The sequence below is a fragment of the Sminthopsis crassicaudata genome, chromosome 5 (genome assembly GCF_048593235.1).
Source record: "Sminthopsis crassicaudata isolate SCR6 chromosome 5, ASM4859323v1, whole genome shotgun sequence".
In the NCBI taxonomy this organism is placed as follows: domain Eukaryota; kingdom Metazoa; phylum Chordata; class Mammalia; order Dasyuromorphia; family Dasyuridae; genus Sminthopsis; species Sminthopsis crassicaudata.
In genome coordinates this window covers 81,056,682-81,167,845 of record NC_133621.1, presented here as the reverse complement: position 1 = coordinate 81,167,845, position 111,164 = coordinate 81,056,682, and the positions used below count along the sequence as shown (strand labels likewise).

Genomic DNA, 111,164 nt, shown 5'->3' with positions numbered 1-111,164 from the left:
TATGGCAACAATAAGATTATACAATAATCAAATCTGGTGGACATGGCTCTCTTCAACAACGAAATGATTCCAATCAGTTCCACTTGCTCAGTGACGAAGAGAGCCATCTACAACCAGAGAGAGATCTGTGGGAACTGAGCATGGAACACAACATAGCATTTTCATGCTTTCATTATTTGCTTGCATTGTTTTCTTTCTTCTTTTTTTTTTTCCTTCATGATCTGATTTTTTGTTTGCAACAAAATAACTATAAATATGTATACATTTCTTGGATCTAAGATGTATTTCAACATACTTAACATGTATTGGATTACCTGCTGGCTAGGGGAAAGGGTAAGGAGGGGAAAATTTGTAACAAAAGGTTTTGCAAGGGCCAATGTTGAAAAAATTATCCATGCATATGCTTTGTAAATAAAAAGTTTTAATAATAAACATTTTTTTTAAAAGGCCCCACTCTAAATCTCAATCTCAGATGCACATTAGCTTTGTGACCCTAGAAGTCACTTAATTTGTTTACCTGTTTCCTCATCTATAAAATGCAGATATAGCTCCCACTTCTTAAGGTTATTGTAAGCATCAAATAAAATTTTATAAAGCACTTACTTCAATATCTGGCACATAATATTATGTAAATGTTAACTATTATTTATTTCTGGTGGCTGCTCTTTATCTTTCATAAATTCTCTTTTAAGGATTGTTTTCTAGCTTTAAGCACAGGTCTTTTCCTAGGGATATATTAAACAAAATTAAGGATATGTAATTGGTTACTATTTATCATAAGAAATTTATATTTTAAAGGCTCTATCCTGTACAATGGACAGGTATAGTGTTTACCACTGATTAAATGCTGTGATTATGAACATTTGTGTAAAAAATTGGTCATTTGTTACTTGTTCTGAGACTGTAATATATTATTTGTATAATTTGATTTACATTGTTTTGACTTATTTCTATGAATTGTCTTGAGTAAGGTGTTTGCAAAGTGTATAATTCTAATTTTAATATTTCTAGCTTCATTTTTACAAAACAAATACTATAATACTTCTTAGACATTGTTTTATATACCTGCTCAATTTATACTCTAATATTAATGTTAACACTTTCTTTACAAGTCCAATTATGGAAATGGTAGAAAAAAAATGAAACTGGTATAGATTTCTGAATGAGAGAAATTACCATTTTATTTTTATTACTTCATATGTTAGTTATTCTTGCTCAAAGGCATACATAGATTATGTGTGATCTCCTTAGGATAACACTTGATTTTAAACAAACCCATGTATAGGAAAATATTGTGGGTAGAGAAATATAACATCTATTCAGTATCATTAAGAAAAAAATTATGATCTGTTTTATATACAAAAATATGAAGTTTCTAAGTATAAATTAGAAAGTTAAAATGTAAAACAAATGTCTTTTATACATTATATTATATATATATACATTATATACATATATATATGTTCATTTATTCTCTCATATATTCTACACTTTGAAGGAGTACAATGTCGATATAAATTAAAAAAATTCTTTAACATGTGCTACAACGAATTCCAAGGGATGGATATGTTCAAATTATTTTCTGGTACCAATATTTTGTTGTGATAATTACTGCTTGAAATAAATAGACCACTGACTATAATTTGGGAATCTTGTGTGAAAACAGAATTGTTGCAGCAATTTATAGTAAAATTGGGATCTTGGGAGCAAGATATTTAGAGGGATCTCAGAAATATAGAACCTGGAAAGTGTAGGGAATTTCAAATAATCTGATGCATTCAAATCACCAATTTTATTTTTAACATTTATTAAGTACATACTACCTATCTTCTATAAAATGAAACCCAAGAATTATAGAATTTTAGAGTTGGAAAGATTCTCAGAAAGTTTACATAAACCCTCATTTTATACATGAAAAAAACAAAACAAAACGAAAACAGATTTAGGTTAACTGAATTGCCCAGCATCACATGGCAAAACTAGATTTTAACAATACTTCAATTCCAAAATTCTGTTACTTAGATAGAAAAATTACTGAATTTTAAAAGAAATTACTCATTATCTTAAAAAGAATTATCCAGACCTTATTCTGTAGTGCATTCAACACACCATTTTAAATAATCTTTGAATATACAAACTTTTTTTCAGGAGGTATTCAAGTTGAAGTGACTTGCCCAGAGTCACACCTCTAGTTAAGTATCTGAGGCCAAATCATTTGTACCTCCTAGCTGCCCCTAAAAAGTGTTGCTGTGTTCCAGAGTAAGTGCTAAAATATTTTTCCAAGGCATTTATTTAAATTTGGAAAGCACAACATTATAAGTTAAACAAATGTCAAAGGTCTTCACATATTCTATATAAAATCTATCAATAACTCTGGCCAGTTAATACATTTTTGAGGTTTATTTTTCCATTGCTTCTTTCAGCAATTTTATCAAAAGTTTTTAAAATCTCATTTCCAATCTCTCTCTTTCTATCCCTCCCAAGACAGGCAGTTTTTATTAACAAAGAATGAAAAACAAAGAAGGGGGTGGGGGGGAAGGTGTTGCAGAAATAGTTCCAAAAAACCAACACATGAAACAAAGCAGACATCATATACAATATTCCACAATGATCGTCTCCTATCTTGGCAAAGAGGGAGTTACATCTTCTCCCTTTCTTGATTTTTGATTGGAGTATTCAGTTTTGTTTTTGTTAATCTTTTCACTTATATAGTTTTATGAAAGCTAGGCAGTTTGTTCTACAGATGATCCATAATTAATTAAATCTAAAAATTTTTAAAGTGATAATTGCTAAAGTTAACAAATAATGGCTGCAAATTATATAGAATCTTTTCAATTTCTTGTCTTCATGTATTTAGAGGTGCCATATACATATAGACACACATATGTATGTGTGTATATCTATATGTATATTTTGTTCATATTTTATATTCATGTATATATTTGAATATATATACATTTTTAATACAGTTCTTTTTAAAGTATAAATCGTTGCATCATGAGCTCTTATTTTTGAAAGGCACTGGTCATGCTCAATTGGGAAATAACAGACTGAAAAGGCTAAAGGCACTCAAGGCACCAACTCCTTGCCTGCTGATGGCTACAGAAATTATATTTATGTAATTTTAAAGGAACATGCCTTGAATCACTTATCCTATTTCAAGGGCAGTAATAACCACAAAAGGAACTAAGATAGTAAAAAAAAAAAAAAAACAACAACAACAACAACACAGGAGTAATTTGAGTGATATAATACTGGAAGTGATATTTTTACTTCAGATTGTCTTATTTGAGACTTTGTACTGGAAGGGGACAGAGAGATGGCTTTTTGCAGAAGATGGCATTTTGGCTGAAGGAAACCAGGGAGGTCAAGAGGTAAAAATCCTCAGTTAAGGAAATGATCAGTCTACCAGGAAGAGAATGCAGGTGAGTGTCACTGGATCCAAAATGTTGTTAGTGGGGGAGGTGGAAAGAGTTAAGGTGTGAAAAGTCTAGGATTATAAGAAGGGCCAGGGCTGTAAAGAAGTATAAAAACTAGAGGATTTTAATTTTATGCTAGTGGTATTTGAAAGCCATTTAAATTAAATGAATGTTTGGGAGAGGGATAGGATGTTCAACATGGTCAGGAAGATTACTTTGCTGAATAAAGAATGGATTGGACTGAGATACAAACAATACGTTCAGGAATGTGAAAGACCTTTTGCACTAAAAGGTTAGGAAATTGGATGATTGATAGATGTTGCTTTAGTGTTTGTGTATATATGATATTAGGACAGCTATTAAGTAATCTTAATTATTTAGACAATATCATCTTCCTTGCCTAAAGAGAGTACTGGGCCTTGGTGTAGTCCCTAATAATCCTCAAGAATGGCTAAATGTGGGGGTGGAGCCAAGATGGCGGAGAAGATACACGCGAATTTGTAAGCTCTCTTCTTCCCTCATTACCAATTAGCTAAATCAGCCTTAAAAATAACGCTGGACCGATAGAAACCACAAGGATTAGAAGCACAACATACCAGCTGAAGAGAATCTGGAGTTTCAACAGAAAAGGTCAGTTCCAAGGGGAGGAAGAAAAAAGGCCAGCACAGACCGTTAGGTGCTAGCACACTGTGCCGATCGAGCTGGGGAGAACTCTGGATCAGAGAAGCCACTGAGATAGAAGAATCTGGCACAGGCTGTTAGCTCTTCTCTGCTTATAAAACAGCAGTTCAGAGGAGAAATCAAGCCACTTTTAAATATAAAGCCAGGCCTAAAACCACCCCAATCCGGAAGTGACTTAACAGATCTCAGCAAGGCTGTGAAACCGCTTTCTGCTGTCTGGGGCTTCACCTTGGGGTAGTTAAGAGCCTGAACAGTGGGGACACAGCCTGAGGCAACATCTAATCCATAGTGCCAGGCTTAGCTTGAGGTGGTGGAACTCTTTTGGAAGCCACGGAATTCCCAAAGAAGAGGAACCTTTGAAATAGGGACCTCGGTTTCCAGACAGATACTTCCACATTGAGCGCAGGGGCTTTTCACATCAGCTGCTGACATCCACGCCCCCACGGGAGGCATTGGCTGGGCTTTGTGTCGCTTTTACTTTTCAGTCTTAAACCTCAAGGCAGTCGCTAGGCCACACAGCAGGGTCCTTCACTGGGCAACCCTCACAGAACAGCCATATCACTTCTGAGGAATTTCCGGGGAGGGGGAGGGGAACTCTCTCCCAGAGCTCTCTCTTAGCTCAGGCACAGGAGCTGTTGCATCCATCTGGTCTGGGAGGAAGCTGGCAAATAAATAAATAAATAAACTTCTTGCCCCAAGGGCAGACCCCAACAGATTTTTAACAATGAGTAAAAAGCTGAAGAGAACGAAAGAGCACCCCAAGGAAGTTAACAGCAGAGTAAGCAGATAACAGCCTAAAGGAGAATGATACTTACCCCCCATCACATAACTCTCTCCTAGAACAGACTATTAAAAAGTTAAGAGAGTTTGAAGAAAAATGGGAAAATGAAAGAAAAGCTATGATAGAGAATAAAAACTTCCTGAAATTTGAGTTGGAAAAAATAAAGAATTCACAGGAAATGCAGGGAAACAAAATTTGTGAATTAGAAAAGATTAAAAAATCACAGGAAAGTAGGATTTCTGAATTGGAAACCATAAATTCAAGAAAGTAGGATTTCTGAATTGGAAAAAGAAAATAACTCTCTAAAAAAAGAAATTAGGGAAATGGAAAAAAATTCAATAGAGCAAAATAATTCATTTAAAAACTCAATTGGGTATATACAAAAAAAAAAAAAAAAACCCAACTAAAAAATGTGAAAAGAAAATAACTCATTAAAAATCAAGACGGAACAAATAGAAATGAATGATTCATTGAGAACCCAAGAATCAGTCAAACAAAACAAAACAAAAAAAATGAAAAGCTGGAGAATAACGTCAAATACTTACTGAGAAAATCTATAGACCTTGAAAATAGATCTAGGAGACATAATCTGAGGATCACTGGACTTCCCGAAAACTATGATCAAAAAAAGAGCCTAGATTCTATTTTACAGGAAATCTTCAAAGAGAACTGTCCAGAGATAATAGAAACAGAAGGGAAAATAGGCATTGAAAGAATTCATCTAACACCTTCTGAAAAAGACCCTAAAAAAAGAACTCCACAGAACATTGTGGCTAAGCTGCAAACAAAGGAAAAAATATTGCAAGCAGCTAGAAAAAAAAATTCAAATATCAAGGTGCCACAATAATATCACTCAAGATCTGGCTGCCTCCACATTAAAAGATCAAAGGGCCTGGAACCTGATATTCGGAAAGGCAAAAGATCAAGGATTGCAACCAAGAAGGATGGCTAAATGTTATAGTGGATGGATCATCAGGCCTGGAGTTAGGAAGATTGATCTTCATTAGTTCATGTGGAGACCCTGGGTATCTTAGAATCAGCTGGAGTCAGGATAGGCAAAAGTCTTTATTCTTGGTCTTTTGGGGTCACTGTCAGGGGATTAGATTAGGAATCTCTACACCTCCTTCCTCTCTGTCCAACACCAAAAGAATGATGCTCCTCCTCTACTCCACCTGCTGATATCTCCTCCCTTCTCTCATCACACACACAGATAGAGCCAGAATAGAGTTGAGTAGGGTCATCCTCCAAACATGTTAATATAGAATTGTCCAATTGGTAATTAGCCCCAAGTGCTAGATTACCTTGCATCTAAGTCAAGTACATCCGCTCAGTTCTAGCCCTTTACAAGTTCAAATCTAGCTTTAGATACTAAACTGTATAATCCTGGACAATTCATTTACTCTCTGCTTTAGTTTCCCCATCTGTTGTCAAATGAGCTAAAGAAGGAAACGGCAAACCTTTCCAGTATCTCTCCTAAGAGAAATCCCAAGTGGCATCATGAAGAGCTGAAAAAAATGGCAGAACAAACATTCCTCACCAAAAAGATGAAGAAAACTAAACTACTTAGTTCAGAGATGTTGTAACTTATCTATGGTGATGTATCTACATTATCCAAAGGTGGGATCTATACCCAAGCCTCTTCTGAACCCCTCTTCTGAACACCTAAACTATACAGATTTGGTATTCTAGCCATTTTGCTAACACTAACACTAATAATTTTCCTTATGAAAAATGTTGATTGAAAGGCAAGAAATGTAGAAATAAAAATGTTGTGGATAATCCATAAATAGATGACTTGATGATTCTCAACTTAAATAAAATAGATTATAATCTTTATATGTTTATAGTAACCTAGAAACAATTAAAAATCTATTAAAACTATAACAGAGAATTATATCAGATTTTCCAGCTACTTAAAAAGTATTTGAAAATACTTTTAAGATAATGATAAATATTGCAGAAAACTGGGACACTAATGCATTGTTAGTAGAGTTGTGAGATGATCCAACTATTCTGGAATATAATTTAGAATTATGTCCAAAGGGCTATAAAACTGCATACCCTTTGATCCATAGAGTCTCTACTGGATATATCTCTCAAAGAGATCATAAAACAGGGAAAAAGAACATCTATGTGCAAAAATGTTTGTAGCAGTCCTTTTTGTAGTGGGAAGGAATTGGAAATTAAGTGGATATCCATTAGTTGGGGAATAGCTGAATAAGTTATGGCATATGCATGAAATGGAATATTATTGTTCTATAAGAAATAATGGAGTGAATTGATTTCAGAAAAGCCTGGAAAGACTTTCATGAAATAATGCTAAACAAAGTGAACAACCCCAAGAGACCATTGTACTTGGTAACAAGATTATGTAATAATCAACTGTGATGGACTTGGCTCTTTCCAACAATGTAAGGTAATGCAAGGCAATTCCAATAGATTTGGGATTGAAAGTGCCAATCACACTCAGCGAGAACTATGGAGACTGAACTGAAAGCACAGTTATTTCCATCTTTTTGTTTGTTTCTTTGTTTTTTCCCCCTTCTAATATTTTTTGTGCAGTGTGATGAATATGGAAATGTATAGAAGAATTGCACATATTTAATATATAACTGACTGCTTACTAAGTTCTTGGGGTGGGATGAGGGAAGGGAGAAAAATCTGAAACACAAGGTTTTGCAAAAGTGATTATTAGAAACTATCTTTGAATGTATTAGGAAAAAATCAAAAAAATATGTTTTAAAAAAAAGTTTTCTTCTTAGAGGCAGGAAGCTAACCATTTATGAAAAAATTTTATAGCTGATTCTCATTTAATGAATCAGTCCTGAAATTAGAAGAAATTAGAATTCCAATTCAAAAAGATCAAACCATTTATTTAGCAATAATTGGAATGGCTAAAAATAACAAAATTATATTCCTTTTTGATAACCACCCTTATTTAACTTCTATTTTGAGGAAAGGAAGAGGCAAAGAAAGACATTTTGGGTATAATTATAATGCTATTTCTAGTATGCTATATATGTGTGTGTGTGTGTGTGTGTGTTTATACACACACACACACACACATATTTATATATATTTTTGGTTTTCAATAACAAATATGTAGATAAACCAGGAGTTAGCTGAAAAACTGACTTGTTAACTGAGAAAAGATAAATTAATTCATTGTGCTTTTTGAGCTACTAGCAACACATAGAGTTTAGGTTCACTTATCTAGTCACACCAAAATAAAGGATTTAACCATCTATTTGTTTCCTCAGCTTCTAAGCAAGATTCAAAAAGATGGGTGTCTAAATTGGATCTCAAGTCTTTCTGATGGATTGCACTATGTAGTGGTTTCCAAACACCTTAAATGAATTGAACCGCTTAACCCAGTGGTTCTCAAACTTTTAAAATAGGGGACCAGTTCACTGTCCCTCAGACTGTTAGAGGGCCGGACTATAGTAAAAACAAAAACTCACACTCTGTCTCTGCCCCTCAGCCCATTTGCCATAACCCAGCGGGCCGCATAAATGTCCTCAGCTGGCCGCATCTGGCCCGTGGGCCATAGTTTGAGAACCCCTGGCTTAACCTTTCAGCAACTGTTCTCATTAAAAGAACTAAATGTCCAATTTTCCATTTTGTTTCCTCCAATCTTTGATTATCATCATTTATTTGAACTTTTGTCTTCAGATTGGATGGAAGCCAATTTACTGTGCGTTCACTGAAAAGGTTCAGGTCATATTTAAGGCAATTCTTCCCTGTTCCCAATATTTGGTTTAAATATAGGTAAAAAGGAATCAAATCAAGGAAAGAATAAAGGGGAACAGTTGAAATTATTTCTTTCATGTAGTTGTGAAAACAAGACAATTAACAGAAAATTCACAATGTGATAAACTAACCATCCTTTGGGTCATCTAGATTAATCCTAAAGTTTTATTTTAGGACAAAGATTAGAGAAAATAAAAGTCATTAACCATCCACCATATGAATTGTTTATTGAATAAATACATGCACTATCATGTAAATTAAGCAAAAAATGATAACGTATAATAAAAAGTCCCTCTTCACTGATTTCCAATTTTACAGATTCTTGCAACTCTGAAATAGAAGGAATTATATCAAAAAGAACAACTTTATTTAATCCAAATTACAAGTGTTACATTGCATCACATTTGAGTACACTTTCACTGATATTTTTTTAAAATTTCATTTTAAAGCCCTTCTCACCAAAGCAAGAGAATTTTTGTAGAAATTTTCATAGCATAAAATATAAATGGTGATATGTACAGCAAAAAAAATTACCTTTAATTTTTTGAAACATTGAAAACAACAATACTTTTGCACTTTATACTTTAAGGCACAGGATATACAATCCACATGTACAAACTATCCAGAATTGCTGTTTGAAATTCATTTAAGTAGATTTTTTTCCTGTTTGGCTCAAAATAATAACTGTTAAATCCTCATTATTCACTTTACACATGTATTAAAAATTAAAAAAAAAAATCAATAAAAAAAATTTTCCCACTATTGAAAAATGTGTTCCTATCAATCTAGCCTTCATGATCATCCCCATAAGTTAATCTTTCAGTATTTCATAGTAGATCACTTCCTTTTGTTCCTAATCTTACCAAAGTTTTTATGATGTTATATAACATCCACCTTAAGCTGTCATCTTTTTCTTTTAAAGAAAGATTAAGGACAGGTACTGGAATTCTCATACTCTACAAATACAGGGTCAATTCTCACAGCAATTAGGAATCAAACTCCTTGATGATAGCAACTTGACTAAATTAGTATTTGACTAACAGCAATAGGAATTGTGTCTCACATAATCAGGCTCTGGGGCTAGGTTACTAAATATAGTATTGCCAGACTGCTTTACCATTGTTTTTTTTTCCTCTTTCACTTGATGTTTTTCTCCCCTTCTGGTTGCATTTGCATTGTCCTAAATAAACTAACAAAGCACTTAGTCCCAAAAAGGAAAAACAGAATTACACATACACATATATAGATAGATATGCATTTTTTTTAGGTAAAGAAGCAAATAACTCTATATAAAATTCCTTTGTTCCAGAACTTTAATACAGATGACTGTAATGTTAAAAGTGTTGCATTTTCCTTCCTTCTTTCAAGCTGTGCTAGAGGCCCAGCAATAGAACTCACTGTAAAAAGATGGTGTTCAGTAAATCATGGATACACAAACTAGATTTTAACAGGTTAATCTATAGCTCTTTCTCATGCTTTAGGACTGTGAGATATATATTATATATATACACACACATATATATACACACATATATGTATATATACGGAATATATAAACACACTTTCTTCTGAAATGGTCACCAACACAATACATATCCACATCGAAGCCTGTTAATGATGAGGTCTTCCAGTGAAATGTCATTTATAGGTAACACAATTATTTCACTTCACTGTGGCATTATCATTTTTACCAGAGTGAAAATAATTAGTGAAGATAATTGACTTCCACTATAAGTAGACCTCAAGAATCAAAGTATTTTTTAAATTAACTAAAAATGACATTAAATTAGAAGGTTCTGGAATCTAATATCCACAACAGGCACTTTGGTATGTTTGGTCATGTGAGCTGTCATAAGTTGTTGAGTTTGATGAAACTTGAGTTCATTATAAAGCTGTTTTTAAAAGTATTTATTACATAGTCTTAACATAGTCTCACAGGTAACGAAGTCATTTGTGTCACTTGACTAAAAATATTTTACTTTTAAACTAGGTGCAACTTTTTGTGTATGAATTGCACAGCATATTCCTCTACTTATAAGCAGGTCCCTGTGTATGAAATATGCTTTCAAAGTCTTTAAAAGAGGCTTCTAAATTTTGTGTATAACAATGTTCATGACCCAAACTAATAAAACTGTGTTATAGTTAATAGCTGCTGTTAGTCACAACTCAGCAGCTATGTTAAATCCCCTTTGGTCATGCTGGTAACCTCTACATAGCAGCAGAATGCAATGATGTCTCAGTTTAATGGTGATAAATGTCTGACACATGGTATAAACTCAGGACAAACTGTCATTAAAAGCAAGTTTTTCACTTCACTGAAGTGGGGGGGTCAAAAAAAAAATCACCTTTGAATTCAACAATTCACTATACATTCTCAGCTTTTCATTGCTAGTTTTTAAAATTTTTTTAAATAAGCTGTTAAAACAATGAAAATTAATATGATTTGTGAGGATTTACTTTTGAATTCTAATTTCTAATATGGAAAATTGCTTTGCTATTATCTTTTAAGAAAGATAATATGTGTATACACATATAAATGTATGTATATATATATATATATATATATATATATATGTTTTAGATTACATGAATAAGTTACAATAAACAGGCAACTAAAAATAAATTCTAAACATACTGCAAATGTCTTCCTTTCTATGTAAGAAAGCTGAGACTCGATGATTTAGGGAGTATGACAACTGTCTCTTCAAATATAATACTTATATTTCTTAGTATTAAAGACACTTTGTCTATAAGAGTCATGACTTTTCAATAATAGAACTTAATATTAATATTTTGTATATTTTTTCTATACACAACAGGCAAGAGAAACACTCATTTTAATAGTCTTTTCAGTATTTTTTTCTTTTAACCCCCCCCCACAAAATAAGTCACTGAGACCATTTTGCTGCAAAGACCAAATAAAAGGATTATTTGTTATAAGAATTTAATATGAACTTGAAGAATATATATCTATAGATATATAGATATATATTCCCTTCATCCATTTTCATCTGACTTCAAACTAGCATGAAAAGATTATAAAAAAATAGTCTATATACATGGCATAGTATGCCTTGGTGATATACAAAACAAGGCAGTAATAAAGCATATCATATATTCATTTTCTAAAAGACACAAATGACAAATGTTTCCATTTAACACCATGTCATTCTAATACTCTATTGCACATTGTAATAATAGGCAAAATATTAGACTAAATTAAAATATGAAATTTAACAATAAAACTGGCTAACTCTGCAAAAAATGTCAATGTGTTAAAATTTATAAAACCTTTGGGGTGTGTAATAACTAAATACATAAAACTATAAAAATAATATTGAAACATCTGTGAAAATGATGCATTCAAAGTGTATAAAGATTGGCTAAGTACAATACACAAGGAGAAATTCTTCATGTCAAAAAAGGATCTAATTTATAGCCTGGGGTCTTGTACCATCTTCTGTCAAGTCATACCTGAGAAAATGCATAAAGAGTAGAGTTAGTTTTGTTAACTGTAACAAATTAATAAATATTTATTAATACCAAGTCCTACTTACCACTGGGTCCAGCCTTTGGCAAGATCCTCAGAGGCCAGAGATACCAACAACTGAAAAAAAAAAAAATGATAAAGACCAAGTCATTCATCATTATTGAAGAGGGTAGAGAAGGAACATTCCTTATTCATTTTTTCATTTCTGCATTTCTTACACACCTTTCCCTTAATCTATAAATCCTTTCTGCTAATATTCATTTTTGCTTCACCTGTTTTCTCCCTAGAAATCATAATCTATTAGTTTCTTTCCACAACCAATGTTCTTGAATTCAAGTTCTTATGCAAGATGTCCCAAAAGTCTTAAATGCCATTCCTGGCACATTGTCTATAAGCTTATACATAGTGTCCTAAAAGTCTTAGTGCAATTTAAAACTTTTTATCTTTACAAATAAACAACTTAATACCATCAACAAGATGTATAATGTAAAACTTCACTTTTCTATCCATTTCAACCTTCTCCTAAATTCATCCTTTATCTCCAAATATTATACAAAAATGAAACTCATCCCTTCTGCTACTTCCTAAAGTTTATAATATGAGACAACCCAGGTAGTAGCAGGAATATGGAAAAGGAGTATTAAAAATGCATTGCTGCATATCCACAGCATGCAACACGTACTCCAGTGGCTGCAGAATAAAGCTGTACAATCCAGTCCTTTCTTTCTCAAAAAGAACTGAATATCAGGATTCTTTGTTATGTCACATAGACCATCTTCAAATTGGTATAAGACAACTTTTAAATGATATTTTTGATGAGTTTAGTTTTCAGAGAGAAGAAACAGTTGAAAATGTTGATTTTTTTGGTAAAAAAAACTTACTTTGCCCAGAAGTCCTTTGTCTTTGGACAAGAAACCACCACTGTTCTTGACAGCTACATCCAACGTTCTCCTTTGCACTTCTGGTAAGGAAACACTGAAATCAAAGCTAAGAAGGATGAAGATGTTATTTGCATCTCCTTAATTTTCCATGGGGAAAAAAAACAAACCATAAATCTTGATGCTTGAATTTGAAACACTTTCCCAAATTTTAGCTTTTTTTTTTTTTTTTTTTTTTTTAAACCACAAAACTTAACTACTAGGCATTTTTATTTCATGGTCCATAAATAAAAATTTACAAGCCTAGTTTCAATTGGCAGACTCAAATGAGGGTTTGCCAAGGTATTGTAAATAAGTCAAAAATGCTGTTCATGGGTGGCTTCATGAGTAATAAAATGACAACTCACAATTCTAATTGTTAAAGGCAAAGGGCAATAGCATTTTGGAAGAAGTGATAGGCAATGTTAACCCTAAATTCTAGGCTACTTTCAATATTTCTAAATTATTTTTAAAATTTTTGTAAAGTTCTAGTCTTGTGATGCCCAAAAGTAATTTTATGCTATAGAAATGAAAAAGATTTCACAAAAGAGACATTGTCTCCAAAATATACTATGAGGATGAGAATGAACAAAGCCACTGGCATCTGCAAAATGATGAGTAACATTAAAAGTTTCTTTTAACCTTTGTTTTAAAAAGCCAATTTATAAAAGGAATATAAATCAAATGGCTGTTATAATTGGAAAGTAACAAAAGTTGACATCATTTAACTTTTGAGGTAAAATCAAACTACAATTAACTACATTTTAATTGCTACCCTTTCTCCAAATGTCTATCCTCAAGATGCCAAATATACATGTGTCTGTGAGAAAGTGTAATCTGGGAACATAAGACAATCAATTTTTCTCCTGGATTACCATGTTTATAAGAGTAATTATATCTATAAGTAATAAAAATCACAATTAATTGGATTTTGAATAATAGACTTTGTTAATTGACAGTTTATGGCTTAAAGTAATCATTCAGAGCATTTCCTCTCCAAATAACTGCCTATTGTGCTGTTAGTATGTGTGTTTTAAAAACATAAATAAAATAAATGTTCAATAAAATTATGACATTAATCAAAGTCCAACAATATAGTGAAATATTTATAAAAGGAAAATGTGAAAGTAAATATAAAGAAATGATCTCTTAACTATAGATCAGAATCTAGTTTTGTATGAAAAGAGAGGGAAAGGGGGAAAGAGGAGGACAGAAAAGTATGTAAACTATAAGACATTATTTTAAATAACATATAATTAATTTTTCCTCATACAAATGAGGAAAATGGTGACTCCACCACTAGCTAGTGATATGGCTGAACAAGAAGCGAGTCTTTAGTTTTTTAGTCTGGTAATGTAGAATATACATCAAGCTTTCTACCATGCAACAGAATTTTCAATCCTCCTATACAAAGATGATAACAACAATCTAACCAGGAAACACTAAGAATGGTCTGGGAAGGTATTAAACATGGATTTATAACCCTACTCCAATATTCACTGTGTGACTTTTTATAAATTCCCTGAGGAAACCATCAGTGTTTCCAGCTATAAAAACAGGGATACAACTTCTACAAACTTGCAGGAATATTGTGAGAAAGTAAATGCACTTATTAATAGTAGTAAGACAATAAGAATATACCTTTGATCAAAGACTGGATTTAATGTTTTCTTTGATACATGTGTTTTTCTTCTTCCTGATCTTCTCTTGTCTGGAAGTAAATACATTCGGACATATGGATCAGAGCCATCCTCAGAAAAGGCAATGAGATTTCTGTAACATAAAACAAAAAAGACACTATATTTTAGAATTTAAGATCACAAACTCCTCAAAAATAATTTATCTAGATCCTATAAAAATAAGTAGCACATTGTCAAGCACATATTAGGTATGTATATCAATAGATAATTTGTTGGTTCAAACTGATTCATTTAGCAAAAATCTTTGTTAAGTCTTGATTATTTCAAGTCTGACCTTTATTAATTCCTCAAATTTATCATGCTTATATTACAGAGCCAATATTATCATTTCTTAAATCAACTTTATAAACTAATGGGAGAAGCCTCCCAAAAATCAGAATATTTGCTCAACTATTTTATCTCATATTTAATACATTAAATATTTTATTTATCTCTATACTTATTAAATATTTTTCTCATTAAATATCTTTAATGGGAACAACTATGTTTACAAGTGCTTTCTGAAGTGAATTTTATATATCCTATATAGAATATGGAAATATATGGAATATTAATATTAATAGTGATGGTATATTGTCCTACTAAAAGAATTTCTTATGTACTACTTTGAATGATTCTAACAATAAGAAAATTAAATTTAGATTAATCTTTTCAAATATAATAATAAATTGTCTAGTATTAAAATGCCCATTAAAAAAAAAAACTTAAATGATATGTTATTTAAAAACAAACAAACAAAAAAAACCCTTATAGACATGGCCTAGAATAAATAATGCTCACCTACAGGAATGCACAACCACAATAAGTTTGTTTCTTTGTGAACTATGACGTATTGTCAACTGAATCTGTCCGAGGGGAGATTGCCCCAATGTTGTTCCACTATGATAAAAAAAAAAAAAAAAAAGAATAAGGAAATTAATCATTCCTAATCAACATTTCACATAAAACCTAAAGTACTAAAGCTATATTAACATAATCATTTTCATTCAGTGAAAAAAATATCCTGTGGCAATTAAGAAATATATTGTCATAAGAATTATTAAGAAACTATAAACACAATAGGGAAATTTGTACAAAGAAAGCATTAGGCAAGTTTTGGGGAATGATGTGAATATTAATTGTATGCTCACACCTCTCTACAGCTCAAAATGTCAGGTTGTTTTGTTTTTTTTCCACTTGAAAGTAAACTTCAAAATAAAATAATCTTGTTCTTATTGATGATTAAGACAAACTTATGATCAGCTTTGAGAAATATAATTAAATCAACTCAGTATAAATCCCAAACAAAGGGCTTTCCAGGTTAAGATCACTATTGCCTGAGAGGAAACAGGTCCCCAAAAAGAGGTTCCAGAGCCATTACTCTTTTCAATAACCATACCAAGATGATTTGTTACTATTAATAGGAAAGTATTCCCTGCTTCTCCCTTTTTTATTGTAATTCTGATCTTAAAGAGGCTTATTTGTAATTCTGGGAAGAGAACTTTCAAAGATCAATTTTAATTCCTTCCACTGAGAAGCTTATGATACCTTACGCTTATGATAACTGCAAATTTTTCCTGCTTATCTAATGAAAATTAACAACATTCACTTTATCATAGCCTTTAAAACAAGGTAGATATAATTGGAAAAAAAAAAAGAGTTAGACATTTAAGGAAGAAAAAGGACCTCACAACAAATTTTTCATACCAATAAAATACAAATTTCAGATTTCATAGTAATCATGATACTTTTATTAGCACCCTTACTAACTCCTACTCCCATCTCTTCTTTCCTATTCCTGAAACCTATTCTATTATTTTAATATATTAATTACTTGATTCTTAGGAAAAGTTAACTTTAATTTCAGTGTTACTCAAAAACTATAATTCATTTCATGTCATCTAAAGTCTTAACTTGTTCTCTTAAAATCAGCTTCAATTGACATTTCCCTCCCAGAGATGATCAAAGTGTCATAAATTTCAAAAGTTGCATGATGGTTTTAAAAAATAAAAATCAAATACTAGAGACTCTACTTTTCAAGCTGTCGAAGTCTTTGCCGTAGTTCCTGTGTGGCAATGGGCAGTGAGATGTCCGATGCTATACTGGGGGTGGGCTCCTTGATAGAAAGGTGACTCGGGGAAGAGGTAACATTGGAGGTGTGGAGGCTGGAGGAACTTTGGCTGAGATCAGATGGCCACTGAGGATTAGCACTGGGAGGTTGAGCTTTTTCATCCACATCAGTCTTTCTTGTACTGTCAGGTATTGGTGGAGCTGAGACCATTTTGCTGGAATCAGAAGCTGCAGGTGCAGTGACATGGGATTTGACAGATGTTTTCCTCCCTTCTTTGGAAACAGAGGGTCTCTTCACTTGGGCTGAATGTTGATGATCTGGAGACCTTTCTTGTTTTTCAAGGTGTAGCACCTAATTAAGTAGAAAGCAAAATTCCAAGATGGAAAAATTCCAATAATTCAACTCAACAAACTTTTCTGTAAGGTCTATTATGTAATAGGCACTGGGTTTAGCACTGGGGATACAAAGACAAAAATACAAGTCATTACCCTCAAGGGATTTATACTGTATATACAAGATGCAACATGTAGAGAAACAAGTTGAAACAAAGTATATAAAAAGTAAACAGAATTATTTCAGGAAGAGGAAATCACTATCAATTAGGTAGATCAAGAAAGGCCACAGGTAGGAAGTGGCACCTAAGTCTTGAGAGAATAAACGCTGCTAATAAGAAAATGTATTGCATTCCTGGTATAGTATAGTATACAAAAGCTCAGAGGTAGGAGATATAAAGATGGGCTCAGGGAACAAAAGAACAGGTAGAACAATGCATGAGGAACAATAATATGAAATAAATCTGGAAAGATACAGAAACATTGTGAAGGGATTTAAATGGCAAATAGAAAATTTGTATTTCATCCTGTAGGTGACAATGAAGATTCTTGAATGGGGAGAGTGGCAAAATCGGAAATGTTCTCTAATAAGATTATTTGGGGAGGTGTACAGAGAACTGACTAGAGAAGGGGAAGAAGGAAGACCACTAAGTTTAAGTTGTTGCAGCTGTCTAAACAAGTGCTGAAGGCATCAACAAGGGTGGTGACACACTGTGTATGTGAAGAGATGGGGACAGAGCTGAGAGAGGTTATGAGGAAATCAGTGATATGTAAACTCACTGGATATGGAGAATGAAGGAAGGAGAGTGAAAAATGGTAGGCAGCTATGAAGGCTTAAACTTGTAGGACTATGTTGACCTCAAAGAAAGCCGAAAGTGAGGAGAAAAAAAGCCACATTTGTAACCATTTATTTACAAATGTAGCCTTTTAAAGTTTGGTAGAAGACCTTTTAAAAAGTTACTAGTTTTTATCTTTACTCCTTTTGCAGCAGGAATATTTTCTGGTTAAGTGACTTTTCCAAAGTCAAAAGCCTATTAAGTGCCTGAGGCCACATTTGAATTGATTCTAAGTTCAATAATTTATCCACTGAAGCACTTAGCTGCCTCTACAATTGGAATTTTACTAAATTTCATTATACTTTAAACCACTTTTCTTTTTTATCTACATACATTTGTTCTAATAACTTTGTCATTCTTAGTCTTTCATAGTTTAATTAAAATTCTCCCTCTTCACTGATCTCTAAATTAAGTCTTTATATTAAAGGAAGAAAAGGATGAAGCACTGTTATAGATACCTAAAATTGTCAAGGGGTTGACGCAAATATCAATGTGAGTACTTTGTAATTTTTGATGTACAAATGCAATCTACTACCAAATTTTTCACTTTTCCCCCCTTTAGTAATTTATCTTAAATCTATTACTCTATGCTCTCCATTGCCAGAGTTATGGCTCTATTCTACATCCTTTATTTTTTCTCATCTGGAACCCTTGCAAACTTTTTTCAATATACTATTTACCTTCAAAGTCTGCTGATGCATCATTAACTTGGATTATAAAATTCTCTTCATTATTTTAGTCACATTTCTATTCCCCCCATTTAAAATAATTTCTCATTCTTTTTCAAAGTTGTCCCCAAAGATTCTCCTTTCTCCATGACATCTTTTCTTTTTTCTCTGGAGCAATTTCCTTTCTTTGATTCCATCACTTTCACATCTTTCTGGATGACAATTTATGCCCAATGTGCTTTTTTTTCTTTCTTTTTTCCTTTTAATAATGAATCATTCAACACTATCTCCATCTAAAATTCTTCTCTAGGTAAGTGGTAGACTGACTCCTCCTACCTAAAAATACAACATTTACATAATTTTCTATCCAACATATATCATATAACCAGTTTCCTAATATTTGCATCATGTTAATAAATTTCTTTCAGAAAACCTCTCCAATATTATTCTTCAGAATAAATCTTGACTTTATGGCTCTGATTCAATGAATTTTCAAGTACTGTGCCATCAAAGATCCTTTTTATTTGAAAATTAACCTAATATTCTCTATTTGAATGAAAACTGTTAGTAAGGTGGACACTTTTATACATATGAAAGATCTATATTCACACAAAAAAATGCATATTTTATGTAAATGCATGTGAAATACATCTCAACACATCAACATGTCGACAATAGAGTTCATTATTATTTTATACCTCTTCCTGGTTGCTTGTGAGTTCATAATTTTTGTCTCAATCTCTATCTTGATGTTATCCTAGAGTCCTCACAACACATCAGTTGCTAAACCTTGCCATTTCTATCTTTCTCTCTACTCGCATAGCTATCACCTTATTTCAAGCTTTTCATCATCTCTCACTTGGAGAACTCAATGGTCTCCTTGCCACAAGACTCCTATAACCCCAATCCATACTCTACACAGTTACCAAAGTATTTTTTTATAGCACAAGTGTGAGCATGTCACTCCCTTGATCAATATATTTCAGTTTATTAGCTCTAGGAAAAAAAATATACGAAGTCTAGTTTGCTTTTTAAAGCTATTCACAACCTGCCTCCAATCTATCTTTCCCTGCTCATTAGTTCAGCCAAAGTAGACTTTACCTTTTTCCTCACACAATGCATTCCATCTCTTCTCTCGGCCATCACCTATGCCTGTAATCTCTTCTCTCACTTCTGCCTCAAAGAATATCTAACTTTCTTCAAGCTACAGCTCAAGGATAAGCTTTTAGAAGATACCTTTTTCCAGTTCCTCCAATTGCTAATGCTGTCTTATACTTTATATTTAATTATCTTTAGTTTTTTTATTTGCTATGAATTACGAATAATGTATTCATTGTGTATATTACACTACATATATATACACACACACACACACACACACACACACATATCTTCTCTTTTGATAAAGTATAAGCTTCTTGAGAAGAGGAATTATTTCAATTTTGTCTTTGTAGCCCTAACACCTAGGGCAGTTCCTAAAACATTGGAAATATTTAATAAACATTGATTTGATTTTCAGTTTCCACCTAATGTGTAAGTACAAACTATGACAGCATAGTCATTTAAGTTGTTCAAACAACCTACACAAGTTTTGGAAATATGAATTGTTCTAATATACTTAGATGGAAAAACCCCAAAAATATCCTTACAGAAACTCTTTAAAGTTCCTATTCCATACAATATTGATTTTCAAAGATATAAATACCCTGAGGGCAATCTTCATTTTTATAGTGCTGTTTGGACCGGAATTACTGAGCTGGAACCGTTGATTCATAGTCAAGTCATCACTTTCCAATAGCTGGCTAAGAGGAATTTTCAGGTTCCCCAGGGAACACTGATGCTGTTCATCCTTGACCTACAGGAAATAAAATAAAAAAGCAGATACATGTTTCAGATCTACTGGGTATTGGGGGAAGGGTACGGGAAAGGGAAGGAAAACTATAGGTAAATGAAGAAAATGATAAAATTAAGTTTATTTAGGTATAGCCTTCCATAACTTATCAGAATAATGTTGAGGGTCTTTACTAAGACATTAAATAAACACCTGTTTTTCAGGAAACTAATATGTCCTTTAAGTACTACCCTGCATTATGGCTACAAGAGACTTACTTCCCTGCTGAGAGTTGACACTGTCCAAATCTTTATTAGAGGTCAAAAAAGAAACTCTTTTATACCCTCTGAAAACATGCATCACCCAAACATTAGAATTAACACGTGAACAAAATGAATAAATAATACAATAAATATACATTTGTAGTGGGAAAACTTTTCTTTTTTATAATTCATGAAATTTATCTCTAGACCATTACAATTTGTACAGATAAAACAAGTCCCTGTCTCTCCTATCTTCACTGCAACTGCAAGGTCTCTCCTAGGTCTAATTCTATTCAGGAGTTCTGACCTCTTCCACTTCTGACATGTCCTGGTTCACCAGTTTCTCGGCAACATGGTGGTCCTTCTTTCTCAGAGACTTATCACATTCATAAGTCATTTATCATTTATGAATCATTTAATATGGACAACCTATCAACTTAGTACAAAACAGATCATAACTCCTGAACTCAAGTGAACCAAGAGACTTAAAGAGTCTCCAGCAGGAGGAATTACAAATGTCACCGGATTATCCAACAATAATTTGTGGTGCTATCATCACAAATCACAATGTAAATTGAATGGGAAGTAAACAAAATACCTCAACTTCAAGGTCCTGACGCTTGGGATTGTGAATGAAGAAGGTAAAATTTTCTTCCCAGACAGGTTCATTGGTCTTATATCGAATCTGAAAGGAGTAACCATAGATCAATTATAGAATATTAAAAATGATTTTTCAGTTACTGAACTTGATAAGCAAAATTAAATGATAAATTAGAGATATACTATTTTGATTGACATCAATTAGCAATACCTAGTCTTTTGACTAATTGCAAAGTATTCAGTAATACAGTTTATCAATATAAATTACTGAATTGATAAATTCTATGCATTAAAAAAGATCAGTCAACATGATTTGAAAATTGTTACTATGATTTTATTGGCCAGAAACAGGTAACACCATAATAACCATAATATTCCTTTGCCTAACGATAAATGATAAATATCAGAAATGCTTTTCTTTCAAAAAATAAATATATATGTATTTTTTTAATGCTGAATTGATTCCACTTTTTTTTCCCCCAGCTCAAAGCCGTTGTACACCTAGGAGATTATATATTAATCTGTGATTACTGGGGGGAGGACGTATGAGGGGAGTACCATGTTTGATAATGTATTAAATAGATACAAGATTACCTACTTGCAATATGACAATTTAACCCTAATGTTAACAACATTAGCATAGAAAACTCTTGAATACTACTCAGATGAAATACAAACTCTTCATCCTGGCATTTAAAAAAACCTTTTGTAATCTAACTCTAGTCTGTCTTCCAGGGCAGATTCTACAGCCACATTTCTACACACTTAAGGTATCTTACTGTCTAAGCAGCTTACTTGTTACCTTAAACTACAGCTTTTTCACAGGCTGGTCCCCCACACCTGAAATGTGCTTTCTTCAGCTGAACTTATGGGATCCTAGTGCCCTTCCAATGTCAGAACGAGGACTATCTTCTATCAGAGGCTGATTCCCTCAGTTGCTAACCTCACATTATTACTTTATATTTATTTTATATATAACCAATATATGAATACATTTTTGTATTAATTAATTTTTAGATATAAGGAAATGCAACAGCATAGTGGATAAAATCCAGCTTCAGTATTAGGAAGATCTAGATTAAAATTCCAATTTAAACACATATTAACTATGAGATCTTGAGGAGATTTTTTTACCTGGTGCCCCACGATAACTTTTTAAAAAAATATTTCAATAGTATCTTATTTTCCCAAACACATTTAAAGATAGTTTTCAATATTCATTTTTGTAAGACTGAATTCTATTTTCTCCTTCCTTTCCTTACCCCCCTCCTCCCCAAGACAAGCAATCTGATACATGTGCAATCATTTTATCCATATTTCCATATAAGTCATATTGTGAAAGAAACATCAGAATTAGAGGGAAAAATCAGAAGAAAATACTGTGCTTCAATCTGCATTTAGTCTCCAAAATTCTCTCTCTGGATGCAAATGGTATTTTCCATGCCAAATCTATTGGACTGTCTTGGATCACTATATTACTGAGAAGAGCTGTCTCTTATAGTTGATAATCACATAATCTTGTTGTTACTGTATTCAATGATCTTGCTCTGCTCACTTCACAGCCTCATTTTAGGTAAGTCTTTCCAGGTTTTTCTGAAATCAGCCCATGTCAATTCTTTATGACTCTTAGCAACAGAAAAATTCAGATTTTCCTTGGTGGAAGGAGCTCTTCCCAGTGAGAAACTCTGTACACTGAATAAATAACCAGAATAGTCCTACTCATCTTCTCTCTATCTATGTGCAGGGTATATCCTTTCTATCAAGATTTCATCATTTTAAGGGACAAAAACATATCCTATTTGTTATTAGTATTGCCCATGCTTAGGCATGAAATAAAGGCTTCCTGAAGGTGGAATTAAAGTATGCTAAATGAAAATATCTTACCTTGCTCTCCTGGGCCTTGTGTCCAACTGATATTTGGACCAGAGGATTAGGGTTGCTGTTTATTTTCTTCCCGGACTAATAACAATAACAATAATAACAAAAAAAAAAAAAGTAATTTTAAAATAGGTTAGCCATGATTATCATTTTTTATTCTTGTTAGAAATGCTAATATTTCACATACAAATTCTTTTTCTTTCTCATTGATCCTTGTGCATTTCTATTACTTCCTAATGCTTACATTATGGACATCACACAAGAACAAATCATCCAGAGGACAATTCCTAAACAAAGTTCAAAGCCATGATTATATCTGTGGTGTAAATGAAGAACAAAATGGCTGTTCATTTACAATTTAGATTGTTTTTTTCTTTTAAAAAGCAATTTTTAAAAAATATAACCTTGCTCATTCTTTAATATACATTATTGTTTTTAAAGCTAGCATGGCGTTAAGGAGACAAAATGAATAAAGAGGAATGGATGAAAATGGAAAACAAAATATGAAATAAGCACAACCTAGAAGAACCAAATGAAATATTTAAGTTAGTATTATTATATTAAAGTAACCAAAATGTTCCTTTGGTAGAAATAGAAGAAAAACTTCAAGGTATCACATACACATTCCTACATTTTACCAAATGTATCTAAATACTAAGTCATGCTTATCAGCTGTTTGGTAGTCTAACAGGAAGAATAAATAGCATTTTCAAATCACTTTTCATTAAAAAAAAAAAAACTTAAATACTAACGAACAGTAACTTCAGAAATAAGAAAACAGTGAAAAATGAAACTTTAACACAAGCAGCTGACAAGAAAATACAACAATACAAAAATGCACAAAAATGAGGTTTATTTAGAACTCAGCCCCACAAGAGACTAACATAGTTAAACATGAATTAAACAACTGTTAGTGGCAATTAATTATAGCACATAAGGTCACAAAAAGTTCTTTCTAGTTGTACTATTCTAGAACTAACCTCAGAAAATCTAACTAATTGCATTAACTACGGAAACAAAAGACATCACAAGTACTTGGTTTTAGGGGGAAATTTCAGTTAATCTACACTGATGTATTTGAGTATAACTGCTTATTAAAATACCATAATCTGTAGAAGTTATGTACCTCTAAAAATATAAGCAGTTTACCAGTTAAAACTAATCTGACAATGCAAGAATGAGTTCACTATTATACAACAGAAAGCAGAAGTCTGATATTCTATGATGTCATTAACTTTTTAGTCCAATTTGGCTCCAGTTATTACTCCTTCCAGTTCACTAGCTAATCAACAATTAAGCAGTTGCTTTTTATGTACTATATATTAAGCAATTTCTGGTTATCCACACTATTCAAATTTAAATTGATTTCTGTAGATTATAAATAAATACTTATTGAATGCATAGCTTTGGTGGCAGAATTTTCTTGAGGGGAAGAGAAAGGGAGAATACAGAATGGGAATAGACTATTGTTTTTCAGGATCTACATAAAAAACCATTTAGCATCTTCCAAAAATTCACAACAAAAATAGTTTTGTTTTGTTTTTAACCAGTGGAAAACAATAAAGTTGATCAACAACATCAAGAGCGGAGGTACTCCTATTATACAAAATTTCAAAACTTTGTCTTTTCAAGAGTGGAGCTCAGTTTTCAATATACCTCATTCAATGAATATTTAAGGCTTCCCAAGAAAAGCTACCGTGAAACAATATCAAGAGACACAACTACAGATTCAATGATGGATCTTATTAGGTTGTTAACTAAACATGTTGGAAGAAACGATCTTTCAGTGTTCATATAAAGTTGGTTGATAAAATGACTAAATCATATTCTAAATTTGGTAAGGTTTAAATAGAATATTTAATCATTTTGAGAAATTTGAAACAATTAAAACAGGAACATGACTTAAAAACCAGTTGACTTACATCTAATACTCCTTATGGGATAAATATATTTAAAGAGTTCTCATATAAACAGAGGTTGACCTTACTCTGCTTAGCATTAGAGAAAAAACTAGGAATGACAGATAAAAGTTGCAAAGAGGCAGACAAAATTCTCCACTATTAAAATTATGCCAACGTTGTCTGGGTTGTTTAGGAGACAGTACTACTCCTTCACAAGGGCCTTTCTTGTGAGAGATAACAGAACCTTGAAGATTGAGGATTACTGGTCAGATAGTTGCTAAAAGTAGGTAACTTCTAATTAATTAGTAGAATCTGTAATTTTATGCAAATGTTTATGTTTATATTTACCTATCAAGTTGATTTAAATGCTCTTGATCACTATCCCTTGAAAGTAAAAGGTATGGTATATTTAATTATGTCAACTATAAAATGAGAGATATATAGTTTGAATTGGTCCATATGAAAACTAAAAGTTCATCTTTTTTCAACATGTTTCAGTTAACTTTATGACCTAAATGGAAAACTATATTAGTTTACCTTTAAAGCTTTCTGAACTGCAGACTTCTTCAAGCCATCATGGTTATATTCTAATGGATTACTCTTTCAAGTCAGAAGAAAATGAATATACCAAGGGTTAATACAACATGCAATGAGGAGCTCATGTTAGGTTAATGACACAAAAATGGGAACCCAAAATTTAAAAATAAAAATGAGAAGTCCACCACTGGAAAAAACTAAATTAAAAAAGCAAACAATAAAAAAGCCATTTGTTCACATTTTTTTTGAAGCACAAGAACAATAAATATTTAATCGGCAAATATTCTGAAATGATAACTGTCCTCTCATATGTCTTTTTTTTGTACTCTACTTTTTCTTTTATATTAAAGAGCAACAACACTACTGCCAACATATCAATAAGGTTTTAGGCCAGGTTTCATATGCCATTTTTTGTCCTAGTCCTAGCCCTTGTTTGCACCAACTATAGTTAAGTAAAAGGTTAACTAAACTATGAATCCCAACTGCTCTGAAGGGAAAAAAAAGAATAAGTGTCTTCAAAACTAAGAAAAAATATGAAATGATTAAATGATATCTTGCTCTTAAAAGCCTAGAATCACCTCCCAAATTAATCCTATTTGAGACATTTCAAAAACTATAATCAGGAAGGCAATCCAATTTCATTTAAGAAAAAAAGGATTGGCCTGGAGAGAGATGTCCCAGAGAGTCTCTCATTTTAATTCTATCCCAAGTAACTGTGTAACTTTGAATAAATACATCACACCCAGAATTTGAAAGGCTTTAGTTTTTTTTTTTACCTAACAAAAAGGAGAAGACTGGACCAGAAGATACCTAATAGCTTGCAAATTCTGATTTTGAGTTTCATTTCTGACTAGTTAGAACTTAAATAATTATGACCAAAGTCCTCTTTAAAGGTGGGTTTTGTCACTCATTATTTTCACACTCTTAAAATGACTTAAACTGTTAATTTCTTCTTATTATGTGCAAACTTATTATTTTGTTTGCAATTCCAAACGATCAAACCATAATTTTTATTCTAGTAAACCCATTTATACTAATTGAAGGTAACTAACCTATCAGTCTTCAACAACTATGGCAATCTGAAAGAACTTAGATAATCTGGTGTAGCTATATTAGACTAACTCTAATTATCGAGATACTAATAATTGAAAAGCCCTATTATGTTTTTCAGCTTGCATAATTTAGAAGCATTTCTCTCAAGCTAGCCTCTATGGAAAATAGTGATAAATATAAGCAGATGCAAAGATATTAAGGGCTTAGCTATCCACAAAAGTAAAAATGCAATATGCATTAATTAGCAATAAATGAAACTCCTGACTAATCTATACAGATCATCTTAAATATGTCAGACATACAGAATTATGAATTTAAAAAATTCATATAGCAGAAAACTATTTCATTTTATATATTGTGAGGTGTAAGTGTGAAAAATTACAAATAACTGACATCATGTGCTAGCTGGCAGCATCTGCTGCTGCAAAATTTCCATATTAAATTAATATTAAGTCTTAGTGGACTGGTCAAAAAGAAATTCAAAATGAACTTCTAAGAGCTATGAGTATAGCTATGAGTAAGTGATTCCCACATAAGAAATTCTTATCACAGAATGCAGCTTGCAGAAGGAAGTTAGTAGTAATACAGATCTTGGAAATGGAAAAGTTTGTACGATGGTCTAAGGCATATTGAAAGTGCAATAGTTATAAATCCATTGATATATTTAAAAATCAAAAACTTCTTGGGGCTCTGAGACAATCATGAACTTTCATTGCTAATTATTAACAATTCCATTTAGGGCAAACTTCCTTTCCAATAAGATGATATTGTAATTCTTTAATAGAAATTAATGTGAAGTGAAACTGACTTTAACAAACTTGCAAAGAAAGCAAAAAATCATAAGTAGTATGAAATTATTTCTTTAAATTATTCACACAGGAGAAAATAATTGAGAATAATCTGAGAAAAATACTGGGATATATCCATTATGATATATCTATCTTTTCAATATATTTGATTTTGCAGTATCCTATATTTTAACATTTGTTATTGTTGTTTTTAGTTGCATGGTTTTAAATCATGTTTGAGAAAATGTTACTTAACTATGTCAGCCCTCAATTTCCTTGTCTTCTTGTTTTTCCTAACACAGTTGTTATAAGATTCAAATAAAACAATGCATATGAAAATGCTTTCACATAGTATAAGGCTTCCCATTCACCTGAACTATCATGAACATCCAGTTCTCATAGATTCAAGAGTCAAATGAATTTCAAGATTCATTGATTAAAAATTGAAAGTCTTTCAGTTAGAATTTTTGGGGGAAGTAGAGAATGGAAGAAAGAGAGAAAGAGGGAGACAGAGAAAGACAGAGACACAGAGACACAGAAAAAGAGGGGAGGGGGAAGGGAGAAGGAGAGAGAGAATTGAATAAATTGTCTGTGGCTTTCTCAGAAAATGAAAGGAAATATATAGCATCAATGGAAAAAAATCAATTGAATGAATCAGATCATTAAAGGATAAGATTGTGGGAAAGAAGCAAAGAACCTAGTATATACATCAGAATCAGAAATTAGTGAACTCTCAACTACCCATTTTGGAAACTATCCAAACTCCACACATCTCTTCAACTCCATCAGAAAATGAACTTGAGAAAAAAGGAGATAAGATATAAATTTATAACAGTATGTTTTCTTTGTTAGAAACTAAGAATGGGGGGGGGGGAGGCAGGAAAAGATGCAATCTTTGGTTTTCTATTATTCTCTTACAATTACTGTTTTGTGCAAAGCATATATGATGCCCTCAGTGTTGTCAATAATAATTGAGAGTTGACTACATTAGAATAAAGAGCAAAAGGATATAGAGTCATAGCTTAGCTTGATATTTGAAATTAATTATTTTGTTGGTGCAGGGCACTGGACTAAAGGGAAAGGACAGCTGTAAGCTCAAAATCATTCTTACATCTTAGTTGAAAAGCAATCACAAGGAGAATTTAATTAATAAAACTTAAATTCCTCCAAAGATTTCTTTTGTTATATACAAAAAAAAAAAAAAAAAAAAAAAAAATCAGCCTAGGAATGCACATCTATGACGTCTTAAGAATTCACTCAGCTTGTGCTTCTCATCACAAGATGTAACATACTTACCAATGTTAGATTAAAAAAAAAATTTAAGTAGCACAACAAAATGCATAATAGTAGAAACCATGCAAGGAAATCAAATAAGCATGCTTGGTCATTCCACCAAAGTTGATTGCTTTAGAAGCACCAGTCCACACTCCAGCAGTCTCCAATTAAAAAGGAAAAAGTATAACACCAGAGAACTCACAAATAGGGCTCTATAGACTGAGGTAGTATTTTCACAAAAGACTAGTCCCGATGCTCTCCTCTCTTTTAAGTAGCCACACCCAAAGTTTCCCTCGTAGATACTCTTAAGAAGATGAAAAATGGAAGGAGAAAGCAAAGAGTGATGGATTGTGGTAAAATGAATGCACAAAAAGCCTTTCTATTATAAAAATGTATAGAAAAAGAGTCAAAGAATTCCCAACAGCTGGCAGAAAGACCCAGTGAGCAAGCTTATTAAAACGCCAGTAATTTAGCAGGTAAATATTTTCCAAAAATTCTTTGCCTCTGTCAGCCATGATATTTCATGCACAAAGTGTCCTTTGTGAACATTCTCCAAATTTCAATTTGACACTGCATAAATTACATAATATTGAAGCTACCTGGCCCATTCAACTCACTATTATAATTATTATTACTATTTTTAAATACAGAGTACATTCTAAACATCCAATATAAACAAATTGGAGTTTTAAATGGAAATACAATTATAGTGAAATAACTCCTGGCAAAATTCTATTATCAGAAATCAATTCACAAAGCCCAATTTTAACAAATCACATAATCTACAAAGGTTGACTCCAAAAAATATTGAAGCCAACATTCTAGAAGGCATAGATATATAGAGTACATTTTCTTCCTTTTTATATAAGATAAAATATACAAAATATGCAAATACATATAAAAATACATTGATAAAATGTTAAAAAGCTCAAGGGAAGATGAAAAATAGAAAAGGAAACTCTTAAAAATACCATTATCAATCAAACTGTGATAGCAACTACAGTGAAGGAGTATTAGAGGCTTTCTTGGGGTAAATTAAAGCAAAATTGAAGGTGTCACACACCTAGTTTTTTTTTCTCTGAATAAGAACTCTAGCTCAAGAGAAGATAACTAGTTGAGGCACTTGTACAACAAGTTCTGTTATGATTCCATTTTAACTTTATTTATGCATGTAACTACATTTACACACACATACACACACACGTTCTTTGGGTCACAAAAAAATAAATAAAAAAATTCTCTAGCTGAATATTTACCAATATTTATAAAAAGTGTTCCTCAAAAGCAAACTACAAGCTTAATATAAAAATACAAGATTTTGCTAAAGTGCATAAAATATATAATAAACTGTGCTATGAAGAAAAATGTATAAATCCAAGTATTTGATATCTATTAAGTTTCCTTTTTTGATCAGATCTGATGAAACTGTATGTTGAAACAAAGTATAATCAGTCACTGATGGAGTAAATTTATTCCAATTACTATGATACATCTATGAAGATATAACTGCTTCATTTCTAAATTAAAAAATCACTAAATTGCATTGCATGTATTATTTTTCATTATGTATTTTAGGAGAATACATTTGTATCTAATTTCCATGTTTTAAATTTTGAAAATGACAACTTTGCTTTAAAACTTAATAACAAAGTGGCTATGTTTACATATAAAACATTTAATAGAAATTAAAGAAAAGAAATTTAAAGTTTAGAAAACTATGATTGAAAATGACTACTTTATTTAGGTTTTAAGTACCACCAGAAATTTCTAACAGTATATAAAAATAGAAGCATTCTTTCAACCCTCAACTGCCATCATCACTCAGCCTACTCTATACTCTAGAAACTACAACGTAAATATTTTACCTAACTAGATCCAAATTAAGCTAGAATGCAACAAGTATATGATTTAGATTTTGGACTTAACTTTTACTTTGGTATTTTTCTGGTAAGGAATTTTACTTTAGGTTCATATTTTATTGAGAATTAATAATCATTAATATTATTGCTAGTTCTTTGTTTACCCATCATCAATTTTTCTTTAGATTTATTTTCATGGGTTTTTCATGTTTTATTGATACTCCCCCCCCACTGCTGTCACTCCCCAACTCTTCTTCTCTTCCAATAGAACCCTCCTTTAAAATATAAACGTACAATTAAACAAAACTAACTGATCCACTGCTCATATCTGAAAATATAAGTCAACTAGGAACAATACCATTCTACTGCCTTTCTAATGATAAGTGGGTAATGTTTCATCATCAGTCTTCTTGAGACAAGACTGATCATTACATGATCTAAATTAATGCCACATTCTCACTTGTATGAATGAAAATCCAATATTTGTTTTTCTAGGCATATGCATATTCAAGAAATCAAATCACACACTAATACTATAAATACTATACTATAAATAAAATCAATCTAAAGAACCATCAAAATCAAAACATACTTTCTAAATCAAATTGTCTTTTTTTTGACACACAAAGTGACTAACAGTGTGCACATGAAAACATGAGCAAGGTTAGAACATGTGGCACAATGTGATTCATAGAAGCAGTGGGACACATTCTCAAGCAAAATGTGCTAAAAGGAAATAGAAGTATCCAAGAGGATGATTCAAGGGGAGAATCACCAGTACATAACTTACTGGAAGATTTCTTGCTGAATCCAAATATAAGATAAGCAATGCAGAAGAAAGGCCATCATTGGCTTGGTTTTTGTCAGCCTTAATGCCTGTTAGCACCTAAAAAGAAATCACTTGTTAGAAATGTTTTGACAATCTGTTCAATACCATATATATATATTTGATTAGACTAACCAGTTAGATCAGTTAAAACTAATGTATTCCTTGAACTCAAGATAAATAAGATAGTACAGAAGCAAACATGAGTGTCATGAAATCAGATGGCAACGATCTTTTATTCACTAGATATCTGTCAAATAAATGAGTCATTTGATATCTGGATCTTCAATATCTTCCAGTAAATGTTTGCTTTTACAAAGATGATATCAAAGTATAAACCAGATATATGCTGTGAAAATTTAAACTTTTAAATATTTTCCCCCCAGTTACATGCAAAACATTTTGTATATATTTTTTAAGATTTTTGAGTTCTAGGTTCTCTCCCTTATTCCCATCCACAATGAACACATATGAAGTTATACAAAACATATGTAAAAAAGTCAAGTTGTGAAAGAAAACATGCATCTCCCACCCTAATGAAAATTAAAAACCCTGAAGAAAAGCTAAGGGAGGGAGGGAGAGAGAGGGAGAGAGAGAGAGAGAGAGAGAGAGGGGAGAGAGAGAGAGGGAGAGAGAGGGAGAGAGAGAGAGAGAGAGAGAGAGAGAGAGAGAGAGAGAGAGAGAGAGAGAGAGAGAGAGAATGAATAATTCCTTCAGAGGACTTATGTGGATGATTGCACTACTGAGAACAACAAAGTCATTTACAGATGGTCATCCCAAAAACTGATATTACTTTGTAGACAGTATTTTTTACTTTGAAGGATTTTCCAGGTTCCCCCCCCCCAAGAGCATCCTGCTTAACATTTTTCAGAAAACAATGACATCCTATCAGAAACACATACTACAGTTTATTGAGACATTCCCCAAATGATAGGCCTCCCCTCCATTTCTAATTTTTTTTTTTTTTTTTTTTTTGGTCCTGAGAAGAGAGTTGCTATGCATATAGGTCATTTTCCTTTTTCTTTTTCCTGGTTTTTTTCCCAATGCTCTTTCAGTATAGCAGTGGTGCTGTTAAATCAAAGGATATGCATGAATCTGCAACCCTCTGAGCACTAATCATGGCTCTTGTTTTTTATAGATTTAACTCAGATTTGAGAAATGAGGTCTTATCAGAGAAACTTACTTTGAAATTTTTTTTTTACAATTACTATTGCTAATTGTTCCCTCTCCCCTTTATTCTTGAAATTTTTATTTTAAAGTAATTTGAATGTTTTTAAACCTAGAATTTCAAATATGAAATAGAATAGGATAAGGTTTCATGTGAAAACTTAAGAAATTTGAAAGAAATGGCCTTAAAATAAAACCTGAAAGATTCAATTTAGAACAGTACCTTATCAAGATTCAGAACATTTTGGCATCAATGTGAGCATCCAGTTTCAAATGCAATTTTCCTTTAGGGACCTCATCCAGAGTGAACCACTGAAATGAAATGAAATAGTCGAAAATTTTCTAAATGATTGGACAAAAGGTTTGCTGAAATGAATCAAAAAGCTTAAAATAAAATAATGTCTCTAAACATTTTAAACTTCATTATACTGAGGCATCAATTACTTTATATGACGCAATCTGAAGATTTCAATCAAGTGTATATCCTTATGTTAAATATTTATGTTGTCTTAGTAACAATAACGGCCTTGAAAAATCAGAATTTCAAGCAAAGAAAGATATAAAAGCTGTATTTTTTAACCAGGTTTACAATTTGTTTCACCAACTACAACACAGTAAAATTGTATTCATTCCTATCTTATCAATTATAATGTGAAAGATAAAAATGTATACTATTTTTACAGAGGTATGGAATAAATATATTCTCTCCCCCACCCTTAGCCAAATCTTTTACCTCCTTCAATACCAATTCAAATCCCACCTTTTCCATTAAATTCTTCTCAGAACATGATTTCTTTCTTTTCTACAAACTACTATCTTACTATCTACCTTTCACATGGCTTTAGGATATCTATAATTGAATTGAGCTATTAATTAAATCTCTATTACTTAACTTTAAGGGTACTTACATCTTATCTCCCAAACCTTCTTATACTTCTTTTAATCCCCTATAGTGCCTAGCATAAAGCATTCAAAAATGTTATTGATTTGTATTTTTAACTTTGCTATAATAAATTTAGTTATATGTTGAAATATATTTGCTACTATCAGTATAAGTACTTAGAAGTGTTTCTTTGTAAAGGTTACATGACAAAATTAAGAGTTTCAAGACAAAACTCTCAGAAAGGCATTCAAAGAATTTAACCAACAAAAGGGAACTTACTTCATCTAAGAGGCGTTCCTTCTCAACTTCGATCAGATCAATCATAAGACTAAAGAAACAATAATATATCATAGCTTCAGAGCACTATGAATTAAGCATACTTAAAAAAAAAAAAAAACAACACATGAAGAAATCTTAAGTGATTAGGATCACAAATTAAGTGTTTGAAGTCACCTCAAAGGGATATTTAGTCCAACACTTGTTTTATAGATAAGGAAACTAAGATAAGGAAACTAAGGCCTACAGATAGACATTAAGTGACTGGCCTTAAGTGATCCTAGAAAGTGGCTTTGACCTCAAATTAAGCACTCTTTAGCACAGACTTATCTGAATGTATTACAGAAATGCAAGTAAATTAAAGACAGCAATATCCTAAATATTATGTTAAAGAAATGAATTATGAGTATTTATGTTCAGCATTATAGACTTGTCCAAACACAGTTGCTGTGGAGAAAAAAGGGTAGGAACAGGGATGGGATCTTATGAGAGAAGGAAAGGGAGAAAAACTAAGCTGCCATAAGAAAGCTGAATTTCTCTTAAGTGTTGCTGCTCTTGCTATTATTTTTAAGTTGTTACAGAAGCTCAAAATTAAAAAGCTCCCACTGTTGATAGAAATCATAATTTTTTCCCTTACATTTCCTCACATTTAGAAGAATCACCTCATTCCTAAAATTAAAAAAGAGCAGTCTACCTGAAAATTTTAAAATGCTGAAATTTCTTTAAAATAGAAACAAGAACATAAAAATGAAAGCCCTTGGATATAAAAAAGGAATTAGGAGAAGCATATAATTGGGTTTCAGGAGATTGACTAGAATAGAACCGAACTGTATAAAAATATTCTTCTACTAAACTGCAAAACTATTAAATAGTTCTCATCTTAAATGAACCAATAGAAAGGGGCCTCTGAAAAATTGTCAGAAGAGACAATTATATGATGTTAAGAGCAAAGCAAAGGTAAAAAATAAAGTCAAATTTTAAAAATCTAAAAAAGGACATTTAGAAAAGCAAGAAGATAAGCACAGAAGAACAAAACGTAGAAGGAAGGAAAATTCAGAAAATGAAAGATATTCAGGCATTGTGCACATTTCAAAGTTCTTCCTAGAAAACTTCAACAAGCACAATTTGACTTTTTTTTTCTTTTTAGTAATATGCATACATTAAGTTGGACTGTACAGTTTAGAGTACTATTACTGAAGAATACCCACTTCTTAAGGTTATATTAATAGTATAGAATATTTTGTTTTAAAAACTTTTCAGTTGAACTGTCTTAATCAATCACTTATTACCTAATATTATGAATTACTGGCATCTGAGCTGGTATCAAATCACCTAACAATTTGAAGTACAGTAAGATTCTTTTCTGTAAGATTGTTTTGATGTAAGTTTATTTGCTTGTAAAATTATTTTCACATTCTGGAATACTCTATCAAAATTACACTTCGATTTTGTTCTATAAATTTCATGTTAGTGAAATTATTATTTATAGTATTTATAGTGACAATAATAGGGACATAGGTTAAGACTTATGATTTCACTCATATGTGGAAACTCCTGGATTAGGATGCTCCCTTTACCAACACAGGGATATATTTTTTCTTCAAGGTACAAACTTAAAGGGTCTCTAGAAGAATAAGAAGTGAAGTGATTGATACCCTCGGAGTCACACAAATAGGACATGTTAAGAGAGAGGACTTGAACTCTTTAAGGTTGGTTCTCTAATAACTATATCACATTTCCATTATTCAATAATAATATGTTTTAAGAGAAACTAAATCAACCAAACATTATGTCTATTAGTAATAGCTATCAGTAAATAGTACAAGAACTTATAGTATTTTATTACAATACAAAGAGATTACATTCCAAAGTCATATACACAAGGAATTCACCTTCCAAGGAAATCATCCTTGTCTGGGTCTTCATCAAACAGTTCAATTTCTAACTCCTGCCCAGGATGTTCATAAACCAAAGCCTGAAAAATAAAAACAATAGTTATTTTCTACTATTAAGTAATACATATCTAAAAGACTTTAAAACTTTCAAAATTTTACACATCCATTCACCTAACCCTCACAAAGGACCTTATAAAATGTGAAAGCAAGAAGAGGAAACCAAATACCAAAAATCTTAATTTGTCTAAGATAATGGCATGGGAGAAGCAAGATTACAATTAGAAATCAGCTTTTTCCTCTTACATCCAATCTTTTTTGCACTAAACCAAAATGTATTTCACATAAATTATGTCAAATGTCAAAATGCAGAATCACATTCAAAAATATATTCCTGTACAAACACAGAGAATGCAAGGTAGATAATAATTCCTCCAACATTTTCTCCATTACTTTCTCAAGGCTAGACATCAAGAAGACAATATGTTAGGCCAAAATATATAGCATTTATTGATTTACAAGGTATAAATACTTATAATGAAAACTTAACCATTAGTTCATGTGAATCTGTGTGAGTGTGTTCCTGCCTAGAAAGTATTCCTCTCACTAAACAAACTACTTTGATGGCCTAGAAATATTAGAATCAGTATTGTCAAATTCAATACAGTATGCACAATTACCTCATAAACTTCATTCCACTTTGGGCTGAGATTTTCTTTGATGACCTTGCTTTGAAAGATTTGGTTGCCAACCCGAATAACTCCATAGGGGTCTGATTTTCCCTTGACAAGGCCCTTAAGGTAAGTATCTTTACCTTGTAGATCCTGAGCTTCAATGAAATGTATTCTTAAAACACCCTGAGAATGAAGACAAAAAAATAAAAGTAGTTTGGTTGGTTGCTTACTTTGTAGAATTCTTTACTTATTTCTATGCAAGAGTTTGTGGCTTTATGAGGCTTTTCTAAAATAATATGGCACTCTTTAAATTAGATTATTCATGCTTTATCCAGAGGAAAATATAGATGCTCAAATTTTATGCTAAATTTCAGGTATATAAAAATAAGATAATTTGGCATTAGACAAGATAGACATGTGGCTAGTTTTAAAGTTGGCGTATTTTAAATGGTACCAGAGAACAATTTCTAAATTTAAGTGAATTTTTGGCTTTTCAATGATGACAACTTGAAGTTAAAATATTATCTTGCTACCTGCAATGTCCTACTACACTAATTCTATTTCATAAAGTAAAATTACCTATTGTTTTCTACATTTTCTTTGAATTCTCAAGGATTCAAAGAAAATTTAGTGTACACTATGCATGCACTATAATATGTGCTTATTGTTTGACTGATTCTTAAGATGGTCTAACTTGGTCTGACTGGCTGATATAAAATATCCTCTCTGCCTCCAAAACTTAACTAACCATTACAGCATCTATTAATTCCTTGCTGTAATCACTAGATCAAATTTAGAACATTTACATAGGCATACATAATTTATACAAAGGGCATCTGAAGGAACAACTGAAACACTCATTATTTCTACAATCCCCAAAAGGAACTGAATTTCTTTTGACTTTAGTAAATACAATGGAATTTAGTAAATACAATGGATTCTGTGTATGATACTCTATATCATACATTATTATTACTTATACATATATTATAATCTAAATTTTCTGATATATTTTGAGCTGAATTCTTTCCTTTTCAAACTAGAAAAATCTAATGTATATATAAATTAGAGTATAATTGAGTCATTTCATGTGATTAATGTTTAATAAACAGTATAAATATACAAATATAGTTTATATACTTTCCTCAAAGAGAGTACTTAAGGAGTCTGTGAAAAAAATTTCAAGTCTATTCCAAATAAAATTATGTTTATATATTCTTTATACATTAGCCTTTTATCACAGGGACTATTTCTCTGAAACCAGAAAGAATTTATGAAAAAGTATAAATTTATGAAAAGGTATATTTATCAACTTTGCAGAATAGTTTTGGTAGCTCTGGGAGAATATCATTAATCCTTTTCTTTTAAAATAGTATTTTTGATGGTGCCTTTCTTAATTAAAAATAATAATTAATTAAAAATGGGGGAAATAAGAATAGTTGATCAATACATCTAAATAGTTTGAAAGTATGTAAAAGGGACATGTGCTATGCAAAGTAATAGATTGGAAGTTTTATTATTTATTTTGAAGCATGCTCTTTAAAATTTTTGTTACATTTAATTTTTGTGTATATGATTATTCTTTCCACTTACATTTTTGTAGTTATTGTGAGTATTGTTTTCTTTGTTCTGCTTACTTCATTCTACAATTCTTATAATTCTTTCTCTGCTTCTTTCATTCATCCCATTCATTTCTTACAGTATTTTATTACATTCACAGACCACAATTTGTTTAGCCACTCTCAAATCAATGGACACCCTACTTCATTTCCAATTCTTTACCATCACACAAAAAAAATTACTATAAATGTTTTGATTATATATGTCTTTTTTTCCAGAAATGACAGCACCTCGTCAAATTCAAACAAGCAATTATTTTGTTAATGGTACTAAGTTTTGCTCAGAGAACTACAGTAAAAGAACTTTTAGGACACTTCTTTTAATACATGTTAGCTGATCTTTTATTCTGGCTCAAATAAGAACCAAGTTCTGTTTGGTTGATAACTATTAAAATCAAAATATAGGGAAAAGCTTTCCACCTTGAATAAACTACTAGTGGCATTGTTTCTCATCATGTTTTTTGAAAAGAAAAAGTAAAAACAAAATATTTAATTTGATTCCCTACATATATTTTTCCAGTATAATATATAAGTCACTTTCAACAGATAACACCACCTAATTTATCATACTTCAATGTAAAATTTATTGATTAAATATCTGGTAATAAGCCTTTTGACTTTAAGAATTATTGAAGCTCAAATAACATTTATGAATTGTTCTAATATTTTTATATTATACTTTTGACTCAAAACTTTCTCTTCGAGTAACTGGATTAATTTTGTAATTCCACAACAGGAAGTAAGCTTATTGCAATAAAAAATAATGTTAATATCAGAAACAAATAAGATATTCTAATTACTTTACTTTTTAAAATTAGAAATGCTTTTTTGTTGTTGTTTTTTAAATGAGAATTGAATATGCTTACCTTTGGTATGGGGAATCGCAGCTGAGCAATCTGTACTTCACTGACAAGAGGAACTGTGATTCGATTAGGAAGCACCAAATAATTGGATATTATATCCAGAATAATAGTATCTGATAAACCACTGTTAGGCAAAAAGAAAACAATTGTCATGTATCAAAATAGTCTTTCATAGGTAATAACTAACTCAAACGGTAACAGTTAAAATTTTTCCATGCTCACTCAGGTAATAGTCTATTTTTCTTGTTTGTTTGTTTGTTTGTTTTTTTAAAGAAAGTACTCATGTACATATTTAACATATATTGGATTACTTTTTTCTAGGTGAAGAGGGGGAGAAATATTTGGAACACAAGGTTTTGCAAGGGTAAATGTTGAAAACTATCTATGCCTACATTTTAAAAATGAAAAAGCTTTATTAAAAAAAAAATCAACATAGTATTCAGAATAGAAAAACTTAAAATATTCTCACTGCAAAAGCTGCTATAATTTATATCATGGCCTGAAAACACAAAAGAAATTTATTAAATTGTATAATATCCTAAGAGCAAGATGACTTATTGGTTTTTTCATTAAATATTTAACATTCAAAATGAAGATATATTTCATTAAATTTCTATCTCTGTAAATAAGATCAATAAATGTTTCACACATGAATTCTTCTTAAAAAAATCAACTTCTGATTCCAGTATGGAATGAAAATTGTCTTCACTATATTACAAACATGAAAAATTGAGCAATGCAATAAATTATAGAAAAAATAAAACAAATATTTGAACCGATACTTCCAACCACCTTTCCCTCCATTTTAATAGTACCCGCTTTGGTTTTATATAGGATTGTTATGAAAAACCAATGCAATAATTGTGAATGCATCTGTTAACTGAAAAATGCCGTTATCACTATAAGATATTTTTTGATGTATAATAGCACACCCTTCATTTTCAAACTTTCTGTTTTAAAAGAGGAAAGGCACTCCTTGATAGTACCCTTAGGGCAAAGCTGCTTAATATACAATTAATATACTTTAGTACTTCCAAGTATAGAGCTGTATACATGTTATTAAATACTCACATGATAGTGCATCTCCCACATTTCTCCTCTCACTGATAATTAATCCAACACTCACACTGACTGTCTCCCTTTCCTTTCACCCCCTTATTTGCTACCGTGATTTTTACATTACACACTGACAAAGCAGATGTTCTTTCTTCTGTCTACTTTGGCACATGAAATGCAATAATTTTCCTAAAAAAGGAAACAAAAAACCCTGTCTACTGACATAAATACTTTGGTTACTAGTGGTATCACAATAATAAGACTGCTATTAAGACACAATCAAACTCTACTGTCCTCGTTACTAGTACAAAAGGTACAAAAGATCTCCTGAAAAGGTAGTATTTTAACTGAGGTCAGAAGAAAATTAAAAAAGCAAGAGTCACAGGTGAGGAGGGAGAACCTTTCAGGAATAATGGAAAGATAGCACTATTGCAGAGAATGGGAGATGGAGTATGATGTATGAAGAAGGACAAATAGGACAGTGTAGTTGGATCACAGTGTGTGGAAAAGGGGCAGAGTAGAGTATAAGAAAGAGCAAAGGATCAAGTATGAGGTCAAAGTTATGAACCTTGGAGGATGGAGGAATGGTAAGAAAATTCAGTAAAGGAGAGGCTTGGGATGAAAGGTGCTGAGCTTTATTTTGGACATAATGATTTTACAATGGCTATGGAACAGCCAATTTGATTTCTTTCTTTTTTTTTCCTAGTGGGTGAAATAATACTTGTTAAATGAAAAAAAAATCATTAAAAAAATAAATGGTCAATAAGTAGTAATATAGAATTGGGGCTCAGGACAGAGTCTCATTCACATATGTGAATCACTGAATCATCTACATAGAGAGGATTTTCAAAACTATGGAAGCTGAGAAGGTGACTGAGAGAAGATCTTAAAAGGTATGCTCAGTTAGCACTGAATGATGAACCAGCAAAGATAAAAAGAAGAACTGGTTAGAAAAGGACAAAACCAGAAGAAAACATTGCTAATACCCCACAAACAAAACAAAACAAACAAACAAACAAAAAAAACCTCAGAAGAAATAAAACCCAGGTAGTTAATATCATCAATGGATCAGAATGGTTAAGAAGAATGAGAACTTGGGGGGGAAAAAAATCATGATAATGCTAAAAGGAAGCAGTTTCTCTTGATTGATGAGGCTGAAAGAGAGATAGGAGGAAAGAATGAGAAGAAAAGAAATCTACTTTGACAATGATAGCTTTTTTTCCAGGGTTTTGGTTGGGAAAGGATGTGGAACTAAATGGAGATAAAATAAAGATAATTTATGGGGAAATTAAAAGTTTAATGAATTTTTTTTTTAAGAATAAGGGAAAGTTCTGAACATGCTTCAAGACAACAGGGAAAGAATGAGTAGAAAAAGAGAAAATTGGAGATGACTGAGGAGGCAATTTTCTAGAAAGGATGGAGGAGAATAAGATCAAAGACACATGTAGAGAGAGGTTCAAATAATTCCTTTGAGACACTAATGTGATCCTGGGCATTCATGACCAAACTCTGAGTTTCAGTGTGATCCACAAAAAAAGCAAAAAGGACAAAGATAACTTAGAGAACATCCAAGGAGGGTAAAGAGAATGTTAAGGGCTTTAAGATCATGCCAAATGAAGATTGGTAGAGGAACAGAGGAACATTAGCTTGGAGAAGAAGATTCATGGCAAATGGTATCTGTGTTCAAGTATCAAAGAGTTCACAATTGTTGTTATAAATACATAACTTCCTTTTCAGGTTAGTGACCTATAGGTCTGCCATAAATAATTATCATTCAAAGCTTGGAGCTGATGAACAATAATAGAACTAGACTGGTTACATTTTTCTCACCAGGATGGGGTGTGCTTTTTGGAAAGTTTACAAATGCTTACTGCATGAAAGCACCTGCACTTTCTGTCAACATTTTATTGCTTCAGGTTAGTGAAGAGACTCCAAATAGATGACATGACCTTTCAAATTCCTTATTTCACACCACCACCCTCTGAAATTCCAAAGAGTATATTGTAATTTGTGCCTGATGCCTTTAAGCAATCATTCTGGGGGAAATGATTTTAAATTTTAAAATGTGGCAAAGGATGGTGGAATAACTTGAAAAATGAATTGAAACCAATGAATCATTTTTTGATGACATGTTCAAATGTTAGGTTTCTGTTTCATTAGGTTAAAATCTAAATAAATATAAAACTATATGAATGTAAAATACATAGGTATGCATATACATATACAAACACCTGTGTTTATAGTTGAAAAGTTTTCTTAAATTGCCAGATAAAAGTTGATAATGAGTATGACTATAGTGGCATCTGATACTTAGCATTTTATAATTTATAAAGCACTTTCCTCACCAATAATCCCTGAGGTGAATAATTTAGGTATAATTATCCCTATTTTGCATATGAGAAAATTCATATTAAAAAATTTAGTGAAAAGAAAAAAAAATTTTAGTGATCTGCTGAAGGTAATATAAAGAGTAAAGAATGTAGCCAGAGATCAACCTTAGATCAATAAAACCCATCCACTTTACCATACTTCACCTCTTCATGAAAGGATCTACTGATGGAAAAACCTTAAAATAAATTTATTATCAAGGGGAGAAGGAGGGGGGTCAAGTTATAGAGTTTAGAAAACTTCTGAAACCATTACAGCTCTAACAAACCTGGAGCTAAGTAGAAATGAGCTACTATGATCTATTCTAGCTCCACCTATTTTACAGATGAGAAAACTAAAGCCCCAAATGGTGAACTGACTTGCCCAGTCACACATGCAGCAATACCTGCACTCTAACCTAGGCTAGTAATGATTCCAGTGCCCCTTTCCCCGATATATGCCTCGTCTTAAATAGCTTATACTCTTACATAGCTGTTATGATGCAACCTCCTTTTCCAGAAGATTGTAAGAAAGAAAAGGATCACTTTTTTCAATATTATTAGCAGAACACAGATGCTGAGAAATTAATCACTAAAAATGAAATTTATTAAATTATTATGCCACATTATTTAATGCTTACTTTAGTCCAGGAATGTCCAGAAGATTAGTTAATCCCGTCCAATTAATTTCTAGAAGCTGTTTAAAAAAAAAAAAAAAAAAAGAAAGAAAAAAATCATAAAGAAAAAAAATTTATTAATAAGAATTAAGCATGTATTCTTCTTACTTTACATGCTTCTCATTTTTAAATTTAATAGAAAATAAACCATTATAAAATATACAAATACAATTGAATGTTGACACTTTGTGAATCTCACAGCCCCCCACATACACATAATTCCAAATTTATGCTGCTACCAAATATGTTTTCAGTATAAATCAAAAGTACATGAGCTGAAATTTACCTTTCAATATGTGTAATATATTTGTAATATATATTATCTAAAAAGCAGGAAAGATCTTTTTTAGGAGAGGAAAGATTCAATTGGCATTTTGTAGACAAAACTTCTTGGAATTATAAAAATTATAAACCTGGAAGAGATCTGAAAAATCACCTAGAACATCAGCTTTATTTTATAGATGAGGAGCCTAGGGTTAAAGGTGAAGTGAAGTATTAAAGGTCACAGAGATTTGCCTTGAATCTTATATCCTGCTACCTCTTCTGCAAAACTAATATATGTAACACCAAAATAAAAATACATATAAATACAAGCTTTCATTATAAAAACTTAGAAAAATGTCAAAAATTTTTAGTAATACATCCAGCATTACAGGGAAAAAAAAATTTTTTGGCCAAACTGAAATAAAGACTTAATTGAATTCTTCTAAACTCTATGTTCCTGGATATTGTAACAGATCTCACATCCAGAGAGTTGAAGGGAAAGACTAAAAGTAATAAGACCCAACACTCATCACTTCTGAAGTTATGACAATTAACTAATATCTCAGGTTTTTTTTTCCCTATTAGCTGTTATCAGTGGAATCTTTCATAGGATTACGAAAAGGAAATTTTTTACTGCTGCTTAAAAAGCCTCCCATCATACTCCAACAATAGTCCTTTCAAGTTTTCAACTCCCAAAATATCCAACCTATATATATGCTTTTCATAGTCCCATTCAGTACTCCTTCTTTCCTACTTTCCTGAGAAAGCTGAGCTCCCTCAAGCTCTCCCTTTCCATCATTTCCCATATACCATGTAACAAAAATTTCTATGTTCATTCAGCCCTTCCTTTCCCCTGTTTCAAGAATTATGTCCTTTCCTCTGTAAGACTTACCTGTGCCCTTGATCAACACATATCAAGTATTTCCTCATTCTCATATATCCACTCATCCTTTAAATATTTTTTCTCTCTCATCCTTAAAATGAACAACTTCCCTCAAACTTGCTGACTTTTGAACTTGCATAATAACAAGATCAAAGAATTCTACAGTTGGAAATTATCATAGTGATCAACTAGAATAATGCTCTCAACTGGACAGACATGAAAACTGCAACCCAGAGAGGTTAATGATGTTGGAGCTGACAGGATTGGGATAAGACTCTAGGTTTTCTAATATCTCTTGTGCTTTTTTTGACTTTGCTGACAAATTCTTTAAGACAGTAATCTATTCTTATTATCTACTGTTTCTTCAATTCCTTGATAACCAAGTTTCTTCCTTTCCATGTCCATCTGCAACTTCAATTGAAACTGTTTCTTAAGAGTCAAGAGAATAGAGTAGCAGGAAGAAGTACAATAATCTCCACCCCTCAAAATAGAAAATTTCTTCCAAAAAGGTCTAGAAAATCCATCAGACTGAACACTTATCAAGAAATCAAAGTGATTCATTTTTCCAGGTCAGGTAAGCAGAGGGAGACAGAGAGGTTTTCAGACACTGGGGATGGGATCTGCCCATGAGACAAGTATGGAACCCTCTAATTCAAACAACCTGCATCCCAGGGAAAAAGAAAGGCCTAGATCTAATACAAGGACTTTAAATTTGTATATGGTGCAAGAATAGGTATTTGGTAGCTCTATATACTTTCAAGTCACAGATGGAGGATAGACTAAGCTGTAAGAAAGTGTGGTCATAGAACTAGGATGTTAACCAAAAAAAGTTCAAGTTCAAAAGCAAGCAGTAAATGTATGGCTTTCACTCTCAAGAGCAGAAAAGGGACTTATTTTCAGCCTCTAACCGAGTCTTAAACAGAATATCAGAAATCCCAAACTAAAGGAAAGCCTGAAATTCTGCCACTCAGACATATGACCAAGAACAACTTACTCAGCAAAATGGTACAATTCTACTGTTCTTTGCATATGGGAGGGAAAAAACAAATAGAGGACTTCTGAACATTCCTGATTAAAAGATCAGAATAGCATAAAAACTCTGAAGTGCAATCAGAGTAGTAAAAAGAAATATAAAAAGGTAAATAAGAAAGAACAACCATAGGGGATTAAAAAAGGTTAAATTGCATATATTCTAAGCCTAAGGAAGAAATAAAGGTTATCATTGACATTTGAATCTCTTTTGAACTGGTCAAAGGAGGAAGAATACACACTCATAACTGAGCAGAGAAATGTACTTCATTCAATAGGAAAATAGAAGGAAAAGATGAGAAAAGGAGGAGGAGGAATTAGAAGATTGCATTAAGGAGAAATTAGTTCTAAGCAAAACAAAGTCCAAGCAAGAATATAAAAAAAATATTTATAGTTCTTTCTGTGATGGCAATTTATAATTGAATTACCTTCTCCTTCTTTGAGAGTTTGACTCTGGCCTCAAACACATACTAGCTACATCATCCTGAGAAAGTCACTTACTCCTGTTTGCCTCAGTCCCTTATCTGTAAAATGCTGAGAAGGAAATAACAAACCATGGCCAAAAAAGCTCCAATTGAAGTCAAAGAGAGTCAGACATAACCAGAAAATTACTTCACAACTACTCCCCTCTAATAAAATAAGGATAACATTTGCAATACCTAACCTCAAAAAACTGCTGATCAAATATTTTGCAGGACTTGAATAAGATTTGAGTAGGAATTGAGTAAGATAGCTGCCTGAAAAAGAGGGGGGCAGGGTGCATATTTCCAGCTATCACAAATCTATAACATCAAAACCATGAAATTTACACTAGACTGAATAACAAGAAATCCAATAACAAACCAAAAAAGAAAATTCACAAGAGGTCAATCAGAAGCTGAAAGACAATAGGGAAAGGGCCTTGTCAGCAAAGCTGGCACAGCACAGAACATCTTCCCTATAAGTTCCAAAAATGGGCAAGGTACAAACATTGTCTACAAGAATCCATGTTAGAAGACAGCAAGAGCCTCCTAATATCATTCCAAAGTAGTCAGATACTTTAGAAATCCTGGAGTATGCCAATGGGCAGTGTCAAACTAAAATTGTGCCAAGGAACTCAGACCAGAAAAGCCAAGACCCAGAAGCTCTGAGGTGCCCAGTACTCGGTCCTGAAACACTGTAAAGAGCAAGTTCGCTGAACCTCCAAGATTTAGAGGGCCTAAATGTGGAAGAGATGGAGGCAAGCATAGAAATCTAGGAAACCCAAGGAGAAACTATTCTGATTCAAAAGCATAGTGAAGTTTATTAAATTGCTAGTATAATTCAGTAATAAAATGTTTATTTCTAATATTTTCAAGATAAAATCATTATTTTTAGACTTAAAATTATTCATTTGATGGAAGTTTAATAGATCTGACTCAGTACTACACTACATACTTCAAGTTCTTGATACCTTTTCTTCTTTCTAAATAGATTCCAGATGGTTTTCTTAAATCACTTTCTAATATATTAACATAATACTTCTAGTTGTACAAACTTCTATTTACTTCTATCTTCTCACAGGCCACCTTGACTAGATACTATGTCTCAGAAGACTTCACTCTCAACTCAGGACCTCTCATTGAGGAATCCTGCTGTCCTGATTCCTAGAGAGTTCACATAACCCCTAACATCGAGGTCTGCCTACAATTTGGCTTCATTCTGTGCCCTGGGCAATTCTTCCTCCTCCTCCCACTTTTAGATTCATAATTAAACAGTTCTGTCACTGTTCCTGGAAAGGGTATTTCTCTTAACTAATTCTCTTAACATTACTCACAGTGTGAAAGATTTCCAAACCAGAACAGGGCACACTTCTTCCATATCTATTGTCTCCCTCTATTAGAATATTTGGACTTACAGCTAAAATGGCAGAGAGCAGATATGACTCCTGTAACCTCCTCTAACCTTCTCTGAAACTAACAGAAGATCAAGCCTCTAAGTGGGTTCAGAAGTCAAAGAATCCACAAATCCTTGGAGTATAATACATTTCTAGAAGAAGATACCCTTGGAAGAACTTCAGAACAGGTCTGTTTCAATCAGGCAGGGGGACAGTCAGCTGAACCTAGACGGCAGCATAGGGAGGCCAGGGCAAAGAGCTGGGGCAGGGAGTCAGATCATAGTAGCTTCCATGCACCTGGAAATCTTCTGTGAGCCTGTTAGACCACTCTATCCTGATTGCAAGCAGATGGTTTGGCAGATTTGCTTTTTGTAAAAGACAAATTGTAAACCACTGAGCCCCAGAACAATGCCAGCACTGGAAATCAATCACCAGAACTGCCCCAGGGCAAATTAAAGCAGCTATCTCGCCTTTGCATTGAAGAGATACGAAGCCTTATTTTAAAAAAAGGATAAACAAAAAATAACTCTCACCAAGGCAGCTTTTATGGAGAGAGAAAACAGATCTCAAATCCTGAGGTTGCTAAAGGCAAAGCAACTCCAGAAGAAGCCCCAGAGAGACATGAGCTGGTCCCCATTTCTTCAAAGATTGCACAAAGGCTCTTAGAGAGTTAGAAGAAAAACAGGGAAATGAAATGAGATCATTGCAAGAAGGAATAGAAAAAATTGAAATGAAAAAAAATCTTAATTGGCCAATTGCAAAAGGAGCTAAAAAAAGGTAACTGAAGAAGTGAATGACTCAATAAGACTTCAAGAATCAGTCAAAAACAAACAAAAAAAAAGAAAGAAAAAATAGAAGAAAATATGAAATATCTCCTAGGAAAAACAACTGACCTGGAAACCAGATCTAGGAGAGACAATCTAAGGATTATTGAGCTTCCTGAAAGTCATGATGAAAAAAAGAATCTAGACATCTTACAGGAAATCATAAAAGAAAACTGCCTTGATATCTTAAAATCAGAAAGCAAAATAGCCATGGAAAGAATCCACTGATCACCTGAAAGAGTCCCCAAAATTAAATCCCCAAGGAATATTATGGCTAATTTCAGAACTATTGTGCCAAGGAAAAGATATTGCATGCGGCCAGAAAGAAACAATTTATACACCAAAGAGCCACAATTAGGATTACCCAGGAGCTAGCAGCTTCTACCTTAAAGGATCAAAGGGCTTAAAATCTGATATTCCAAAAAAGCAAAGGAACTGGGATTACAGCCAAGAATAAGCTATCCAGATAAAATGAGCATTATCTTTCAGGGAAGAAGATGGACATTCATAGGTGAATTTCACCTATTTCTAATGAAAAGACCAGAACTGAACAAAAAATTTATTCTCAAAAGACAGAAGTCAAGAGACTTGCATAAAGAAGTAAAAAGGAAAGAACTCTTAAGAACCATATTTCTGTTATAGGTATACTTAGAGAATGTAGGTAAAACTTGATTTTATTATAATATAAAAAAGAAATAGGGGTAGAAAGGGAATCATACTGGAAGATGAGGGAAAAGTAGGTAAAATAAGGGAAATTACATCTCGTGAAGAGGCAAAAAAAATCTTTTATAATTAAAGGAAAGAAAGGAGAGAAATGAGCATTGATTGAATCTTACTCTCATTAGATTTGGCTCCAAGAGAGAATAATCAGGCATATTTGGTGTCACAAAAAAAAAAAAACCTTGTCTCATGTTATAGGGAGGGAGAGGGGGAAAAGAAAAGGAAAGACTCATAGAAAACAGAAGAATTAGGGGAAAGGTTTAAAAAGGGAGGATGGGCTCTAAAGAGGGAGGACTGAGGGAAGTGGTCATCAAAAGCAAAATACTGGGGAGGAAGGAAAAGAGATAGGAAAGAGAAAAGCATAATTTAAGGTAAATAAGATGGCAGGAAATACAGAATTAATTATTTTAACTGTGAATGTGAATGGGATGAACTCCCCCATAAAATGGAAGCAGATAGCAGACTGGATTAAAAGCCAGAATCCTACAATAAGTTGTTTAAAAGAAACACATTTAAAGCATAGTGAGATACATATAGAGTGAAGGTAAAGGACTAGAGAAAAATATATTATGCTTCAGGTGAAGAAAAAAAAGCAGGGTCTGCAATCCTGATCTCAGATCAAGTAAAAGCAAAGTTAGATCTAATGAAAAGAGATAAGGAAGGAGACTATATCTTACTAAAGATTACCATAGATAATAAAGCAATATCAATACGAAACACATATGCACCAAGTGGTATAGCATAGAAATTCCTATAGGAGAAGTTAAGAGAAATACAAGAAAAAATAGACATCAAAACCATACCAGTGGGGAATCTCAACCTTGCTCTCTCAGAACTAGCTATAACAAACCAGAAAATAAATAAGTTAAGGAGGTAAACAGAATGTTAGAAAAGTTAGGTATGATAGATCTTTGGAGAAAATTAAATGGAGACAGAAAGGAGTTTACTTTTTTCTCAGTGGTTCATGGAAACTTAAACAAAAATTGTCCATGTGTTAGGGCATAAAACCTCAAAACCAAATGCAGAAAGAGACAGAAATAGTAAATGCATTTTTTCAGACCATGATGCAATAAAAATCATACGCAATATAAGGCCAAGTAATTGGAAACTAAATAATCTCATCCTAAAGAATGAATGGGTGAAACAGCAAATCATAGACACAATAATTTCATCTAGGAGAATGAAATAATGAGACAACGTACCAAAATTTGTGGGATGTAGCCAAAGAGGTAATAAGGGGAAACTTTATATCTTTAGAGGCTTACATGCATAAAACAGGAAAGAAAAGATCAATGAATTGGGCTTGCAACTAAAAAAGCTAGAAGAAAAGATTAAAAACCCTCAATACCAAACTTGAAATTCTAAAAATAAAAGGAGAGAATAATAAAAGTGAAAGTTTAAAAAAAGGTATTGAATTAATAAATAAAACTAAGTGCTGGTTTTATGAAAAAATCAACAAAATAGATAAACCTTTAGTTAATTTGATTAGCAAAAGGAAAGAGGAAAATCAAATTGTTAGTCTCAAAAATGAAAAGGGAGAACTTTCCACCAAAGAAGAAATTAGAGCAATAATTAGGAGTTACTTTGCCCAACTTTATGCCAATAAATTTGACAAACTAAGTGAAATGGAAGAATACCTACAAAAATACAGATTGCCTAGATTAACAGAAGAAGAAATATTACTTAAATAGTCCCATTTTAGAAAAAGAAATAGAAGTTATTAATTAACTCCTAAAGAAAAAATTCCCAGGACCAGATGGATTTACATGTAAATTCTACTAAACATTTAAAGAACAATTAATTCTAATATTATAAAAACTATTTGTTTTGTTTTTTTTTTCCCTGAGGCTGGGGTTAAGTGACTTGCCCAGGGTCACACAGCTAGGAAGTGTTAAGTATCTGAGAGCACATTTGAACTCGGGTCCTCCTGAATTCAAGGCTGGTGCTCTATCCACTGTGCCACCTAGCTGCCCCTATATAAATTATTTGAAAAAAATAGGGAATGAAGGACTCCTACCAAATTATAGACAAGCTCCCTAATGAATATTGTTGCAAAAATCTTAAATAAAATATTAGCAAAGAGATTACAGAAAATCATCTCCAGGATAATACATCATGACTAAGCAGGATTTATAGCAGGAATGCAGGGCCGGTTCAATATTAGAAAAACTATTAGCATAATTGACTATATCAATAACCAAATTAACAAAAAACATATGATCATCTCAATAGATGCAGAAAAAGCATTTGATAAGATCCAACATCTATTACTATTAAAAACACTAGAGAGTATAGGAATAAATGGACTTTCCTTAAAATAATCCCTAGCATCTATTTAAAACCATCAGCAAGCATCATATATAATGGTGATAAACTGGATCCATTCCCAATAAGATCAGGGATGAAACAAGATTGCCCATTATCACCATTGCTATTCAATATTGTATTAGAAATGCTAGCTTTGGTAATAAGAAAAGGAAAAAAAGAGATTAAAGGAATTAGAGTAGGTAATGAGAAAACCAAATCATCACTCTTTGCAGAGGATATGATGATATACTTAGAAAACCCCCGTGAGTCAACTAAAAAACTATTAGAAATAATCCACAACTTTAGCAAAGTTACGGGATACAAAATAAATCCACATAAATTATCAACATTTTTATACATCACTAACAAAATCCAACAACAAGAGATACAAAGAGAAATTCCATTTAAAATAACTGTTGATAGTATAAAATATTTGGGAATCTAACTGCCAAGTGAACATCAGGAACTATATAAGCAAAACTACAAAACACACAAATAAAGTCAGATCTAAACAATTGGAAAAGCATCAAGTGCTCTTGGATAGGTCGAGCGACTATAATAAAGATGACAATACTACCTATACTACCTAAACTAATCTATTTAGTGCTATACCAATCAAACTCCCAAAAAACTATTTTACTGACCTAGAAAAAAAATAACAAAATTCATCTGGAAGAACAAAAGGTCAAGAATTTCAAAGGAATTAATGAAAAAAAAAAAATAAAATAAAAGGAAATGAAGGTGGCTTAGCTGTACCAAATCTAAAATTATATTATAAAGCAATGGTCATCAAAACTATTTGATGCTGGCTAAGAAACAGAGAAATTAATCAGTGGAATAGATTAGGCTCACAGAACAATAATTACCTCTCAGATCTGTGGAGGACGAAGGAATTTGTGGCCAAAGAATAAATAGAGTATATCACAAAATAGATAATTTTGATTATATTAAGTTAAAAAGTTTTTGTACAAACAAAACTAAAGCAGACAAAATTAGAAGGGAAGCAATAAACTTTTAGGGAAAACATTTTTACATTTCAAAAGTATGGATAAAGTGCTCATTTCTAAAATACATAGAGAATCGACTCAAATTTATAAGAATTCAAGCCATTCTCCAATTGATAAATGGTTAAATGATATGAACAGACAATCTTCAGATGAAGAAATTGAAACTATTTCAGGTCATATGAAAAGGTACTCTAAATCACTATAGATCAGGGAAACTCAAATTTAGACAACAGCGAGATAACACTACACACCTGTCAGAATGGTGTAAGATGACAGGAAAAAATAATGAAGAATGTTGGAGGGGATATGGGAAAACTGGACACTGATATATTGTTGGTGGAACTGTGAACAGATCCAACCATTCTGGGGAACAATTTGGAGCTATGCTCAAAAAGCTATCAAACTGTGCATACATATCCTTAGATCTAGCAATGTTTCTACTGGGTTTAAATCCCAAAGAGATCTTAAAGGAGAGAAAGGGACCCAAATGTTTGTGGCAGCCCTTTTTATAGTGGCTAGAAATTGAAAACAGAATGGATGCCCATCAATTGGAGAATGGCTGAACAAATTGCGGCACACAAATGTTATGAAATATTATTGTTCTGTAAGAAAGGACCAGCATGGGGGCAGCAGCTAGGTGGTGCAGTAGATAGAGCAGCAGCCCTGAAGTCAGGAGGATCTGAGTTCAAATCTGGCCTCAGACACTTAACACTTCCTAGCTGTGTGACCCTGGGCAAATCACTTAAGCCCAATTGCCTCAGCCAAAAAACAAACAAAAAAACAAACAAACAAACAAAAAAAAAAAAAAAAAAAAAAAAAAAAAACAAAAACAAAAACAAACAAACAAACAAACAAAAAAAACCACGACCAGCAGGATGATTTCAGAGAGGCCTGGAGAGACTCACATGAACTGATGCTAAATGAGATGAGGAGAACCAGGACATCATTATAGATGGCAACAAGATTATATGATGATCAATTCTAATGGACATAGCTCTCTTCAACAATGAGATGATTCAAACCAGTTCCAACTGTTCAGTGATGAAGAGAGCCATCCACACCCAGAGAGAGGACTGTAAGAACTGAATGTGAACCACAAAATAGCATTTTTATGCTTTTTGTTGATGTTTGTTTACATTTTGTTTTCCTTCAAGATCCAATTTTTCTTGTGCAGCAAGATAACTGTATAAATATGTATACATATATTAGATTTAACATATATTTTAACATATTTAACATGTATTGGACTAGCTGCCAATTAGGGGAGGAGGTAAAGGGAAGGTGGGAAAAGTTAGGAACAGAAAGTTTTGCAGGGATCAGTGTTGAAAAATTACCCATGCATATGTTTTGTAAACAAAAAAAATTTAATAAAAAATGTTTTTTAATTTAAAAAAGAATATTTGGTCTGTAAATGCAGAGGCTGTCTTTGCTTTTGTATTTGTAATCCAAGTGCATAGTATAATGTTTGGCATATTATAAGGGCTTAATAAATATTTTTTCTCCATTCATTTGATTTTATTCAAAGAAATCATAAAAGAAAAGGGATGGCAGTCATAGTCCTACTAAATAGAGAAATAAAAATTATAAAATCAAATACAACACTTCACATTTTGATTTACCAGTTATCTTTTATAAAACGAATGTAAAGGAATTAAGTTCAAAAATCTGTTGGGGCAATGTATGACCCTATCACAAGCAATTATTGTATGTTTAAAAAAAAAAAAAAAAAAAAAGCCTAGTTCGTGGCAGGACACAGTGGGAATAGACTAAAAAGACTTGTTCTCCTATTTATTGTGGGATCTGATACATGTCACTTCACCACAATGAATTCTCACTTCCTTATCCCCTAAAATTTTAACAAAAACACTTCTATGAGCTGCCTCATAGAAGACTCATCTATTAAGTAAAATATAATTAAGTTCCTATTACACAAAAGATAACATGCTAGAAGTCAGGGATATGAAGAGAAAAATGACACAGGTTAGTACCTCAAAAGAATACTGTGTATTTGATAGTGAAAAAAATTAATATGATCCATTGTAGAGAATGATGGGTAAAGAAAAGGTCTCATTAGTCCTTAGAAAAATAAATGACTTTCTTACCATGGGAATATGGGAGAATAATCACAAAATCTAAGAACATTTCACAAGTGATCATACTGTATCGTTTCAAAACTTTCAAGAGAGAACTCACTACCTCCAAAGGGAGCCCACTTCTCTTTGAATACCTAATGATTATTGTAAAAATTTTCACTACATCAAACCTCATTTCAAGTGAGTAAGGAGTGGTGATTAAATGGAGGCTACAAATGAAGACTGTTTTCTAAATACTAGTTCAGTAGTTAAAAGGAGAACTATAGTATGAAAGACAAATTGACTGTTATCATCAAATATGTAAAATAGTTAAAGAATTTTATAGATAAAAAGCCAGCAAATTGAGAATAAGATATGATTATGATAACGGTGGTTATGCAAATCCTTGTTGAATGGCTAAAGCCTGACTAATAACAGTAATTCATATCTCAATAAAACTTTAAAGTTGTATAGCTCCATTGAAACCCTATACCAATATCTTACTGTGGCAAACAGGTGATGCTAAGTTCCCAAAGGCTACAACTGTGAAATATAATTCTGATATGTTCTATCTACAACAAGCTAGAAATATTTTAAGAAATCTTGAAAATATATGCTACTAGTCTAAGTACCAGCCTAAGTTGGTTCAAAGGGGTTCATCACTAGGAGAGCTGTTAAGAGATGAATTGTTCAGTCTCAACAATAATCAAAGGCAGTTTAAAAGAGCTGAGATTTATATCAATTGAAGGTTTACTCAAATGACAAAATTACAGACTGAATTTGCAGTTAAGGTTTGTGAAGCATGCTCCTCAACAATAATGCCATAACCTTATTGGCATTAAATATTACATATATTATTTAACACGCAAGAAAACATTTTAAAAATTATATAAATTAACCTAAAGGTTACATCTAGAAGTAAATGTTACAAAGCCATATTTGAGTCCTAGTCTCCTATTCCTAAACACAAGATTCTCTACATTAAACTATATTCCCTCTTTTTTAGAATATTAATTATTACTCAAACCCTAAAAATATGAATATAAAGAAAAAACTTAAAAATAGGTTAAGAATTTTCTTTAAGTCTTAGTAATTATACTTTTAAGAATACTCTTGTATTCATCTGTTGACAACTCGTGTTTCCAGAGCAATGTAACATTAATAATGAAAGTATTATTTCAATTTTTTAGATAGGAAGGGGTAATATAGTTCAGGGCAACTGGGGAAATCAGAAAACCAAGTTTCAAATCCTGGCTTTACCATATCATTGGTAAACCTTAGGTTTATCAATTGGTATACCTTAGGCATGTTGTAACCTCTGGGCAACCCATTTTCTGACCTGTAAAATGAGAGAATTGGACTAAAAGATCATTAAGGCTCTTTCCAATTCTAAGAATATGATCCTATGATTTCCAAGAAAAGTGATGCTAACAGAGGGGAAATGACTTGCTCATGGGTTACAGCATGAGGACAAGATTTGAATGGCAGGATTTTGGTTCCATTACTTCATGCATGGGAATGAAGATCTTGATAAGACACACCAATCAGCATAGATTCTGATAGTTGGTGACTTCATTGCAAAGTTGGAGATGAGGAAAAACATAAGGGAAAGTGGTTCAGAGAGGCCAAAGACCTTTAGATTATACCAGTCTCACATCTCTGTACCTTGAGCATTTTCTTCAAAAAAAAAAAAAAAAAAAAAAAAAAAGTAGGAACTGGACAGAGCTAGCATTAAGAAATATGTCAAAAAGTGAGAAACATTTAACACAAAGAAAAATATTTATTATAGATATCTAAGTTATTCCTGAGTCAGCTGTCTGCACAATCTAGCATAATGTTATATAGTATGTCTTTATTGCTATTTGGAAAACTTTGTAGTTTCAAGATGACTGAATTTAATATCTTTAATTATGGGAATCACAGTGTGACACATTTTAAAGTATATGATAATTAAGAAAGTACCTTTAAGGAATTGTCAGTCATCAAAGAACTTCATTCAGATTTTTGGAAGCATGTAATTAATCAGATAAACATGATGGTAGAGTATAAAAGAGAAAATCTCAGTGGAATACTCCATAGTCTAGATTCCAGCTTGTTTCATTACAACTCTGGAATTGTTTGCAGTGACAAACCCAACATTTTGCCTCATAAGATGTGGCTTTTCCAAGCGAAGCATAACAGTTTTTGTGGAATGAGTTCATGGTTTTCAGAAATGCAAGTCTCACTGGCTCTACAGCTTCCTGAAATAGAAGTCTTACTCATGCTGTTGCATTGGCTTCAGTTGCTCTGAGGCTTGTTCTTTGTCCTGGGAATAGGCATCCTAATTTTAGTTGCCTTTCCTGAGCTTTTCCCTAAAACAGATTTTATCATGTCCCTCCACTATTCTTACCTTGATGGATGCCTTTTGCATAGCCTGTTCTCTCAGCTGGGTGTATCTTCCCTTTAAATGTCAAAATGCTGCCTGTTTCTCCCCTGGCTCACATATCACTCTGCTTTTTTAGCCTACTACTACTCCAGCCCACACTGATCTCCCCTTTCTTTGACTATAGTCTGGCCCACCTACACAGCACTTGATTATATTCTTTGTTTTTAACTCTTGCACATATGTATGATCTGAAGTGCGGGCTATACAAATTCTTACACTAATGCTTTTTGTTTCTTTCCAAATATCCCCAGAGCCATGCTGAAAATGTATTATTAAATAGATGCTGCCAAAAGTGTTCGGGTAGGCAGGTATATCTCTGGAATAGTTTTTATCACAAATATTATTACATGGGCTTTTTTCCGTTTCATGAGTTGCCATCAAAAAGTGTTATCACATGTCTTGCCTAATAATTAAAAAATAATCTCATTTTATATAGCCATGTGTTACCCCTCATATCTTAATTACATACCACATAATCTACTTTCAGTAATACAATAACAATAAACAACAGTTTGTTTATTTGGCCGTGAGTTATCTCCATTGTTCTTCAAGAAAATTGTGGATCTATATGAATCATAAACTAAGATGGGTTTGAGTACAAATGACCTTCACAGTTTATGACTAGAATGGAGACCATGTTGGGGCTCCATATTATCAATAGTTGAAAAAGATAGACTAAGGAAATGCCATGAGAATATCCCTGAGATTTATCAGCCATGTGAGCGGAATCCAGTATTATTACTATCCAATAACAATACTGCCAACAGAGCTAATCTTCTATCAAAGAGGATCAGTCTCTCAATCATGCCAGAATCAATTCTATCTCTAGGCCTTTAACATGAGACAATGCGGGATAGCTAAATGGCACAGTGGATAGACCATTAGCCCTGAAGTCAGAAGGACCTGAGTTCAAATTAGACCTCAGACATTTAAAACTTCCTAGCTATGTGACCCTGAGCAAGTCACTTAACCCCAATTGCCTCAACAACAACAAAAAAAGATAATACAACTATAATAAATGTTATAAATTATCCTTTAATTTATTCTTATTAATGAGATTCAGAAAATCAATAATCTAGCTAAAGATTTTCTTTTGCTTTTTAAAACCAAAAGTTTACAGAACACTACATTTGAGCATATCATTTGGCATAATACTACTACTATATCTATACCCCAAAAGAATTAAATAAAAAGACTTATATTTATGAAAATATTAATAGCTGCTCTTTTGGTACAAAGAACTAGGATGCCAATAAGTTGGGGAATGGCTGACCAGACGATGATATATTAAAGTAATGGAAAAGTACTGTTTTGTTAGAAATCATGATGCAGACTGAACTATGACGGAGAACAACTTATACTATAACTATATCACTGTAAAGGCAAATAACCTTGAAAGACATGATAATTCTGATCAGATTCCAGAGGAATATCCTACCCAAACTTCCTGACAGAGAGGTGATGGACTTAAGACAGCTTTGGACAGAGGCAATGCTAGGGACTAGAGAAAGGAAGGAAGCGGTAATAAAAAAAAGGTTTTGGGGAAAAATGTTGAAAAGCTCAAAGTTTGCAGAGATTAAACACTAATACTAGCACCAACTTTCTGAAAAAAGAAGCTTTAAAGTTTGTATTTTTTATTGAGGAAGAATTACTTGGCAACCAGCAACATTCTCATATTTTCCAGCTTAAAGTAACTGACAAAAATTCCCTTCAGTCTGTAGCATCTGCTGGATAAATGTTTATTGCCCATATATGGCTTAACTGTCTAATTTAATGATTCCTAAATCTTTGGCTTCAGCTTTTTAAAAATAACCATTTTAGTTTTTAGTTTAGTTTTTTTTTTTTTGCGAGGTCTTCATAATAATATATAAATACTTTTTTCAGATAAAAATATTTATATGGCAGATTTAAATGAAATAAGAATAATATGAATTTTTGAGTAAAAAGTAGAGAGCAAAGCACTAAATTATGCTTATCAGTTAAGTTGCATTAAATTTCAGACCAAAAAGTAAAGCATAAACTTAAAGTACTGGATAACTTATTGAACTTTTGTTAATCTAAGAACTATTTAGAATATGTAATGAATACAGTTTGTACTCATGAAGCACTTTAATAGTTTTGAAACTAATTATGGACTTCCTTTAATAGAAAAATTATTGTGTAAGTTTAGATATAAAGATAAAAGATATCTAGCTTTTAAATATTCCTGACCCTCAAAACAAAATTATTAAATTATCAATACAATGGTGTATTTTTAAAAAATTAAGATAAATTTCTTAGTGGGTAAAAATAAATTCTTTGCTTCCATTTGGAAATATAGCCAATAAATGGCTGTGTGAAGCATTAACGTAATGATTTGACTATAGAGACCACACTGCGAAAGTGAGATCATTTCTTCTGTTAAATATTAAAACAGAGAAATTACATAATATGATTATGTAACAATTGAGCTAAAAGCCAAAAGTGGCCTTATTTATCCATTCAAATAATTCAGTATATAGTGTTACAGTCACATTGTTGTGTTGTGGGTTATCTAACCTGGAATTTTTTACCTTTTTTGTGTGTGTAAATGCACTCCTTTGGCAGTCTGATAAAATCTGAACCCTTTATTGAAATATTTTTAAATGCATAAAATAAAATACCTAGATTTACTAAGGAAGTCAGCTCTATGGTAATAAATTTATTAATATATTTATTTAAGGTCATAGACTTGATTAACTCAGACCTCATTTTTTAAGCCTGTTATTTTTTAAAATGTGTATAAGTTTTTGCCACACAAAGATTATGACACCATTATAAGCTTAAAAAAAAAAAAAAAAAGAAACAGTAAAAGTGTGGAAATTTGTAATTGCCAAAACTATGGTAAGTTAAACTTTTCCTAGCTAAGGAGCCCAAAAGATGAATCACCCTCTCTTGTTCTCCCTCCTGTCTTCCCTCACTCCACCCTACAGCAACTCTTGGATCAGTTCAAAGCTTAGAAATTTGATAGTCCTCTGTAGGCTTCCTTTCTCATTCAAGGCCACTTTTCCATTCTGACAAACTGTATGCCATGAAGCCACGGCTGCAGTTGCAGGTACTGGCCAAGAATCATCTATCTGTCAACAATGGAAAGCTGAGCCCAAGCAGAAGGAAGCAGGTATAATAACCTGGCAACATTAAAACTTGAGGAGCTCCTTTCCTACACATCCACAAGACTGCTTAATTGTCTCACTGATATGTGGTCAAAAAGAAACTGATGAACTTGAAAATCTCTTCATCTTTTATGAGACTCATAACAGGGATGTAGGCAGCTAATTCATGTCAATGGAAAGGCAACCTGACAGAAAGAGTTGGAACTTGAAGAAGAACTGGCTTCAAAATGCAACTCTTTTATTGTTCTACTATAGGTGGCCTAGAGCAAATTCCTTCACTTGTCTGGGTCTCAGTTCTCATCTGTGAAATGAGGCAGTTGAATAATATAGGTGGTGAAACCTCTTATAGCTCTAAGTCCATCTCTATGTGATCCTTCCTTAACTTGCCATGCTAGAAGCTGGAGGACATAGAATCATTCATCCTGGATAGAGACCTGTGAGGAAGCTATTACAATAGCCTGAGAAACCAGCTAGGTTTTAAGCTTTATCTACAGCAATAATAAAAGTAAAATCACAGGCTGTTTAGCTTTTATATGAGCCAGATTGAATATTCAAATGAGTACAATAAATATATGCAAATTATATCTAATATACAAAAAAAAAATGACCCTCTAAGCAAAATCATTTTTCATTTATATATCTGTATATATAGTTATGTGTATAAGCACACACATCTATTTATTTATTATTAATATGTAGGAAATCTTGACCCTATTTAAACAATTTTATCATAACAAACTTTACAAGGGTTTAAAAATGATCTCTCTCTCTCTCTCTCTCTCTCTCTCTCTCTTTTTTTTTTTTTGCTGAGGCAATTGGGGTTAAGTGACTTGCCCAGTGTCACACAGATAGGAAGTGTTAGGTATCTGAGGCCGAATTTGAACTCAGGTCCTCTTGACTTCAGGGCTGGTACTCTATCCACTGCGCCACCTAGCTGCCCCCAGGATAGATTCTTTAGAAAGAGAAATAGAGGTGATCCTAGTATGAATTTTTGGGTGGAAAGAAAGAAGGATAAATACAGAATACTTTTTCTCTACATCTAATCCCCTCTACTTTTATCAGTTAAGAAATTAAAAAATAGTAATGTGAACTTACAGGTTTTCTGAGGAAGAAAATGGACAAAGCTCCAACTAAAGGCATGTCCCCAATCAATGGTTCTAAGATAACTCTCATTGTACCATGAATCTAAAACAAAGAAAAAAGTTATATATCTTTATACAAGCCTAAAGGACAAAGCATATAAGACAAAAAAAGTATTATAATTTTAAAACTTAGTCTAAATGAGTAACACTAATGATTTCAGATTTTTCCAAAATGATACATACTAGGTTGTGTTACCATCTGCAATTTGTAAACAATAAACCTTTCAAAGAAATTATATCATGTGTAAAAAATATGTTCCATTTTTGATGTAATATATATTGACTACAAATTGAACATTTAGAGTTTTAAACAAGAACTTTACCTGTATACTTTTCACTCCAGCTCTACAGAAGTATCTTTTGATCTCCAAATCAATCTCACAATTTCCCACAAAACTAAAAGAGGAAAATAGATAATTTTAAATAAGAGCAATTAACAACAATCTACTGTAACCAGATTATTATATATTCTTAAGTCTAGGGTTCAAATGAAACTGTACCCCCAAAGAAATCAGGTCATAGATAAAATAGTTAAAATAAAATATAGATTCAATCATTTTATAAATAGATAGCACCCAGAAAGTTGAAAATCGGTAACAATAGTTGAACAGCAAATTAGACCAATATCGGAATATGAGAAAGAGAATAAGCTAGATCACATCTGACTAACTACATAACACTGTTAATGATCCCAAGTGGTTCTGTGGAACAAAACCCTATCTTTTTAACCCAAATACTCTTGTAAAGGTTCTGCATAATTGACTACCTTAGAATACTACAGACCTGGAAAATCAAAGTTGTAGATATCCAAAAGGGAACAGAGAGATGCATGGTGTGTAAAAGTAGACTGCAGTATATTTCAGATGATAACATAGTTGTAAAAAGTTGTGTAAGTAATACCACTCAGGAAAAGTATGATGTCAGCCAGTCATACATTAAGCTAACAGACAGTCTACATGGTATACTTTTTCTTTTAAGGTCGGGAGGAAACACTATACTATGTTGATTTAATCCTTCTGGGAAAACTGATATGAGACCATAAGCAAGAACTGTAGGAAGTGATGAAGCATGGCTGGATTCTGATCTGTACCCACAGAAAAAAAAAACCCAAACCCACAAGGTCACAAAACCAGGAAAGTGAAGTTCGAGTGGTAGCATTATATTGGCCATTGGGTAAGAAGCTGGTTCTGTGCATCTTCCCTTTTCTGGTCAGGCTAACTCCTAAGTGAGTGACAAGACAACAATAATTACCTGATCTGAAGGTCCAAAATAATCTGTCGTTTGTCCACATTTTCTGTGTATACTTTAACACCATTAATCCTCAGGGGCTGAAACAAGTTAAGATTTCAGAATTTCTCAGAGATCAACGCATTCTACTTTATTATATTTTTAGCTTTTCCTCTCTGTACCACTATCTTTCACAGATGTTCTCATTTAAGCTAGATTTTTTAAAAAATAGACAGCAGAAGGAGGAGGTTTCCATAATCATGAAATTCTGTAGTTTTCCTTTCATAAAGGAACACTACCATGATAAAAGAGAACTCCATGTTTAAATGATTATTAGCATTTTGTGAACAGAAGGGGTCATCTAACTTCAATTCTTTTTGGTCTGGATCTATAGAAAATTACTCTGTAATCAATATCTGTTTTAAGATCAACAAATTTAGTATGTGTCCATTACTTAAAATGAGAACCAGAAGACACACTGACAGTATCTTAAAATTTCTTTTCTCCCATGCAAATGTATCCCTGTTCTTCCATGCCTTGACAACATTTCAAAATTTTGAAGAAATATGAGTTCATCAATGTAGCAGCTACTCCCTCTGCCAGAGATGCTGATTTCAATACTGTTATATCTTAGCAGGCAAAACACAAAGAATCAGCTGATGGCCAACCTTTGGGCAAAGTGCCGCTGTGAATTCTGCTAGGATGGGTCACAGATTACAAAAACAAACTCACACACCAACCCATAAGTTTATACTCCAAGTCTCTTGTAAGAGCTTGTGGACTAAGACTATGGTCTCAAGAACGCAGAGTCACTTCCACATTGGAATCAGATTTAGGCTCTAAAGGAAAGTAGCAAACTATTAGCAAGTTATCAAGGGGCAGCAAAGTGACACAGTGGTCAGGGTGCCTGGATTGCAATTAGGAAGACCTAAATCCAAATATAAGTTCAAATACTTATTATCTGTGTGACCCTAGACAAATTACTTGATCAATGTCTGCCTCAGTTTCCTCATCTATGGGGATAATAAATTAGCAGTTACCTCTCAGGATTGTTGTGAGAATCAAGTAAGTTTAAAAATTATAAAAAATGCTGGGATATACAAAGTGCTATATAGATGTTTGCTGCTGCTGCTATCATTATTAAATTTTCTTTCCAACTATTTCCTACAACTTTTACTTTTAAGATGTTTTTTAAAAAGGGGTGTTTGTAGCCAAACAACATACTAACCACACACAATTGTGTGTGGTTTTTCTTAACATGTTTTAAAGCCTCTGTGAAAGAATGAAAAGAGAACACAATAGACCTTGCACCCAGGATAAAATCCTCTGGAAAATCCTGGCTGCCTGATCTTTGTCTTCAATTTATTGGGAACAGAATTTTCTCATATACAAAGTGATACATATATATATGCTTTAAAGTTTCCTCCTAGCTCAATGAACCTATAATCCTCAATTCTATGGAACGATCAAAAATAAAATGCTAATATATACAAGTAATTTTCATTTTGTAAAAATTATCAATTGATTATTATTAAAACAATGAGAATTATAGCTATGTGTTATACAGTATTTACATGCACATATGCAAGCTAGGAATGCTAAAATTCCATACAACAAAAGATCATCTAATTAAAAATTATGTAAAGCTGGATCAAAATAATCCTTAGAAAGAATATTTTAAAAATAGCTCTGTGTCACCATGATATACAACTGGAATAAGTGGTTGTATACATGAACTGGTTTTGAGAACATACTGCATAATAGTTTATTCATCCTACTTACTGTTATTGCTTGAAATACTTCCATTAGAGACAACCATCCCTTGGGATATGTTTTTAATAAATGTTTTGTTAAAATATAAGTACCCCCAATAAATGCTGCATAAAGCTGATTTTCAATAATTTAATTCTTTTTATATCAGGATTCCAGCATTTCTAATTGTTCATATTCCAATTTATCCAAAAGCTATTTTTTTAAAAGACTCATAGCAAAAGTAAGAAAAAAAGAGTGGCAAGTGATGTGGAAAAGATAAGGTATGGAAGGTTGAGAAATTTTTTAACAAAGACATAATTGGAAGAAGAAAAAGCAAAGTAGAATGCTAAAATGTTAATTCCTGGGGAGCAAGAGAGTATAATCAAGGAAATGGGAAAGTAAGCAAGTAAAGGGGAAATAACTATGACATGACAGAGGAATGATTAAAAAGGAAATTTTCATCTTTTTTTTTTTTTTTTTTTTTGGCTGAGGCAATTGGGGTTAAGTGACTTGCCCAGGGTCACACAGCCAGGAAGTGTTAAGTATCTGAGACCAGAATTGGGCTTAAGTCCTCCTGACTTCAGGGCTGTTGCTCTATCCACTGTGCTACCTAGCTGTCCTGAAATTTTCATCTTTCAATTAAAGACAAGCTTACTCTACACTTCATAAAACAGTTTTGCAAGGAGCTCACTCTAATGGATATATAGTAAAAATGGAAAGACAAAATGATAAAGTAGAAGAGTAAAGAACAGAATAAACAAATATCAATTTTCTCATATGCAAAATGGGAATAATAATATCTATAGTACTTAACTCAGAGAATAGTTGTAATGAAGAAACAAGAAAGCATAAATAGCAATTTTCAAACCTTAAAAGTGTTCTATATAATTATGTTCCCCACTGCTCAGTAGTTCAATAGAAATTTTACTATGTCACATGAAACTTCTTCTATGTGCCTATCAGATAGAAAAGAATAATTCTAAAGACACTGACCTGATGACCCATATCAATCTTTGTGAAACTGAAGGTACTAAGGTGAGCATTTGCTCCCCGCACAGCTGGTTCTATTGTTTCTCGAAACAATTTCTCTATAAACTGGCAAATAAAAGGCCACATATGTTTTACAGTCTAGAAAAGAAAAATAAGAATCTGTTATTAATTAAAAAAAAAAAAAAGTTACAAAAACACAACCTGTTTAAGTCGAGAACACTGTACCTGCAACCAAATTTATGTTTTAGGTGCTGCTTTACATTTTATATCCTGAGAACTTACTATACTTCAGATGATTGAGGAAAAGAAGGGAGTATAAGGAGGTAGAAAATGAAAGGATTCTGTTTACTATTCAGTATAACTATGATAAACCAGAATGTTCTAGGCAGAAAGTATTCTAGATAACTAAGTTTTTATTTTCTCTCACATTCATATAATATTTAATATTTGAATTAAATTTAACTGAAGGTTAGTCTTTTTTTGCTAATTTTTTTCATTTTAATCTACTTTCTTTTCTTAGAAAGCAAACATAACTAATTTTTATGACTAAGGAACATCTAATATGCCTTAAGGCAATCATTTAATATTAATTTTCACTCTAAACTATTAGAGATATAGAAGGTTTAGGAGATATAAATTAATATATTCTAAAAGGCATAGTGCCTGAGACATGCTTTTGTTTTACCTTTTTTGACTATTCCTTCATATAAACCAGGGATTACTGTGTTTTAGTACAGCCATTACTGCGAAAAATCAATCATAGAAGGTCAAAATGCAGAATATTTGCTATGAACTAGTTCAGCCATTCTAAAAAACAATTTGGAACAATGCATTAAGATTACTAAAATGTGTGTGCTCTTTGATCCAGCAATACCACATACGAGGGTTATAACACAAAGAAATCAAAGAAAGGGAAAATGGACCCACAAAAATATATATAATACACTTTTTGTATTAGTAAAGAAATGGAAACTACAGGTGTACCCATCAACAAGAGAATGAATGGCTAAACAAGTTATAGTATATGAGTGTAATGGTATACTATTCTACAGTAAAAAATAAAAGGTAAAGTTTCAAAGAAATCTGAGAATTATATGAACTTATACACTGTGAAGAACTAGAAGAACTATTTAAAAATAACAAGGTAAAAATAGTAATTTTGAAACTACAAAGAATTATGATCAATTCAATGACCCACCACAGTTCCAGATAATTGATACTGACACTGCATGTGACCTACTGTCTTACAGAGAGATAATAGACTCAAATGCAGAAAGAGTTACTGGGTAAAACTCTTATTTTTTTCCCCAATGCAATGAAGTACGATAGAAATGTGGGAATAAGGATAGGATTAACCCCACCAAAAAATGAAAGAGGATTACTCAAAACATTCTTTAAAACCCAAGAAGAAAACAATAGATATTTTTATTATCTTTAAAAATGATAAAATGAATTTCACTCTGTACTTGACATGTACCACAAATCTAAAATTTTATGTACGATCATTTTTTTCTGTTTTATTGTGTATGTATGTGGGCACCCACAAATATTACATAAACACATACATGAAAATTATTGTTTCATTTAGTAAAATTAATATTAAAATAAAAACATTAATAAAATAAGCAGGAGGTCACAGAAAATATGCCAGTAACATTCCTTTAGGCTTTTTTATAGTCACAATTAAAGGACACTTCTCACAGCTAACAAGTAACCCAACACAACTGAGTTCTATCCGTAACAAAGAAAAAACCAAAATACAGATTCTGCTACACAATTTTTAGTACCATAAACTTTAAAATTCCAAATAGGAAAGAGTAGCATTTCATCTCATTTTCTAATTCTTATGGAAGACAAAAAGACTTGAGTCTTACCTTATTTAGCCATTCCGCTCTTTCAGTGTCAGGAAAATGGACCTAAGACAAAAAAAATATAGATACACGAGATTAATTTGAGCATTAACAGGGAAAAAAAAGACTCAGGTTTGCCAATGTCTATAAATACTTGACTTGATTATATAATATTGCTTTAGAGAACCTATTATTTCTATACACTCTATAGCTACAAAACTAAGTCTATTGTAAATCTACTTTTCTTACAAAAACAAGCATAACTTGTTAATAAAACATTAATGCTTTTGAATGATCATTGAGTAATCAAAATTTAGTTTTCCCACCATAAAATATCAAGCTATTTTAAGCATAGATGGGAGACATATCTGTTCTTCCTTGAAACACCATTTCCTGCTCAAGAAACATTAGGAATTTCCTAATGTATATTGTATCAAATCCCAACTTGGTATTCATTTGAAACTACTAGCCTTTCTTACCACTAACCTATCTAATTATTATAACTTTTTATTTACAAGACATACACATGGGTAATTTTTCAGCATTGACCCTTGGAAAATCTTCTGTTCCAACTTTTCCCCTCCTTTCCCCCACCCCCTAACCTAGATGGCAGATAGACCAATATATATTAAATATGTTAAAGTATATGTTAAATGCAATATATGTGTACATATTTATACAGTTATCTTGATGCACAAGAAAAATCAGATAAGGTAAAAACCTGAGAAGGAAAAAAAAAATTACCAACGGACAAAACCAGGAGTGGAAATGCTATGTTGTGGTTCATGTTCATTTCCCATAGTTCTTTCCCTGGGTATAACTGGTTCTCTTCATTATTGAACAAGTGGAACTGATTTGGTTCACCTCATGGTTGAAGAGGGCCACGTCCATCAGAACTGATCATCATATAGGGTTGTTGTTGAAGTATATAATGATCTCCTGGACATGCTCATTTCACTCAGCATCAGTTCATGTAAGTCTCTTCAGGCCTTTCTGAAATCATCCTGCGGGTCATTTCTTACAGAACAATAATATTCTACAACATTCACATACCACAATTTATTCAGCCATTCTCCAACTGATGGGCATCTACCCATTTTCCAGTTTCTGGTCACTACAAAAAGGACTGCCACAAACATTTTTGCACATACGGGTCCCTTTTATCTCTTTGGGATATAAGCCCAGTAGTAACAGTGCTGGATCAAAAGGTATGCATAGCTTGATGGCTCTTTGAGCATAGTTACAAATTGCTCTCCAGAATGGTTGGATACATTCATAATTCCACCAACAATGTATCAGTGTCCCATCAACTACATTTTTAAAAAAATTTCTCTACCTTTAAAAATCTTATCCAGTCAAATGTGTCTACTTATCTCTTTATACAAAAATTAATATTCATACAGGTTTCCTTATATATTAAAGAATCTAAGAGCTAGAAAGGACTTCAGAGCCATTTAATCCAACCTAAACACAACAGTATCCTCAGCAAGTGGTCAGTCATTCAGACTATATTTAACTAAGAGGGGATTGTAGGCTCTCCTCTTGTCTATGTCTAACATTCAAAATTCAGCTCAACTCATTTTTTCTAAGAAGCCAGCTCCCCAAATCTGTCCATTCCTTAAAAATTTCCCTCAGTAGAATCAAGAGAATCTTGTACACAGCAACAGCAATACTATGCGATGATTAACTCTTCTCAACAATAAGGTGATTCAGGCTACTTCTAACAGATTTGTGATGGAGAGAGTCATCTGCATCCAGAAAGAGAATAGTGAGTACTGAATGTGAATCACTATATACTATTTTCAACTTTTTCATTGTTGTTTGCTTGTTGTTTTTTTTTTCCTTTCTCATTCTTTCCCTTTTTGATCTGATTTTTCTTGTGCAGTACGATAAATATGGAAATATGTTTAGAAGAACTCCATGTTTAACTTACATTGAATTACTTGCTATCTAGGGAAAAGGGATGAAGAAGAGATGGAGAAAATTTTGGAACACAAGATTTAGCAAAGGTGAATGTTGAAAACTATCTTTGCATGTATTTTGAAAATAAAAAGCTATTAAATTTTTTTAATCCCCTTTGTATTTCTGCTCTACTTTATTTAAACTTTCTGGTAGGATGATTAATATTACTTGTTTTATGTGATCATGAAGATTACAAAATCATACCCAAAGACTTATCTGTGTTTATCTTTCTAAGAGAACATAATAAAACATTGTATATGTACTTAGTGATCAATAATTTTTTGCTAAGCATAAAATACATTTCATTATCCTAATTCAACTTATGTTTAACTTTTTATATAGGCATCTAGGTGACACAACATCAAAAACACTAAACCTATGGTCAGTCTAAAAGACCTAAGTTCAAACATCCTCAAATACTATTATCATAGAAAGATCATCTAAATTTAAATCTATTTTAAGTACTTATTAAATGATAGCTAGAATCTTCTATTTTTGTATAAAACATTAGGTGAGGTGTACTATGTAAATATAGTCTTGAGAACCACATTATTATTGAAACAAATCTATTATTACACTTGGCACTTTACAGGGCACTATACCTTTCAGGGCTTGTTTGACTTGGAGTGGAAAAAATACAATTACAAGAAGATAACCCTTAGGACTACAATGTACAGTTTTAAAGGAAAGTATGAAACTAAGCTGCTGATGAGAAGGCACTCATGCATCAGCAAAATGAAGATGGTTATCAAAGTTTCTATAGCACAAGGACTTTGCAGTTTTTTTTTTTAATCTTTGCATCTAGAGTAGCATATCACCTTGCATCTAATAGCTTTAATTTTTAAAAGAGTAAAGGAATTAAAGGACATAAGCAATTTTAATAAGAAAAAAAAGATAAAATCAGCTTTAAGATATCCTTCTTTAACACCTGAAAGGATCTAAGACTTCACTGTAGGAGGTATTCACCTGAAATTACCAAAGATCCAAAATTTTCTACCCAACTTACTGACAGTTCCATGAAGATAGATTCAAAAAACTTTATCACCTGATCAATTCTGATAGATGTGGCTCTCTTCAACAATGAGATGATTCAAACCAGTTCCAATTGTTCAATGATAAAGAGAGCCATCTACACCCAGAGAGAGGACGGTGGGAACTGAGTGTGGTTCACAACATAGCATTTTTAATCTTTTTATTATTGTTATTGTTTGCTTGCATTTTATTTTGCTTCTCTTTTTTTTTTTTAAACTGGTTTGATTTGATGTTTCTTGTGCAGCACGATAATTGTATAAATATGTATGCATATTTTGGATTTGGGATTTATTTCTACCATGTTTAACATATATTGGACTACTTGCCATCTAGGGAAAGGTATAGTGGGGGAATTGGAACACAAGGTTTTGTAAGGCTAATGTTGAAGAACACAATGCATATGTTTTTAAAAATTTAATTAAAAAAAAAAAAAAAAAAAAAAAAAAAAACACCACCACCAACTTTCTAGTTATAAGCCTCTCTAAATGTAGCCAGTCTTTTTGGAGTTCCACTTGTAAATTACCTAGGAAGACTTAAGAGGAGGCCCTGGCTTTGTTCTCTCTAATGAAAATCAAACACCTTCTGATGGAGGTACATTCAGCTTAATTCTTGGGATTCTTAGATAAGTGATTTTGTAGGATAGAAGGAATAAACTTTGCTACATACAAATCCTTCCTGGGGAAGAAGGCTTTGATTATTAATGTTGCTATGCATAAATGTGTATATGCACATGTTTTCAAGTAAGAAATATCACTTATTTTGCATTGGCAAATGTAGTTAAAAATTCACATGTTAAGTAAGGTCATAGAAACTTTAAACCAGACACCAAGCAATGAATCCCAATAGTTAAGGGGACCTATTAGAGCTGTACTGAATGCCTCCTATGGTCTGCCTTTGGATTTGGGCATTATTCTTTCTGTAGAATTAGAAAATAATTACTACCCAAGATTTTTCACAGAAACTTATTGTTTCTAGATGTGTTTCCTTTCTGGAAAAGCTCTGGCTTTATTAACGTCTTATTTTTTATTGTAAATAGAGTCGTGGGGTTATTACCCAGTACTTTACTCAACCTGCCTCAACTGAGTATAAAGTATTACCAGCTGAGCTCAGTAATCAAATAACAGAACTTGTTCAATGAGGAGTCAGGTGGAAATGAGAGGTAGTAGAAATACTTAGTCACAATCCTTTAAGGACAATGTATTCAAGTGAGCCACCTGTCTATTGGAATTGCCCTCAATCACAGTAGTTCACTCAAAAAAAGCAAGTGTGTGTGTGTGTGTGTGTGTGTGTGTGTGTGTGTGTGTGTTTTTTCCAGTTCTCCTGAGGCCTATGTCACCCATACACCATACACTCTTTAGGGCACGTAAATCTTAGGAGTGGGCTTTGTCTTATTCTCCTCTAAGTGAGAAGCTGAGTTATCACATAATCACTCCTTTAGAGAGGCTTTTGCCTTCAAATGGAAAATGAAATGGTCAGGAGAAATTGACCAAACTCCCTCTTATTTTAACCTCCTCTAACTTATGAGAGCCTTCATTCATAGTTCTGTAGTGAATTGTCCTTTAACAACCAAATGAAATATATCTTATATTGTCATGCTATATACAAGAAGGAAATAGATATACACATTCTCCATAATTTCTTATTCTAGATCTGATGATGATGTAAACACACACACACACACACACACACACACAGAATTAGGAATTGGTGGTAGAGAAAGACCCATGGATGGAGTTTCCTACAATGCACAGGAATTAGCCTGGAACTCTTTTCCAAGAACACATAAATTAGGGTTCATATCTGGTCTTCAGTCCTGAGACTCAACTAGAAAGAAATAAGAAGAAGAATCTCAAAAAAAAAAAAAAAAAAAAAAAAAAACCGGGAAGATAATCATTAGTGAAAAGCTATTGGAAAACTGTAGCACAGGGGGAAAAAAAATTAGATCAACTTTATATAACATCATACAACAGATTCTATCTATAGAAATGAATGTTAAAACACCTAAAGTTAATAAAGAAGGAAAAAGAACCCACATGGGCAAAAATGTTTGTGGCAGCCCTTTTTGTAATGGCAAGAAACTGGAAACTGAGTGGATGCCCATTAGTTGGAGAATGAGTCATTTATGGTATATGAATGTTATGGAATATTATTGCTCCGTAAGAAAAGATCAGCAAGATAATTTCAGAGAGGCCTGGAGAGACTTGAACTGATGCCTAGTGAAATGAGCAAAACCAGGAGATCATTATACACAGCAATAACAATATTATACAATGATCAGTTCTGACAGATGTGGCTCTTTTCAATGTTAAAGATGATTGAGGTCAGTTTCAATGATCTTGTGATGAAGAGAGCCATCCAAACCCAGAGAGAGGTGTGTGGGAACTGAGTCTGGATCACAACATAACATTTTCACTCTTTTTGTTGTTGTTGGTTTACATTTTGTTTTCTTTTTCATTTTTTTCCCTTTTTGATCTGATTTTTCTTGTGCAACAAGATAATTGTATATAAACATGTAAACATTTATTGGATTTAACACATATTTTTTACATGTTTAACATATATTGGATTGCTTGCTATCTAGGGGAGGAGATGGGGGAAAGGAAGGAAAATTTGGAGCACAAGGTTTTTGCAAGGGTCAATGTTGAAAAATTATCCATGCATATGTTTTGAAAATAAAGATAAAAAAAAAAAAACCACCTACAGTTAAAAAGGAAAGCTATTTGTCACAACTGTGAAAAAAGAAAAGTCTTATCTATTTAATATTTTTAAAAAATCTGAAGAACCCATATGTGAGCATAATCACCTCTCTCTTGCCTCAGCTAGTCTTCACTTTCCCTGTTGTCTCTCTTATGTATTCACCCAATTCATCAACCCTTCTCCTACTAACATGCTGCTGAGCAGAGTTAGAGGAAATAACACAAAAGAGCCTACTAGGTACAGGCAAATTTATATGATTTGTTATGAACTAGACCCTCACCATAGTAATCAATCAATAAGCACTTATCAAGCATCTATTATGCCCCAGACCAAGACTTCTTAAACTTTTTCCATTCACAACCCATTTTTGCCTGAGAAATTTTCACACAATCCCATCTTGAATCTGAGAGGAACTGTTTCTGGCAGTGTTTGTTCAAATATAGTACAAAGCGCACTTGCTGGGTGATCAGAGTCAAGGCTGCAATGAAGTCAAGCAATGCAACATGGGCAAGCACTGCCTTGGATTCATTACACATTTGATTTTGAATTAATTTTTGGTCATTGCATATTCAGAAATCTTTTACTATTGCCAAAATTTTCTCAATTCCCACATTCAGATAACTGACCTGACATAGGATCATGATTCACAGTTTAAGAAGCTTTGTTCCACACTGTGTTGAGTGCTAGGAATAAAAATGCAAAGAATAAAACAATCCCCATTCTAAAGAAAGTTACTTTCTAATAGAAGATACAATAATACATGTAAATACAAATAAATACAAAGTAGAGATATAAGCTAATTTGGAAGGGAGTGAGGGCATTAGCAGTTGCAAAAATCAGAAAAGACTTCAAGTAGAAATGTGTGTAGAAGAGTAGATTTTTTTAAGTCAGAGGCAAAGAAGAAATTTATTCCAAGCATGGGGCAGTCCTGCTGCAAAGGTGTATTGATAAGAGATGAAGCATCAAAAACCAGGAAGAAGGCCAATTTTGTTTGATTGCAGAGGGGGAAGGGAGCATAGGAAAAATAACAAGTACTGAGGCTAGAAAGATAGGTTGGGGCCAGATCATGAAGGGCTTTAAAAGTTAAACAGAGAAGTTTGTATTTGATGCTAGATGCTATTAAGTTTACCATTTAGGGAAAGAGAAAGGAACAAGCATTTATTATACACTGTGCTAAGCACTTTATAGACATTATCTCACAGGACCCTTACAACAGTGCTGCAAGATAAATATTATTGTTATTCCCATTTTACAGATGAGGAAACTGAGGCAAAGATGACTTGCACAAGGTCACACATCTACTGTCTGAGGCTGATTTGAACCCATGTCTTGCTACTTCCTGATTATAGGTCCATAATTCAATCTGCTGTACAACTTAGCTGCCTGTGTAAAGTGACATGAAGAAAATTCACAATCCTTTTATCCTGCCCTGACTTTCTATTCCACTCACTACAGTCCTTCTCTCTCAAAGTTGCCATATGATGCTTTCCTTCAAACACTTCTTGAAGACCTTGTCATATGCTTTGTTGAAAGGGGGAGAGGGGGAGAATGAATATTTGCTCTCTCCCACTTCTCCTGAATACCTTCACATTATCTTTTGCTCTCCTTGTTATGGACCAGAATTCTGAGTTTGAAACAAGGATTCTTACAAGGTTCTAAGTCAGTGGAACTGATAAATACAATGGTTGTCTAGTTTAGCATAGTGTTCTCTAAGTTCAATATGACTGATTTAATCTTAACAACAAATAATGGTTTCCTAGTGATATGATTGATTTATACTCATATAAGCTGGGAGCCTCAGCCAGATTCATTCAGAGCTAGGGAAGACAAGTGGACTGGAGGATGAAGCACAAGCCCTTGGACTCAGATTCATTCATCCCATCTCACACCCTGTGGTGGCAGACCTGTCCTGCATTTTCTCCACTGAAACCAAGTCCCATCTGAAGGCCAAGAGAAAGTTAGCTGAGCACCAGATGAAGGAGACAATAAAGACTTTTGGACTTTAACAATTCTTATGGCTATTCTTGTGGTGATTACTCTGCTGAAACGAAGGCTGCTCCAAAGACCTCCAGAAAACCGAACTAAGAACATTACATCTCCCTTTTTTTACTCTAGCTGCAGAATAGGTGACCCTTTTCTTCTAGTGCAATCTCTTTATATGTCCCCCTGATGTTACCCTCTCATGGTCAAATAGAGCAGACTTTCAATCATCATTTTCTCTTTTTCATTGACAGTGAACATGAGGAAAAATAAGGATAGCTACATAGGACTAAAAAGCTACAGAACTTAGTTAGCATTAGCCATGAGATCATCAATATCAGATTTCAGGAATAAAACTACAAGTGAATAATGCAAAAGGTGTTTTAGGATGGATTTGTTAGGCTAATTTTCTTCTGTTTGGAGGCCTTGAGGAATTGCTGATTCACTTCTACAACTTTGTAGAACAGGACACAGACCTTCAATGAGGTAACAGTTTGGCTGAGGGAAGCTCTGACAAGATGGCTGGCTTTGGAAGATAAAGCTTTGGACATTTCTCTTTTTGTAAGTAGAAAGGACAACTACTCTTCCAGAGGAAAAAGAATGAAGGAGAAGGCTGAGAAGAAGTAACCTATCTAATAGTAGGAGGGTAGGAATAAGTAAATGGGAGGGACAAAGCTTGCTCACTTGCACAACATAGGACTGCCCCATCATTCATTTGTATTAATGTCATTCATGGTGGCAAGGCATATCAACATACACACACACACACACACACACACACACACATATATATAAATATATATATATGCATGTATATGTATGGGTAGATCTGTTTATATGTGCACACACATATACAAATTTCTATATTTTTTATCACTGTTATTAAAACCAAATCCCCTATGAGTCCAAACAAAAACACAAAATTAAATCTAAAATCCTCCACCTGAAATTTAAAACGTCAAAATTTCTGGCTTCCTCTATGAGCTCTGAGTCCTGCACACTCCTGTCAAACATACTGGCCATCTTGCCATTTCTCACGAGTTAATAATTGTTATGTTCCACAAATTCATACTGTAGTATCTGGGTGTTTTTGTATGTACAATGAAAATATTCCATATTTGGAGTAAATATTCAAAAAAGTAGTGAGAAAAAGCATGTACTTTAAAAATGAGTATTAAAGAAATTATTTGAATTAAGAGAAAATATTAAAATTATTTTAATTTATTTTTTAGAAAAATGAGTTGAGCTTTTAAAGTTAAAATTCTTATTTAAAGCACTTTGGATTAGGGGAGATACTCATGAACAACCTTTATTATTCATAATACTTAGGATTTGGACCAAGATATTCATTAATTGTTAGGATTATTACTAGGTGCTAGCTAACTTGGTTGTCTAATTTAGCATGGTACCTAACAATTCTCTAGTTCAAAGTTCACACCTTTAAAGGTTTTCAAACCTTTAAAGGAGTTTACACTGGTTCCTTAAGGAGCTCCCACAAGCCCAGGGAGTACCCATAAGCCCATTCTCTAGGAGGATATAAGGAGCCAGGATTCAGGAAGGAGGGGTCATTCAAGATTCTACTGTGGTGCTGGCTGGGGACACTTGGACAAGAGCAGAATCACGAGTCTAAAGGAAAAGCCTGCTTATGGACTTCCAGGAGATTTACAACTAAGAGTGACTTCTGGGAAACCCAGAATCCCACTCTCTTGGAGGCAGAGTCAAGAATTCATTCCTACATCTACCTTCGAGCTGGCTGGAGGGTTTGGATTCGGAGGGAGCTAGAGGCTGAAGTTGGCTGGAGACATTCTGACAAGAGCTCATTGAGGAGCCAAGAAAAGAGATAGGCCTCTATTAAAGCTAGCTGGACCCAGGAAAAGATTTAAGACTTTGAAGGACACAATAGAGGATTTAGACTTTTCAACTCCTGGCTACATTTTGGGGATTATTAGTACTGAAACTAAAACTAAGGCTTGCTCCCTAGAAGCTCCCCAAGAGATCTCCTCCCAGAGAACGATCTACAAACTAGAGACAACAGAACTCTACATTTTGGTGCCCAATGTGGGCGCTTATCCAGACTGGCTGATTCTGAGTCCCTCAGGGTGCTAACCCGGACATAATCTTTATTTACCTCTACTTTTCATGTACACTTGACATATGCATACCACAAAATGATTAATATCAACAAATTATTTTTAAAGGAAAAAACTGATTTTAAAAGTTTGGGAAACAATTTTTAAAAAAAATTTAGAAATATAGGGGCAGCTAGGTGGCACAGTGGATAGAGCTCCAGCCTTGAATTCAGGAGGACCCGAGTTCAAATCTGGTCTCAGACACTTAACACTTCCTAGCTGTGTGACCTTGGGCAAGTCACTTAACCCCAGCCTCAGGGGTAAAAAAAAAATTCAGAAATAATTAAATATATGTCTAAGTCTAAATGTTGCTTCCTTTAGTCATATATACACACTACTCTCATTCATCTAGTAAATGAAACATTTACTATACTTTACACTCTGGAAGATATAAAAACACATCTAAAAAGTCCTGACCCTGAAAGAATATAAAACCTAATTAGACACAAAAGAATCATACAAATAGAATATACAATTAAGTACTGTGATATCCAGAAAGAGGGAGAGATCATTATTGTTTAATTAAAAAAAAAAGATATAGAGAAAGCAGATTTGAAACCGAAAAATAGATGAGAAATATTTGTATAGGCAGAGAGGAAAAAAAGTATTCCAAGAAAAGGGAACGGAAGTCAAAGCCCATTTAGAAATGTATATAGAATGTTAGGAGTATAAGTAGATGGAACTAACAGAAAGAATAATCTGACATTGTTAAGCAACAGGAAACATGGATTTTTAACTCTGATCCTCCTGACACAAGGTCACAGTTTCATTTTTGAGATTCTCCCCACAAAGTTTCTCTGGCTTAAATTCCATCCCTGGAAATTTCAGTATCTGACTCATTTCACTTATACAAAAGGGGCCTTGCCTCTCCTATGAACACTCAGGCTAACATGAGCATTAAACAGAGAAAAGGTTTTATTTATTCATTCAACAATTTTTAAAATACATAGTCAAAAAAAAATTCTCTCACTCCCTTCCTAGAGGGACCTATACAGTGTTTCTGACCTGAAGTAACATTTATCCTTTATGGTTCAAGATTTCCAACATTTGTAGACCAGTTACCAGTTCTTCCCTATTGGTGAGTCAGATTCTGAAGATAATTCTCTTTTTGAAGGATGAAGGATGAAATTATCATTCAGCTAAGTTAAGAATTTTTTAGATGAAGACCTTCATGGGGGAGCAAAGAGGATAGAGAATAAGTCAGGATCCACATGAACTCTTTCAAGTTCGTCTCCAAATAACTTTTAAATAATTCTTCAATCTAATTTTGGAGTGGCAGGGCCAAAAGGAAGGTCAGAGGAAGACTTCTTCCTAGCCTAAGACAACTTAGAAGGTCCTCAGTAAAGGTCGATAATATGGCAATGGGCACAGGTCCAGAGTCCAATAGAAGACTAGAAGGAGTTCTTGAAGTTAAAAAAGCAGCAACAATTTTGAGAGCCTGAAGCCAGAGACAATAAAATTATAGGAGAATCTTTGCTAGTACTAGAACCAACTGGCAATTCTATTGAAAAAAGAAGGAGCAGGTAGGTGGCACAGTGGATAGAGCACCAGCCCTGAAGTCAGGAGGACTCCAATTCAAATCTGGCCTCAGACACTTAACACTTTCTGGCTGTGTGACCCTAAGCAAATCACTTAACCCCAATTGCCTCAGCAAAAAAATGAACAAAGAGAAGCAAATGTGAAATATCTCATTAGAAAAACAACCAATTGAGGAGAGATAATTTTAAGACTTATTGGACTACCTGAAAAATATGATTTAAAAAAAGAGAGAAGCTACACATATTTTAGGAAATTATCAAAGAAAGATTATCCTGATATCTTAGATTCAATGGGTAAGAGAGAAATTGAAAGAATACACTAATCACTTCTTGAAAAAGAAAACTTATAAAGTATTCTAGCAAAATTCCAGAGTTCCCACATTAAGGAGATAATATTGTAAGCAGTCCAAAAACAAAACAAAACAAACAAACAAACAAACAAAAAAAAAACAGAAACAAAAATAACAAAAATAATTTAAGTCTCATGGAAACATAGTCAGGATCACACAAGAATTAAGAGGTTTCATGTTAAAGGAGCAGAGAGCCTTCCTTGACTGATATTCTGGAGAGGAGATAGAATAACTAATGATAATTTACACAGCAAAACTGAGTATAATCCTTCAGGGAAGAAAATGAATTATCAATGAAATAGAGGACTTCCAAGCATTTCTAATGAAAAGACCACAGCTAAACAAAAAATGTGACATCCCATTTCCTAATTCATAAACGATCAGAGAAAATGAATAAAGAATTTGGATAAAGGAATCAAAGCTATCTATACTTAAATGAAAAAATGCTCTAAATCACTATTATTGTTAGAGAAACAACTCTGAGGTACCACCCTTATACCCGTTACAAAGGTGCTATAACATAAAAGGAAAATGATAAATTTTGGAGGGGATGTGGGAAAATAAGGAAACAAGTACATTATTGGTGCAGTTGTAAACTAATCCAATCATTGTGGACAGCAATTGTGGAACTATGTCCAAAGAGATATAAAATTGTGAGTACTCTGAGCCAGCATGAAAAATTGGAGGGAATGTCCATCAACTGCGGAGTGAATAAACAAATTTTATGTATTTTCTCAAATAACGAGGGAGGTTCTGAAATAATACTGCAAGATATATATATATGAACTGAGGCAAAGTAAAGTGAGAAGAACTAGAAAAACATTGTGCACTGTAACAGCAATATTATAATGACAAGTGTGATTAGTATCTCTGATCAATATAATAATCCAAGACAATTCCAAAGTCAGATGAAAAAATGTTATATACTTTAAAAAAGAGAGCAATATAATTTTCTTCCTTTTTTTGTTTTCCTTGCTTTTTTGTAATATGGCTAATAAGGAAATGTTTTGTATGATTTTACATGTACAACTGATACAATTTTGCTTGCCTAGTCAATAGGCAGGGGCAGGAGTGGCAGGAAGACAATTTGAAATTCAACCTTTAAAAGGAAAGAGTGCTAATTTTTATAAATATATAATATATAAAAATTTATATAAATATTAGATATATATAAAGGAGAAGGAAAAAAAATTATCAAATGAATTAAACCCTATACTATATTATGACTGTGTCTTTCAGTCTGTGCTATTCCCCCACTTCTCATATACTTTTTCCTTATGTCCAATATGTATAGAATTTGGGGTTGAAAGAATTATTTTTAGTAACAGCTCTGAAAGAAATCCAAAATATTATGAAGAACAAAGTCATTCTATAGAAATGAAGCTGCTTCACAGAAAACTTAATGAAGTTTAAAATGAGAAAAAAAAAGTTTAAATAATTTTTTCCAGTTGTGGAAAAATTGAGTTCATCCTTTAGTTCATAGATCCCCTCTAGAAGTGTGATAAAATCTATGGACCCTCTGAATAATTTTTTGAAACTCATAATTGAAAGAGATGCTAAATTTCAATTAAAGGTTAGTGAAAATGAAGATGTGACTTTTCTATACAAGTTCATGGACCCAGTTCGTGGACCCCCTAAAATCTTTAAATAGAATTCCTGGGCATCCATAGTCCCAGGTAAGGCTTATAGAACTCCTACTCTAGTTTCATAAGCTAGACAATGACAATTATAAATGACAGAAACAAAGGATTATAAAGTTCACCCTATACAAAAAAAGTAGAACATATGCAAAATTTAAATGAAGGAAATCTGCCGTCAAGTTTTAAATTCATTTCTTTAAATCAAAAACCTGTTTGAGAAAAATGTATATTCATAGGCCACATGCCTGGATTCTATAATGAAGAATTTGGAGGAAAAAAGGAAAAAGCAAAGGCTGTATATTCCACACCCTCCCAAAAAAAATAAAGACATTTACAAATCATACATGTCAAAATCTGGAGTAAATGTAGAAAAAACTTAAATATCTAAATTGCTTTTTAAAAGTTTTTTTTTTAATAATCCTCTAACATTCTAGAAAAAGTAAATTATTACCGAGTATTTTATTACTGCCACAGTGAGCTGGCAGTCTTTTCAAATGCTATCTGAAATAAAAATAGAAATAGTTCTGATTTTTCTATAAATATCATTGATCTAGTGGCTACTACATTTGGGTAAAGTTATTAAAAAACACAAAGAACATTCAATCTGACTACAGAATGATTATAAGCACAGCAATTCACAAAGATTCCCTTTGAAGTGAAAGCAGTATTCACAATGATAAAACCTACAAGAAGTGGTAAAGAATGAAAGCATGCCTGAAGGGATAAACAAAAAAAGATCTGCATTGTTTCATATACTTTAACTCAATCTCCAAGTCTATAAGGAGACCACAGTGCTCTATTTTACATGGAAAATGAAGCCTAGAGAACATAAACTATACAATATACTAGTTATACACTACACTACACTACCTAGTTGCAGAATTCAAATTTATTCCATCCTGTTTTAAAACAGTTGCTAGGGTTACATTCTATTTGAAAACAGCTTATTTCAAACACTAAAAACACCTTTAACATGCTAGCCTAAAGCTTCATAACCTGCATGGATCATGACTCCATATGGGATTCACATAACTGAATATGGGGGTCATAAAAGATTTTGAAACAGTAAAAGGTTTCTGAATACCATGACCAAAAATTAATTCAAAATCAAATGTGCAATGAATGCTAGGCATTTCTGGCAGTGCTTGCCCGTGTTGTATCAATCTCACTGCAGTCTTGTCTCTGAACACATAACATGAACACTTTGCACTGTGTGTGCATAAATGCTGTTTCTAACCTCAGCTCAGACTTGAGATGAAATCAAGCAAAAATTTCTCAGGCGAAAAGGGGTAACAAGTGAAAAAGTCTACAAGGCATGTGTTAGACTATAAAGGTAGGAGAGAGCAACAAAGGCCAACAGGTAATGTACAAAAGTAAGTGCTATGCAATTATGATGGCTCACTTTGGACTGGAAAGAGTTGAGAATAGAGTCTAACAATAAAATCATCAAAAACAGTTGAATTAAAAAAGAAACAGCACATAATGTAACATTTCAAATGTTATATCTAATCAGATGGACAGAAATGTGAATTAAATGTAACCAAACTTGTTGGGCTTTGTAGAGTAATACAAAAATGCAAGATGCTATCCCAACCCCATTTTTACTTTCATTGTTTTCTTTCAGCCCTTCACTCCTTTCTGAATTGTTTTCCTTGAAAGAGTCTTTCTAAGCAGCTCATCTTATTGAGTCAATGTCATTTTTAATATGCTTGCAACAACCAGCCCATATTTCTGACACTTCAAGAATGACTACATACAGATAATCCTCAACTTTTGTAGGGATGTTCCTGGAAAACAGGAGAAGGTAAAAAAAAACATGAATGTTGATACAATGAATCTATGGGAAATAGGGAGTTAAGTTCCACTGACCACTAAAAATTATAATCTTTTACTAATGATTCCTGAAAACACTTTTCTGCAAAAATGTATTTATATCAAAACATTAATCTTATAAAATACACTATTCCTAATTCAGTAACTAAAAAATAACAATAATAAAATAATAATAAATAAATAATAAAATAATAATAAAAAAATAAAAAAATAAAATAACCTGTAAAATTCAAAGGAAAAGGACAGTACTAGGAAGGGCAGAGGCAACAATGTCTGAAGAACCCCAGGGTTCCTCCTTCTGAGCTGAGTCCCTGTCCACCAGTCCAAGCTGGGAACTTCTGTCCAGCCCAGCCAGGCTCTCTTCCCTGTTCTTCCTTGCAGCAGGGCAAGGAGGAAGGCTCATGTAAGACTATCCATAAACTTAGCCATTTTTCCATTTTTTTCAATTCTTTCATCAGGCACTTGAAAGCCTGTTTCTAGAACAAGATTTATTTTCTGAAGCATTTTCTGGAGCAGATTCAAACGCTCTTCGAAATACTGATATATAAGTTGATAAGTCTGCAAATATCTATGTAAATAGTGGACATGGGAAAGGGAAAAATAAGGGGGTCATGTTAATTGAAGGAAGAGAGTCAGCACATGGTTCAAGGATAGATGGGGATCAGGACATAGAAGCAAGAGCAGGAAGAGGAAGGGGCCAGAATCAAAAATGTGGGGGTCCACTGAAACCAAAAAAAGAAAAGGGGGTCAGGTGGGGGCCAAACAGACACAGACATGAGAGGACAGGCAACACACAGAACCAAGCACAGATAAAAATGGGGGGGTGGACATAGGAGCAGGTGAATGAAATGGAATGGAGGGCACTTCTTTTCTGCTCTCCCTTGGAGGGTTTTTGTGTTTTGTTTTTTAGTGGGGAGTGAGACTCTGCCGAGCACTGAGTCAAGGTCAAGAGAAGAGAGCAAGTGAGCAGAGAACTATACAGTAAAGTTAACATAGGATTTTTGGTGGAATGGGGATTTCTTTCAGAATTCTTTACATGAAGTCAAATTTGCATGAGACAATTACATAAGGCAAGAGCAGTCTGTACTTTCCTCTTCTTTTGAGGACATAAATTTGCACATTCCATGGCGCTCATTTTCTTCTCAATTGTGTATAGCCATGTATTTGCATAGTTGTCAACATGAAAGTGATAATGAGGTTATTAATAAAACCTTGGGGAAGTTTGAAGTCACACAAGTTAGAGGCAGGAATGTTGAGGATTGACTGTAAGATTGGGGTGTCTCTTCCACATGATCTTCAATCCAATGACTGGCACTTTTGCTGTAGCTCAAGCAGTATATTTCACTCTGGGCATTTTCATTGTTTCCCATGCCCAGAATTTTCTCCCCTTCTCATAACTGTCTCCTCGACTCCTTTTAAGTTTCAGCTAATTTTTCCTTTCTGCAAGAAGCCTTTTTTTTTTTTTTTTTTGTGCCATCCACATCCAAGGTGAGAACTATGGAGACTACAGATCAAAACATGCTATTTTCACCCTTTTTTGGTTTGCTTTTGTTTTCTTGTGGTTTTCCCTTTTGTTTTGATTTTCTTTCCCAACATGACTAATATGGAAATACATTTGAAATAATTGTATAAATTACATCAGAATGCTTTTTGTCTTAGGGAGGGGAAAAATGGAGTTCAAAATCTTACAAAAATTAATGTTGAAAACTATCTTTATATATAATTGGAAAAAGGAAATACTACTGAAATAAAAAAAAATACACTAGCTAGCTCCACTAGCTAGTGAATTTTCTAGGAGGAAAATGTTTCCTACTTTATCATGTAAATATCTTGTTTGGACATAATTATTTGCATGCTATCTCCTTAGAAGCTTCTAGAGTAAGGATTCTGCCTGCCTTTCTTTGTTTCCCTAGTGCTTAGTACAATAAAACACACATAGCAGTGCTTAATAAATGTTTGCTAACATAATTTAAACTGAAACTACAATTCAGTTTTTCTGACTTCATTCTAAATGGTGAACGAATACAATGGATTTTATGTTTTCATTAAAATTATACATTGATGGTTTACAAAAATATATATATACTATATCCAAATACTCAGAGTTAATCATTGTTCCTCTTTTAGAGACTAAGTAAATTTCCAGACAACTGCCAGTATGTTAAAGATTTCCATTTACTATTCTCAGTATGAAAACGCTTCTAATAGGCCAAAGACTGACAGGAAAGCTGAAAGTAGTAGACCAAACACAAATAGCCTATATTTTAATATCATTAATGTTTCATCCTTCATCTAAAAAACACAGAACTTCCTATAAAGGACAAGGGAGTCCTAAACAAACAAATCTGAAACCGAAAAACTTAACTTCCAGCCAAGATATTATCTGAATGGAAACAGATCACCTAGTACCCACATACCTAACTCCATCAAAAAACTAAAATTTGTGGCAGATAGGAAAATCAAGAAAATCATTAAGAAACTACAATCAGGGACTTCTCTACTTCAAACTGTGCAAATCAGTCAGAAGCCCAAGGGCAAAAAAAGGGAAAAGATAGAAGCAAAGTCAATACCAGCACAAGCAAATAAGTCTATAGTCTCCCAAACTCAACCAGACATAGCCAAAACAACAGACACAGCCTTCAAGGAAATGTCCAGAGATTGTATTGTAAGATTGGTGTCCCATTTGAAAGCCTCAAAGTGGTTAGACAAAGTCTCTGAAAAGTCAGGATCCTCTAGGAAAAATCTTTGAAACCCAAGAAGTAGTAACTAGAAAGGAATAGCAGTGTTCACCCCAAGCCAGTCCAGATACCAACCCAGTTCAGGCATCCATAGACTCAGGGATCCTCTTATTCAAGGCACCTGAGTACTCAGAACTCTCAACTTCAAATACTGGGGATGAGAGGGAAGCAAGAACCCAGAAGAATCTGGGAGGGACCAAATAAGACCAGTTACCCAAAAGTCCAATGGAGGGTCTCTCTAACACCAAGCTCCAATTCAAGAATAAAAGGTGGAGACACAAACAAAACAAAGGAAATAACTAGTATCAAAAAGTATTGCAAAGCTAGAGATTACCAAAAAGAAAAGAATAACTTCATAACAAATGGAAGCAGAAACTTGGATACAAAAATGTGGATAGAATATAAATATCCATATCACCTAGCACAGTCTCTGGAACATGGTAGCTGCTTAATAAATACTTGATGACTGAAAGGATTAAATAAAATAGGTTAGAAGACAGAAGGAAAAGTCCTTGGAAACATTCCTTACACAAATTACCAAAGAACACTTGCTATCACTTTCAAATTCCAATTAATTAGTTAGGAAAGAATTTGGTTAGCTAATGCAATGGGCAAAAAAATCTTGGCAAGTTGGGGCAGAGAGTAGAGGTACAGTCTAGGGCAAATACAGAGCTACTACCTAAAGAAGATCTCTGTAGTACAAAGGGCAAATCAAAGTGGGTAATAAGGGAAGGAGAAGGGTGGGGATAGAAAAAACATGAGAAGTAGTTTGAAGATAATGATCCAAAGTATAATCAACAATCCCTTGCAGGACTCTAATGAGAGGCTGATTTTATTGGCAGTAATCAGAGATTTGATAGGGATAACTGGATATAAAAAGAGTAGAATAAATAGAAAAAATATGGTATCCTTAAAATGACCATGGCACCCTGCAGATCACAAAAGATGAGAAGGGAATAATAATAACAGACATGATTTGTTATATACCTTAAAATTTGAGAAATCAAATTTCAAAAAATTCAATCTGTATGAGGATAATTAACATCTTAATTTGAATATTTATGCAGGGAAATCAGTTCAAGAGATGAGATGTTACCATGAATTCTAACTGATGCTAACCCTAATTTAAGTAATTTGGGAAGAAAATGGGCAAAGAACTCTAGTTTATTGACTAAGTTTTTAAAGAGCCATGTTCAAAGATGGAAATAAGAACAGAGAACAAAGGAAAAATGCAACAGCTAAGGCATAGTTCTAAAGTTTAAAGCAAGTAAAGGCTTATAATGATTTTTATTAAAGGCAATAAAAAGTAATATTTTGGGTGGAGGGGAGGTAGATAAAGGGGGCTTATATATTGAATAGAGGAGGAAAATCAAGATGAGGACAAGCCATATATTAAGTAGAAGAGGAAAATCAAGGCAAGGACAAGCCCATTTTGGGGTGAACAGGTCAATGATAACCAATACCAGGAGGAAAGTTAAACTACTCACCTACTTTGTGAAGTTTTCACTACCAAGAAGATCTTTAGGCTGGGAATCAAAAAGCAGAAATGGCTAACAAGGATTGAAACTTAATGTGAAATTTTAAGAAGGTGCTGCCTTCAATGAATTCAAAATACCAGGTCCAAGAGAACTACATCCCAGGATAATTAAAGAACTTTTTTTGCATGTGTATCCTAAATCACCATGAAGAGTCCATCAAAAAAATTAGAGAATTAGGAGAGAAGCTACTTAACAAGAGATTGGAAGATGAAGTACTGATTTTCAAAAAGAGGAAGGATGTATATATTCTTTAAATAATATATCAGTAGAATTGACATTGATTTATTTACAAAGTTCTCCAACAAGTTACCAAAAAGCACCTAAAAGATAAAAACTGGTGATGGATCAAAAACTAATCATAGCAAACTTCATTTCTTTTTCTGACACCAAATTAGACTACTAGGCAAAGTAGAAGCTATGTAAACTGTATATCTAGATTTCTGCAAGGCATTTAATTGAATTTCTCGAGCTTTTAAGTAAAATGGAGAAATGTACAACAGTATATACAAGAATAAAAATTCATAGATTCATAACTCGTTAAAGATCAAAACCAAAGAGTAGTGATTATTTTGACATAAGAGGGAAAAGTCTCCAAAGGAATGTCCTGCTCTGGAAGAAAACAAAATGCATTTTTATCATCTTTACAAATATTATGAATTTAGGAGTGCACAACACAATGGATAACAGAATTCATATCCTAAAAAGTCTGGACAGGTTAGAATGATGAATCAAAACTAAATCAAATTAAATATAGTAGGGATAAACATAAGATCCTATCCTTGAGTTCATAAAGTCAATTATACAAAAGACAGGATTCATGCAGTGGGACAAAAATTCATAGGAAAAGGACCTAGAATATTTGGTAAACTGCAAATTCAACATGTTAACATTGGTGTTAACATGCATGATACAGTATCCCCAAAAAGAATTTTTTTTAAAAAAATATGATTTCTTTGGTATGGGAAACTCTTATGAAAACTTATTAATACAATGTGTTTCAGCAACTTTTTTGTGACTTAATTGTCTTAAAGAGTTGCCATGGGCACTGAGAAGATAGATTATCTTATATAGTCCCCATTTTGTACAGAAAGCAAAACTTAAACCAAGGTGTTCATGACCCCAAGTCCAGCCCCCCTATCTAATACACCATGTTGTATCTCAGTGAAATCTTATGTTATGCTAGGAGTTATAGAACTTAAGAGCCAAATAATTAAGAACACAGAGCAAAGAAGGTGTTACTCTGCCCTCATCTTAAGTAACATGTCTAGTTCCAGGTATCCCATTTTAGGGTGGACAATGAGCAAGATGGTGGACACATAGGAAAGGAAGATCAGAGGAACTGAAACCATGCCATACAGAGATCAGTTCAAAGAGTTAGGAATGTTTAACTTGGAAAAGACTTTAGGGATAAGGAACATGACATCTATGTCTCCACCTATTTGAAGGCTGTCACGTACAAGAGGGACTATACTTATTTTATTTGGCCCCAGAAGGCAGAATCAGGAACAATGAGTGGAAATCACAGAGAAACAGATTGCAGCACAATTTTTCCACCAATTAGAGTTTTCCAAAAGGTTGCCTGGGGAGGCACCTCATGAGTTCTTCCTCATTTTTGAAGTTCTTTAAGGAGAGGCTAGCTGATCATTTGTCGGAAATGTTGCCTAAAAGATTCTTATTTGTCTCCCAATATTGAAGTACTATGATTCTAAAAAATAATAACAATTATCTCTAGTAAAAGACAATGCTTAAGCTATAGAAGAAATGTGCCAATCTCTTTATTAACATAACACCAGGTTCCAGGTTTGCCCTCCACCGCTGAATTCTTTCAAAAAACAAACCTAAAAAATGGTGCTCCCTTCTGAATTAGCTTAAAATACCATGGCATTCCTTCAAATTGGAATGAACCATATGCCATGGACTATAAGGGAGTTGAAAAAGAATAAAACAAGATTTTTTTTTCATAAACTTACATCTGGAAAGGAAAAATAATTAACCATTATCTAGTGTCACATCTCTATTTTTTGACATTAGTAACCTGAGGCTCCAAGAAATTAAGTAACTTTCTCAGGAGTAAAGCCATAGCTACTGCACAGGAAACATACTTGTTACTGCATCATGCTGCTTCCTTCAGGTAAGAGGAAACCACTCAATTAAACCCTATCACTCTCCCTTATCACCTCTTCAGAATTTTAGACAAAAGATCTGGTGACATTATGCACAATTAAGAATAATCCCTTTACTTTTATGAATGGTCCAAATGATAATGTTAGAAATCATTAGTGTAATAGAAATAGCCAATAATATAGACACTTTTAAATAGGAACCTTATTGAGTAATACTCATTGATACACTGAGTTCAACTTTGAGTAACATCACAGGTCAATTCCAATTGATTTGTGATGGAAAGAACCATCTGCATCCAGATAGGGGACTGTGGGGACTGAATATGGATCACAACATAGTATTTTCATCTTTTTTGTTGTTGTTTGCTTGCTTTTTCCCCCCCTTTCTCATTTTTTTTCTTGTAGATCTGATTTTTCTTGTGCAGCATCACAAATATGGAAATATGTTAGGAAGAACTGCACATGTGCATCCTATATTGGATTGTTTGGTGTCTAAGACAAGGAGGTGAGAAGGGAGGAAGAAAAATTTGGAGTAAAAGGTTTTGCAAGGGTGAATGTTGAAAACAATCTTTGCATGTATTTTGAAAATAAAAAGCTATTTTTAAAAAAGATCTTGAAATCTAAACAACTTTGCTGTCAGTGGTTATAAAGTACTGGCTGTCTTTCTGTATAACAAATATTACCAAAACCCTGCAAAAGACATTAAAATGAAAAAGTAAAATTTTTAGATTCAACTAAGTTTGTTTTCTTCATTTTTTAGTTAAGTAGACTTCTGTAAAGACACTAGTCTATCATTGCTACAAATTAACCAGCCAATCTGTATAATGCATGACTATACCCTTGTGTTATGAAAGGATCACAACTTCCTAACTATAATAATATTCACTTTAGTGAAAGAATCCAGCCATTCTGGAGAGCAATCTGGAATTATGCCCAAAAAGTTATCAAACTGTGCATACCCTTTGACCCAGCAGCGCTACTACTGGGATTATATCCCAAAGAAATACTAAAGAGCGGAAAGAGACATATATGTGCCAAAATGTTTGTGGCAGCTCTTTTTGTTGTAGCTAGAAACTGGAAGATGAATGGATGTCCATCAGTTGGAGAATGGTTGGGTAAATTGTGGTATATGAAGGTTATGGAATATTATTGCTCGGTAAGAAATGACCAGCAGGAGGAATATAGAGAGGCCTGGAGAGACTTAAATCAACTGATGCTGAGTGAAATGAGCAGAACCAGAAGATCACTGTACACTTCAACAACAATACTGTATGAGGATGTATTCTGATGGAAGTGGAAATCTTCAACATAAAGAAGATCCAACTCACTTCCAGTTGATCAATGATGGACAGAGGTAGCTACACCCAGAGAAGAAACACTGGGAGGGGAATGAAAATTGTTAGCACTGATATCTGTCTGCCCAGGTTGCATGTACCTTCGGATTCTAATGTTTATTGTGCAACAAGAAAATGATATTCGCACACATGTATTGTACCTAGACTATATTGTAACACATGTAAAATGTATGGTATTGCCTGTCGACGGGGGGAGGGAATAGAGGGAGGGGGGGTAATTTGGAAAAATGACTACAAGGGATAATATTATAATATATATATATATATATAATAAAAAATAAAAAAAATAATAATAATAATATTCACTTTATATAAAGATAATTTTATTTTACAGAAAAAGAATTAAAGGTAGAAAAAAGGATTTAAAAGTTAAATACTTATACCAAAAGCATTTGGTGCTTAGCCTTAAATTTAAAGCTTTGCTGAAATAAGCCTGCTCATCATTTTTTATAGAATAGCATTCCATTGCATTTACATACCATAATTTACTCAGCTATTCCCCAATTGATGGGCTTCCACAAACATTTTGTACATGTGGGTCCTTCCTCCTCTTTTATGATCTCTTTGGGATATAGAACTTAATGACACTACTGGATCAAAATATATGCAGTGTAATAGCCCTTTGGGCACAGTTCTAAATTGCTTTACAGAATGAACGGATTCATTCATGACTCTCACAATGCATTAGTGATCCAATTTTCACACATTCTCCTTAACATTCATTATTTTTTCCTGTCATCTTAGCCAATTAGCTTAGGTGGGAGGTGGTACCTCAGTTGTTTGCATTTCTCTGATAATGAATCAAAACATTTTCATATGACAATAGATGGCTTTAATTTCTTCATCTGAAAATTGTCTGTTTACAAATGTTGACCATTTATCAATTATGGAATGACTTATATTCTTATACATTTGACTTAGATCTCTACATGAGGCCCTAAAATCTTTATCTTAAAGTAGTTTTTAATCACTATGCATCCCTATCCCTTCGGTTTCCTTCACTGCCTTGGTACTAGGAGAAAATAAATTTCTTCCAGTGACTCCATGCTTACCATCCTCGATCCCCGTTATACAGCTTCAAATACTTCAAATAGAAAAGTAAAAGCAACTATATCCTAGAGCAGGGGTTCTCAAACTATGGCCTACTGGGCCAGATGTGGCCTGCTGAGGACTTTTATGCCACCCTTGGGGTTATGGCAAATGGGCTGAGGGGCGGAGACAGTGTGAGCTTTTGTTTTTACTATAGTCTGGCCCTCCAACAGTCTGAGGGACAGTGAACTGGCCCCCTATTTTAAAAGTTTGAGGACCACTGGCCTAGATGATGAAGAAGATTAAAGGGAGAAAAGATCAGTGGTGCAAGGAGCTTGGACTTGATCTGAGAGGCCAAATATGCACCAGGACAGACTTAAAGCAGAAATTACGACAGCACAACAAGGCCATTTTAGGAAGAGTTACCTAGCAATTGTTACATGAGATATAATGACAGGGAAAAGTCAGAGTGAGGCCACATAAAAAGCTGCTGCAGGAATGTAATAAGATATAAGAATGGCCACAACTATGATTACATTGTGAATAAAAACTAGAGATAAGAGTTCAGTCTTTTATTGTATTATTACTAGTATAAAATGATAACTAATTGTCAGGGAGGATATATGCTTTTAGTTGTTTTTCTAAAAGTAGTAAAAGAATTATGTAATGTTGCCATGTATGGCACTTCAAATGCTACACAGGAGAAAGACAGGGTTCATCTTATAAATCACTGCCATAAAAAGAAAAGCGAATGGCTTATCTTGACCTTATTAATACCATTTTTAACCTACTGAGCAGAAGGAAGAAACATGATTCAGAAATTTTATTCAACAGTTCAGTCTCTCATATTCTGTACAGATCAAGAATCCTGACGGAAAGTTTTAGAAACAAGGGTCATTGAGCTTCTTTCCCCTGCTTTTTTGAGGGGCTGAGACAAGGCAAAGAGAAAGCTCCTCTGTAGACAACTTTTCATTTTTTCTTAATGTTTCCAATGATTTTAGGATTAAGACCAAGAACAGTATTCTTATCTTTCTACTCTATCTCCTCTCTGTTCAAAAAATTAGAATTTTTTTTAAAAAAAGATCAAAAAAGAAAACCATGTGAATTCTACACCAAAAGGGTAATTTGGACTCAGTTTCTGTATAGCATTCCTATTATTCTGACATATTCCTTTTTCAATATTTTGGCTAGCTTAATGTATATACAAATAAATAAGTTTGGGGATAAGTTTTTGAGGAAAAAAAAAAGAATATTGCTGGCAAGAATAGTTTTATGCAATTTAAAAATCCAAAGAAGAGAAAAGTTTTGTTCTAGTGACTTTAAGGACTTTAATAGTAATGCCTTTTATTTACCAATTCCTTATCTAAGATCTTAAGCTAAATGATTATTATTCATTATTCCCTTCCGATAAAATATTAAATTACTATATGGCTGATACACTCAAGAAAGTATGAGTTCTATGCTTAAGTCAGATGAAATAACTAAAAAATGTTAATCTGGTTTAAAAAAAACCTTCAAAAATGTAATACTCTACATACAATCAATTCTTATTATCAAATGAGATAACATATGTAAACCACTTTGCAACTTTAAATGTACCATATAAATATTTTCTTCACTGCTTATGCCATTATGGATCAGGATCATAGAATCATAAATTTAAACTAGAAAAGCCTTTAGAAATCATCTAAGCCAACCAATTTCATTTTACAGAAAAGGAAATTGAGACCCATAGAAAAAAAGTAATTTGTAAACGCCTCACAGGTGGCAAATATTGATTCCAGGCTTTGAACATAAGTTTTTTGATTTCAAATTCAGCATTCTTTTTATCTTGACATATTTGGGGGGTTAAGGAGGGCAGGTTAAGGAAAATATTTTGCCAGGAATGGTGTTGTACACCTTTAGTCCCTGCTGCAAAAGAAGTTGAAGCTTGCAAATTTTTTGAGCTAAAGAATTCTGAGCTCCAGGGAGCTAAGACCATCACTATCCAAAGAAAGTAAGACATCTATATGATGATGCCTAGGAACAGAAGGCCACCAGGGTGCCTGTTTTGTATATCATAGATATTAATAAACAATTCCTGAATTTAACAAAATATTGATAATACGTCCTTTTAGTTTTCAGCTAAAAAGGGAAATAAGTTATTCATTCCTTATGATGCATTTCATTGAGAATTTACGAATAGAAGATATGAACTGAAAATTAAGTCATCTTTTTTAACAGAAACTAAATTTAAAGTATACCTCAACATCTTTATTAGTACACCAAATTTAGTTAAACTAGAACATTTGATCTTTTAAGTACATTATAGTAAAACATCAATACTTAATCAAGATGGAAAAAAAAACCTCATTTCCATTAGTAAGTAAATTAAAATGTGTTACAAATGATATCCTAAAGCCAATGGAAAAATGAGGTTACCTACATCATCCACATATCAGAAATAATTCTGATGATTGTAATAAAGCAACACATGCTAGTACAAATAAATAAATTGTTGATAGTTCTCTAAAAAGCAAAAGAAAAAAAAAAAAAAAAGGAGAAAGGAAGACTGAATTCTACTTCCAATTCTCAGACACACTGGAAAATTTCTGAGAAAAACTGGTCAATAATCTCCTGCTTTCTCCTATATTTAGTGTCAAGATCTAAAGGAATGATAACCTACATTCCTTTTATAAGGCTAAGCACCAAATGCTTTTGGTATAATGATTTAACTTTTAAATCCATTTTTCTACCTTTAATTCTTTTTTTATAAAATAAAATTAACATGATATTGAAATTTTTTTCTCAACCTGGTATCCCAGGTAGGAAATAAATAATAATAAAAAATAATTCAGTCCAATAGTAGAGGCTGCTAGTGGCCCAGCAGATAGAGCAATGAGTCTGAAGTCAGTAATACCTAAGTTCAAATTCACGCTCAAACACTAGCTATGTGACTAGGAAAATCATTTAATCTCTGTTTGCCTCATCTGTAAAATAGGGATAATAATTTTATTACCTATCTCCCAGGTTCTTATGCAATGAAGTGATTGCAAAGCACTCAACACAGGGCCTGGCATATAGTAAGAACTACATAAATGTTGTTATAATTATTGTTATTATTTGCATAATATCAAATGAGACACATTTGTAAATAATTTAGCAGAATGACTAACAAACATGAGAAGCTTAACAAAAGCTTACTTCTTTCCATACTTCTTATTCAGAGGATGATTTTATTCACCATAAGGTAATAAACTATCTATAAAACTAAACTGACATGTTAAAAGTTACATCATAAGTGAAACCATTATTGGAATTCTAGGATAACTAATTCTAGGACCAGGCTATGTTAACTAAAACTGTCAAGACACCTCCCTTCCTGTGTCGATACAGTATCTTCTTTTTACAAGAGACAATAATATTTTCAACTATTCTCAATCTAAAAAGGTTATGTGGGACCAATCCTTTGTACCTGTGTAGTATAATTTATGTTATATAGTAGAGTTTGGGGTTTAAGTATGAGGAAGGAAAAAAATGAAGGGAAAGGGAAGGATGAACCTTTACACTTCTTCAGGGTGACTGTGATTCATAGTACATAATTTCACTTCTGAGGAAGAACATTAAAATAAGAAACTTTCAGGAAGTGGTTAGCATCAAAAGCAAGTAAAAGCATCCTTTCTAAGAAACAGCACTATAAGCACTTGACCTGGTTACTCACATATCAAACAACTGCAAAAAATATACTTCTCATTGGTTTCCACCAATAAACATTCCCAGCATCCAACAACATGCTGACAATGTACTCAAACAACATCTTAAGATATTGTCTGCATCCTGGTCTGGTCAGTTTTGTTTTGTTTCACTTTACAAGAATTCCCCCTTCGAGTGGGGCCATAACTAGTTAATAGTAACAGCTGTCATAAAATGACACACTCAAGATATACATCAATACTTTGATGTATAAAATGTGGTCCACTGACAGAACCACCTAAAAAGAAGGTAAAAAATTTATTACAATGAAAATTTTAAGGTGCAAACTGTGTAAAATGAAGCTCTCTCACAAGTTACTTTCATTTTGTTCAGTTATCTAAGACACTTTCTGCTGCCAGACTCAGATTTTAAAGTATTAAATAAATGTATGAAGCTAGGTGCCTGTTGAAAATCTTTAGTCTACCAGCTTTTAATTCAGGTCTACAATCATTCTGTGTAGGAGACTCTTTACTTCACATTTTGCTTCTCTCATCTTCAGCTTGTAATACAGATCCTTCAAAGGTTTCCTTTTTCTTATCTTTTCTCTTTCCAATCTATCCTTAACACACCAATGCTCTGGAGCTCCCATTTCTGTTCATTCTTCCTCCTCCAAATTTTCATCCCCATCTTCCTTCCTTCTAGTTCTTTGTTCAAGGACTTATATGTCTTGGATGCCACTCTTTCCATAAACAGACTAGCTGCTGCTTGTCTGTTCTTCCTCCATTTTAGCTATTATCGTTCCTATTACTTCCTTCAAGGCTTCACCATAAACACTATTATTTTGAAAGGAAATTTCACAAACTTTCCTACATTTGATAAAGGATTTTTGTTCTGTTTACAAATTAAAACAATCACCTGTTATTCTACTCTGCCTGGATCCTACTTCCTTCAGCCAAATTGGAATTGGTGCTCAAACATCACAATCTTTCTTAGAAGAGAGGTGGTATTTTACATATTCCTACCCACTACAAATGCAATTTTTTATAATCTAAAGTAGAACTCATTCTTCCCCATTAAATGACATTTCATTCAAAAATCCCTATTTCTGCCAAGAATACTATTACTCTTCCAGTCACCCAAGTTTCTACCTCTAGCAGTCAATTGGCATTTATTAAGAACCTACTATGTGCCAGGCACTAAAACACTAGAGATACAAAAAAAAAAAAAAAAAAAAAAAAAAGAAAAAAATTAATCTGTGCTCTCAAGGAGTTTGTTGTAGTCTAATGGGAGAGACTGTAACATGCAAACAAATATGTAAAACAAGATACATACAATATAAATTAGCCAATACTCTCACAGAAACTGCACTTAATCAAGGAGATTAAGGAAGACAGCTTCATTCAGAAAGTGAAAATTTAGCTGAGTCTTGAAGGAAACTAAGAAAGCTAGAAGGCAAATATGAGGAAGAAAAGTAATCTAGGCATGTAGCACAGTCAGTGAAAATGCTCGGAATTGAGAGATGGAATATATATAGTGTGGGAGTAAAAGCAGGAAGGTCAGTCAGTGTCACTGGATCACAAAAATAGGTGATGGGGAGTAGGGTTTTAACTGAAAAATTGAATGCCATCATATTTTTGTGTGGCAAAATACCTGATTCTGATTCCATCCCAGCACAGATCTATATGGCCCAGAAGCTGACTGAAATCTTTCAGATTAAATGCTAAGAGATTCTCTCTCAAGAAAGCAAGTTTGTTTTTTACTATCCATCTCAACAAAAGAAAAGGAAATGGGTTGTCCCAAGACAATCACAGGTGGGTCTCTCTTTTAGTCATTGCTTATAAGATTCTTGCCAGAATCCTCTTTAACAAAATGATCATTTACCTGGAAAATGGTCTATCCTAGAGCCAAGGTTGCTTCAAAAGGGCAAAAACAGTAAACATACCATTTGCTGCCCAACAAGGAGAAATGCCAGCAGTATAATGGAAGTATGTACAACATTTGTTGACATGACCAAAGCCTTTAATATTATTGGTCAAGACGGCTTGTAGAAAACCATGGAAAATGTGGTTGACTTGAGAATTTCATCAGTATTACACACCAATTTCATAATGTCATCCTTGCATAGGTTCTGGATGGAGGAGAATGCTTTCAAGCTTTCTTAATCATCAGTGGAGTGAAACAGGGCTATGTGCTTGTTCTCATGCTTTTTAGCTTAATGTTCTTTTACAATGTGGTCAAAAATTTAACTTGAAAAGGCTATAAGCCAAAAGGAATGCAGAGGAAAAATCATCCACAAAGCTGATAAGATAATCTTCTAAAGAATAGGTGAAAGTTACTCCCCAATTCAAAAATCTTCAGTGGGCTCCCTAGAGCCTCAAGAATACAAACTCCAGTGCCTGGTATTTAAAACTCTATAAACTCATTAATTGTATGCCCTTAGGCAAACTTCTCAAAGTCTCACGTAAAATATTATAGTATGGACTAGTCAGAAGTTATTGAGTGGATCAAATTACATATCTATAAAATGTTTTACCACTTAAAGCACTAAAGAAGCATCTCTATTTGTAATTATTATCACTATTATGATTGATTATTATAATTATTAGCTATCCAATCCATGAATTATTCTTTGAGTCTGAACTCTTCTCCACTTAAACAAATTGTCTTTTCTCTAGCTTGGCTCCCATACTTATTACATATAATTTCTAACAAAAAACTATTAGTGGCTCCTTTGTAAAATCTGTTAAATAGGTTCATTTCTCTCCCTTCCCATTCCTATAATTCTTATACAGGCCCTCATTACTGCATGTTAAAAACCTTTCATCCTATTTTCTTAGCATTAGTCTCTATGCTATCTAAATCCATTTTGAAAACTGCTACCCATCATCTTTCTAAAAACAAAAATTTGATTCGGTTACTCCCCTAAATTTTTTTTTTTTTTGGTTGAGGTCATTGGGGTTAAATAACTTGCCCAGGGGCACACAGCTAGAAAACGTCAAGTGTCTGAATCACATTTGAACTCAGATCGTTCTGACTTCAGGGCTGGTGCTCTATCCACTGTACCACGTAGCTGCCCTAGGTTACTCCCCTGTTAAAGAAAACTTGATCTAATAGATCAAGCCCAAATTTCTATAGACTGAAAATTAAACTTTTCTATTGTCCGACTCTCTGCCCTCATAAGATATCTCCTACGTATTCCCTGATATGAATCCATCATCTTCACTACCACAAAACAAACTCTCTTCTCCACTCATCCCCAAAAGGCCTTTCTCAATTACCTAGGCTTACCTATTCGACAGAGACAACTGGGGACCCTAAAAGGTAATCATGAACACTAACTTTGTTTAAGGTGTTCTCCCCATTTAAAATGTTCTGGTAGAATCCTCCTTTCCTTCATGCCAAATTCTATGTTTTCAAGCCAGTTTAAGACCCATCGCTTTTCAGCTATTCCAGGTTACAATGATTTAGGCATACCTGATATCATATGACATTATGAGTAACTCTTATGTTATTTTTCAGATAATATCAAACAACCTAGCATTTGGCTATACAGTTCCTAGTATTTCTCTGGAATTTGTGCGTTCATTAAATGAAGCATTTACTTTGCAATACACATTGCACTAGATGCTAGGAATAAAAAGTAAAAGAAGCCCTACTGAGGAAAAACTTGTTATTTTAAAAAGTGAAGACATTTACATAAATACAGATAATCTGAGCAAGGCAAAAGTATTGCTAACCATTAGGATCAGAAAACTCTTTCAACAGGAGGAAGAGAATAAATTGCACATTAAAGCAGCTAGTTCCCAGGAGGTGTTCTAACTGATTGCATATTCAAGACAACTTTTCAATAAGCTTTTCAAAGGGCTTTTGTAGCTCCCACAGTATTTGGCTATCAGTTAGTCTTAGTGTAAAATACAGGTCAAAAACATCTCTAGAGCTAGCTCTGAATCCCCACATATACACTTATTTAGAGTCATCATATATTAGACTGGCTAAGATGGGGTAAAAGAAATGCTAAGAGTTAAATACACAGAACTGAAGTCATACTGCTATTGGGTTTTTCCTCCTTGAACAATTAAGTCCAACACAAAGAGGGTAGGAAAAAAATAACTTCTACCACATGATGCTAACCACACCCTTTTCCTTAAGGTTTCCTTTGCATCAAAATTTGATTCCCCAAAAATACTTTTCAACCTGGCATTTAAACATGTTAAAATTAATCTCAAAGAAGACGACAGAATTTTAGCCAAGCTACCCACCCCCAAAAAAAAAATCCAAATAGATTTCCTAAGTTAATATTGAGGCAGAGCCTTTTATTTTTAAGATTCAAAATACACTTTATATAAATCAAACGCAATTTTTCACACTTCATTGTAATCTCTAGTTATTTAGGGCAGGGCTTCTCAAACTTTTTCCATTTGCCACTTTTTTACCCAATCACAAAGTATACAGATATATAAAATAGGCATACAAATCAAACATTTACTGATAATAAACCATAACTTTATGACTTCCACTTGCACAGTTTAAGAAGTTTTGGTCTAAGGGGAGAGAATATGCTATAGTAGAAATAGCACCAAATGGATGACTGAAACGTGGGTTCCACTCCCAGATCTGACACTTTAATTCTGGGCAAATCTCTTAGTTCTCTTCCTGCCTCAATTTCCAAATATGTAACTAAACGTAAACTCCTTGAAAGAAGTTATTTCATTTTTGTCTGAATTTCCAGTGCTTGTCACAATATACATGTCATAAAGCAGATACAATAAATACTTTATTGCTTTGTCTGTAAAAAGGGAATACTTTCTCTTCTTACTTCACAGAATTAATATGAAGAAAGAGGATTCTGTAAAACAAACTGTTACAACACATGTAAGTTATTACTTTACCCACGAAATTTAAAAGGCAGAACATTTTGGGATTCTTTCTGGTGGTGAGGAAAAATGAGAAAAGCCTTAGAAAAGAGCTCTTTATTCAATACATATAATTAATAATGTAATTTCTACATTATGTCCAAAGAGGACTAGTGAAGAAAAGTTGAAACTAATTAGTACCATTAGAAGTAAGCAGTTCAGGCAATTTGACACATGCTCTGTAACAAGAGCTGATCCAACCAAGAGACAGTAAATATGTTAGAGGTACTTGAGTGTAACAGCATGAAACATAAGCTGGGTCAGTTTTAACTACTTAATATGTCACTATATTATTCCCCATATCTAAGGAACTCCAATATTTCAAAATATTCAGATACAGGCATAAATAGCCAATATAATATAGTTTCAGATAAATTAAACTAAATTTACAAATGAAGCTAAGATATATTAATTTTCAATCTTTTCCTTTACTCATTAAACACTACCTAAAAAGAAGAGCCATGATTTTTTTATTTTTACCCTATAATATGACAAAAGTAATTAATGTTATTCTAATTTCTTATGTTAAAGTAATCAATGAGTGGATCCAATATAATACAATTCAATCAACCATTAAACACCTACTTATTATATGCAGAGAGATGTTAAGCTAGAAACTAGTTGGGGTAGAAAATTTAGGTAAGGTTCCTGCTCTTACAAGAGAACTAGACTAGTAGGAGATATGCCTAAGATGTAAATAGTGAAAATAATTGAGAGGCATAAGCAGAATATGAATTAAAGTTTAAAATTTGGAGTTTTTTGTAAGACCCTAAAACAAAGTTTCTCCACTCTCCTAATCTATTCTAGCACATAATACTATTACCTTAAATATATTTACATGTATGTATATAGTCATATGACAATCATATTCTGTTGAATACTGCATATATTATTTAATTCTCGAATAATTCTTCAAGTCCCATGCCTGTCTCCCTATTTTAACTTTGCTAACAAAACAGCATGTTATAATGGAAAAAGCACTACTTATGGAATCAGAGATAATTCTGGATCAGAGATAAGTCTGGAGAAATTCCAAGCTCTGCCACTTACTTTAATTTCATATCTTTTCACATCTTTGTTTCTTGATCTGAAAAGTGAGGGGGCTAACTTTTAAGGGACCTAAGTTTATGATTTAAGAACAAGAATAATTTGTTAAATGTTTGTAACCTCAAAAATTTCTCCAAGTATTTGTTCATCTAATTCAAACAATTTGAAATTATGATTTTGAGAACAGTTTGAAATGCATGGCAAACTGAGAACTGTGGGAATAAAGAACATCTTGAAATAAGGAGAGCTTCAGCTATGTTTAAGGTAAGTCACCATCTCTACTAGGACTCATTCATTTAGACATGAACTTTAAATTTTCTCTCAAAATGACCCAGCAATGTAGGAAACTCATGAATTGTCATTTTTTAACAATGAGAAAATGGAGGCTCTCCCAAATTATGTGACTTGCCAATGATTACAAACTAGTAAGTATTTGAAACAGGCTTTCAATTGCAGGGGCTGCCAAACCATACCCAAATGACCTAAGATATATTTTAGCATGCATATGCTGATTCCAAAATTTTAAAGACTTAGAATATTTAAGTGTGTTTATTCATTTTTAAAGCAGTGGCCAAGTTAAATCTCTGTTGAAAGCAACGTTTCATGGTAACCATATTGTTGTGAGAAAGGACAGCCAATGATATTGATGTTAGTCATATGACCAGTTATTTTCAGCTAATATAAAATTATAATTTAATCTTATTTCCTCAAATTAATTTTGATATCTGTAACAATACCTGGCGCATAGGTGTTTAATAAATGTTTATTGATTTGGGCAAGAAACCTCTACTCTGCTTTTAAAATTAACTGAAATGTACAAAAGTTTCCTATCTTACATGACAAAGGTGAGGGAAAAAGTTGGAATGACTGACTCAGTGCAGGGGAATGCCATTCTTTCAAAGGTTATTTACATAAGAGCTGATCTGGCTACACATATTGTGTATTTTAATGATTTAAAAATAAACACTACTCTTAGCTAGCTTTTACAATTGTTCCATCACCTAGCTAAATGTTTCAAAACTGCTAATAAGTTTTGATAAGAGCTTTTATAATAACTTGAGAACCCCAGGAAATGAGAGAGCTAAAATTATGGTTTGAGATTCTGTCATAAGACTTCTTAAATCTATCTATGTTCAACTCATTTTATCACATCCAGGATCAGAGGATTTCAAAGCTGAAAGGTCATCTGGTCTGGACCCTTCATTTTACAGCTGAAGAAACTGAAGCCAAGACGGCTTAAGAGATATGTCCAAGGTCACCCTGGGAGGAAGGCAGCAAAGCCAGAGATCCTCACAAATCTTTCAATTTCCAACAAACATTTTTATTTTTACGTCTGACAAAATAGCAACAAATCTGAGAAAGGGAAAAATGCAACTTCAGTTATTTTTTTTAAAAAAATGAAAAAGAGGAAATTATAGAAAAAACATGAAATGTATAGTATAAATGTGATTTTATAAATTAAAATATGCATTGTTATAATGGAAACCATACTAGTAAAGTTTTATACACAGTGGTACTTTTTAAACTGCAAAGTTTCATAACAGGAGCTGTTGCGTTTTATACACATTATGTATGTATGATAATCCAATTATATATGTGTATAATTTACATATTATTTTATTTATATTTTATATTTTTGTTGTTGAGTCATTTCAGTCATGTCCAATTCTTCATGATCCCACTTGGTGTTTTCTTGGGAAAGATACTAGAGTCCTTTGCCATTTTCTTCTCAGGGCAATAGGGTGAAGTGACTTGTCCAGGGTCACGAGCTACTAAGTGTCCAAGACCTTATTTGAACTCAAAAAGATAATTCTTCCTGACTACAGGCTCAGCACTCTACTCACTGTACTAGCTGTTTCTATATTTTATATGTAATTATATAAAATTGTATGTGTATATATATATATACACACACACACATATATATTCAAACAGCTCCCATTACAAAACTTATTTTCAGTTTAAAAATAATATTGTTCTTGGATAAAAATAATGCTATTGATCCATCCAATTATGGTAGTAGGCATTTATTATGCACTGATTTGTGTTGGATGGATCAACAGATCTATATATAAGGTTTCACTTGAACCTCTTAATGGGCCACTGAGGTCAAGAAGTTGTTCCAAAGAGTAAAAGAAATATATTTGTTTACACCTCAGGATTCTAATTCTTAGTAATTTCAAAAACAACTGTGCAATTTCATTTTAGTACTTTCCTGGACAGAGATCAAAAAGTGGGTATTGTTTTCTTAGCAAATACAGAGTTATTCAAAATACTATAGTGCTTTTAGATGTTAGTTCAGAGACTTAATACCTTAATAAAGATTTATTTTACTTTGTGTTTTATGTAATCAAAGATCCAAACAGCTTTAAGACCTGAACCTGATTTTCCACAATCCCTGGTTACTGATATTTCCTTTTAGAACACAAATACAAAAATTCACAATCCGAATCTCATTCAAGGTTCCTATAATCCTAACTAAGATTCAGAAAACAGATAGCATGCACTAATAATAAGATTTAATATGTAATATTTGTGTCACTGCTTCTGCTGAAAGTCTGTATATTTGTAACTAGGTCAGAGAATGTTCAGATGTGCAAAGTATATTCTGTACCACAATATGGTTGGTGTTAATGGTCCAATCTCTAACATATGCCAACTTGTGATTCTGGGCAAATTTAAAATTTTACAATGTTCTAAGCAATTCTCTAAGACTAAACTGCAAAAAGGGGTTTACATGCCAATGCAGTAGAGGCAGTTTCCTTACTTCAGAGCTCCCTGTCCAATAAAAATCACAACTCCAGTGTCTATGCTTTTTATTTCTCAAAACATCTGGAATGTTTTATTAAAACTTTAGAATATCAATCCATATCCAATTAGTTTTCCATCTGTCAAAAATGTCTTTAATAAAGCGACTGCAAACTTAAATTGAATTTACAAGTAACAGTATTAAAAACTTTTAACTAGAACCCTAAAAGCACCCAAATAACTCCTCATATTTGAATAACCTGATTTTAAAATTTAATGATTATACTATCATCAGAGCTTCAAGAGACAAAAATTAACAATGACTAAATGTGAATAGTAAAGAACTGTTTGCTTTCTGGTGATTTTTTTTTTTTTTTTTTTTTTGACATAGCAATTCTCAAAGACTATCTACAAGAGCTGTGACAGGAGTACCTATACCAAGAAAATTACAGTCTCTTTAAATAATAAAATATTGAAATATTAGTGCAAGTTTCTGCAAATTCCCTTCTCCCCATGTACCTACTAACTCAGTTTTGATCCAGTGAAAGATATTTTATATCTGGGAATAAGTATTAGTGAGAAAGTCAAGGACACAATCTCACTCATCTTCAATTTCTGAGGGGGTGAACTAGTTGGCCTTTGAAGTCCCTTCCAGATTTAAATCTGGGAGTCTATGAAGGCAGAACTATTATATGGAAAATGTTGTATTTTTCCAATCACCTCTCCCTGTCCTACACACTTCAAGCAGGCAAGTGAGGATGGTATTTGCTGAAATAGACCAGTATTGGGGAATCTGTCATATATAAGACCTGATCAATCTAAATAACATAGTATTACACTAACTTAACTATACTCACCACACCATAGTGATTTAATTACTCTTCAACTTAAAGCAGTAGTATACTTATAATCATATAATAAATGTTTCCCTGTTTAAGAAATGATGGGTATTCAGTTACTATTTTACCTAAAGCACATAGTAAACTGGAATTTAAATGTTCAACTAGTAATAAAATTTTAATACAGAGTTAATTTATATTCAAAAAAGTCATTAACCTTGAAACTTGATTATTAGTTACAATTACAGCTGGAAAGTTGTAGAATTTTAGCTGGGTTTTCTTTTCTTTTCTTTTTTTTTTTTTTTTTTTTGCTTTTTTTTGGTTGTTTTTTTTGTTTTGTTTTGTTTTTTGTGGGACTTTTTGTTTTGTTTGGGGCTTAAAAGTCTTCCCAAAACTGATTAGTCAAGTATAACTCAATGAGTCACACACTGGAAAAAAAAAAAATGTTTGCTCTTCCTTTTACATGTGTCCAAAGTGTAACTGCTTCTTGCTTTTGTTCATTTAGTTCACAGACTCCATATGCAATCACAGCTAGTACTATCCTAATATTCAGATTTAAAATAAAAAACACACAAGAATTCTTTGTAATAGAAAATTAAAAGGACTTGAGGTGGTATAAAATAATAATATAATTGCTAAGCTGTAGCCATTTAAAAAATATATCTAAAGTATCAGAGAATTACATTTTCCACCTCAAAATGATTTAAGAAACTGCTGACTGAAAAGACTGATGAGTATTGTGGAAGCCAAAGATTCAGCATTTACAGTAGCTTTTAAAATGAGGTGAATAGGCTGGATCAGAAGCACCCCATTGTTCCTCTCAGCTATAAAAACCACAAAACTGAATCTTAACTATAGATAAAGGTGTTAGTAATACAAAGTCCACTACTCAGTTCTTCAGTTGTCTTTTTCTGTATAAAGTACCCTCTTTACTAGACCCCGAATGCTGTCTTATCTAAAATTCTATCTTCCTGAGCCCAGTGAACAAAGTAAATATCTTAATTTTCCAAAGTTGTAATGACACTAAAATCCAAAATACATCAAAATCATATCCACCCTCATCCACTAAAGACAGAGGAAGTCAGGACAGTTAGGTTCAAATCCTGCAAATGACATATCTTGGCAGAGAATCTGGTTTATGTCCCCATTTCTCAATGTTTCAGGTAACCTACAAAGAATCTATGTTGCTGAACAAGTCCCTGCCTATTTGCATTGATAGAGGAAATTTTTTTACCCAGAGTTCTTTTTGCCAGAGGTGTCAAGTATACCGTGCCAGGCAACAGTCAGGAGTGCAACCCAAACCAGATGAAAAGCTAATTGAGAAATATTTAACGAAATAAAGACACAAGAGAACTTTCATAACTTTAATAAGTGGTTTTCTAAGTCAATAAGAGGCCCTCAAGGGATGATTACGTATGATTTAGTAGCCTACTTCTATTTGAGTTTGACACCACTACCCAACACCAAAAAAAATTTTTTAAATTTCATTAAAAAAATCAAAATATGATCATGTCATGTTAAGTGAGAGTCTATCACTTTTTAACCATTTAAAGATTAGTTTATATGTTTACAAAAGAAGTCATCTTCTACAATTGGTCTATTTCCATTTCTTGATGTTAGCTTCCATATTACAGCTTGGACAGGATAAATCTCCCAGCACTGTATACCAATCCAAAGTTCACAGTCAGGAAATACAGCTCATGTTTTCCATGCCTCAGCCCTATACTCATAATCATAAGCAGTGATAAGCTATGAAAATCTCTTGAGCCAAGGGCATATTAAGGAAGAATGCTTTATTAAGTAAATGCTGATGTGCAAGAAACAATCCAATTTTGTTTTGTTTTAACTTTTAAATAACCTTTTGTTCAGATCTTCCATTATGACTCCACAGCTACAACATATATCCAAGAATGTCTCCTACACGTTGTAATGCAAAACCAAGGGACAAAACACATTTGGAGGCAAGAATCATTCAATATCCAGTACTTCAAATAAAACGGAACATTTCTGAAGAGAATATGAAATTGTTTTACAGGATAATAAAGTATCTGGTTGAATTAGATGATCTCTAAGATCTCTATTTCATAGTTTCACGGTTTTGCTTCACTTCAGCCATTCAATTCAGCAATACACTCAAATAATTATATATAAACATTCTCATTTAAGTAGCAACCAAATCTTAACTATTAAATTAATATCTCTATGTGAAGTCATCGCCAATCTTACCATTACTTGTATACAAGTACAAGAACAAGACTTTATAGTTTCCCTTCTTTCTAATCACTTTGCTTGGTATAACCTGAGCATGATTCAGTTTTTACAATCCACTTTTTTTTGTACTTTTGAGTGTGCATGTGTTCCTGCTGCTTCCCAACTTGATAATTCCAATTTCCTGTTCTCTATTTTTTCCCAATCTTATCTGTTTCAGATATATAAAACAAACTAGTTCTCCTGAATCTCCAAAATATCATTCCTTCTTCAGTGACTGTGGCACCAACTTTCCCACAATTCAAATTCTAGTCACCACATCAAGACACTTTATCCACACTTATCTCTCTCTACATAATAAGTACACAAATATCTTCCCAAATTTTTTCTGCTACTGCTTCCTTTCTTGTCCTACTTCACAAAGCTCCTTATGATCCTACTCCCTTTTTTCTCAAATGGCAAAGGATCTTTCTAAAATTCACAGGAATTTTATTAAAAAAAAAATCTTTCACTTAAATTGACATATTTACACAATAAAATTGTATTATATTCATAGTTTAAAATTCTATTGCTTTTATGTACTTGAGGAAGACCTACACGAAGGCACATGTGAAAACTACCAGAGAAACAGAAAGGAACCGCTGAAAATAAAAATTAATCCGGGCAACAGAATTAAATGTTCATTCACCCACACGTTTTGAAAAACTTCCCATTAGGTTCAAGTTTGAACTAAGTTGGAAATTCTATTGCAGATTTGACAAACCAAAGCGTCACAATGTTACTCATAAAGGGATGAAGTATAAACTTTAAATCACTCTGCCCTCAGATCCTGCGGGCAACACTAGCTTTAGGGTTCAGTGGAATCCGATTCAGCTCAGGGCAGGAGAGAGAAAAAAACTCACAGGGCGGGATATGATCAAAAAGAAATACATTATCATGGGGGGGGGGGGGGGAGAGGGGGGAAGGGAAGAACGGGAGAGAGAGAGGAGGAAGGCTGATTACAGTTCGATCCTTCCCCAGGCCCTGTGTGGGAAAGCTTGACAAGAGACAGAAAGGGGCGTCCCGCCTGGCTCAGGACCGACGAACAAGCTCCTCATCTTTCCGGGAAAACAGCAAAGCGCGGTCGTTCTCCGGGAGGCCGATAAGCCGGGGATCACCTAGAAGATTTTCGGGCGCTGCACTTCAGGAGGGGCAGTCTACAATAGCGCGCGCCGTAAATCTGGGTCTCTAACGCCTCTGTCTCTATGCGCGCTTTCTTTCAAGAAAAGGGAGCCCAAACTGGGAGGAAGGGCGCTTTTCCCGGAGACACCGGCCCCGGATAACGCGCGGTAAGGGACGGGGCCGATGACAGCGCCGGCTCGCTGCTAAGGTGGGCAGCGGCTCGCGGGCTGAGGGAGGGCGGGGGCCGGCCCTTACATAAGCGGGTCAGGGGGCGCGGGGGCGCCGCGGACTCACCCAGGCGGGCAGGTCGGAGGTGCAGATGCTGAGGCGCACCGCCTGCTCCTCGTTCTCCAGGAAGGCCAGTGCCCGGTAGAAGCGAGAGGTCTTGTGGCCCTTGTTCCTCCGGCACCAGAAGAGCAGTAAGAGCCCCAGCAGGATCCACAGGAAGCTCAGTCCCAGGTAGCCCAGCACGTACACCGGGAAGAGCAACACGAAGCTGCGGGCGAACTGCGCGCACAGTCCCGGCACGTCCACGCTCAACATCGCGGGCGGGGGCTCCGCGCCGGGACCCTTGGCGGCGGTGGCGCTGGGGTCCCCAGAGGCCTGAGGGGCGGCATCTTCTCCCGGAATCCTGTCCCCGGCGCCGCTCATCGCGCCCCGCCGAGGTCCGCCGAGGGCAGCGGCGCAGGAGGTGACAGCAGCGGCGGGAGGACCGACACCAGACCGCCCCCCTCTGCCACTCCGGCACCCCGCCCCCGGCTGGGATAGGCGAGGCGAGGCGGAGCGGGCTGCGCTAGAAGCCCGGCGCTGGCGCTGGCGCTGGGGCAGGGGCCGGGCGCATCCTGCTCCGTGCCCCAAGCGCCTCTCACTGGGAGGGAACGGATCCTGCCGCAGCTCGCGCCGCCACCGCAGCCGCACCCGCGCTCGCGCTTCCGCCTTCCAGACGGCGCGTGACGCCAGCACGCCGCTGCGGTCTGGCCGGCGGGCGGAGACGGACGGCCAGAACCGGAGGCCGGGGCGTAGGCTGTGGCTCCGGGGAGGGGTGGCCCCGCCCCCAGGGACTGCCCCGGGGGAGGGCGTGGGCCACCTGCGGCGTGCGGCGGCGGTGGCTGCGGCTGCGCCCTGCCGCGGGGGCGGGGGGGGGGGGGGAAGGGGGAGGGGGGTGTTTGCACCCTCTGTGGGTTGTCTCCGCCCTGGAGGCGTGCACGATACGGCGCTGGACTCTTAGGTGCTGCGCTGGAGGAGGGAGAGGAAAAAATGAGGGGAGACGGAGAGTCAGGCTTCGGCTCTAGGGACACCCCCGGAACAACGCGTGTGTTCCTGATCGTCCCTGGGACCGAGAACTCCGAGTGAGGAAGTTTCTGGCGCTCTGCCCTCGCACGTCCTCTCTCAAGGCCTCTTCCCACTCCGCTGAAGCCCCCGGCAATGTTGCGTGCTTGGAGAGCTGAGAAAGCAGTCCGGATGAGGAGAGCATAAAGATGCTAGTGTTATGGAGTTAAATTAAGTTTTTCTGTGGGCTGGAGATTAAACAAACTTTCTAGTTCCTCGCTTACTGGGGCGAGCGCAGTAATAGGTCATTTCTGTTGTGTGTCTCTGTGTCTCTGTGTCTATGTGTGTCTGTGTGTGTCTATGTGTGTGTCTGTGCTTGTGTGTCTCTGTGTGTCTGTGTGTATGTCAGTGTGTGTGTCTATGTCTGTGTCAGCGCGTGTCTGTGTGTGCGTGTGTGTCTGTGCTTGTGTGTGTCTCTGTGTGTCTGTGCTTGTGTGTGTCTGTGTGTGTCTGTGCTTGTGTGTGTCTGTGTGTGTCTATGTGTGTGTGTGTGCTTTGTGTCTCTGTGTGTCTGCGCTTGTGTGTGTCTGTGTGTCAGCACATCCGTGTCTGTGTGTGTGTCAGCACGTGCGTGTCTGTGTGTGTGTCTGTGTGTGTCTGTGTGCGTGTCTGTGTGTCAGCGCATGTGTCTGTGCTTGTGCGTGTCTGTGTGTGTCTGTGCTTGTGTGTGTCTGTGTGCGTGTCTGTGTGTCAGCGCATGTGTCTGTGCTTGTGCGTGTCTGTGTGTGTCTGTGCTTGTGTGTGTCTGTGTGCGTGTCTGTGTGTCAGCGCATGTGTCTGTGCTTGTGCGTGTCTGTGTGTGTCTATGTGTGTGTGTGTGCTTTGTGTCTCTGTGTGTCTGCGCTTGTGTGTGTCTGTGTGTCAGCACGTGCGTGTCTGTGTGTGTGTCTGTGTGTGTCTGTGCTTGTGCGTGTCTGTGTGTGTCTGTGCTTGTGTGTGTCTGTGTGCGTGTCTGTGTGTCAGCGCATGTGTCTGTGCTTGTGTGTCTGTGTGTGTCAGCACGTGCGTGTCTGTGTGTGTCTGTGTGTCGGCGCATGTGTCTGTGCTTGTGCGTGTCTGTGTGTGTCAGCACGTGCGTGTCTGTGTGTGTCTGTGTGTCAGCGCATGTGTCTGTGCTTGTGTGTCTGTGTGTGTCAGCACGTGCGTGTCTGTGTGTGTCTGTGTGTCGGCGCATGTGTCTGTGCTTGTGCGTGTCTGTGTGTGTCAGCACGTGCGTGTCTGTGTGTGTCTGTGTGTCAGCGCATGTGTCTGTGCTTGTGCGTGTCTGTGTGTGTCAGCACGTGCGTGTCTGTGTGTGTCTGTGTGTCGGCGCATGTGTCTGTGCTTGTGCGTGTCTGTGTGTGTCAGCACGTGCGTGTCTGTGTGTGTCTGTGCTTGTGTGTGTCTGTGTGCGTGTCTGTGTGTCAGCGCATGTGTCTGTGCTTGTGTGTGTCTGTGTGTGTCTGTGCTTGTGTGTGTCTGTGTGTGTCTATGTGTGTGTGTGTGCTTTGTGTCTCTGTGTGTCTGCGCTTGTGTGTGTCTGTGTGTCAGCACGTGCGTGTCTGTGTGTGTATCTGTGTGTGTCTGTGCTTGTGTGTGTCTGTGTGCGTGTCTGTGTGTCAGCGCATGTGTCTGTGCTTGTGTGTCTGTGTGTGTCAGCACGTGCGTGTCTGTGTGTGTCTGTGCTTGTGCGTGTCTGTGTGTGTCAGCACGTGCGTGTCTGTGTGTGTCTGTGCTTGTGTGTGTCTGTGTGCATGTCTGTGTGTCAGCGCATGTGTCTGTGCTTGTGTGTGTCTGTGTGTGTCAGCACGTGCATGTCTGTGTGCGTGTCTGTGTGTCAGCGCATGTGTCTGTGCTTGTGCGTGTCTGTGTATGTGTCAGCACATGTGTGTGTGTCTGTGTGTATGTCAGTGTGTGTGTCTATGTGTGTGTCTGTGTGTGTCAGCGCGTGCGTGTCTGTGTGTGTCTGTGCTTGTGTGTGTCTGTGTGCGTGTCTGTGTGTCAGCGCATGTGTCTGTGCTTGTGTGTGTCTGTGTGTGTCAGCACGTGCGTGTCTGTGTGTCAGCGCATGTGTCTGTGCTTGTGCATGTCTGTGTATGTGTCAGCGCATGTGTGTGTGTCTGTGTGTATGTCAGTGTGTGTGTCTATGTGTGTGTCTGTGTGTGTCAGCGCGTGCGTGTCTGTGTGTGTCTGTGCTTGTGTGTGTCTGTGTGCGTGTCTGTGTGTCAGCGCATGTGTCTGTGCTTGTGTGTGTCTCTGTGTGTCAGCACGTGCGTGTCTGTGTGTCAGCGCATGTGTCTGTGCTTGTGCGTGTCTGTGTATGTGTCAGCGCATGTGTGTGTGTCTGTGTGTATGTCAGTGTGTGTGTCTATGTGTGTGTCTGTGTGTGTCAGCGTGTGTGTCTGTGTGTGCATGTCTGTGTGTCAGCGTGTGTGTCTGTGCTTGTGTGTGTCTCTGTGTGTGTCAGCACGTGCGTGTCTGTGTGTGTCTGTGCTTGTATGTGTCTGTGTGCGTGTCTGTGTGTCAGCGCATGTGTCTGTGCTTGTGCGTGTCTGTGTATGTGTCAGCGCATGTGTGTGTGTCTGTGTGTATGTCAGTGTGTGTGTCTATGTGTGTGTCTGTGTGTGTCAGCGCGTGTGTCTGTGTGTGCATGTCTGTGTGTCAGCGTGTGTGTCTGTGCTTGTGTGTGTCTCTGTGTGTCTGTGCTTGTGTGTGTCTGTGTGTGTGTGTGCTTTGTGTCTCTGTGTGTCTGTGCTTGTGTGTGTCTGTGTGCATGTCTGTGTGTGTCAGCACATGTGTCTGTGCTTGTGTGTCTGTGTGTGTCAGCACGTGCGAGTCTGTGTGTGTCTGTGCTTATGTGTGTCTGTGTGCGTGTCTGTGTGTCAGCGCGTGTGTCTGTGTGTGCGTGTGTCTCTGTGTCTGTGTGTATGTCAGTGTG

General features: G+C 34.0%; 1 protein-coding gene across 1 annotated transcript; it reads right to left on the bottom strand.

The window, feature by feature from the left end:
- Positions 1-11,561: 11,561 nt before the first annotated feature.
- Positions 11,562-107,859, bottom strand: ESYT2 (extended synaptotagmin 2). The gene is given in 25 exon segments (XM_074267299.1): positions 11,562-12,105; positions 12,189-12,238; positions 13,003-13,108; positions 14,680-14,811; positions 15,519-15,617; positions 16,751-17,139; positions 20,330-20,479; positions 21,317-21,403; positions 23,203-23,277; positions 25,635-25,697; positions 31,400-31,495; positions 32,826-32,846; positions 32,848-32,863; positions 32,865-32,914; positions 33,765-33,813; positions 35,654-35,736; positions 36,334-36,510; positions 38,813-38,933; positions 42,873-42,928; positions 60,521-60,610; positions 60,891-60,963; positions 61,819-61,895; positions 64,540-64,674; positions 66,411-66,452; positions 107,213-107,859. Coding segments are annotated over 25 exon segments (2,640 nt in total). The 5' UTR covers positions 107,570-107,859; the 3' UTR covers positions 11,562-12,059.
- Positions 107,860-111,164: the final 3,305 nt, after the last annotated feature.